Raw genomic sequence first — 144179 nt, 5'->3', positions numbered from 1 at the left:
GTCCCTTCATTATGATCATGACGTGCGTACGGAGCCTCCTCTTCGGCTAAAAGAATATTTGTGTCAACCTCCACTGCGAACGGAGTCATATCTTCAACCTTATTATATTCTTCTTCATCTGTGACATCGTCGACTCCCACAATTTTTCTTTTTCCTGCTAGAACAATATGGCGCTTTGCCTCATCTCCGGCACCTACAAAACTTGATTTATTTCTGGACTTGTCCTTTCTCGGTTTGCTAGACATGTCCTGCACATAGAAATCTTGAGTGACATCTTTAGCTAGGACGAATGGTTCGTCTCGATAGCCAAGCTCTTTGAGGTCTACCGTTGTCATTCCGTACTCGTCGATATCAACACCTTTTCCTGTGAGTTTAACCCATTGACAACGAAATAGAGGTATCTTCAACGGCCCATAGTCGAGTTCCCAGATCTCTTCAATGTAACCAAAATATGAGTTCGTTTGGCCACTAGAGTCGGTGGCATCTATACGGACACCACTATTTTGATTGGTGCTCTTGTTATCTTGGGCTCTTGTATAAAATGTGTAACCATTAATTTCATATCCTTGGTACATCAGGATTGAATTTGACGGATCCCTGGCCAGCCAAGCTAGCTGCTCATGAATTTGATAGTTGGCCATGACTTCCTTCTGCAACCAGGTGGCAAATGTATCGTTATGATGTTTTGTAATCCATGTCTCAGATTTCAAAAGGTATATACTTCGCATAATTTGCATGTGCTCCTCCATGTATGGAGCCATCAAGGCTGATTGTTGCAGAACTGTGAGATGTGCTTTGTTCAACGTGGCATGATCTGTGGCATTTATTGATTTTCTTCCAAGTGTGCACTTTCCAATCAGCCGCCCCTCATGACGTGATACTGGAATCCCAATTGGGCAGAGTTCTTCCACATAGTCAACACAAAATTCAATGACCTCCTCTATGACGTAACCCTTCGCAATGCTTCCTTCTGGACGAGCCCGATTACGAACGTATTTCTTTAGGACTGCAAAGTATCGTTCAAAAGGGAACATCTTATGAAGAAAAACAGGACCGAGAATACCAATCTCTTTAACCAGGTGAACTAGAAGATGCGTCATAATATTGAAGAATGATGGAGGAAATATCATTTCAAGACTGACTAAACTTTGGACAACATCCTCTTGTAGCCTGCTTAAACTCGATGGATCAATTGCCTTCTGAGAAATTGTGTTGAGAAATGCGCATAGCTTTATGATTGTTGCTCGAATATTAGCTGGTAGAATACCTCTAAGTGCAACTGGAATCAATTGCGTCATCAACACGTGACAGTCATGGGACTTTACGTGTGCGGATTTCTTCTCTTTCAAGTTCAGTAGCCTCTTTATATTCGAAGAGTAGCCTGATGGGACCTTGATACTGTTCAAACAGTCGAACATAATTTGCTTCTCTTCCTTACTAAGAGTGTAGCACGCAGGGCCTAGATAATGACGTCTTTTATCTCTTTTTTCTAGATGTAGGGCGGCCCGTTGTTTCATACGTTGAAGATCTTGCCGCGCTTCCAATGTATCCTTTGGCTTACCGTAGACACCAAGGAAGCCTAGAAGGTTCACACAAAGATTTTTTGTTAGGTGCATCACATCAATTGCGTGGCGGACGTCTAAGACTTCCCAATAAGGTAACTACCAAAAAATACTCTTCTTCTTCCACATAGGTGCACGTCCGTCATCACTCTACACTGATATGCTGTTGGGTCCTTTTCCGAATACTACTTTTATATCTTTGACCATTTCAAACACCATTTTCCCACAACGGTGCCTAGGCTTGGTACGATGATCTGCCTTTCCATCGTAGTGAGCATGCCTCCTTCTCAATGGGTGCTTGATCGGAAGAAATCGACGATGACTCATATACACGATCTTCCTACAGTGTTTGAGGTACATGCTGTCGGTTTCTTCTAAACAATGGGTGCATGCCCTATAACCCTTATTGGATTGTCCGGAGAGGTTATTTAGTGCTGGCCTATCGTTGGTGGTTACGAAAAGCAATGCACGCAGGTTAAAATGATCCTCTGCGCGCGCATCCCACATACAAACACCCTCATCTTTCCACAACAATAGAAGATCCTCAATCAGTGGTTTCAGATACACATCTATATCATTACCGGGTTGCTTCGGGCCGGGGATAAACACCAGCATCATAATGAATTTCCGCTTCATACACAACCAGGGAGGAAGGTTGTATATACAGAGTGTCACAGGCTAGGTACTATGGCCACTGCTCTGCTCACCAAAAGGATTCATGCCATCCATACTTAAGCCAAACCTTTATTCCTCGCATCATTTGCAAATGTTGGGAATGTTCTGTCCACTTTTCTCCACTGCAACCCATCAGCGGGGTGTCTCAATATATTGTCTTGCTTATGTTCTTCATTGTGCCATCGCATCAATTTAGCATTCGTTTTGTTCATGAACAAACGTTTTAGATGTGGTATTAGAGGAAAATACCACATCACCTTGGCAGGCACCCTCTTCTTGACATGCATCCCCTCAACGTCGCCTGGATCATCTCGAGGGATCTTATACCAGCATGCGTTGCATACAGGGCATGAATCCAAATTTTCATACTCACCTCGATATAGGATGCAGTCGTTAGGACAAGCATGTATCTTCTGTGCCTCTAATCCTAAAGGTCAAATAACTTTTTTTGCCTCGTATGTTGTCTCCGGCAAGGTGTTACCCTCAGGAAGTAAGTTTTTTATAAGTTTCAGCAACTCCTCGAATCCCTTGTCAGACAAACCATTTGGTGCCTTCCATTACAATAATTCCAATGTGGTACCCAACTTCTTTTGGTCTTGTTTGCAATCAGGGTACAACAATGTTCTGTAGTCCTCCAACATATGCTTCAGATCTCTCGATTCCTTTTCTGTTTCGCAACCTTCCTCAGCTTCGCGCAGCATCTGACCAAGATCATCTTCTACAACGTATCCTTCAGTATCTTCTTCAGGCTCACCCATTGCAGTGTCATTGAAAAAGGAATTATAATTGGCTGCAAAGTCAGGAATCCTGTCATCTTCTTCTACATTATTATCCAGCACAATTCCTCTTTCGCCATACTTGGTCCAAACATAGTAGTTTGGCATGAAACCACTATTGAATAAGTGACTATGAATGGTTCTTGATGATGAGTAATCCTTCTCATTCTTACAGAATTTGCATGGACAACGAACAAAACCGCCATACTTGTGTTTCTCGGCCGCTTCTATGAATTCATGCACGCCATCCATGAACCCCTTTGAACACCGGTCGGCCATGTACATCCATTGCAGACTCATCTGGGTCCACAATACATTTATATACATCATTGTAATGTACAAATAGTTCATTCATACTACCTATTTATAATAATATATTTATATAATTGATAATGCATATAACTATAATAAATAGATAGTATTTACTTATCAAATAAATTGAAAAAACATATAAATACAATAATTTGATAGTATTCAAATATCAAATAAATTGATAACGTATATAACTACAATAAGATGCTATAAATAAAAATAATTATCACATATATATAAACTAAATTAAGTAATAACTATTTCTAAAAATTAATTGCTAAGTTATAAAGAAAAATAACTAACCTTTTTTCTAAAAAAGCAAAAATTCGCCTACCCTTACCCCACTCAGCTGCCATGAACAGTGAGTTCACGACAGCTTGAGAGGGGGAGGGGCTGGGGTATTTATAGGCTCGGGCCAAAGGCACCGGTTGATTTCAATGACCCGGTGCTAAAATTAATTCAATAGCACCGGGTCAAGGCACCAACCGGTGCCTTAGGCCCGAGCTCCTGGCAGCCGACACGTTTCATTACCATAGGAACTGGTTATTCCTATAAACCGGTGCCTTTAGCGCCACCTTCATTTGGTACCGGGTGGTGGTTCAGACCGGTTCCTATGGTGACGCATTGGAACCGGTTGGAACCACCACCCGGTGCCAATTGCCCTCCACTAGGTCGGTCGATGGCCAAAGGTAACAGCTGCTGTTGCAGCCGGTACCGATGGTATGGTACCCCATCGGTACCGGCTGCAACAGCAGCTGGTACCTTTGGCCAGGACGGATGGGCTATTTTCTAGTAGTGCATCAATCCAAATCGAAATGGGCACAGACATATAGAACATGTGTTACACGCTTGCATGAGTTCGGCTGCAACAAAAACTCTATAATAGTAGGTCGTATTTTGCTGTCATCGTATCATGTGAAGCTAAGGACAAGAGGCCCAATTTGAGAATAAATCCATCAATCAACATCAAGATTTTTCCATCCTTGTCAGTGTGTTATTTCAATCTGACGATGTAGTAATCTGACGAGAAAATGCTAGGATATTCGATGGAGCATGTGTTGCAAGGAACCGCCGAACCAGGGTTGCCGTGGGTTAGTCCAGCCGATTACGCTCTGAACTTCATTCTCCCAAAAAGAAAAGGTGATCAGTCCCAAATAAGCTGCATCACTACGGAGCAGGATGCACGAGTCCTTTTTTCTTTTCGAAGGGACAACTGGGGGGGGGGGGGGGGGGTAAGAAGCCCACCTGAATTTGTCATTGAAAGGTGTCACAGAGTGCACAAAATTTGGTTAGAGCTACAGCAGGGGTGGGAGGTGTGAAGCACGAAGACGTTGCATGCATTAGCGATGTTTGAGGCGCACCATGAGGTCAGTGGGTCCACGGATAAAGTTTCTTGGAGACCTGTGAACCAAACAAGCAGACGGAGGTGGGCGTGCGAGGCCGCGGGTGTGGGCAGGAGGTGGGGCTGCGGCGGTGCGCCCACGGGCGAGGAGGAGGAGGAGGTGGTGGGCATGAGGCAGCGCCGTTGCGGCCGATGAGAAGGAAGAGAAGAACCACGGCGCGCGGAGCAGCAGCGCAGCACGACGAAGGAGCGAGGTGGAGAGGGGCCATGGGTGTTGCGGCGGAGCGGTGTGGCCGGGCAGGCGAGCGGCGGCCTGGCAGGCGCGGACCGCTGAGCAAGAGGAAGAGGACGCAGCAATGAGCGTTGTGTTGATCTCTAGGCGTTTGAATTATACAGAGTACAACAATGCATATGGCCATGCTAACCAACTGCTAATAAGCTGCTACCTCCGTTCTTTTTTATATGACACTGTTTTGACCAATATTATTTAATTAATCAGTTAGTTAAATGAAGTGAATTGAATATCTTTACGTCTATTATTAAAAGTCTCTTGAATCTAACTTGAAGATTTAGCTATTTGCATAAATATTTGTAGAAAAGATGAATAGTCAAACGAAGAAAAAAAATCAATGGTGTCATATATTTAAGAAACGGAGGGAGTAGTATCTACAGGGTATACTCCAACTAACAAGGATCGCGCAACCGTAGGAACGGGGGTCAGGCCAACAGCCATCACCCAACCGATATGTCGCGCCAACACCCCAGCTGCAGTTGACGCGTCGCCATCGAGACGCTGAGGCTGTCCCAAAATTGGCCGAACGGCGAAACCGGTAGCCCTCATCGCATCTGCAAATTATTGCTACGCTGTTGGAACATGGTGATCTCGCACCTCGCCGATGGCAACCTTGTCATGGACAAAAATATATGTCGCGCTCAACGTGCTTTAATTTGCATGCTGATGGTGCACCGGGATCTTGGACACATAAATAGCTGACATCACTAGTACAAAAAATGTTTGTACAGGAGGGTGACAAGGCATCCACACGGGCGTTTCTTGACCAGCCTCTGGTCCTGGGCATGTAAAATGGACGTTTTCATTTCGTTTTTCGTTTCTTGAACAACCCCTTTGCAACCTCCTTTTGTACTTTGTTTTCCTTTAATTTAATTATAATCAGTAGGGGAGTACCTCTCCTGTTTCATAAAAAAAATGGATGTTTTCGTAGTCGATTTTTTCACGGATGGTGTAAAGGCTTCCCAGAGATCGATCTGAAAGTGGCATAATATAGGTGGTTGATACACATCAACGCGTCTGGTAATTCTTTTCCACCGGCGGCTTATTTTTTCACCACCTCTGGTAACACTTTTGCACAGGCGGCTGCTTGTTAGAACCCACAGGAGGGTGGCAAGTTGTAGCCGCCTCTGGTTGCCGAGGCAGCTCATCAGAATTCATCCAATTAATCGACAATATTCACATCTGCATAGAAATAAACCATATTTACCTCCTATAGATAAAGTTCCACACTGACCCCATTTTCCTACTGATACTTACAGTCACATTACATATAAACTCTGACAACACTGTAGCTACTCATCTAGAAGGCCGACCGCCGAAAGATATTCCGCACGGTTGATATCTACAATGGTGGCGCCCATGTGACTCTCCAAGTGCAGTAGCGCATGTAGGAGAGCAGTTAGAATGGCTAAGTGAGGGTGGTTCTTAACCGTGCCAAGGATGGTGAAGCAATGAACTTCACCTCTGTGCAATGAACTTGTTCTGCTATATATGAAAGGGTTTTTTAGGATGTGTAAAATGTATTTTTAAGTGGGTGTGATACCCGCACTTAGTTTTTGCAGCTAAAAATGCTATTTTCAGGGGCAGATAAGGCGCCTGTGTGGCGGAACCGTCTAATTTATTCCAACTTAAGAGCGATTGATCATCTTTTTACAAAAGATAATATAGCTAACGCTCTTAAGACAGAAGAGTTCTGGCAGTCCGTCGGGTTTTACTTGTCCACCGTACAACCATGTCTCAGATATGCGTACATGATCGTTTTTGCTTTAGAGCATCAGATATTACACATAGACGTCAATATGGATCATAAAATGAGACAAAAGTTATGACATAATAAGCACAACCCGTAATGCATGCCTAGACTATAGAGTTTCAAATGTGTGGCTGGTTAACATGCAGCCTTGTCTTATAAGAGTTTATAAAAACATTCGGAGGCGTTTGAACTCAATATACACTACGGGTCTTAAGGTCTTGATGTTTTGACTTCGAGGCTCCTTCGGAGAAGCTGCTAAACACCCACATTCCACAAACTCTGACTACGAAGGTACTCAGCAAGACTGACCCGACTACACAGGCATAAACTTAAAAATCAAGAGTATGCAAGGCTTTATAGAGTGGACTGACTTTTCTGATATAAAACATTTGGACTTACTTGATAATAACTTCTATTCAAACAAATAGATCCAATTACTAATTAAATTGAAAGGTAAACTTTAGTTGTCACACTCATCAAGATACATCTAGGTTCATCAAGCCATAACTTTTATCAAGGTTGCACATAATTAATTTACGATGTTTAAGCGAGATCAAGTGGTTTTCATAACCAAGAAGTGTGGCGATTCGAATCGATTGTACACCCTGCAGAGGATCCCTGATCACACGTCACGTACGAGTTTCCAATTCAGGACCTCCCGTGGGGCTGATCACAACACGAGGTTCAGGATACAACCCTGCCACCATTTCCACTTCGAGTGGGGTATAACTGGATTCAAGAATTTAGGTCAACAAAGTTTCTAGGCTTACCGGTCCCTTCAAGATTTAGGAACATGACACTCTCTGTGGAACATGACACTATCGCAACGTGGAGAACGAGACATTGGAGGAATGCCCGGTACGTCATGCATCGCGGTACAAGATCAGGCGGGATGACCCTGGCGAGGTTGAGGGTGAAGAACGTACCAGAAAACCCTCATCACCGAAGTCCTCTCTCTTGCTTCTCCGGTAGATTGCATCGGGGGTTGTGGCATTCAGCTTCAGCATGAAGGAGGATTGGTCGGCAAATCTCATGGTGGCAGACGCACATGGACTGGCCAGATCATGCGGCGCTGCGCTGATGCAGTGCGCGTCCAGAAGATAGAGTCAGGCTTCAAACCGCACCTGACTTGCCGACTGGTAACCGACTTGTTGTTGGCACACTCGTGCACAGCCGATCCAGAGGCGCAAGGCCGACGTGCACCGTGCCAGCGTGATCGACGAAGAAGTCTTCAAGCCGGCCGTCCGCCGTTGCCGCTGCGTCGGACGTCTCCGCGCGCGGCTCCAAGATATCGACATGGCATATTTATAACATATTGTCACTACCGTACCAATCTTATGCAGCATACATATCTACTACTTATCTAGGTCGAGCTTAACACATCGTCTACATTGTCGCCTGACGTCGGTATGATTCATGCCGCATCATCGCTACTACTACCATTGTCGCGACCACCTCGTACAACTCGATTGGCCATGCTCATCGCTAGCCACTCCCGCGCTAGTCACTGCCCATTGACAAACGCCAAGCGCCACTATTTGAAGACGTTCATGTCTGTCACCCTGGCCCCCGGCGGCGCTATATAATTTTCCAAAGGGCTCTTTATTGAACCCAAAAACCTAATTGCCATGGCCGATCGAGGAGCTAGCGCCGCCCTCTCGGCCACCATGTCTAAGGTACTGCCAAATGGAGCATTATTCTGGAGCAAATGGAAAACCATTATGTATGCTACCTAGCTTAGGAGTGGACACATCATCAAGGTCCTCAAGGGGGGACTGTAGGTTCCAGTGGGGAATGTTTTGTCACCCTGCACTGCTGAAATCAGTTAGATCCTCGTATAGGGAACTATAATGGAACGCTTAAATTTCTTTGAGTTTGGTTGTTCCGAACCAGTGGAAAGCCCACTGCTGCACATTATATTGCAGATGACTGAAGAATTTTCTGTGCCAAAATTCTTGCCGTCCACGCATGGTCACGAGTCGCCGGGCATGGCATCTCCTGCAGCCCGGCCATGCATATGGCCGGATCCCAGATGGTTCAACAGCCCCATGTCATCCACGGCAGCCGCAGTCTATCTCCGCCCGCGGCCTCTGCCTGCGCTGACGGTGTGCACGCTCAGCCAGGAGGTAGGGCGAATAGTAACTCGCATAACCGACATCCTCGACTTGGAGCCATCCGCTGCAGGAGCCGCTGCGGTGTGTTGGACCTCCATGGGTCGCCGTCCGTTTCTTTTGGCCGTGGGTCGATCTGCGGCGGCCTTGAGCCCTTGACGACGGTGGCCGCGGCTACGTCTGTCCGAAACAGAACAACAATGCACCAGACGCTGTGACGCGTCCATTGTTCCTGACATTATTGGATTGAAGCTAATAAAGCCCACGTCCCCCACGCGTCCATCGTTCCTGACATTATTGGATTGAAGCTAATAAAGCCCACGTCCACCGCGCGTGGGGCAGGGGAGGAAGCAGCCGCGAGGGCTGGGGAGCGGGAGAGAGAGAAAGGAGGATGTGGTGGAAGGTGGGAGAAGGTGGAAGATGTGGAGGGGGTGAGGCCACTGTCAGACCCGGAACAGCGGGACTGCTTATAGACATAAAATATTATAAAGTAAGGATAGTTCATGGATGTATTTTATCTCTTTTGTAACTATTCGAATAGCATAGAACTAGCTGCTGTACAAACGAAACTACCCGATTATGTTGTAGTATGATTTCAATTGTACTCGGCTAGGACTTTCCATATAATCCTGTCCCCCCGGATATATAAGGGCGGGCAGGGACCCCCTCCAAACAATCATCAACACCTAAGGCAATACAAACCACACAAGACATGGGGTATTACGCAAACTCGCGGCCCGAACCTGTCTAAATTTTTGTGTTCCTTGTACCATCGAGTTCTAGAGCAGTCGATCCCTACCTACAAACCCTACTGCTAAGGGTATCCCTGAGCAGATTTGGCGGTAAACACCGACAGCTGTCGCGCCAGGTAGGGGATTCGGCGAGTTCACCAACGAATTCGATGGCCGGATCAAGCAACACCAACAGCGTGCCAAAAGGCACGACCCTCGTTTTCGGTTCCTGGGCTTGCACGGCTGACGGAACGGGAGGCTTTTCCAGTCACCTTGTCATGCCTAACTCGCCTAAATCGAAAATCCGCTCCCAACTCGCCGACATCCGCGAGTCCGCGGATCTCGATGAGAAAAGAGTTCCACCCGAACTCGACTCGGACAACCCAGAAAACGTGACAACTCAAAACCAAACTTTTGGTTTGGTCGAGTTCGACACAAATTCTGATTCCGAAAAGCCTCACTTTTCCAAAACTCTTGAAAAATACCTAGCTCATCTGAAGAGAATCAAACGCCCTAAGATCAAAAACTCAGAACTACTCGCCTGAGTAGACCAAGTTTCATGATCAATTGAGGGATGCATCAAACTTGCAGAAACCGCTCTCAGCCCATCTACGCCACAGCAGAACCCTAAAGCACTAAAACCACCGCAGAAGAGGTCAGGCGATATGCTCTCAGGGATCGATCGGGTAAATTTGAAGCTTGCCAACTGCATTAAGGTGGCTGAAAGCACTCTGCAAAACAAAGAGCAGAAATCGGGAGGAGGAATCTGCGGGGGAGCTGGTAAGACAAACCCCCGGCTTGTTTGGATGGGATCGTATATCTCCGAAACATGTCGAGTCCAACTCGGCTAAGAACTCGGACTCCGAAACAAGTCGTGTCCAAATTCGATTAAGACTTCGATCGCTTCATGAACAGTCTCAAGAACTTTGAACCATTCGACGATCTCGAAGAATGGTCAGACAACATTGAGCTGTTCATGGATGCTATGGCCAGCCCACCCAAACACGCCGATGCTCTTTGGGAACTGGCCACGCTTAAAAAGGGAAAAACCAAGGCCCCAGAACAATCCAGCGACTCAATCTATGACAAACCCTGGATTAAGGAGCCTGAGGGGCTGACTCCTGCCCAATCATGGCTGCACTGGATGAATGAGAATGCCCTCCGTGTAGAGATGGGCATACCGCTTCTCGCTCACCCAAAGCATACACACTCCAAAATCGGTGGGCTAACCGACTCCGAATCCGAGTACTCCTCCGATCCGGAGGAATAGCTGGATGACCTAATCCAGTATAGTAAACAAGTCGAGTCCAACTCGGCTAAGAACTCCAAGTATGATCAGGACTCCCTCCCTAACTTGATTATATATGCAACGCCGTAAGGACGGACAATGCACCTCAGGAAGGCACAAGGTCCCAGCGCTTCTGCCTCACAGCCAGCAGATCTGCCCTACCAACAGAGCACTCCTTTAGACCTGTCCTCAAGCAAACAAGACCAAGAAGTTCAAGACCTCTGCCGTGAAATCCTCATGGTTCGTATCGCCAAAGAACCTGAGGGAGATCCCGTGGAGCGTCTTAACCTCAATGACTACAATTCCGATGATTTCAACGAGTACCTTTCCGACAAAATGGAAACTACTCCTCCTACAATCACAGAAGCCCAAGTCACTACCAAGGAGGATCCACCCGCTCCTCCCCCTCCTCTAGCGGTGACCGTCACCGTCCAACTGGACGAGCAACATCCAGCTGAAGATCTCTACGAACGTCGTCGCCAGCTCAACTAGTTGAGGGCGTTCAGGCGTCAGCGCCTTGCTAACACCCTACAAGAACAACAAGGCAACAACTACGACTACTCCAATTGCGACCTCCGCAGCGTGATCAACGTTGGGCGCAATGCGCGCAACATCATCATCTCAAGGAGAAAGGAACGAGAGGAAGTCGAGGCATACAGCCCTTCTTCCAACTACCGCATCCCGCCAAAGGCTTCCGCATCCTTCAAAATGCTAAAGCCACTAGCCACCGGTACCCATCCTCATGGTAAACCGCGCACCCAGTACCAGGGTGAATCATCTCAGGGTGGCAACAGGATCAACAAAGTACTGCTACGCAAGTGCTTTATCCACCCAAAGAGCTCTCACATGATCTTTCAGTGTGACTCACTCCGCAAGGCCCTTGGGGCACCTCTCCTGAAGGAGACCCCACCAATAAATCTAGTCGACATTTGCATCGACTAGTTCTACCTCGAATTTAGTCGACCATCACATCGACTATGTTCTTTTCTTCGAATAAGATTTATTCAGTCATGTAAACCATTGCTCACGTCCAACGAGCAAGGGGTAGGTTATGAAGTGTCCCCTCATAAGAGAAGACTTAAATGTGATACCAACATCAGTCCCAGGAGGCTGATGACACATTTATTACATCAGATGGTTCATCACCGTACAACTCTACGCGGTAATGGGCAGTGAAGCACCACTATCGCGAGGATTACAACTAAAACCCACACAACTACATTAACTACGAAGAGGGGGTCATCAGAGTCTTGCGCCATGCGGAACTCTACTCGACTTCGGGAATTAAGTCTGGATCTTCCTCTGTAAAAATTAAGAATGGGGTGAGAAAGAACATACTCAGCAAGTACAACCACACCCACGGAGGGGGTATAAACAGAATATAATGCACAGGGTAAATCAAGGATAAGGCTAGGGTTTAATTTGCGGAAAGCAATATTTTATGCAGGGGTTCATTTGAAAGAAAGGATTTTCAAAGCAAGTTTTTCTTGCACCGAGTAACACGTAGTGCTGACCCACACAGGATCCAAGTTCGAACACCGTAGTGTCGGGGTACCACAGCTCAAACACCGTAGTGTCGGTGTAGATCCCAACAAAGCCATTACCCACCTTAGCTAGATCTGACTAGCCATCACGGGATCCACCAATGGGTCATTGACCTATCACAGAGGTTTTAACCGGGGCATAAGTCACACAGAGCTAATCCCTTCTCCTTGATCACCCGTTGCTCTCAGCTCTTCTGATGGCTATCAGACTAACTAGTGGGGTTTATGCTAAGCCGTTGCCCATTCAACGGTCGAGTGGTTTGCACGATAGTGGAGTTAGGTGAAATGACACACCAACTCGGTCCTTAGTGGTGACAATATGGATATCTCCCCTCCTTGCTCTGCCACACAGGCACGAGCACACCAATCGGCAAATCACACAGAAATGCCATCCATCCCATCTAAACTCATCTTTCAAAAATTCCACATTTTCCCTTCCCACACACTCACATATTTTCTTTATAAAACAAGTTGTATTGCGTATAAGGTCCTAAGCGTTCTAGCAGCGATTAACGTCCAAACAAAATACATTCAGACATTAATCTAGGTGGTCAAGGAATGGTTATAATAAATAAAGGGGTGGCTATCCAACCATGTTTTCAGCAGGCAAAACATATGAAATTTTATAAAATAGGCCAATAGGTTGTGTTTATAAAAACTAGGACAAAAGCATGCATCAAAGGATGGGATTGAACTTGCCGTCTTCAAAGCCTTCCGGGAAGTCCTGATCGAGGTACTGTCCTTCGGGTTCGGGGTCGTGGAACTATTCCTTGTCCGCTTGCTTGCAGTACTGCTCGTCGACGGTCTCTCCTTTGTTCACACCGTGATCTACGACGTATACAAACAAGCACACAATCAAGAAAAAGAAATAAAAACTTTATCATTGAGCTCGATTCGGAAACAAATAAGGTATGAAGATAGAAGTAATATTTTTGTGCGATTTCCTAATGGCACGGCCAAAACTGTGCTAGAAATGGCGTTGTAAAGTTTCGGATTGATCGAATGTTGTTTGTCACATAAAATGATAGGTTATATAAAGGTTTAGGGGTTAAATAAGGAGTCAGGGACCTATTTGTAATTATTTCTGAGAAGGTAGGGGCTTGATTGGTATTTTAGAAATTATCCGGTTTATTCCAGAAAAGGTCAGGGGTTTATTTAGAATTATGTTTATATGAGGGTGTTGATGCTTCTTAAAGCGCCAATTTACGTACCGCAAGCGCACGGATCGTGTATAGCTTTTCCCTTAGAGTATTCCCCCAAGGTTTATCAATCCACGGAACAAGTGTATTACTATGCTTAACTAAGCACTAATGATGTTGGTAAAAGATCTATATTGAGTGTTTGAGTGTGAAATAGATCTAATCTAACCTATCTAATCTAATCTAGACTAGTGAGCAATGATAGGTGTGTGCACAAGATATAAAGAGCATTTGTCCATAGGGTCTAGGATCACTAGAGATATAATCGCCAAGCAAGGAAGAACAGATCTAATCTACCAAAGGTGTGTTCCAAGATCAAAACATTTCCCTCCCGCATACTGTCACTACACGAGGATAATCGGTAACGAATCAACAAGAACACCATAGTTGATGTAATCTAAGTAAACCATGCAAGAGCAAAGCAAACCCAAAGCCAAGCCGCGAACTATTAGGCATCAAAGCATCATCAACAAGAATTGTGATAGATCAATCTCATAAAGGATTCGGCAATTACAACTCAAGATCTCCTTACAACCCCATGAACAAACGAGGACTTTACCCCATGAAGCTAAGCGAAGCGTAGTCGATCATGGTGACGAAATCTTCGGCAAGGGATGGATCCCTTGCTGTCCTTCAACTTGCAGCGGCACCGAGGGACGATGAGGCCTCCGGTGTCGCCTTTCTCTTGTGTCTGACTCAAATGTATCTCTGGATGCTCTTTCTCTGCGATCTCTGCGATCTCCCTGGATGCTCCTGCGATCCCCTTGCGGTGCTTATCTTTGACGGTGGCTTCGGGGTATTTATAGGCAGATATGGTCGGTGGTTTTGGTAAAACATAGATTAGGGTTGACGCATACTTCGTGCTGAAGAAAACCGAGATCAAATGGACTCCGAAAAGGGCTAGGCTGGCCGGCCCAAGGACTCCAGGCCGGCCGGCCTGGGCCTTTTCTGCCCCCTTTCAGTCCCATCTTTTGCGTGTGGAATCTTCCTTTTATTCCTCATCTTAGCCCAGTTGTAACCATGCGTCAAAACTTCTCCGAAAATGTCCAATTTCCTGTCAAAATGCAACATGCTCCAAAATCCAGGACAAAATCGAAAACGGTCAAGTTTGGGTGCCAAGTGGCGGGTTAGTACATGAATCATCCCGAAGAATTTACCAAAACAACTCCTAATCATATAGTAAAATGGGTACTTAAGGAGCGCCAACATTCCCCCCATGCTTAGCTTTTGCTCGTCCTCAAGCAAATCAAATCATCAAATCCTTCCATGGGTTGCTCAAGAGTTCTTGAACTGCAAAATTTACTTATGCAAACAAGTCTAACAATATTTCTTCAAACAAAGGTCAGAGGAGCAGCGAGGATAATCATATCATGGGCGTTTAAAAACTCATCCAATATTACTCCACAACTCTTACCTTTAGCCGGCAACTCGAATATCGACAAACTTGCTTTTCTTGCCATCCTTGGAGGTTTTTCTCTCTCTTTTTATTTAAGAAACAAAATGCCCTGCAACAAAGGTTAGACCAAAAATTCTTGCACAAGTCCTTTCATGTCTCTCGATATAAGTGGCTATCCTATTTTTATTTTGCAAGCTCTCATCTCCCAAAAGTCTCTCAAGTATAAAGTGGGGCTATAGGTGAGGCTTAGCAAAGTATATACATATATTGTCAAATTAAGAAAACCTTCTAATGATTGCTTACCTTCCGAGCCAATGATCATGAGAGTTTCTCCATAGTGTAAAGGGTTCAAGGGTAAGAAGATTTAGAATGGTGGACATGTGCAAAGGCATAAAAAGATTGACTTCAAGACACAAGCATCGTCCTCGTTGTCGGATTGCACATGGTTGGAATTGAGGATATTATTCTCAAACAATAAGGTGATATCTCTTTGCACTTCTCTAACCATAGAATCCCTTCATTTATTTTCTTCTTCTCTTCTCATACATTTTTTTTCTTTTCTCTTTCTTTTTTTTTCTCCCGAATTTTCTCTCTCTGTTCCGACCCTTTTCATAGGACACTTTCTATAAAACATAGATAGGCAAATCTCCGAAGTGTCTCCCTGAATTTTTGGAGCCCGAACCGAGACCAGAGAGGCCTAGGCCGGCCGGCTCAAGGGGTGTAGGCCGGCCCGCCTGGGGCTTTCCCAGGTCGGATTCGGTCCATCTTTTGAATACTCCTTCCTTTCTTCATCCCAAAATTATGTTTTATACAAATCATGAGCAGAAACAGAATGTATCCTCATAATTGGGTTGTGGTCAAGGAAGACGATAATAAACAAGATAATCTCGAGTTCGGGTTTTGGAATCCGGTAGATCTCATGAGTTGTTCCAATGAGGAATTCTCATTACCGAATATTGGTGTGGCTAGCAATTCAGAGATGAAAAATACGGACATGATCATTGCTCAAAATTAAAACTCCCAAGAGAAAGAAATCCTAACTCAACTCAATGTACATCCAATACTTATGGTGGAACGAATATAGCTTGTGGATGATAGGATTTTTACTCTCAACTTGCTAAGAACTTGATCAACCTTATGTTTGTAGGGGTTTTATTATTTTTATGAAATTAAAGTCCTCCAAATCATGCCTTACTCGCAAGCGTAATCAAAACCAAGTGCTAGATCAAAGCTCAAGTGTGGGTATTATCATGGATGAATAATTTACTAAGCTCCACAAATAAGATATAAATTTCATGACAATGCTCGTGAACAATTGCTTTAAAGAAAATAAAATAAAACTGAATGCATAAATAAAATTGCACGATCCAACAAAAACAAAGACTCTTTTTATTTTGTTTTCATGACTCAACACTTATTTAAGACTCACTCTCACACATGCGAAAAATAAAGCACACAACGCTAGACTATGACTCTCACACATGCGAAAAATAAAGCACACTCACACGACGAACTATTGACTAAACAAAGACCAACAAAATTCAATCTACGAGCCATCACACCTCCCCCCCATGCTTAGATTATGCGGCGTCCTCGTCGCAATGATATAAAAGACGGGTGTGACGCTCGTCGGTGTTCTCAACGGCACCTCGGGCAATTGCATCTTGGATGCCCTCCTCCTTGCTTTTGTAGATCTCCGACCATCCCGAATAACTTCCTTATGTTGCGAACAAGGAAGTTGTAGTCTCTCTCAACCAAGCTCTCGATGTCATCCATCCTTCGATTCATTGCCACGATTCGATCGTGACACCTATCGATGGTGGCGAGGAGATCCGCGATTTCATTGCGGCACTTGAAACAGCACCCGAAGTGATGCCCACCGCTATTGGCGCTGTCATCTTCGGGTTCGTCATCGTCCTTCTTCTTCTTGCCGCTATCACCTCCGGAGGGGTCGTCTTCCTCTTTTCTCTCCTCTTCGGCCCACCCCGGCCAATCATCATCGTAGTCACGACCGGTGGCGCCCCATGAACCAGGGCTCATGATGCTCTCCCAATCGCTGTCTCCAGCATAGTCCTTCGGCTCCGGGGTGTGCTCGATGTAGTTCTTTCTTTTGACTCCGAGGAGGCGCAAGGAATGCCTAGGTGCGGGCGGCTTTTTGTCTTGTCACTTCTCGCCTTCATCTTCGTCGCTGCTGATGACGATGACCACCCTTTGGGCTTGAGCTAACTTCTCGTTGTACCATTGAAGGCCCTTCCCTCCGACGCTCATCCTTGCCTGAGTATTGAATTTCTTCGGAGGGGCTTTCGCTTCACATCGCTTTGCTTCAACAAGGAGGGGCTGTGCACCTGTTGCCGAGATGGGGCTAGGCGTCTTTGGCGTGGGGGTGTCAGGCGTCCAACCCCTCTCCTCGATCTCCATTGCTGCAATCATGGCTCTTGCGCTCGCTGGACCGGCCATTGTCGAAGTCTCTCACGAGGTGGTGGTGTAGATTGAAAAGTATGAGAGAATAGATCTACCCCGCGCCTCTATTTATATCCCAAAAAGACTTGGACGAGAAGTCCAAAATCTCTTCGGATTTGGCATACGAAATCTATAGGGCACAGGTTTGAAATTTCCTTATCTCGCACCTACCAAAAATCGAGACCGATTCGCACACGAGAAGGCTCAGGCCGGCCGGCCTAGGGGTATTGGGCCGGCCGGCCCAGGGGGTTTTTCAGCCCCCTGGACTCCAACTTTTTCCAAGGTGCTTACCAATAAATTAGAAGCCTATGTTTTACTCAAAGTTCGTCCAAAATAAAAATAAAACTACCAAAATAAAATCTAAAAGAGAGTATGTACAAACTTACCTTGCTTAACGTCGTTAGGCTTGACGTTCCGGTTCCTCCTCCATGGTGTATATGTTGATGTAATGAAGGGGCACGACGTCGGGCACCAAGAATACCTTTAGTCGTTGTCCGTTCACCACATATTGGTCGCCTTTCGCATCCATGATTGTCACCGCTCCCGTGGGTGAAACTGAGTGTACGACGTATGGTCCATCCCATTTGCTTTGTAATTTTCCTTTGCCAAAGAGTTTGAATCTTGAATTGTAGAGTAGGACCTTGTCTCCTTCTTTGAATTCCTTGTTTTGTAATCGTTTGTCGTACCATCTCTTCGTCCTTTCTTTGTAAATTGATGCACTATTGTACGCTTTCAATCTTAACTCCTCCAATTCGCTTATTTGGATTCTCCTTTTAATTCCAGCGGCTTCCGCATCAAAGTTCATCTCCTTCATCGCCCAATATGCCTTATGTTCTAGCTCAACCAACAAGTGGCATGTTTTTCCATAAACAAATTGATAAGGAGTCATACCAATCGGAGTTTTGTGTGCCGTACGATATGCCTATAGTGCATCATCTAGTCTCTTCGACCAATCTTTTCCTCCTTTTACCACGGTCTTCTTTAAAATGTCCTTCAATTGCTTGTTCGAAGTTTCCGCTTGTCCGTTTGTTTGGGGATGATAAGCCGTGGACACTCTATGTTCAATTCCCAATTTCTTCAAGTATTTACCAAAGTCTTTGCCCGTGAAGTGTGTTCCTCCATCGCTTATCAAAATTCTTGGGACGCCATATCGAGGGAAGATTACCGATTTAATCATGTTTATGGACTCCTCCGTTGATGCCTTCCGACATGGCATAGCTTCAACCCACTTTGAAACATAGTCCACCATCACCAATATATGTTCAAACCCATGTGAGTTCACGAATGGTCCCATGAAATCGATTCCCCAGACATCAAATAGATCTATTCGCAAATTGTAGTTCAATGGCATGGCATTTCTTTGCGAGATATTCCCCGTTCTTTGGCATTCCGGACAAGTCAAAATAAATCTTTTCGCGTCTTCATGCATCTCGGGCCAATAGAATCCACTAGCCCATACCTTAGCTTGAGTTTTAAAGTGCCCATAATGTCCTCCATATCCCGACGAGTGACACTTTCTTAGAACTTCTTCACGTTCCTCCCTCGGTATGCATCTTCTTAGGACCCCATCTTCTCCATATCTATATAAGTATGGTGGATCCCAATAGTATTTTCTTCTTTCCACGATCACTCTTTTCTTTGCATTCTTGTCCAAGTGATCCAAGGGCATCCCTTTTATTGCCCTTATTATTTCATTCATTCAACTATCTTTGTCGAGAATTCTATATAGGTGATCATCTCTCATTTGTTCCTCGATCGATTCTTTTCCATCATCTCCATGGTTCATCCTTGATAGGTGGTCGGCCACAACATTTTCTGCCCCTTTCTTGTCCCTTATCTCCACATCGAATTATTGTAGCAATAGGATCCATCGAATCAAGCGTGGTTTAGCATCTTTCTTGGAAAAGAGATACTTGATTGCCGCATGGTCGGTATAAACTATCACCTTTGAATTTACTATGTATGATCTGAATTTTTCGAAGGCGAATACCACGGCAAGCAATTCTTTCTCCGTTGTTGCATAATTAAATTGGGCTTCATTGAGAGTCTTGCTTGCGTAGTAGATAGCATTTACCTTCCCCTCTTTCCTTTGTCCAAGAACGGCTCCTACGGCGTAGTCGCTTGCATCACACATGATTTCAAAGGGTAGATTCCAATCCGGAGGTTGCATGATAGGAGCACTTATGAGAGATTGCTTGAGTGTTCGAAATGCGTGAAGGCAATCACTATCGAAGATGTATTCCACATCTTTTTGGAGAAGTTGTGTCAATGGCTTGGTGATTTTTGAAAAATCCTTTATGAACCTCCTATAGAATCCGGCATGACCGAGGAAGCTCCTCAAAGATTTGATGTCCGTAGGTGGTGGCAATTCCTCCACGGTTTCTATCTTTGCTCTGTCCACCTCTGTCCCTCTCTCGGAGATAACATGACCGAGAACAATTCCTTCTTTCACCATGAAATGACACTTCTCCCAATTAAGCACAAGATCAACCTCTCCATATCTTTTAAGAACTTTCTCCAAATTTGAAAAGCAATTTTCAAAGCTAGTACCATGCACCGAGAAATCATCCATAAATACCTCCATAATCTCTTCTATGAAATCTGAAAATATAGCCATCATGCACCTTTGAAAAGAAGCGGGCGCATTGCACAATCCAAAAGGCATCCTCCGATATGCAAAAGTTCCATACGGGCAAGTAAACGTGGTCTTATGTTGATCATCCGGATGAATAGGTATTTGGAAGAATCCCGAGTATCCATCGAGGTAACAAAAGTGTGAATGTTTTGCCAACCTTTCTAGCATCTCGTCAATGAATGGTAGTGGAAAATGATCCTTCCTCGTTGCCTTATTCAATTTTCTATAATCGATGCACATCCTCCATCCTGTGATGGTTCTTTGCGGTATCAATTGCTCCTTCTCATTTTTCACAACCGTGAGTCCTCCTTTCTTCGGAACGCAATGCACGGGGCTTACCCATTCACTATGTGGCACGGGGTATATTATTCCGGCATTCAACAATTTGATAACCTCCTTCTTCACCACATCATGCATAGCATGGCTCAACCTTCTTTGATGCTCTATGACTGGCTTGTATTGCTCCTCGAGTTGTATACGATGTGTGCAAAAAGCGGGGCTAATACCTTTCAAGTCGTTGATCGAGTAGCCAATCACCTTTTTGTGCTTCTTCAATAAATTCAGCAACTTCTCCGTCTCTTCTGGGCTCAATTCGTCGCTAATAATCACCGGAAAAGTCTTGTCATCTCCCAAAAATTCATATTTCAATCCCTTGGGGAGTGGCTTCATCTCAACATCGGGCGCACCATCCTCTTCTTGATCTAACTCTCCAATGTCTTCAAATTTTTCTTCCTCCAAATTCCCGTGTTGCGGCTTCAACTCTTCCATTGTTTCCACTAGTTCTCCGTCTTGATCATCTTGAGCGTCTTCATTCTCGAAAGCGCGTTGGAGAGGATCCCTGAAAGAATCAATGGAACGAATGCTCTCTACCTCTTCGTTATCAAGGGGTAGAGGTGAAGCAAAAGACGGTTTTGAATGAAATTCGAATGAGCGCTTCTCTCCATCTAGATCAAAAGTGACAATCCCTTTTCCAACATCTAGAACAGCATTTACTAATTTGAGAAAGGGTTTTCCAAGGATTATGCCTTCATGCTCATCATCACTAGCATTAATCACAAAAAAGTCGGTAGGAATTTTTTTACCCGCTATAGCAACATTTATATTTCTATGCACTCCTAGCGGTTTGATTAATCTACCATCTCCCATGATCAATTTAATGATTGTGGCATCTTGGTTTGATGTTTCGTTAAAAAGCTCAACATAAACCTTGAAACTCATCACACTAACATGGGCGCCAACATCACATAAAACATTGCAACATTTTATTCCTTCTATTATGCAATCAACATGAGGTGTGGGTAATGGGTTACCTTCGCCTTGATCACTTCCAATCACATATACTTGGGCTATGTGCGCGTAGGGTGACGATTCCGAGTTCACTCCTTGGGTCCTTTTGATCTCCAGCACTTCATCTAAGTCAATCTCTTCCTCTTTTTCTTCAAAAAGTTTCCGAATAATATCACCGGCCGATTCCTTGCCAAATGTATATCCCGTGTGATTATCTGGCGGAAAGTCTTCCGCTACCACCTTCGCCATTCCTCGTTGATTTGGATGCGGTCTTGCTTTGTCGAACAATCTTCCGAAGTCAATTGGTATCCAATCCATTTGCTCGAATTCCCTTAGCGATTTGGCGGTGCCCATGGTTCTTCCTTTCTTTTCCGGGTCATCTTTTGTTGTAGTCCGGATTGATGCTTCTTCATCGTGGTTTGTCTCTATGACTTTCCCATGCTTCGGTTGTTCTTCCCTCACTTCCGATGTCTCTTTTCTGAAAATTCCAGCAAGCACCCGCACTTGAGATTCTTCCTCGGAGCTTGCCGAACATCGTTTTTCCCAATCTCTTCGCATGGCCGCACCCTTGCTGATTTTTTGTAGGAGTTGGGCGGCTTCCGTGAGTCTTTTCTCCATGAGATCTCCTGCACACATTTGAAAAAACTGCATGCACTCGGGGGTTAGGGAAAAGTAAAAGGTATGCAAGAGTACTTCACCAGAAAATCCGAGCTTCGGTCCTTGTTCAATCAATCCATTGAATCTATCCCATGCTTGATCTATCCCTTCTTTTTCTCCTTGCGCGAAGTTGATCACTTGCTTCCGAATATGTTGAACCTTGCTTAACGGAAAGAATCGCTCGCAAAATTTCTTCATCAAGTCATCCCAGTTTCCTTTTACCTCGAAGGATGCAAGTGCAAACCATCTTCTCGCTTCTTCCGCAAGTGAGTATGGGAAAAGATTCCATCTAAACCAAGCTAGCGGAACTCCGTCTTGTTGTACCGTGTTGCATAGCATTGTGAACCACTTGATATGTCTATATGGGTTGTCTGTCTCATCTCCTCTAAAGGGGTTTGCCGCCGCCATCTTGATAATTTGAGGCTTGATCTCGTACTCGGTGGCTCGCAACACCGAATCTGATTTTTGCATGTCGAAGTCCTCCAATCACGGGCTTGCATAATCCCTTAGTGATTTTTCTCCTTCCTCCACGTGTTGAATGAGATGGCCCATCTAGACAATCAAAACAAAAACAAGAAAACAAAAAAAATTCTAGGGAAAAGGTTAGGTGTTAGTAACCAACAAAATTAATACAAAGTTAAACGTAGCAAAATCGCTTGTTCCCCGGCAACGGCACCAGAAAAGCTTGTTGACACTTCTTAAAGCGCCAATTTACGTACCGCAAGCGCACGGATCGTGTATAGCTTTTCCCTTAGAGTATTCCCTCAAGGTTTATCAATCCACAGAACAAGTGTATTACTATGCTTAACTAAGCACTAATGATGTTGGTAAAAGATCTATATTGAGTGTTTGAGTGTGAAATAGATCTAATCTAACCAATCTAATCTAATCTAGACTAGTGAGCAATGATAGGTGTGTGCACAAGATATAAAGATCATTTATCCATAGGGTCTAGGATCACTAGAGATGTAATCGCCAAGCAATGAAGAACAGATCTAATCTACCAAAGGTGTGTTCCAAGATCAAAACCTTTCCCTCCCGCATACTGTCACTACACGAGGATAATCGGTAACGAATCAACAAGAACACCATAGTTGATGTAATCTAAGTAAACCATGCAAGAGCAAAGCAAACCCAAAGCCAAGCCGTGAACTATTAGGCATCAAAGCATCATCAACAAGAATTGTGATAGATCAATCTCATAAAGGATTCAGCAATTACAACTCAAGATCTCCTTACAACCCCATGAACAAACGAGGACTTTACCCCATGAAGCTAAGCGAAGCGTAGTCGATCATGGTGATGAAATCTCCGGCAAGGGATGGATCCCTTGCTGTCCTTCAACTTGCAGCGGCGTCGAGGGACGATGAGGCCTCCGGTGTCGCCTTTCTCTTGTGTCTGACTCGAATGTATCTCTGGATGCTCTTTCTCTGCGATCTCTGCGATCTCCCTGGATGCTCCTGCGATCCCCTTGCGGTGCTTATCTTTGACGGCGGCTTCGGGGTATTTATAGGCAGATATGGTCGGTGGTTTTGGTAAAACATACATTAGGGTTGACGCATACTTTGTGCTGAAGAAAACCAAGATCAAATGGACTCTGAAAAGGGCTAGGCCGGCCGGCCCAAGGACTCCAGGCCGGCCGGCCGGCCCAAGGACTCCAGGCCGGCCGGCCTGGGCCTTTTCTGGCCCCTTTCGGTCCCATCTTTTGTGTGTGGAATCTTCCTTTTATTCCTCATCTTAGCCCAGTTGTAACCATGCGTCAAAACTTCTCCGAAAATGTCCAATTTCCTGTCAAAATGCAACATGCTCCAAAATCCAGGACAAAATCGAAAACGGTCAAGTTTGGGTGCCAAGTGGCGGGTTAGTACATGAATCATCCCGAAGAATTGACCAAAACAACTCCTAATCATATAGTAAAATGGGTACTTAAGGAGCGCCAACAGAGGGAAGGGTTTATTTTGAAATAGAATAAAGGGAAGGGATTCATTTGCAAAAAGACAAAGGAGTGTGAGGGTTCTTAAATAAAAAGGAAGGAGGCCAGGGGGCTTTGGGATTTTTTCCCTCCTCTCCTTCCTCCCGACCGCAGAACAGGGGAGGGAGGGGTGGCTCGTCGGCGGCGGCCCGGGCTGGCAGCTCAGGGCGCGAGGGCAGCTCTAGAGTGAGGGAAAAGAAAGAGGGAGGGGGAAGGATCTGATCCCCGGCCGTGGCTTGGGCCGGGGTGGTCCGAGGCGGCCCGGCCACGAGGGCGGCGGCGGTGAGCGGCGGCGGCCGTGGTGGCACCGCTGCGGAGCTCGGTGGTGGCCAAGGAACAGGGGAAAAGAAGAGGGGAGGCGAGGGAATCCCAGTGCGCCCCCTACCTTGGGCCGGGGTGGCTTGTGGGCGGCCCTCCGTGGCGGCGGGTGGCAGCGGGCCGAGAAACCCGCGGTGGCGGCGCTACGGAGCTAGGAGATAGGGGGCTAGAGGTGGCGGAGGTGGTTGTGGGGCGGAGGAGTGGCGCGGGGGTCCCTTTATAAGGCGAGTAAGGCGGTGGCGATGCCGGGGCAGGTGGCGGTCCGGCGAGTGGTGCGGGGCGCTTTAATGGCGTCCGGCATCGCAACGCGGCGGCGAGGCCAGCACTGGTGATGGGATGGCTCGGGCAGGCGTGGGCGGGGTAGGCGGTGCAGTGCTTGGCGGCGGGAGGCGCGGCGAGCAGGGGCGCGTGCCCCACGTGGGTGCAGTGCGCACGCAGGCGGCCGGCGGTGATGGCGGCACAGGAAGGCGGTGGCGAGTTGACGGGCGGCGCGGCGAGGCTCGGGGCTCGTGGAACGCGTGACGCGCGGGGCGGTGCAGGGAAGGCGGGGCATGCGGTGTGTGGGTGCGGCGTGCGCGGTGTCGCGGCATGCACAGTTCAGCGCGGCAAGCCCGTGCGCGTGCGCGGCCAAAGGGGGTTGCTTGGCACGGCGGGGTGCACGACCGAGGGAGGAGGCGCGCGCGCGAGGGCAGGGAGTCGGGAGTAGCCGGGGCAAGCGCGGGGAGCCGAGGCCGGGCGTGCGCGGCCGAGCAACGCTCGGGGGCGTGCGGGAGCGGGGCAGAGGAGAGGAAGGAGAGAGAGAGAGAGTGAGAGAGAAGGAAAATAAAATAGGAAAAGAAAAAGAAAAATGGGGGAAAAAGAGAAAAAGGAGAGAGAGAGAGAGAGAGAGATGCTCGGTGGCAATCGCAGCGTCGACCGCGGCTGCACGCGAACGCGCATTGGTCGGGCGTGGTGCGGCGGTCGGCGGTACGCGATGCGCGGAACAGGAAAAAGAGAGGAACGAGACAGCGACTGATTTCGGGTGTCGGGGCAGAACTCCGAGGGGACAGGTTTAGGGTTCAGGGGTTTAGGAAGGTTTTGAGCTCAACGATGGAAAAAAATATTTTAGCGCATGATTTAATTTAGGTAAATTTTGGAATGTTACAAACCTACCCCACTTAAAATGAATCTCGTCCTCGAGATTCGGCTTGGTTCCTAAAGAGATGGGGAAACTCCTTCTTCAGAGCGTCTTCACGTTCCCACGTAGCTTCTTCTACTCCGTGTCTGCTCCATTGAACTCTGCAAATCCGTACCTCAGAGTTTCTTGTCCTCCTTGTGACAGTGTCCAGAATCTTGACAGGTACTTCCTAGTATCGTAAGTCTGGCTGCAAATCTATTGCTTCTACTGACACGTGTTCTGCCTCGGGTACCCTCAAACACCTTCTTAATTGCGAGACATGGAACACATGGTGTATATCCGACATTTCTTCTGGTAGCTCCAGACGGTACGCTACTGCTCCGACTTTCTTCAGAACTTGGAACGGTCCAATGTATCGAGGGGCCAACTTTCCTTGTACCTGAAACCTTCGGGTCCCTCGAATGGGTGAAACCTTGAGATAAACGAAATCTCTTGGGTTGAAACTTATTTCCCGTCTTTTCTTGTCCGCGTGGCTCTTTTGCCTTGACTTGGCTGCTTTCAGCTTTTCTCTACTCTCGGCAACTCTTTCTTCCTCTTCCTTTATGAGTACGGGTCCGACTAGGGCACGTTCTCCAACTTCTGATCACATCAGAGGAGTTCTGCATTTTCTTCCATAAAGAGCTTCGAATGGTGACATGCCCACGCTTGCTTAGTAACCGTTGTTGTATGAAAATTCTGCATAGGGCAAACTCTGCTCCCAATCCTTGCCATAGTTAAGAACCCATGCTCTCAACATATCCTCCATAATCTGATTCACCCTTTCTGTCTGGCCATCTGTTTGCGGGTGATAGGCGGAGCTAAAATCCAATTTAGTGCCCATGGCTTTATGCAAACTTTTCCAAAACCTAGAGGTAAATTGGGTCCCTCTATCTGAAACGATCCTACTAGGTACTCCATGCAATTTTACAATGTTTTCCACATAAAGCTTGGCTACCTTTTCTCCTTCGTAATTTGTCCGCACGGGTATGAAATGAGCCGCTTTAGTGAGTCGGTCCACTATTACCCATATAGAGTCATGTCCTTTCTGTGTTCTGGGCAATCCCACCACGAAGTCTATTCCTATCTCATCCCATTTCCAAACCGGGATGGGTAGGGGTTGCAACAATCCTACTGGCTTCTGGTGTTCGGCCTTGATCCTCTGACACATATCACAGTGGGCGACAAATCGTGCAATATCCGCCTTCATCCCATTCCACCAATATTTTTGTCTTAAATCCATATACATCTTGGTGGATCCTGGGTGAATTGAATATGCTGAGTTATGAGCCTCGTCCATGATCACTTGCCGGAAGCCCCCTTCTTTGGGTACCACAAGGTTCCCTTATCATCTACTCGAAAATCCAGTGCTTTGTTTTCTCCAGTATGTTTGCGGATCTTCATTAAATCCTTATCCGAACCTTGAGACTTTCTGATTCTGTCTTCTAGTGTGGATTGGACGTTCAGCACGTGGCTGGAGCCTCGAGGGACAATGTGCACATTCAATCGTGCCATTTCCTCTCGCAGATGATCATCCTTGGGTCCGTAGGATTTCCGGCTTAAGGCATCGGCCACTACGTTCGCTTTGCCGGGGTGGTAATGGATTTCCAAATTATAATCCTTAACCAATTCCAACCATCTTCTTTGCCTTAAGTTCAAATCCGGCTGGGTGAAGATATACTTCAAACTCTTATGGTCGGTGTAAATCTCACACTTATTTCCAATCAAATAATGCCTCCAAATCTTAAGGGCATGCACTACGGCTGCAAATTCCAAATCATGGGTTGGATAATTCTGCTCATGCGGCCTGAGTTGGCGGGAAGCATATGCAACAACTTTCCCATCTTGTATGAGGACACATCCTAATCCTTGTCGGGATGCATCACAATAAATGACAAAATCCCGATGAATATCCGGTAGGGTCAGCACTGGGGCAGTCGTCAACTTATTCTTCAATTCTTGAAAACTTCCTTCACATGACTCCGTCCAGGTGAATTTCTTATCCTTCTTGAGCAACTCCGTCATAGGCCGGGCTATCTTGGAAAATCCTTCAATGAATCTCCGATAATACCCAGCTAATCCAAGAAAGCTTCTGATTTCACTAACGTTGGTCGGTTGCTGCCAGTTGGAAACTGCTTCGACCTTCTCGGGGTCCACTGCTACTCCTTCTGCAGTAAGAATATGTCCAAGAAAAGCCACTTTCTCTAACCAAAATTCACACTTGCTGAATTTAGCATAGAGTTTGTTTGCTCTCAACTTTTCCAAAACTACCCTCAGATGTTGCTCATGCTCCTGAACGCTCTTGGAGTAAATAAGTATGTCGTCGATAAAGACTACGACAAACTTATCTAACTCGTCCATAAACACCTTGTTCATGAGGTTCTTGAAATAAGCAGGTGCATTAGTGAGTCCAAAGGACATCACAGTGAACTCAAACTTTCCGTAGCGGGTGACAAAAGCTGTCTTTGGAATGTCGCTTTCTCTAATCTTAAGCTGAAAATATCATGACCTTAGATCAATCTTGGAGAAGTACTTGGCTCCTTTTATCTGATCAAAAAGGTCATCAATCCTGGGGAGGGGGTACTTATTCTTGATGGTAACTTCGTTCAGCGCCCAGTAATCTACACACAACCTCATACTCCTGTCCTTCTTTTTGACAAACAGGACTGGGGCTCCCCAAGGCGACGAGCTTGGTCTGATGAAGCCAATTCATTGTAGTTCTTCCAGCTGCTTCTTTAATTCCGTCAATTCAGAAGCTGCCATCCTATAGGGTCTCTTGGCTATAGGGGCGGTTCCAGGGACAAGGTCGATGACAAACTCTATATCCCTATCTGGTGACATTCCAGGGAGTTCTTCAGGGAAAACATCCCGGTATTCGTTTACTACCGGGACTTCTTCCAAGGACTTGGCTTCCATGCTAAACACCATTGGGTCAGATCCACTTCCCCGAGTATGGCAGGTCACTCGTACTCCTTCTGGGTTTGTTAGGTGTACCACTTTGTCAGTACAACCTATGATGCCATTGTGTCGGCTTAACCAGTCCATTCCAAGGATTACGTCTATTCCCTTAGACTTAAGTACTACTAGGTCTGCTAGAAATTATACCCCACTTAAATTGATCCTTACCCGTAGACAACCTAGTTGACACTTGATGTCACCTCCAGGCGTCCGGGTTAATAGGGGTGTTTTTAGTAGTACTATAGGTATATTGTGCTTTTCCACAAAACTCGGGGATATGAACGAGTGTGATGCTCCAGAATCAAATAGTACTGTTGCAAGAGCTGAGCTGACTAGGTACTCACCGAGCACTACGCCATGAGCTCCTAGAGCCTCCTGCGCGTTGATGTGGTTGACGCGGGCTCATCCAAATGACTGATGGGGCTGTCTCATCTGCTGACTGTTGTTGTTGGTGTTGCTGTTGTTGCGGATGGGCACTCAGTTGGCACCTGACAGAACTGGCCTTGGTCCATTCACTGTATTGGAGAAGGCTGATGTAGCAGGCTTATTCTTGGCATATGGGCAGTTAGCAATGAAATGCCCTGTCTCTCGGCAGTTGAAACAGACCCTAGCATTGCTGTTGTTGGTGGTGACTTGACTGGCATTGCTCTGCAGGGCCTTCATGGTGTTCTGGCTCCTAAACTATGTGTTAGGGGCCTGTGGTCCTGTCACCTGGGACTGATTCCTATACTGCATTGGGGCTTGAGATCTTGGTGCAGTGTAGATAAAGCTTCTTGGTCTCTGAAAGCGATCCTGCTGGCGGGCCTTGCTTTCCAGAAACTTACGCTTGTTATCCTTCCTTTCTTCGATTTTGGCCCTTTCTGTAAGAATGGCCTTGTTCATCAAAGTGTTGAAGTCCGGGTAGATCTACGGAGTAAGCAAGGTCCGGAGATCTGGGTTTAATCCTTTCTTGAACATGTCCTGCTTCTTCTCATCGTCATTCACTTCTTCTGGTGCATATCGGGCCAGCTCCATGAACTGGTGGGTGTACTCTTCTACTGACATACTCCCTTGCTGCAATGCGCAGAACTCATCCACCTTGCATTTCATGGTGGTCGAGGGGATATGGTAGCGGCTGAACTCCTTCATGAATTCCTTCCAAGTGATGGTGGAAGCATCTTCGGTAGCAGCGCAGTAATTCTCCCACCAGGCCAAGGCAGTCTCGGTGAGCTGGTGGGCTGCCAGGAGAACCTTGTCTCGATCCTGGCATTCAAACGGCTCGAGCTTCCTTTGGATCACACGTAGCCAGTCATCTGCATCCAAGGGGTTGCTGGATCCGGCAAAGGTGGGAGGCTTGGTCCTCAGAAAAGCTGTCAACTTGTCGTTCATGGTTTGCTCTCGTGGATGCTTGTTAACAAGGGCATTGGCTAGTGTTTCCAGTATAAGAGTTTGGTTGTGTATTATCTGGGCCAGGTCCCTGAGGGGTGGTGGTGGTGGCAGTGGCACTTCTTGATTTTCCCCTCTATTCTGGCTCACTTCCTATTCTTCCTGAGGAGGGTTCTGCCCATTAGGCTGTACTCCTGCATCAGCGGCTGAGGGGGGGTCCGGTTGCAGGAGGCCCTCGTACCACTTCGGGAAGCCATCTGTACATAGGGTAGAGTCTTTGTGAGATTGGGATTAAGATTATGTGATGTTTAAGTTGCTTAATTCGTATTTTTGAAAAGGTAGAATCTTCCTTCTGCCGGAAGCACACAACTAACAACAAGCACACGAACAAGCAAACAGCAAGCACAAACAACTTTATTACAACAAAGGAGGGTACAACACGAGGACAAGACTAAAACGCGTACTACACGTTTGGGTACAACACTAGGATGGCATCGGACATTCTACTTGCGGGGTGAGCCTTCTTCTGGGGCGGAGTGTGCGAGTAGTCCTTGCTCGCCGTCCTCTAGGTTTCCATTTTCCAAGGGTTGCATAGTAGCTTCTCCTTCATCGGCGGCAGTAGACCTTTCAGGGTTCTCGAGTGGGGCTTGTGGGGTTATCACGAGTGGTCCCCATCCTTTAACGGGTGTCCCGAGTAAAACATGGTTTTCCCCAATTGCCGGGACTGGGAGCCGGGAGCAGCTGCGGCGAGCGCGGGGAGCCGAGGCCGAGCGTGCGCAGCTGAGCAACACTCGGGGGTGTGCGGGAGCGGGGCAGAGGAGTGGAAGGAGAGAAAGAGAGAGAGAAGGAAAAGAAAATAGGAAAAGAAAAAGAAAAATGGGGGAAAAGGAGAAAAGGGGGAGAGAGAGAGAGAGAGAGATGCTCGGCGGCGATCGCGGCGTCGACCGCGGCTGCACGCGCACATGCGTTGGTCGGGCATGGCGCGGCGGTCCGTGGTACGCGATGCGCGGAACAGGAAAAAGAAAGGAACGAGACATCGACTGATTTCGGGTGTCGGGGCAGAACTACGAGGGGACAGGTTTAGGGTTTAGGAAGGTTTTGAGCTCAACGATGGAAAAAATATTTTAGCGCGTGATTTAATTTAGGTAAATTTTGGGATGTTACAGGTTAAGAGTCGGAGTCTGTCATTTTACGGTTATTGTAATTTTGACAAAATCCAAATAAATATGATTCCTCATATATCGACTACTTGGCTCTCGTTCACATAACCAATACCCCATCTCGAAAGTCTTGCTCAGCTTTAGAGCGGCTATCGAGTAGTTTTATGGTTCATACTCGAGTGCTTTTTTGACATTTACGTCTTGGGCAACCCGACAGGGTTCGTACCTAACAGTTCTGTCTTAAAAGATACTCTAGCCCTCAGGAAGGGCACCCTACTCGCCCCGCCCGAGTAGATCTTGGATACTCTTTTGGCACCTTCATCTTGGGCAAACCGACGAGGTTAGCACCTAACAGACTTGCCCTAAGAGATACTCCAGTCTCTAGTTAAAGGGACACCTTACTCGCCTCGCTCGAGTAAGTTTTGGATATCTTTCTGACATTTACGTCTTGGGCAACCTGACGGGGTTTGTACCTAACAGTTCTGTCTTAAGGATTACTCCAGTCTCTAGTTAAAGGGACACCTTACTTGCCTCGCTCGAGTAAGTTTTGGATATCTTTCTGACATTTACGTCTTGGGCAACCCGACGGGGTTCGTACCTAACAGTTATGTCTTAAGGATTACTCCAATCTCTAGTTAAAGGGACACCTTACTCGCCTCGCTCGAGTAAGTTTTAGATATCTTTCTGACATTTATGTCTTGGGCAACCCGATGGTGTTCGTACCTAACAATTCTGTCTTAAGGATTACTCCAGTTTCTAGTTAAAGGGACACCTTACTCGCCTCGCTCGAGTAAGTTTTGGATATCTTTCTGACATTTACGTCTTGGGCAACCCGATGAGGTTCGTACCTAACAGTTCTGTCTTAAGGATTACTCCAGTCTCTAGTTAAAGGGACACCTTACTCGCCTCGCTCGAGTAAGTTTTGGATATCTTTCTAACATTTACGTGTTGGGCAACCCGATGGGGTTCGAACCTAATAGTTCTATCTTAAGGATTACTCTAGTCCCTAGTTAAAGGGACATCTTACTCGCCTCGCTCGAGTAAGCTTTGGATATCCCTTCGACATTTACGTCTTGGGAAACCCGACGGGGTTCGTACCTAACAATTCTATCTTAAGGATTACTCCAGTCCTCGGTTAAAGGACACCCTATTCGCTAGCTCGAGTAGGTCTTGGATACTCCTTCGGCACCTTCATCTTGGACAACTCGACGGGGTTAGTACCTAACAGACTTTCCTTAGAGTTACTCCAGTCCTTAGATAGGACACCTTACTTGCTTTACTCAAGTAAGTTTGGGATGTTTCTAGAATATTCACGTCTTGGTTAACTCGACGGAGCTCAATCCTAATAGTCCTATTCTAGAAATCAATCCAGTCCATTAATAGGACATACTACTCAATACGATCGAGTAGTTTGGGACATTTTTGTAAAACAGTTGCATACTATCTGGGTAACCAAACAAGGTCTATCCTAAATGGTCAACTACGAAAACCCCTTAAGGAGTACAGATAAGTTCTTGATACTCTAAAATAAGTTGACACAAGTTTCCCACTTGCTTAGTTTACTATGGGAATCTCCGTCACAGAATCTTTTTGCCTCGAGTACTTGACGGGTACTACTCGCTTGCTTGAGATACAAAAAGAACTCATGTTTTCCCTTAGTACTCTGAGTAGTTGTCGAGAGCTGCCTGTCCTCTTATCTATCAAGAAACTTCTTATACCTCCTAAATACTTGATAAGAGTTCTCCCCCCACCCCGATTGGACAACAAAGTCCATATTAGCTGCGTGCTAATAGAAAATTTCTCTAAAAAGGGAAATCTACACTAAGCTACGGCTTTTTCACTCTTACGGTGCTAATCCCACTTGGTTAATCCCGAGGGATTCAATCCTAACCGGTTAGCACCACGATTTCAGTCCAGAACCATACAAACTCGATTTGATTCGAGAATATTTTGCCTCCTAAGGCACCCGCGGATACATTGTATCATATCTACTATTATGACTGAGTGGGCCCGATGCTGCCTACACTCAGGACCCACGAGTATAACCACTCAACACAACAAGGGATTCCACAATCCTACCACCAAGTACTTAACATTACACAAGTATCCAACATTTGTTTAAAGTACTTCTGGCTCACACTCCAACTCAATTACAAGAAAAGCTTAAGGAGACTCTGCCCTGCTCAAGGTTTGTACAATCTGATCAGCCACCCCGGAAGTTTCTGCCAAATACTGACGGAACTGATCATCAGTACAATCAACCTTGGCTCCTTGTCCAAGAGCATCCAGACGAATGGTTGGCCAATAAGATTTCACCAACCCAAGTATGTGACCCACGTACTAGCGGGTGATGGTTGAAACAAACCTCTCAAAAGCTCCGGGAACTTTGCGAAGCCTCCCTGCCAGTGTGAGCGGTTCATCTCCATCTCTAACTGGAATATCCATGGCCTTGGCTACCTCCAGGGCGGCATCTCTGACTTCTTTTAGCTCCACGAGCTCCCGCTGCATCGAGTCTTGAGACACTGACAAAGTCTTGAGTTGTTGCAGCATCGATGCTGCCTCACGGTCAGAGTCCTCCTGGATCTTCTTAAGCTTCTCTATTTCATCTTTTGTTGACGCAAAAATCAACACACTGGAATCCGAGGGCAAGTGTTCGCCGAGTCACGAAAAAGTCAACCAAGTGTGCTGGTCAATTTGACCTGTAATTGACAAGGGAGAAAACAAAGTCAAATTCTAGAGCGTATCGGCTAGGATTCCGAATATCTCTGAGATGGGCGTATCGGCAAGCTTTGCCGATACTGAACGCGACAAAAAGATATTAAATGCAAGCGCATAGTAAACGAGCGTATCGGCAGGGTTAGCCGATACACTAGACAACAAAACCGGCTCTGAATAGCCGATCGTGTATGTACAACAAGATCTAAGCTACGAATGTGTAACTTAGATGATGCGAAGCTAAAAACAGATCTAAACCGTCTCTTGAGATGACAAAAGTGTCACTCCAAAACCTAAAGCTGATCTAGTATGATTTTAGATGTGATAATGGCCAAAAAACATAGGAACACCTACAAATCTAGTCGATATCGATAATTGGTGAATAAATCTAGACGAGACGACATCGATGCGCCCGGAAGTCAAAGCCTAGATGAACTCGATAACTTTTGAATAGATTTGAACGAAACCACAGCGATGCGCCCGGTAGCTAAAGCTCAAATATACTCGGTAAAACGAAAACTCACCAGCAAATCAAGTCGCTCGAATGTGAGGCGTCCTTGATCAACTTGAAAGAACTCGTCGAAAAAGAAGAGAAAAGGCGAAGTCGCCGAAAAAGTGCAAAGGAATAGTAAAGTTGTGTTGTATTGGATGTGTATCAAGTTTTTCCGGTCCCTTACAACTCATATATATAGCCTAGCACTATCAAGTCCTAGCCGATTACGACAAACATTACTTGACTAAAAAGAAAAGACTTTCTAAAAGATAAACTACTTTAAATACTACAACCGAATCATCAAGATTCTTGTAGAGCCCAGATCCTCTCCTCCTTCCTTGACTTCATCGGCAACTATCCATCGGTCGAGTACCAGAGTGGACTAATCAGCATCTTCGCAGAATATTCTCCTGGTTCATCGGACAGACTCCATCGGCCGATTCCAACCCTCTGCATCTTTTGGTTTCATCCAAATCGGCCACCTTCCCTTCACAAAAATCATCTTCCTTAACACGTGTCAAAAAACAGTGTCAACACAAGTCCCCCAGTTTCGGAATAATTTATTTTGTTCCGAAACTACTCCAACCGGCATTTAAAGCCATTCCGTCCTTGTATCGGCAACAAGTCTCCATTAGCTACAGAGCATCCTTTCTTCTTCTTCCAGCAAAAACCCTAGGCCTTCCTATAGTAATGGCGGGCGTCAAGTGCTCCGATGAAGGTCATTCTGACGCTCCTCCAGCATTCCGCCGCCGCATGGGGTAAGGCCTCTCTTTTCATCTCTTAATTACCACATTCTTGCCTGGTTTTGATCTCCAATCTTTGCACAGCGACGACACCTCCTCTTCTTCGGACTCCTCCAGCTCGGAGGGGCCCCCCTTCCCTGGTGTTCCTGAGAGCACCAAAGAATTAATTCACCAGCTCCTTCGTGAGAAAGACGAGGCTCGGGAGAACTACTCCCAATAGACCTTCAGGTCTCAGCACCTCACCGCCGAACTGGAAACGGCGCAATCCGATCGGGTAGTTATCCGAGCCCAGCTCACTGCCGCCGACTCTAGGGTTGCCTATAAGTTATTTCTCCAAAAGCATTGCCCTTTCCTTTCTTGAACTTCTCATCTCTGATTCCTTTGCCTCAGTTCTTGAGTCGCAGGTTCAGGCCCTCCATGCCGTAGCCGCCACCACGACTAGATCGGTGAACGCTCACGGTGACACCATCACCACCCGTCTGCAGGATATCCCCAACCGCGTCCGGGAGGTCGCCGATCAAGGGGTTCGCCGTGGCGCTGCTGTGGCCCTCGCCACAGCTCAGTTCGAGTCCGGCCACGACTTCTCACAAGTTGAACCGGCCCACTTCCTGCCGGGCAGCGAGGATTGGTTGGCTTTCGAGGATCTTGCCGGCGACATGAAGATAGCAGCTACTGCCATCTCTGAAGATGTTAGCATAGAGGCGATCATCAGCAATGTTTTTGCCGATTACTAGATTTCTAGGAGTAGCATCTTCTAGGAATAACCTCTGTTGTATCAGCCAGATCATCTGATCGGTTCTTTTGTAAATAATATTATCAATGAAGTATTTCTTCTCTCTACTGACTTCCACTGAATCCAAAAACTTTGGAGTGTGTAGATTTTTTGCACTAAGGGTGATACATATCATATCGGCCATAACATCTTAACCGATAACTCAAACCAATCGGCTATGCATCAACCCAAACGCTAGGGTAATACTTCTTCAAATACTTCCCATTAAGAGCTTTAGAATACTCTTCCCCTTCGAGTGTCTCTAAAATATAAGCATTGCTAGGAACGTATCTGTTTATTCTGAATGGTCCTTCCCACGTTGGCAACCATTTGCCGAATTTCGAACTCTTTGTTCCTATCAGCAGTATCAACTTCCAAACCAATTCCTCTTGCTCAAAGGTTTTGTTTTTTACCTTTTTATCATACCATCGGCTAATTCTGGCTTTATTTGCCCCAATATTTATAAGAGCCTTCAGCTGATGGCTAGCCAAACACTGCAATTTCGAGTTCTTCATCGCAATCCCTCGTCCCTGCTGGTTCTAATCTAGAAGAAATACACTTGAAGCAGGTAAACAATTATTCTTTCTGTTGGCCAACCCTATTACTCTTTTGTCTCCATCGGCCATCTTAACTTTATCTTCTTTTCAGGCACAGGAGTTTCCGGACAACAGCCTATTGTCCTTCCAAATCGGAGCTACTTTTCAGGAAGAGGGAGAAGAAACATCATCGGCCAATCCCATTGTACTGTCGGATGAAACCAAGGCCAAACTCCAAGAATCCCTTCAGTTTCTGAGTCAAGACATCGGTCAACTAATCAAGAATGCACAGCCGATCCGAGCCATCTTGGAAGAACTAGAGGGTAAGCTTCCAGAACAGATCGAAGAGGCGTTAATTCCAGCAGCCTTTATCGAGAGTCATCATGCAGAATTCATCAAGGCCCAGAAACAACTCGCTGATCGTCTTCAGTAGGAAGAAATCATCAAACAAAGGGATAACCTCAAAGCTTTAGCAAAATCGGCCATCGGTGAGATCAAATCTCTGATTGATACCCAGGCCAGCATTCTGAGAAATAAGGCAGCATTGGAAGTTGAACGGAATCGTTTTCTGCAAGAACTTATCCGGGTAAACCAAGCAATAGACATCGCAGATCACGATCTATCTCAGATTCCACCGGCCATTGCCAAACTCGAGGAGGATAAGCAAAAGCATGCTCGTCAAGCATATCAACTTCACAAGAGTTTGTGGCCGATTTCTGGCTCATCAGTAGATAACAACCAAGTAATTGAAAACATTGATCAAATTCGCCTGCGTGCGATGAAAGTAATCCAGGAAGCTCTAGGATTACTGTAAGAATACCTCATGTAATGTAACCTCCAGAATTAGCAGACAACTTGATCTTAATCTCGAAATTCGTCTTTATGATTTATTGCTCTAAGGACGACTCATATTGTGTCGGCCATATTACAACCGATGCATCCAACTCGCGAATCGGCTTTTACATATTTTTTGCACTAAAGGCAATACTTCCCAGTATTGGCTATAACTTACAAAATTTAGCCGATACTACAATCGGCCATATCCCTCAATGATCAAGACTCTTCCGAAGAATCTCCTGACTTTTCTGATGTAACTTTGTAATCAGCCATCCGAAAGAAATCCTTCTCCCATGCTTGACCAGAAAGACAATTCATCCGATCATAACTAACTATATGGGCTTCAGCCGATGCCACGCTGAATGACGAATCGGCCGATACTAATTCAACAGTATCGTCAACCCACTGAACCAAATATTGATGCATAGTAGATGGAATGCAACAATTGGCATGTATCCAATACCGACCCAACAGCAAACTATATGAACTTTTGCCATTAATAACGAAGAAAGTAGTGGGAAGGGACTTACTGTCAATTGTGAGATCGACCCATAATGCCCCTAAAGTAGGAGATACGATACGACTCCTTCGAAATCTTTTAGCATCATATCAATTTTCGTCAGATCACCATGATTCTTCCCAAGCTTGCGTAGCATAACATAGGGCATTATATTCACAGCTACACCTCCATCAACCAACATCTTTGTAACAGGCTTGCCATCAACGAATCCCTTTAGGAATAGTGCCTTAAGATGCTGCCTCTTATCATCTTCTGGCTTCTCAAATGTTGCTGGCAATGGTTCCAAATTTAACTGTGCCATGGCTTCCTCTAATTATGGCTTATGATCTTCATTATCTGGTACCATAAACTCTTTCGGCATTATGAAAACCATATTAATTGGCGCAGCCGATGATCCAGAATTTTGATCACTATCGGCTCTGGGTTTAGCACGCCAAACTTGTGACCTGATCCCTTTCTTGTGTAGATTCTGTTCTTGTTTTTCCTCAATAATCTCCAACTGGCGTAACATCTGAACACATCGCTTTTGAGACCTGGTCAAACCTCCTGGACACCATTGGGATTGATCCGTGCGATCAGGTTCACATTCTGGATCTCTCCACATCGGCTGATCATCTTGTACTCTATCATCGGCCATCTATTCTAGCCGATCATGTATATGCACTCTTCTCCCAGCGGGATCACGTAGCATTGTCCTGCCCCCCAGTTGATCATGCACCGATACTCTTTTTCCTAGCCGATCATGCACAGGAGTGCGTTCACGCCGATAAGGCTCATGACGCGACCTTTCATATGATCGGCTGCCTTGACCATTGCATTCGGGACAATCGTATGCCGATGGCAATGTCAACCCTTCTTCCCAGCAATAGACAAAGAAAGGACACCTCCAATGATCTTGCTCACATCGCTCCTCTTCTTCTCTATGCTGCCGCCTTTTACGATCATGCTGAAACTTGTTCAATAGCATTTGAGACGTTACACGTCTATGTGGTGCCGATGAATGTTCATCATCCCTTATCGGACCCTTTCCTTTGACCTCATCGGCCGCTATCTGCGCTTTAGGATCAACAGCTCCAGATTTCTTGGCCGATGATGACGTCAAAATCTTAGCTTGAGAAGAACCTTCATCTCTAGCCACATCAACCAAGTTTGTGGCGAACGGATGTCCGTCGATCTTCATCGTCTTCTTGGGAGTCTCAAATTTCGACCTCCCTTGTTCGAAAGCCATCTGAATCTGCAGTCGGAAGACCTTGCATTCATTTGTATCCTGTGATGTGGCATTGTGCCACTTGTAGTACTTTATATTCTTGAGCTCATCCTCCGATGGAATCTTGTGATGTGGCTTCAACTTGATCAACCCTTCCGACAATAACAAGTCAAAGATCTTGTCGGCTTTGGTGATGTCGAACCCATATGACTCAGGCTCTTTCTTTCCAAATGGACACATCACCGGCTTTTTACTATTCTGTATCCACTCAGCCGATGCGACCATTTCTTGCTCCTCTTCAGACTCATCATTAGCAAAATATTCCATATAGTTGACTTTCTTCTGAAAAGGCTTCTTGGACTCGTAGGATCGAGTCTCCCCTGTCATCCAACTTGCGATCTGGCTAATACTTTCAAACTCCTGCGATGCATATTTATCTTTAATGTGCGGCAAGAGTCCATTAAATGCTGCATCGGCCAACTGCTGATCGGATAGAACCAAACTGTAACATCGGTTCTTGACATCTCTGAACCTTTGGATAAAAGCATCAACCGATTCATCATTTCTTTGTCTCAAGCCAGTCAAATCAGTCAACTTTAACTCAGTAATCCCAGAGAAGAAGAACTGATGAAATTGTCTTTCTAGATCGGCCCAATATAAAATGGAGTTTGCTGGCAAAGTGGTGAACCAAGTAAAGGCCGATCCAGACAAAGACAAGGAGAACAAACGGACTCTGAGTGCATCCTGGTTGCCCACTTCTCCCAACTATAGAAGGAAACTATTAACATGTTACATCGTAGAAACTTCTCCCTGCCCTGAGAACTTTGTGAAATCAGGCATCTTGTACTTGTGTGGGAGAGGAATCTGATCATAAGCCGGAGGATAGTGAGTCTTGTACATAATGGACTGTTGTTTTGGCCTCAAACCAAACTGCTCCCTCATCACTTCAGCTATCTTCGTGCTCCAATCAACTTGTGGCTCAACTATTGGCATTTGCTGAGGGGAAATCGTACTCGCTGCATTGGTCATCATCGCAAGTTGTTGAGCTGCATGGTTCATCGGCTATCCAGCCGATTGCATCTATCGTGCTTGCTGGGACATTTGATTAGGTATATGCTGAGTCATCGTCAGCTGTATAGCTGATGGGTTAGCCAATTGTTGACCAGTGATATCCATATACAGCACATTGACATACCGTATCTGTCCAGTTGTTTGATTGTGGAATACCCAGTTGATTCCCTTCTAATGTGGAGATTGCGACAATAACACTTCAGAAAGGAGACTGGGGTTGGAGCAGGATAGCAAAATGCTGTTGTCGGGTCATCGTCGGTGGCACCGATGCATTAGCTTGTGCCATCTGTTGTGGACTCCATGCGCCTTGTGCATTTGGCTGTGTTGCCAATGGATCAGGCTGAGAGGCTATCGGCTGAGAAGCCGATGCATTAAACTGCATCTTGGGTGGCGTAGAAAAGAAATCCATATGCATACCATACCCAGTAGCAGGATCCCATCCTTTAGGAAATACAGATGCAGATCCACCTTGCACAGTTGTAGCAATCGGCGGCGTGGTTGAGCAGATAGGATCTGCCATACCTGTCGATGTTGCATTAGTCATCTGGGGTGGAGTTTGACTGTTGCTTGTTCCTGTCTGGCTATTTTGAGCCGACAGGGCTGCTGCCATAGACACCTCTAAGGGAGTATATTGCATCTGATCTGGTTGTATATAGCAAGGACCCATGCACCCTGGTAACGTGCCTTCTGCAAAAGTGTTGCCCATGACTGTTTGTAACACCCGGTTTATAAAAGAACATAAACCGAGCAATCATATACGTGCCAGGATCAAGTCACACGTATATACAACAGAATGAACAGTATATCATAGCACATATCACGTAAAAAGATATAATAAAGCGAATACGAATGTTATTTATTACAATAGTGACATAAATGTCTGATACAGCGGAAGCGAAGTACAAAATACGAATAAAGCTCTCCGAAGCTGAAGCAGGGCGCCACAGGGACGTCGACTGGGAGACGAACACCTAGAAGTCCTCATAGTCCTGGTAGCGCTAGACGAACTCCCTCGTGTCGGCAGGAACTGAGCAGCAGTAGCGTAACCAAGAGGAAAAAGAAGAGAAGAGGCAAGAGTGAGTACACAACTTGTACTCAACAAGTATAACACAAACTATGAGGCTCTAGGCTGGCTGACCCAACTGCATTAGCTTTTAAGTGTTGGCAAGATTTTATTAAAGCTATTTACTACGAGTTGATGAATTATCATTAACCCAGTTACATAGTAATTAATCAAGATTAAACATATTACTACTGAGATCCAAACCAAAACCACCAAGGTGACCCCGAGAAGCACCTCCCTCGTCGGAAGGAGATAACTCCACTAATCAAAAGGAGGATCTGGGCCGCTCATAACCGTGAGCACGGCTAGTATACCAGTTTTACACTCTGCAGAGGTTGCACATCTTTACCCACAAGTCGTGAGCTACGCTAGGGGTTCATCACACTTCCTTAGGTGAGATGACTAGCGACTCACTACGAGGCCGTTACAAAGAATCTCGTTGGTAAGGTGTAACCGCGAGAGATAGGTCAGCGACGATGGGGCCCACCTCACGGGGGTACAAGCACAGGAGTGCAATCCAAGCACAGACCAGCCGGAGGAGCAGGGACCATTGAAGCTTACTACTCTTGCCCCGCAGGTAAGTTACTCCAAACCAAAAAGACCTAATTAGTAAGCCAAGTCTATCCCATTCTAGCCTTGTGGTAGCGTTGTTGTCCCAGGTTGTCGCTCTATGAACCGATCCTTATGGAGAGTGGCCAACCAAGCACTAAGCACCGTGCTGGCCCCCTAAACCATGTTTCTACAAAAACATCTTTTAACGAGACGTGAGCCACTCATCCACACAGAGGGCCACTCTCAGAATTAAGTTCAAGTAAACCATTAATCAAATTAATTAAAAAGGACCAGAGTGTGTTATAGCGCAGCAACCTAGCACAACTAACCAAAATGCAACCCAAAGGTATATATAAAGGATATAAATTGGCTAGGAAATCCTTATAGGCATACAGTATTAAAATGCAGTATGAAATTGTATTTAAAGTGATAGGTTGTTCATGTTACACTTGCCTTCCTCGTACTGCTCTGGCTGCTGCTCAAACTGCTCTGAAGACGGCTTCTCCGGGTACTGGTACTGGGGCTCCTCAGATGGATCAACGTCTACTCACGAACACATGGCCAAACAATGCACAATAATAAGCATACAAGCAAGCACTACCAAAAACTAAGAAACAGTACATCAATACATAAAAACAACACACTAAACCAATCTAAAACTATTCTATGCGTTACAATGATCGCGTGGATATAAAGAACGCTAAAAACGGAGCTAAAACGCGTTTTCTAGGCTAAAAACAAGTTCTAGGGGCTTATTTGTAATAAAAACAGGGTTCCAGGGACTTTTCTGCTAAAACCGAGGGCTAAAATGTAATTAAACTAAAGCTTCAGGGTCTAACTCATAAAAAGAATGAACCTGGACGGCGGGTCCTATTTTAAAGAAGCTCAGGGGGTTTTGTGCTAAAAACAGGACCAAACCGTAATTATTTTTGACCTGGCTGGGACGACGGGTTGATATTGCAAAAGCCCGAGGGCTCTTTAGCAAAGTGGGCAGGGCGAAGCGGTACGTTCAGATCTGGACCGTCAGATCCAGATCTGGTGGCTAGGATCAAAGGGGGCGCCGTTCTAATCTCGGCCGTCCACTCGAGATCGGGCGGCACTAGGTGATTGGGGGCTCAGGCGGCGGCGATGGGTCGCCGGGGGTGAGTGCCCGCGGCGGCGTGCGGCCGAACCTCGCCGGACTTCCTCAAATCCGGTGTTCTGGGGGCTAAACGGACCAGCGCTAGGGTCCAGAAGGGTCTACGCACCATGCGTAAACCACCTGAGGCAATTGCGAGGCTGGGTAGGGCTCTGGGCGGCGCCTGCAAGAACGACGGCGGCTCTGCGCGGTGGCGCTTCGCCGGCCGGGGTGTTCCCGCTACTGGGGTGGCCTACGGGGTACAAGCTATGGTGTAAAAGCATCCGGGAGACGGGCTGACTCTTACCAAGGCGAGGGATGGCTGGAGTAGCAGCGGAAGGGCGACGGCGGCGAAGGTCGTGGGCGGCGCTCGGACGGAGTTCGGGGCCTGGCCGATGGAGGGCTCCTCTGGGCGTCCAGGCTCCACGGATCAAGTCTTGGCGGTGCTGCAAAGCAGGACCGAGGGTCAGGGCGGGCTAACGGTCACCGGCGGCGAGCAATTGCTCGGATTCAGAGTTACCTGCGGCGGCGGAATCCGGGGAAAATCCGGCGCAGGCAAAGGTCGAGGTTGGGGTTGGTGGCCGCAGTGCTGCTCCTGGTGCTCGGGCGAAGCTCCTGCAAGGTTGGCCAGGGTTGTTGCACGGCGGAGCGGCGAGTTCGCGGCGGCGCAGGGGCAGAGCTGAGGCGGGCGAGCGGCTAGGGTCTAGAGCGGCGGCTGAGGGGTGGATAGGGTTTCCAGGGGGTGCGGCTTGGGCGTTTAAAGGGGCCGGGCGGAGATTGCGGCGGGGCGCAGCGGGATTAGGATCCCGGCGACCTCGCCGGTGATCTCGGGGGGGGGGCCGTTGCGGAGCCGGGAAGGAAGGGGAGAAGAGGGGGCTGACGCGCGGGCCCGGCGTGGCAGAGGGAGGAGGGGCGCGTGCGACACGGGTGCGGGGTGAACGGGCTGACCTGCGGGGCCCAGATGCAGGCGGGTGAGAACGGGCGCGCTGGCTGGGCTCGAGCGAGCGGGAGCGCGGGGCGGACCGGGCTGAGTGTGTGCGGGGGGGAAAAGCGGGCCCAAGCGGGACTGGTGCGGCCTGGGCCAGCGGATTGGGCTGGGCTCGGGAGAAAAGAAGTGGCCCGCGGGTTTGGGTTGTTGGGTTGGTTCTTTTGGGTTCCTTTCCTTTTCTATTTCTTTTTCCTTTCCTCTCAACTCAAAACTATTTGAATTCAAATGAATTTGAATTCAAACTCCTATTCAAACAAACAAAACAAAACCATGCACCAGCATGAATGCAACAACAAAAAAAATTAAACCTATGATAAATTTAATTACTTAAGGAACAAAAATTAGATTAAATGCCAACTAAACACAATAAACCTTAGAAATTTAAATAAAGCCAATTAAATTTTTTCTAAATGCTGGAATTTAAAATTAGGGTGTTACACTGTTGCACTCTTGATGAAGGCTTGTGCCACAGCCTGGCCAACTGTGTCTATCATCTTGCTTTCATGATGAGCCTCTGTCAATGGCTGGAAAGATGGAAGATCAAATTTCTTGATCACCTCACCAGATCTGTTGACGCTGTATGATTTGAGGCATTCACGCTTGAATCTCTCCACCAGCTCTTCATACTCTTTTTGTTCTTCTTTGAGCTTATCTTCAGGAACAGGAATCTAGTTTTCTTCATTAATTGTAGATTTATCTGTGAGTTCCACCATGTTGAAGCTTTCGTGTTCCACCGGGCGTGCCAAAAGATGTGTTGACGCAAAAACCAACACACTGGAATCCGAGGGCAAGTGTTCGGCGAGCCACGGAAAAGTCAACCAAGCGTGCCAGTCAATTTGACCTGTAATTGACAATGGAGAAAACAAAGTCAAATTCGAGAGCGAATCGGCTGGGATTCCGAATATCTCTCAGATGGGCGCATCGGCAAGCTTTGCCGATACTGAACGCGACAAAAAGATATTAAATGCAAGCGCGTAGTAAACGAGCGTATCGGCAGGGTTAGCCGATACACTAGACAACAAAACTGGCTCTGAATAGCTGATCGTGTATGTACAACAAGATCTAAGTTACGAATGTGTAACTTAGATGATGCGAAGCTAAAAACAGATCTAAACCGGCTCTTGAGATAACAAAAGTGTCACTCCAAAACCTAAAGCCGATCTAGTATGTTTTTAGATGTGATAATGGCCAAAAAGCATAGGAACACCTACAAATCTAGCTGATATCGATAATTGGTGAATAAATCTAGACGAGACAACAGCGATGCACCCGGAAGTCAAAGCCTAGATGAACTCGATAACTTTTGAATAGATTTGAACGAAGCCACAGCGATGCGCCCGGTAGCTAAAACTCAAATATACTCGGTAAAACGAAAACTCACCAGCAAATCAAGTCGCCCGAATGTGAGGCGTCCTTGATCAACTTGAAAGAAATCGTCAAAAAATAAGAGAAAAGGCGAAGTCACCGAAAAAGTGCAAAGGAATAGTAAAGTTGTGTTGTATTGGATGTGTATCAAATTTTTTCGATCCCTTACAACTCATATTTATAGCCTAGCGCTATCAAGTCCTAACCGATTACGGTAAACATTACTTGACTAAAAAGAAAAGACTTTCTAAAAGATAAACTACTTTAAATACTACAACCGAATCATCAAGATTCTTGCAGAGCCCGGATCCTCTCCTCCTTCCTTGACTTCATCGGCAACTATCCATCGGCCGAGTACCAGAGTGGACTAATCAGCATCTTCGCAGAATATTCTCCTAATTCATCAGACGGACTCCATCGGCCGATTCCAACCTTGTGCATCTTTTGGTTTCTTCTAAATCGGCCACCTTCCCTTCACAAAAATCACCTTCCTTGACACGTGTCAAAAAATGGTGTCAACATCTGCGTTTCGGTACATAAGAATCTTTAAATCCAGTACCAAGCTTTCCTGAATCTCTAAAGATTTGGCACAAGCTGTGTACTCGATAGAAAGAAAATCTTATAAACACTAAGCAGATCTACTAGTCGAGTGCATATCAAATGCTAAAGACTAACCTTTCTTAGATTGGGAAAGCTTTTTCAGCTTCCCCTCAAGAGCAGTCTTCTCAGATGAGAGCATCTTAACCCTCTCCTTGAGAGCATTCAGCTCTGTCTCATCTGGCAACTGGACACCCTTTCGTTCCAGTGCCTCCTACAAAACAAAAAGATCAGTATACAACTTGATCTACTCTAACAGTACTCGAAGCATTCGACTACTTACCTCTAGCAGCTTGACAGCTAGCTCCACCTTCTCTCTTGGCAAGTCACTTCCCGATATGACTTGGGAAGTACTCGCCACCACCTCAGTAACAGCCCTCTTGGGCACTTCTTCAATCCTTCCTACAGTATTCCCCGTGACTTGGGAATCTAAAGGAAGAACATGCTACTTAATCACACTAAGGGCAAATAAAAGGATACCTTTCCTACAAGGCACTACAAGCTTACCTGCAAGGGTCTCCGCAAGTTGTTTATCATCGCCTCCCTCAGGAAGCTTCTCGTCTTCTCCTCCTTCTGGAAATTTGTCGCTTCCACCATCCTTTGGGATCTCCTCATTGGCCCTTTTAGGATTACGCAAAGGAGAATTCTGAAGCATGGAGTTGGCCACCGTTTCTGCATCTTGAGCACTCATCTCAGGAGTGCTCGGGGGCTTCCCCAACCCCGATTGGGAGATTGAGTGGCTCTCAGCCAGCACATCCTCTCCCAGGACCGCATCTCTGCAAAGACAAAGTAGTTACAAACTACTAGTTTCAAAACAGATCCTACACATACAAGTTCTAAAGAACTTACGCAGGAGCTCTTATTAGGGCAAACCCCTTGATGCCAAATTTGCGGGCAGGCTTTGCGATCATGGCCAGCTTACCCGCATCGACGATCTTATTTACATCGGAACTACTCGCTGAATGAGTAGTCCCGATCCCACTTGATGGGTCCACTGTGGTGGAGGGGACAGTTTGTCCCACCGCAGTATCATCCCCATATACTGAGTTCCGTGGCATCTTAGCCGCCGGACTTGGAAAAGCAAAAACACAAATCAAAACTTGCAAATCGACAACTAGAAAATACTCGATTGCAAAATCACTAGCTACTTACCTATCGCTAGTAGTGTGGGAGGAGCTGCTACGCTTTCTCGCCATTGACCGAGTACTCCTTAGGCGCTCAGTCTGGGCATCAGCACTTGGAGTGGGGCTGTGCTCCCCATCACTCCTTTCCCCTGACGCTGCCTCATCTGCACAACCAAGTCTAGACATCAGTACTGTTTATATGAAACCTTATATGAGCATACTAAGATTTGATTAACAGATCGAGGAAATTGGAAGAACAAAAGGGCGAACAAATGCCTGGTAGCGAAGGACTACTCTTAAAGCGATCCACGTCCTCCTACAGAAAGCAAATCCTATCAGATTTACACTATGGTAAAGTACTCGATTTCTACGAATCAACTACTTTTATCAAGTACCTGCTTCGGCGGATTCGCAGTGGAAAATGTACCAGGAACAACTGGGATTTTATTTACATTCTTCAGAAGTCGTTGTACTCGACTAAAAACTACATCATCCGAGATCTCTTCCTTTGAGTATCTTGATGGATTAGTTGTTCCCTGAGACTGGAATCCAAGCGATTCCCGAGCCTGCAATGGCTGGAATCTTCGCTTCATCCAGTCAAACATGACTGTTTCCCCAGTCAACATATTTTGCCTTAGAATGGCAATCCGCTCGAGTAGTTCAGATATTTGACTCTCGTCGACTGGTTTTTTATTCCAATCAGGCCACTGAATTGGAGCACTGGGAGTAATGGATGGAAAACTTCTCGACTGGTTCTCGACATAGAACCACTTGGGTTTCCATTCGATTACTTTATTACTAAGGTTATAAGGGATATACACTCTATCCTTTCTTTGGCTAAGTTGGAGACCCGCACCCCCTACTACGTCTAAGACGAATCTGTCAGGCTGCGGTTTCAAATGAAAAAGAAAGCGAAAGAGTTCGAAATGGGGCTCGATGCCCAGAAAAGCTTCGCATAAATGCATGAAGATGGAAATATGAACAAAGAAATTTGGGGTCAGATGATGTAATTGGATCCTGTAATAGCGCAGGAGTCCAGCAAAGAAAGAAGAGCAAGGAAACCCCAATCCTCATTCCAAGTATGAGGTAAAAGCAATGATTTCCCCAATATTCTCATACGGATGATCTTTCCCCAAGGCAGGACGCCATTGGATAATAGATCTGGGAACTAAAAGACCCTGCGACACTAGAGAATCTAAATCAGATTGAGAACACTTACTTGTGTTCCAACCCTCATCACAGGTTGGCTCTGCAGCCACACCCTTTCCCTTGGTCGCTTTCTTGGGGGCCATCCGGAAATCTACAAATCGCTTCACGCGCATACAATGGCGGAAACCCTAGGGCGATAGCAGGGAGCAAAGGGAAACAAGAACTTTGGATCTGGGAGCTCGAGAGCGAAAAGACAGATCTATAGCAGCAAAAACATGTGGCGGCCGGTGGAGTAAAACCTAAGTTACCGTTTTATTTTATAATGGCGGTGGCAACATGGTAAAAACACCCAACAGGCCAAAAGTCCGTTGCAAATCACGGAAAAAATGGGATTTTAAAGAGACATTCCTTTTTCTGAGATTACATTCTGGAAAAGAAAACACTCACATCCCTAGTCGACTACTCGACACTCTTTTCCTTAACTGGGATTACATTCCAAAACAAGGATAAGTACTCGACACAGTATAACTATTCGACATTACAACTTGAGTACTTTTTATTACATAACTTTACAAACGACTCGGGCTTGCAAGTTTGGTGCCTGGATCTCCTAGAGCTTCTAGTCGACGCATGCTGCAGCTAGATCGGCCCGAGGCCGTGACAAAGTACAAACTTGTTATTCCCATTTCGGGAATAAAGTTATTTGTATTCAGGGAGATAAGCTACAAGAGGTTTGGAGGCAGATTACAGTAACCACCTCGCAAGTCCTCTTGTAGCATCTTGTAGATAAATTTCTCCTTCTCCCTGAACACTTTGTGGCAAGATCAAGCTTCCCCGCCAGAGATGTCAGTTCTTGGGCACCCAGAAACAAGTAGCCCCAAGGATGTGACACAACAAGACTCAACCAGTCCACAAAGAACTTGCCTCATTGGAAGATGCAAGGACATGATGTCCAGAATGGATCCAATAAAAGCAAGGTAGTGGCAGGATGAGGTTGCAGAGACTTCTCTTGTCACTCGCAAGTTCTCTTCTAGCATCTTTTGCTGGGAAGAACTACACAAATCTCAGGAGGGTGAGAGCAAGAACACCAAGGAAAAGCCATGGCCGCTAAACTTTGGTGCTTCTGCTAAGGACCTTTCCCCTTCCTTTTATAGCCACAAAGGGGCTTACTGAGGAGACACCGTGAATCAACAGTGCACGTTTCACGGACGCATTCATGGCAGCATTCACGGACGCAGTCAAAGATGCAATAATGCAGATTCTCCAAACAGTAATGTTCCATGTGAGCACTGAATAAAGAGCTGTACATCCCGAGTTTTATTCCTGAAATTATTTCGGGTGCAATCAGTGTGTCGGATCCAATTATATCATTTTTCTAGGATTTTACCCGAAAAAGAGGTCTTTTCGGATTCCGGATCTGATGAATCCTGCAAATAATCTGAAGGATAAAATCTGATGCCACGACTTAAATCCTTAATTCCAAATCTACGCTCGGGTGCTACTTGCAGCAAAAGGGATTTTGATTCAAGGCTCGGGGACTGCTGGATATAGGCATCAAAGATTTATTTTTCAATTTTTTTAGAAAATAGACTGAAGTGACCCTCAGCCTGATTCTGCGATTCAACCTTAGGCTCAGGGGCTACTCCATATGGAGTGCGAGTACTTCGCGCACCATATATGAACAAGATTTTGGGGCTTGAGCACCTCACAGCCTCGAAGCAAACAGAAGTACTTGAAGGACTACTCGACGTATCTGGAGGAAGGACCAGAAGCAACCAGAAGCATGTTCTGACTACTTGAAATACTCAAAGAAGCACAGCCAAGTACTCGACGCCTGCAGGACTCGGCTATGAAGAGCTCGGGGGCTTGTCAAACCCGGGACAGTGGGACTGCTTATAGACATAGAATGTTCTAGAATAAGGGATAGCTCATGGATGTACCTTATCTCTTTTGTAACTATTCGAATAGGCATAGAACTAGCTGCAGTATAAAGGAAACTACCCGATTATGTTGTAGTAGGATTCCAACTGTACTCGGCTAGGACTTTCCATGTAACCCTGTCCCCCCGGATATATAAGGGCGGGCAGGGACCCCCTCCAAACAATCATCAACACCTAAGGCAATACAAACCACACAAGACGTAGGGTATTACGCAAACTCGCGGCCCGAACCTGTCTAAATCTTTGTGTTCCTTGTACCGTCGAGTTCTAGAGCAGTCGATCTCTACCTACAAACCCTACTGCTAAGAGTATCCCTGAGCAGGCTTGGCGGTAAACACCGACAGCCACGTGTGCGTCTGAATGCGTCGGACGCCCTATACCGAATATTAAAGGGGTGGAACCAATTTGATGACATGACTTATTATTAATCTTATTTTGTGTTAAGATTAGATCTTCTCCATTGAGCGCATGCCACTGCCCGGTCAAGCCTCTCCTTTATATATCCCTCAGCTTTGCGATGATTGTTGCGCCATGTAAATGTGTCACCAACAAAACCCAAGTCCTCCAGTCTGCAGTCTTCCAGAGCTTGTCTAAAATTCTCCATATATGCAAGCGGCCTCGGCTGTCCTCCCTCCTTTTCATGGCCAAACAACACCTCATTGAAATCACCAGCACATAACCATGGCATCCGATACATATTCTTAAGAATACGCAATAGTTTCCAGGTCTTTCCTCTATCCTCTACCTTTGGCTCCCCATAAATCCCAGTGAATCGCCATTGTCTCCCATCTTCCTCCTTCACCACTGCATCAATATGATATCGGGACAAGCTCTTTACCGTAAGGTCAATTTCCTTGTTCCAGAATAAGGCTAAACCTCCACTTAGACCATTGCAATCCTTTACCACCAAATTCGGCATTTTTAGGATCCACCTGAAAGGTTCAATTCTCTTCCAGTCCATTTTCGTCTATGAAAGGAAGAGAATATCTGGGGACTCAAGCTTCTAGAGATCCAGAAGCCCTCGAACTACCGAGGTATTCCCCAAACCTCGACAGTTCCAAGCTATAATCTTCATTTGGCCGGGCGGGACTGCCCCGGTAATCCCACCTTGACATTGAAATCCATCATTTCCCCTTCTTCCATCTCTGACAGATTATCTGCAAAAACAGACAAGCCCACCCTCTTCACCTTCTTCAGAGTTGAAGTATCCATCTCTATGTCCTCAGGGAATTGTCGCTTACGCTCCCTGCTCCCATCATGTGAAAAGGCCTTATCTTCCTTTACCCTCCTCCCATTCCTCCTTTTGTAAATTCCTTTCTTCTGTATGTTGGACTTTGGGGCCTTCGAAGATACTACCAGTCCGCCCTGTTGATGGAACTGCTGTTCTTGCAAACACCTTGACTGGATTAGATTGAGAGAAGGAACTGTTTCATTCTTATTAAACTCCCTGGACTTATCACCCTGCAACTCAAATCCCTCTGCATCTACATCTCTGCCCCCCTCTCGAACAGGCTTCTCAGCTGGTAGAGGATGCAAACAATTAGTAGAGAGTTTAGGTACCAGTCCCTTTGGCCAGCACGTAGACCGCATCATCTTCCATTGGCCAAGAAGAGTATTTTTAGATGTTCCGGCCAGGGAGTTTATTGCCTACTAGCTCGGCGCTGCGACATGGGCTGACCTCCATGTGGAACAAGGCCCTAGCTACGGCCCAGCGGAATTCCGATCCCACTACAGACCGGCCACGCCACATCGGGCCGGCGCTTTGTGATTCGTGCACGCGGATGGATCGAAATCGAACGGCCGCCTACCCTTCTTCCTCCTCCAGTCCAGTCCCGTGCTGCCCAACCTCGCCTCGGGGCCTCGGCCATGGCGGGCTCCATCCACATGGCTGAGCTTCGGGAAGGTGCTGCGAGGTAGGCGTCCCTGGCGTGGAGGGTAGTTTTCTGATTAGTTTTTGGGGTTGAGTTAGGGTTTATGGGCTGCGGGGTTAGGGGGGATGTCCCGGGAGGCTAGGTGGTGGGCGGCTGCGCGGAACGGCGGGGCGGATGGTGCTCCTAGCTAGTTAGGGGTGGCCGCTTTCCCAGGCTGCGGCAAGGTGGCGGAGGAGGCTGGGGGCGTCTGGTGGTCCTCGCCTCCCGCGCCTCCGCCGCCGCCCCTCGCATCTGCAAGCATCCGTTCGCCGGCCCCGTGGCTGCCTGTCGTTATCTCTGCCGAGGACGCAGCTTCCACTTGCTTTCGGTTCTATTTCTAGAACCGCCGCCGCTGGCCCTGTCCGTCCTCCAATTGGTCGTCTTCAGTCAAGCGCCGCCGACCCCGCCATGGAGTTGGAGCTCATAGAGGTCCCTGGCAGCAGCACTCCCTCTCTCCAAAATTCTACTGCTACTACCTTGATGCCGATTTTGAAACCTGCTTGTTTATTTGCCTTGCCTCTTGACGTGATGGCTATCAGGGTCCAGGATGACTGAGCAAAACACTCCCATTAGGTAAACGGCATTTTACCCCTGTTCCTTTGGTCCAAAATGATATCTTTGTTTTCAGTAACCATGCTCTTTATACTTGTTTAGTGATTGACTTGTATAGGGAGTTTGGACTTACAATTTATAAGATTTTGGGGTCTCTATTTGTTATTCTCTTGGAAGATCCGATTCAAATAATAGATGTAAGGCTGTGCTTAAGATTAAGGAATGGAATGCTGTCCAGGACAGGAACCAATACTGCATTCGTCATTTCAATTCCATTGCATAGGAATTAGTTTTTGTGCTTCCCCTGCTCCTTTCAGAAATTTCTGCTCACGGGGTGCATCCACTTGAGATGAAATCAGAATCCCTATATTTCTACTTAGTTCTCTCCTCACATAGGAAATTTATAACAAAGTTTAACAAGTTCATGGCTGTCAATTGCTGTTGGCTAAATGAGTCTGTTCTATGTAGTTGACATGATGGTCCTCTGTTAATAGATGCAACACTTTGCCAGTTGCTCTGTTGTACTCAAAATTGATTTGATGTTCTAATGGTGTGACTGGTTTCAGGCGGTTGAGTCCGGTGTGCCCTTTGGAGAATCTGAGGCATGTAAAGCAGGTCCGTCAACATGCTGTGTGCGCAGGTACATGCTTATTCATTTTATTCTCGTTTTCCAGTGTCTCCTGAGCACAATTGTCATGCAAAAAGTGCATAGCTTTCTCAACACACATGTTCATAAGGGTCATGCCGTAGCTCTAGAAATATTCCTTTTCTTGCACTATTTTTCAGTTGAACAACCTTGTAATTGATCAAAAGTTATTTTTGCTCAATCATCAGTTGGCTTTTCTTTTTGGAACATTGGGATGCAGGGTTCCTTTTCTTGCTCTATTTGTAAAATTCTTACCTGAGGCAATAATTATTTAATCCTTCTATACAAAGTTACCCTTTGCACTGATATGTTCATGCGAGATACTGAGCATGTTTTAAGAACAAGGATGATAATCATCATTAAATGGAAGCAAAACTGAGAAATTCACAATATTTGAAGCTGGGTCAACCATGTAACAAGTAATTATGCCAGAACTAGAACTGTTATTCTTAAGTTAGTAAAAGCGAAGCCACCACCATATATGGTTTGAAACTAATATTGATGTGCTGATAGTATATATTTTTTTATTATGCTTGCCATACAACCAAGAACTTTGTTGCAAAAAAAATCTCTCTGTTTAATTGTGGCTTGTATCATTTTTGGAAGGAAAATCTAAGTTATGGATAATCTCATGCCTTTCTACTGTGTCTAAAGACAATAGAAAAGATAGTGGATACTTATCAGTTGACTACTACTTTCATTGCTTTTTATCTTGGTCATGGATGTGCTGGGCTTTATGGTTTCACATGCTGCAAATGAGGGGCTGCTGCAACCCGGACTCTCTATATGCGGATGATGTGGTTATGTTCCTCTCCCCGGTGTAGGGAGATATTTTATAACTATGGGAATCCTTGATCTATTCGGTGAAGCTACTGGGCTGTAAACAAATTTGCAGAAAGTAACGTGCTTCCTATTCAGAGTGGAGAAATGGAGTTAGCTAATGTCCAAAATATACTTCCCTGTACCCTTTCGGATTTCCCATGTAAATATTTAGGCCTGCCCCTATCCTTGAAAAGGCTTACTAAAGAGCAATTGCAACCCATTGTGGATTGCATAGCAGACCAACTTCCGGGGAGGAAAGCGGATTTAATGACTCGAGCAGGGAGAAGGGTACAGATCCAGTTTGTGCTTACAGGTATGTTTATTTACCTGATTATGGCTATTGACCTCCCAGCTTGGGCAACTAAGGCCATCGCCAAAATCCAAAGGGGCTTTCTTTGGCGTCTTGGTGGCGAGCTCAAGGCCTTTACTAGGAACAAGACTTGATGACCGGGAGCACATCCTTTGTGGAGCTCTAACGTAGACTAGGGGTGACTCAGTACCTACCAATACCATGGGAATGGGATAATCCGTCTGCTGAGTTTGCATTCTCTAACCCCCACTCCTTTATGTTTCCACATTTCATACTTGCAACCTTGAGAACCTTTACATTCATATAGTAGCATCTTGATAGAATTGGCTCTATGTTGCAAAACTCCTTTGGGTGGGTTTAAACACTTGTCGAAACCTAGTTGCACATAGGGGTGGTAATGGGCCATGGCCCTAATGGTCTCTTCACAGTCCAATAAAGCCCTTAAAATTTTTAGTTCAAAAATACATATGTTTAGAGCCCGGCCCTTTTAGGGCCCGATCCTTAGATTTTCTAGTTCAAAATGTTGGGCCCTTTACCACCCCTAGTTGCACATCAAGATAGCACGATCCAGTTTATATTTTGTGCAATTTGTGGATGTGGTAGGCTAAGGTTTTCATATTGACTAATTCACCCCCTCCTCCTCTCAGACTAAATACAAGCACCGATTCCTTCCACGAGTAGCCAATGTCCCTATGCCGTTAGGTTGAGCTTCAATGACACGTGTATGAGCCCACGAGTAGTCCGGTGCCACGATCCCCAAACCGAGGCATTGCAGTCATGAATCTCATCATCCTTAGGCCACTACGATGCAAAGGAAGACATCAATTTATCCTGCTTCTGCAGACTGTTCCAGCTAGCTGGACCATGATCTATCGAGCTGCGAATGTCATGTCGTGTGCTTCAGTGGTTCTAGTACAGCCGTATTATTGTTTGTTATTAACCCAGCCAATGGCACCCAAGATTACAGCAACTCTGTAGTTGGGTTCGTCCTTTTGCATCTGCTAGTCTCGTCAACTGCTGCATGCCCTAGTACACCAAAGATGAGGGCCCTGAGCAAAAGAAACCGCACACCACAGCTATGCATATATAGTATAGTACGTAATGTTTTTTTCCCCTGATGGGCCAAAGCCATAGAGTTACTGCTGTCCGGCCAAGGGAGTGAGTAATGAGTATACAGGTGCAGTGATATCCTGCGTAGAACAAGATGTTTAATTTTGGACTATGGTGGCACCGTCTTGAAATAATATCCTTCCTAAACGCCCTGACCGGTAATAAACTGCGCTTTAGTACCATAAACAAAATAATTGCTGCAAAACAATAAATTTTTTGTTTTAGTACCAGTCCTTGGCCATGTCCGGTACTAAACTGTCTCCTAAAATTTTCCCGCCAGTGGATACAGTTTAGTACCGGGCCAACGCCCTGACCGGTACTAAAGGTGTCAATTTAGTACCGGGCCTTGATTGCGCCCGGTACTAAACTGCGCTTTAGTACCGGGCCATGGCAATGCTCGGTACTAAATGTCCCAGGAGCCAGTTTAGTACCGAGAGTAGCCACGGCCTGGTACTAAACTGGCCTCCCTATAAAGTCTGGAACTTAGATCGATTACGCATTTCCCCTCGACATCTCCCTCGTCCTTGTTGCCGCCGGCCGCCGTCCCGCCCGTCCCGTCCGATGCCGCCGCCGTCCAAGACCACCACCACCTCATCCCGCCCGCGCGCTCCTTGACCGACGACGCCGTGTCCCGCCAGCCGCGCTGTCGTCCCGCTCGTCCTCCTCAACCGCTGGCCCGCCGCGCGCGCCATCCTCGACGACGTTCACCGTCGGCGACTACCGCCACCGCCTTCAAACTCCCCGCGCGGCGTCCTCGACCCCCGCCTCCGCGCGCCCGCCTCCCATTGCAGAGGGCCTCCGCGCGCTGCCACCTCCGCCGCGCCGAGACCGGCCGCCGCCTCCCCTCGCCGACGCCGCGCCGACCCCGACCGCTGCCGCTGCCCCGGTACCTACACAAGTCATTATTTTTCATGCAGAAAAAAGGTAAACATAATGTAGAACGAAGGACTCCTGGTACCTACACAAGTCATTATTTCTGATACCTAAAGCGAACATTATTCCAGTCGGCAATATACGCTTCACTTAAAAGTTCGGGATATATCAGTCACAGTATATATATAGATCTAGGAAAGTTGCAAGCAAAATCAACTGTATTTTCTTCTCCTGACTCCACAGAACTAACATAACAGAAACGAACAAGGCCTCCCCCGACTCCAGTCTATTTCTCAGACCACGCACTCTGGTTTTCCCTCACCTGCAAAATTGGTCTTCACATCCATTCAATTCAGTTGCTGGCGGCAGCAGCTGCGCTCATCTGTCTAGTTGCTGGCGCTCGCCCGCAGGTAGTACTGGTAGTAGCCCAGCACCGCAAGAAGGGCGACCAGCACAGCTGCAACAGCAGCTGCCGGGCCAGCCCACGACCAGTAGGACTGTGCCTTCTTCCTCTTCAGAATCGCCTTGGGTGGTGCGGCCTTGCTCCTGGTCACCGCGCTTCGGAACCGGGTGCTGTCCTTCTGTTCTTTCTTCACTGTGGTGGATGCCAGGGTTACTTCCTCCTCAGCCTGTGTTTCCACAGCTTCATCAGACTTGGCATCCGATTTGGAGGGCTCATCAGTGTCAGCTGCTCCACTCTTCTTTTTAGCTTTCTTCTCCTCTTTCTGAAATTATTCATTGTTGCATTGTTAGTTTGTTACAATACATATCTCAGGCAATGTAAAAGAGACAGACAAGATCGAGTGACCCATAGTACCTTCTGCTTCTTCTCAGCCTCCTTCTGTGCTCGGGCTGCCGCCTTTGCTGCTTGCTTCTCAGCCTGCCTCTTCTTCCTTTCCAAAGCAAGCTTGTTCTTCTCAATCTCCTCCTGTCTCTTAATTTCTTTCAACTTCGCCACATTAGCCTCTGTAGGCTTTGCCTTCTCCTTGGGAGGCTCAGCCTTTGGAGGCTCAGCCTTCTCAATCAACCTCTAGAGCAGCTTTTGCCTTGAGCGACTTGACAGGTCCTTTGGAACGAGCTTCAACCTTGGGAGCTTCGTCTGCTCGGGGAGCAGGTGCTTCCTTGGCCTGTTTGGCAGGCAATTTTACAGGGACAGGTTCCGGTTCCACTACTGGCACTGGTGCCTGTGACTCGATAAATATGGGCTTCTCATCAGGATTCCTCATCCGGCCATCTCGGGTCAGCTGTCGACTGTTGAGGGAGGCGAGGATCCTCTTCTCGTAGTCCTCTCTGAAGGCCTTGCTTTCACACCATTGGGTCATGAACTTGTCAACCTATCAAAGTCATAAATATTAGTACATATTTATACACGGGCATCACTTGGCCAAGAATATTAACATTTTTAGAAGCATACCTCAGTCTTGTGGAGCTCTTGTAATTCTGTCAGCATGTTCCTTGAAGAATAATCCTTAACTTTGTTTAGAAGTGCACGGTTTTGAATGAAGGATGCGTTCTGGTTCAAGTGCAGAAGAATATCACACATAATCATAACCCAATGGCACATGCACCCATAAAAAGAAAGGAAAAAAAAACAAACATGTCATCCTCATCCCACCCCAGATTAGTTGGGTACAACAAACCAATCCATTACCACTTTCAAACTACAAGCCCAAGGATAGGGTAGTTTACATGTCATAGGAATGGAGATGAAGCATAATTACATAAACATGTTTACAAGATGTTAACTGTAAGAAATCCTCCCACCTACCTGTTACACAAACAGGGTTCCCAAACTATATAGAAACATCCAGAAAACTAGGAAAGGCAGAACAAAAGAGCAGTCCGGCTAATCCAATTGAGCCACTGCTAAGAGGCATAATGAAACAATACCAATGCAAAGCATACGCACATACAGGCAAAGAGAAATGAAAGCGAAAAAGACAGAAGACTTTTCATCTTAGCTCAAGCATAGCAGAGAATTATACAACAAGAACCAGAATAATTTTTGCATGATGACCTTTCAGGAAAGGTTTACTTACTTTCGCATCACGTGCATATCTTAATTCAAGCAATGACTCGTATGCTTTGTCCTTTCTAGCAGTTGCTGCATCTAAATCCTCTTGAAGAGATGCAATCTCAGCATCAACAGCTTTTAGCTCATCCTCTAGGACCTTAATCTTGGATCTGACTGCTTGTCGCTCCTTCTTTATTCCATCAATGCCCTCCCCAATGATCTGAATGTTGATCATTGCTACATTCAGTTTCTTCAGAAAATATGTGCCAAAACAAAACATGAAACGTAAAGCATACTTACTTTGACCTGGTCCTGTATGGCCTCTTTCTCAACCACTGTATCTTGCATTTTAGCTCTATTAGCAGCATTAGAGATAACTTTCGACCTGGTTTTTTCTAGGTCCTTAATTTCTTTGACCAGACGCTTCTCCTCAGCTAAAGATATGCTCTCATGAACTATGCGGTCATTCAACATCTTGATCTATGGAGGAGCATTGGAGAAAAACATATGACTAAACATTGAAGGTGTGGAAGCTGAGTTAGCACCAAGGTTCAGGACATACTGTTTGCTCAAGCTCTTCAATAGAAGAGCATAAACCCGCACTTTGCGCACGCATGGCATTGTTTTCATCACGATACTTGCCTAAACTGTTCCGAAGAGGCTCCATCTCCTTTATCTTCTCATTCACAACTTCATTATATTGTCTGTTCTCAGCAATCAATGGCTTCAGCTGAGATAATACTGGCACGCTCTGCCTGCAGAGAATTTATAGGTATTTATAGGTATTTAGATAACCGACACTACCCTGGCTGTCTAACCCATTAAGAACCTTTCTAAGCAGTCAAAGAACATGCATCCATTTAAGCAAGTTACAGGTGTGAAACCTCTAGATGATATAGAGTGATGAATCATCAAGGAAGATCCTACTTCCATAAGGATATGTAAGAACAATACCTTCTTAGCTCTTACAGCCTCAATAAGTTTGGAACGAGCTTGGATCTTCTTTTGGAATTCTTTGTCTGCCAGCTCAAGTTTTGCCCTCAGCTTAGGATCTTCAAATGAGCGGATCTTGACGAAGTAGAAGGCGTAAGTTTGCTTAGGCTCAGGCCATTCCTCCTTCGCATCCTTAGGAGGTGCCAGATCAGCAACATTTGTGGTTGTATCTGAACCAAAAACAGCTGCCTCCTCACGTTCTTTTGCAGTTGCTTTGCTTTCTTTTTCTTGGAAGAGGTTTACTTCTCCATCAGATACTTTGACCTCTGCTGGCACTGCTTCAGCTCCAACGACCTCCATTCCCATGTCCCTGCAGCCGTACTGAAAACTGTTAGCCAACCAGGCTATAATGATGTAGAATACAAACCAAAATCTTAACTGAATCTTATTGTCGAGCTACATAAATTTTAAATCAAGTACCCAAGAAAACTGGCCAATTCACAAGGCAACTTGATCACAAACCATGAAAGAAAACCAAATTGGAAAATGTGTAAACCAAATGTCAGAAGTATGTCAAATTAATCTATGATCTACAAAGTATATCGTATATCACATCACCATCAAAAAACAAAATTGGAAATTTTGGCATCTACTCTTCTGCTTATAGCATAACTAGAAAAAATGCCCGCGCGTTGCTGCGAGGCAGGTGGGTCATATGTCAGGACGGACTAAACCACAATGGTGGCTCTGAGGATGATGGCGAGATCGTGTCATGCCCAAGGTTACAAAAGGCGCTAGGCGCTCTCTAGGCGGTGACCCTCGGTCTAGAGCTTAGGCGCTTGACGCCGCCCGCTGCTGCTCGCCCACGCCTTATAGTTCTGCCTTGGCCGCTTCAAAACTCGTGTTGCCTTATTTTTCATGTGGTGAAATTTTGGTTTGTTCATTTACTAAAGCTAAACATTCAATTTTATATATGAAATTTCTCCCTTTGAATTTAGAATATTCGACCCCAAGTTTGAGGTTTCATATATAGTTCTAAATCATGAACGTACATAGGTAATAGAATAGAGTTTGCCGGTACGGCTTCAATTTAGAAGATTAGCCAATGAACATTATTTGCTGTTACAGTAAAAAAAGTTTGGCTGATGACGATTAGCAGCTGAAAATTCGGAGGACAAGAACGTTTTGCAGCGTGGCGACAGAGTGATAGACGAATGCCCCTGCCCCTCCTCGCCCACGCGGGGGCACACAGCTCTCCTCCATCTCCATCCATCGCGCCCCAAATCCCACCGCCGCCCCGCATCGACGTGCTTCTCAACGCCGAGTCCCAGCGCGACTCACCCGCCGTCGTCGCCTTCTCCCACAATGCGTGGCTCCTCGTGGCACCCACGCCGCCGCCGCCTCCTCGTTGGACGGCCCCTTCTCCAGCGTCAAGCGCCTCCTCCTCGGAGGCCGCCCGGGACCCACCGCGCAGCTCCACCACGACCTTCTGCGCCTCCCCTTCCACGTATCACCCGCCGCTGCTGCACATTGGCCGCTGCATCGCTCTCCCCAGGCGCCGCGCTCGCGCACCCGGCGCTGCAGCAGCTGCAGCGTCTGGGCTCGAATCGGCTAGATGCGGTCGAGGAGGCGCCCGACGACGGGGCGTCGAGGCAGCTGGTCCTCACCGGGAACATGCTCACGGGGCCGCTGTTGGGCTGCGCCATATCTCCGACGGGAAGCGACGGGAGATGGCGACGCCCGAGAGGGAGGGGAGCGGGGAGCGGACGGAGGGCCGTGAGAGCTACGAGGCGGCGCGAGGGAGGGGACAGACGGACGGAGGCGAGGAGGGCCTCGAACGCAGAGGCGATGGGCGAACGAGGAAGCTGTCCGTGAGGAAGCGGACGCGAGAGGGAGTCCGGGCGCGAGGAAGTTGCGGAAGAGGTGACCGCGGACGCGAGAGGGAGGACGGATGAAAAAAATTCCAGAAAAAGCTACACTTTAGATATGTAGAGATAAGGTAGAGATTGACGCAGCAGGTTGGCCTGGAGTTGCAATACTGCAACATCAAATCTAAATATCTGGAAGGGGACACGGGAAAAGGTAGGTTTTGACATAAAAGGTAGGATTTCCTTTTTGGGCTTTACGTTTCTGCAATGCCTCACGTGTCAATTTGTTTTTTTTCCAGCTTTCCAAAAGGGGAAAGGTAGCCAGAAAAAAGAGCATATGGGACAGTGCTGATGCAATTTTGGTGACGGCTCTTAAGAAGCATTTTTGCTGGCAGCCAAGCATAGTGTGGACTTTGGAGGAAGCATATAAATCATAACTCACATCTCACACGTTCTCTGGGCAGGCGTGCGCACTGAATCACCAACACACAAGCCCACAACCGCATGACATGACGTTCACCCATGACACACCAAAGGGGGACTGCCCGACAATATCTGTTTCGGGCCATAGTTTCTTAACATGGTTCTGGGAAATGCTACTCCTCATTCTGCAAAAGCTGGACTGGAACTATCCAGCTGTAACACAGTAGCGGAAAGACAAGAGTTCATGCAGAAATCTAATTGCAGCAACCACCGATCCTTACAAGGAAGGAATTGAATTCACTGCACACCTCTTTAAAACTGTTCGTCGACTCACAGGGGCAGCACCATTATCACGGTGCACAGTCACCAGGGCAAAAACTATCTATTATCACGGGTACTAGAGCGGCATGGCATATCGAGCCCCTGAATCAGAAGCTGCTCCCATCTAATCCAAGCGGAAAGTCCCAAATCCCGACTCGGACGACTCGCGGAGGCGAAAAACCCGGTGCCACCAGCACCCGCGGGATCCGATTTAAAACCCAGCCACGCCAAATCCAGGCGTGATCCACGAGGCGGGGGCGGATCACGGCCCAAATCTAGCGGCGACTGGAGAGAGGAGACGCGCGGCAGCGGAGGGGGGGCCGGCAGGCCGGCAGTTCACTCACCGGGCGAGGGCCGGGGCGGGGCCGCGCGCGCTGCGATCTGGCGGCGGCGGTGGCGGTCGCCAAATCCGGAGGCGCACGCCGGCTGGGGTGGGGTGATGCGGATTTGGGGGAGGAGAGAGAGGGAGGGGGTTTGGGCCGCGTGCCTGCTCGCCCCGTTTGGTTTATTAGCGCCAGTTAGTTACTGTTCACCACTTTCACCACTAATTAAAAGTATTGAATAAATAAAGACAATCACCCCGTTCGGCTGGTGGACAGCCTCCAGCCTCTACAGTATTTTTCTCTCTCACAACTCCAGCTCCAGCCACCAGCCAGGCAACAGTATTTTTCTCTCACACAACTCCAGCTCCAGTCTCCAGCTCCAGCCTGCCGAACAGGGTGAATTTATAAAACTAACTTCACAACTCCTGCACTAATTCGTGAGACGAATCTAATGAAACCTTTGACTGCACGAATAGAGAATATTTACTGTAGCGTCACTATAATTACTTATGAATTAATTAGGCTCATTAGATTCGTCGCGAAAAGTTATGCTCATCTGTAGAATGATTTTTCAAATAAACTTCATTTGATATTCTATGGGGCTGTTCGGCTGATTTAAGAGCCGGCTGATTTCGGTTGATTTAATAGTACAATGTGAGAAGAAATAAGTCAAAACAAGCCGAAATAAACCGGAAAAAAGAAGCGAACAGGACCTATGCATGTAAGATTTCTTTTAGCGCTAGTTGCCCTAAAAAAACCAAGGCCAAGTAGAAAGGGCTTTTACCTCAATGCTCAATGCCATTATAAAAAATGGGTGTTACCTGTATGCCACTAAAAAATTCCATGCCATTGGCCAAATTTTTCATTCCTCCATGCCATTCTGTCTGTGTTTCGTCCACATCTCACCGTTAAATGGCCTGATATGTGGGCCCTTCTTTTTTTTCTTCCTTTTCTCTCCCCTTGTCCTATTTCTTTGAGGAATCGGAGGGGAGGAGGCCAGCGCCGGCGTCCGGCGGGGCCCGCGCGCTCGCCCGCGGCAACAGCCGGCAACAACGAACACGCTGGCGAGCGGGGCAGGCAGGTCTTGCCCACCACGGCGCGCTGCGAGGAGCAGGACGAGGACATCGGCGCGCCGTAGGCTTCTGAGCCGTCACCGTCCCCGTCGTCCGGGGAGGGCTCGGCCGCGGGGTCGTCGTCCTCGTTAGAGCTCGACAACAACGCGTCGTGCAGCCCCTCGTGCTCCCGCGGCTTCGAGATGTCGGCACTCATGGCGCAGCTCCCCGTCAAGCTCAGCCACACCCGGTTCTTCGATGGCAGGTCGCAGTCCTTCGCGTGGCGGCCGTCGACTTGCTCGAGGACCTCGCCAAGCCGCCCCGGAAGCGCAGCCTCAAGCCATCCCGGAGCTGCGGCCGCAGGCCGCTGCCGCGGGCGTGCCCGGGCGCCGCCGCCGCCGCCGGCCGCTGGCCCGGGCGTGCGCGCGGCGCCGCTGCCGCTGGCGTGCGTGCGGGCGCCGCCGCCGCCGCGGGCGTGCGCGCGGCGCCGCTGCCGCTGCCGCTGCCGCCGGCCGCTGGCCCGGGCGTGTGCGCGCCGCTGCCGCGGGAGAGCGCACGATCGCCGCCGGCCGCCACGCATGCGCAGTCACGCCCCGCCGGCCGCCGGGAACAAGGAAGAGAGAACAGAAAAAAAAAGGTCCAACATGTCAGGTCGCCCAACGGTGAGATTTGGATGGAACACGGACGGAATGGCACCTGGGGCAAGAAAAATTTGACATACAGGTGCGATCGAATTTTTTATAGGTATACAGCTAACACTCATCTTTTATAATGGCATAGAGTAAAAAGCCCCCAAGTAGAAGCGGAAGCAGGGGGTTATATACGACAAGAGATTTTTTTCTTTTTTTCTTTTTTCTATCTTTCCCTCCTCTCAGTCCCAGACTGCAGTGGTGGTCTGTTTGGGTGGTTGCTATTGCTATCAGGGTTGAAAATAGTCGGGATCGGTCGGGATAACTCTATTACTGTTTTCACTTTTACATTTTAATACGAAAACGATATCGAAAACGAACAAGCCGAACACAAATACGAATACTGACTCACGGTATATCGAAAACGAACCAATCCGAACGGAAATGTGTCGAAAATGAACAGTCTACGGAAAGGTAAAACAGAAACACCGACCTGTAAAAAAGGTCGAGGATCATCACCAGATATATGTAAAAGAATATCAAGCGACTCGGAATTCGCTCGTCTACTTTCTCCACTGTCGTATAGTAAAATAATAAAACGAATATAACAAGGGAAGGAAAAAAAAGATTTCCCTGCAATTTGGCCCGTAGGTACATGTACTGATGTACATATGGGAGTCTGTAGGTACATGTACTGATGTACATATGGGAGTCTGTCATTGACGACGGACTGAGTGGGCTAAAAGCCACAAGCAGCCCAGCCTGTGAGGCTCGCATCACGATTGGGGCCTCAACTGGCCCAACTTCTTAGCAGCACTCCTGAGTCCTGACCGACATGATAACCGGCGGCGGCGCGGACTACAGCTTGGAGGCTTCTAGTGCGCCGCGTGGGCAGGTGTTCGGGTGATGGCCGAGGCGGTGCGAAGCAGCCGGCGGCGGGCGGGAGCGGAGCAAGAAGGTGATCTTCAGGGTGGAGCGGGACGGCGCGCCGTAGGAGGGCCTCGACGGCTGGCTCGGGGATGATCGGACGAGGGCCTCGGCGGCTGGCGCCTGGCGGTGGCGGGCACTGCAGATCTCCAGGAAGTCGGCGTCGGCGATGGCCCACCCGCGGGGCTTCTCCAGGGGCGGCTCCTCCTGTGTCACCACCGGTCCGGGGAGTCTCGGAGGAGGGGCTCGGCGGCTGGCGCCTGGCGCCTGGCGGTGGTGGGCGAGCGAGACCAGAGGCACTGAGGGAGAGAAGCGGCGGATGGCAAGGGAGGCATTGAGGGAGGCGGAGGCATGTGGTGGTCTGGTGGATAGGGTTTCCCTGTTGATTTGGGCTGGGCCGTTCAGATTCAAGAGGACCTCACATTTGCTTGGGTTTGTGGGCTGTAAATTCGGGATATTTCGAATTTGTGAAAACGGGATATCCCGATCAAATACGGGAAATGCGGAAACGATTGGGATAGGAGCCAAACCGTTTTCGACCCATTTTCGAATTTGACATCCCGAATTTCGTATTGATTCCGAATTTGTCCAAAAATACGAAAACGAGGTGGTAAAATGTAGAAATCGGAGTGGAACGGAACGGGATTTATCCCGACCGTTTTCAACCCTAATTGCTATCGTGGGCAGGCTGGAGATGGATCGTTTCGTTTCCCGTCCTACGTGAGCCCCGCGTGGGGGCTGGAAATGCAGTGCGTCGTGGGCCCAGCTGTCTGTGTTTGGGTCCTAGCCCGGATGTCAGTGGCGCGGGCAAGTGTACCATGGAAATGCAGGGCAAAGGCAGGCTCCGGTAGAGGTGAGAGGTGGCAGACCTCGCTAGCCCGGACGAGCCGTACCTCCCGGAGAATACTACATGGTCTTTGTTTTTTTTTCTTTCTCGAATACGCAGGAGAGCTGTGTATCTTTATATTTGTCGGTGTCCAGACCTCGCGGCCTGGCGCTAACTAGTAATCGATGCTGTGTGTCCCTATCCTAGATGGTTGATGAAAGAGGTAACACAGTAACGCAAGGGTTTATCTTGGTTCCGGCCGCGGGGCCGTATGTCCAGCAAGGGTGTGCGAGTGCACTGTATTATCTTGCACCGGGGTGCCTGTAGTAGGAGAATACAAGCAAGGCGAGAGAGGGAGGAAAGCTCCCAAGTCACCACTAGAAGCGAGAATGATTGAGGCAAAGTGCCAATATCGAGCTCCGGAGAGCGGAAGTGTGTTCTGCGAGTTGTGTGGCGATGAGGGAGCCGATGAGCGCGTGATGAGAGCGTGAGGAAGACGGAGCACGCCTCCTACTTTTATAGACAAAAGGAGAGGCGGTTACATGCACGGGGAGATCTCAGAAGTCGTCGTCTTCTCCCCGAATTGAGGGTGTACAGCGGACGGTTGCTATTGAAAGTACACTATGGAGCACTAGATAGTATGGCGCCGGGCGTGGCAGTGGTCCTGAGAAGCTCTTTAGCCTCGCGGGGATCGCGCGTGGCGTGCGGATGACTCCTGTGGGCGGTGTGATGGTTGCTGTAGAGAGTATCGTCCTCCGCGCCTGAGTTGGCGGAGCGCTGAGGGCCCTGTTGACGGCAGCCTTGCTCTGGTCAAGGTCCGTACGCCATCCGAGGGTTGCGCCCATGCTCGCCGAGGGTTCTGCGGAAGAGGAAGTACGAAGAGTTGGCAGCATAGCGACGGGAACAGTGTCAGGCATGTCTGCACAGCGCGTCGCAGGTTCACACAGGGCTGAACAGCGCCGGGAATAGCGGCACAGTGACCGGAGTTGGCGGACGGGACTCCGGTCACTCCCGCTGTGCGGAATGGCGGCCTGACGCCGTCAGACTCCCGCGCTTTGCGGTGGAGCAGTTGGCATTAAATGCGCTTGTCAGTCTGGTGGGTGAGCAGATGGGTTGCTTGTTCCTTCTGTCGAGGGTGGCCTCGAGCGAGGCGGAGTTTCCCCTCGAGCCGAGGCCCCGCGGAGGGCTCGGCCGAGGGTAGGTCTCCTACCCTCGAGCGAGGCGGAGTTAGAGTGCGCTACTGGAGGCCTCGAGCGAGGCGGAGATTGTCCCGCGGGTTCGAGGGGGGCCTCGGATGGGCCGTACCACAGAGTTGGGCTGTGGGCCGTGTACGGATCGGGTTTCTTTGGGACCTAGAGAGGATATGTGTGCCGTGGAGAGCTGGAGGAGCTCCACGATATCCGGGTGCGGAGTGACGACGGAGTTGTCACCATTGGTGGCTTCGTCAACCTCCAGCCGGTTCGGCGACTTCTTCCTCTCTAGGATCGCCGTGAAGTAGTCCTTCTTCCCCTTCAGATCGGAGGAAGACGGCTTGCTTTGGTTCACCATGACTGTAGTCCGACGTGGTGGCTGGCACTGTGGGCCCGATTGCGTAATCGTGTTTCGCATTTTCGAGGGCATTTTGGTCCCTAGGTTAGGGTGCCCCTTATTATGGTACCCGATAGTAGCCCCAAAGCCTTTTGTAGGGATGATTAATAGCCCTGCAGAGACTTGATCCCTTGAAGTAGTGACTCGGGTGCTAATGGTGGGATTTGGTTCCCTGAATGTGTGAAGTATCCTCTGTGGGGGCGCGTCAGCGCAACACGGGTGTAGCCCCCGAGGCCTTGGAGGAGTGAGAGTACTCGTCCAAGGGCTAAGAGCGTCGTGTTTGTATGGTCGGTAGGGGGGCGCAACCTACCCAGCATTCGTTTCAGCCGACCTCGGCGTTCCTTTCAGCCGACATCGGCGTTCTTTTCAGCTAGTAGGGGCAACCTCATCCTCTGTGGACCAGTTCAAACGGCTCATTGAGCGTGCAAGGAGGTTTGTTTGACACGTGGGTGTTGACACCATTTTTTGACACGTGTCAAGGATGGTGATTTTACGAGGAGAAGGTGGCCAATTTGGAAGAAACCAAAAGATGCACAGGGTTGGAATCAGCCGATAGAGTCCGTCCGATGGACCAGAGGAATATGCCGTGAAGATGCTGATTTATCCATTCTGGTGCTTGGCCGATGGAGAGTTGCCGATGAAGTCAAGGAAGGAGAAGAGGATCCGGACTCTACGAGAATCTTGATGATTCGGTTGTAATATTTAAAGTAGTTTATTTTTAGTAAGTCTTTTCTTTTAGGTCAAGTAATGTTTGCCGTAATCGGCTAGGATTTGATAGTGTTAGGCTATAAATATCTGTTGTAAGGGACCGGAAAAACTTGATACACATCCAATACAACAAACTTTACAATTACTGTGCACTTTTTCGGCGACTTCGCCTTTTCTTTTCTTTTTCGACGAGTTCTTTCAAGTTGAACAAGGACGCCTCACATTCGAGCGACTTGGTTTGCTGGTGAGTTTTCATTTTACCGAGTATATTTGAGCTTTAGCTACCAGGCACATCGCTGTGGTTTCGTTCAAATCTATTCAAAAGTTATCGAGTTTATCTAGGCTTTGACTTTCGGGCGCATCGCTGTCGTCTCGTCTAGATTTATTCACAATTTATCAATATCAGCTAGATTTGTAGGTTTTCCTATGCTTTTTGGCCGTTATCAGATCTACCCGCTAAAAACATACTAGATCGGCTTTAGGTTTCACAGTAACACTTTTGTTATCTCAAGAGCCAGTTTAGATTTGTTTTTAGTTTGCATCATCTAAGTTATATATTCGCAGCTTAGATCTTGCTTTACACGTGAAATCGGCTGCCCGAAGCCGGTTTCGTCGTTTAGTGCATCGGTCGATCCTGCCGACGCGCTCATTTGCTACGCGCTTGCATTTAATACCTTTTTGTCGTTTTCTGTATCGGCAGAGCATGCCGATACATTTATCTGAGAGATATTCGGAACTCCAGCCGATACGCTCTCGAATTTGACTTTGCTTTCTTCCTTGTCAATTTCAGGTCAAATTGACTGGCACGCTTGGTTGACCTTTCCGTGCTTGGCGAACACTTGCCCTCGGATTCCAGTGTGTTGATTTTTGCGTCAACAGTGGGATTTCACAATCAGCGGCCACCGATTTATTTGAGGGTATGGCTTAAGACACGATGTGCGAGGAGCCCCCGAGCCCTGGCCCATGTGTGGGCGATCAGGGAGAACCCTCGGCTTCGTGTTACGACCCTCGTCGCCCTTCCGCAAGGAGGAGGGGTGAAGCTTTCCATGCTACCCATGCCCGGGCAGCGAGTCATGGATGCTTCGGTGAGCTGTTAGCGGGTGGTTCAAGTGGATGTCCGTGCACCGTTTGATAGGGGTCGGCTCGCAGTCCGTAGACACGTCTCATAAAGCGCTCGCAAGGTTCGCTAGGCAGGGCTCGGACCTATTCGATAGGGTCCGAGGGCTCGATGCTCTCCCTCGATGGGATCCCTCTTGCTAGGCACCTTTGGCTAGCCTTGAACACAACGTAGGACGTCTCAAACTCCGCGTTCGAGGGTAGCTTGTACGGCACATCTATATTGTCCCTGACTCTGGTGATTTGGGGCATCTGTCGAACCCTCGGCGGGCCAGTCTTCGAACCCCTGATCAGTAGGGCCTCGAAATAATGTTCCTTCGCTGATAAGGAACCCCCGGAGGGAATATTCCGTCACAATTCGCATCCGGAGCGGAGTCGTGGGTCGCGCACGGGTCATCTGCTGGTCGTGGGTGACATGGCCCGGCGCGTCCGGTGCGGGCGCGCCTTTTCAAGCGGTAGCCTCGGGTAGACGGAACGGCGCGGGCATCGACTAGTTGATGTGACGGCGCTATAGTGCCACCGCGCTGCATCGGTAACCGTACCGCAGTAATTATTGCGCGTGCGCGCGGGGGGTCACAGGCATGGGGCCTAACTGTCAGCGACCGCGAAACCTACCGCATTTAATGCGGCGGATCCGGGGCCGCTACGGAGAATCTGAACGGCGCAGCGATAAAAAAGAGAGGCGGGGGATTGGTTCGGCTTACCTTGCCATTTGCCTTTGCCTCCCCTGCTTTCTCTACCTCCCCTGCATCAGAGCCCAGAGCCGAGAAGCGAGAGGAAGAAGAGGAAGAAGAGGAGCGAGCGCACCTTTCCATTTGTTTGATTCTTTCCTCCATCCTCCCTTGGTCGAAGCGATGGTGCAGCTGGCTGATCCGGTGGTGTGGGGAAGGTCCACTGCTGACACAGCGCTCCAGGAGTCGTTGGTCACCGACGGGGTCCTGCCACCAAACACCGACCCGTCGCGGCCAGTGTGGATCGCCCCAGCGTCGGCGGAGAGGGAGCCGCAGCCCCCGAGCGGCTACGTCGTGAGCTTGGGATCAGCGTCCCCGCCGGCCGATTCATTCGTGCACTCTGCCACCATTACAAGGTGGAGCTGCACAACTTCTCCCCCAACTCCGTCTCGCAGGCGGCGGTCTTCGTCGCCATCTGCGAGGGCTATTTAGAGGTGGAGGCGCACTGGGAGCCGTGGAAGCATCTGTTCCGCGGGGAGCTCTACACCGAGCACGTCCCGCAAGGCCCGAGGAGAGCCGCCCGCGTCGGTGGCCTCACTCTGCAAGTGTGTGACAGGAGGGGGGACCTGTACATCTCCAGCAGTCGTCCTTGGAAGCCTTTTAGCCCTGCGGTGAATGCGCCGGCGTCCTGTGGCGCCAGTGGACGGAGTGGCGGTTACTGTTGGTCACACTGTCCTCCGCGTACGTTCCGGGTGGAATGCCGAGGGTGCTGCTAATGGCGGTCTTGTCCTGTTCAAGGTCCGTACCGTGTTCGAGGGTTGCGCCCATACTCGCCGAGGGTCCTGCAGTAGAGGAAGTATGAGGAGTTGGCAGCACAGGGGTGAGAGCAGTGTCAGGCATGTCCGCCCATAGTCGGAACAACGCCAGGAATAGCGGCACAGTGGCCGGAGTTGGCGGACGGGACTCCGGTCACACCCGCAGTGCGGCATGGCGGCCTGACGCCGTCTGACTCCCGCACTTTGTGGTGGAGTAGTTGGCATTAAATGCTCTTGTTAGTTGAGCAGATGGGTTGATGTTCCGTCTGTCGAGGGGTACCCTCGGGCGAGGCGGAGTTTCCCCCCGAACCGAGGCCCCGCGGAGGGCTCGGACAAGGGGGTCTCGAGCGAGGCAGAGTTGGCCTGCCTTCCGAGGGTAGTCTCTCACCCTCGAGCGAGGCGGAGACGCGGTACACTGCTGGAGGCCTCGGCGAGGAGGCCTCGAGAGAGGCGGAGTTTGTTCCGCGGGTTCGAGGGGGCCTCGGATAGGCCGAACCGCGGAGGTGGGCTGTGGGCTGAGTGCGTTTTTGGGCTTCTTTGGGTGTCCGGAGTGGATTTGGGTGTTGTAGAAGATCTGGAGGAGCTCCATGGTGTCCGGGTGCAGAGCGACGACAGAGTTGTCATCATTGGTGGCTTCGTCATCCTCCAGCTGGTTCTGCAACTTTCTCTCCAAGATCGCCGTCGAGTAGTCATTCTTCCCCTTCGGATCAGAGGAAGACGGCTTGCCTTGGTTCACCATGACTGCGGAGTACGGCGAGGTGGTTGGCACTGTGGGCCCGATTGCCTAATTGCGTTTTGAGCTTTTGAGGGCGTTTTGATCCCTAGATTAGGGTGCCCCTGATTCAACTAAGGGAATATTAACGATGGTTTGCTTTACAATCGTCCCTTCATTATGATCATGACGTGCGTAGGGAGCCTCCTCTTCGGCTAAAAGAATACTTGTGTCAACCTCCACTACGAACAGAGTCATATCTTCAACCTCATTGTATTCTTCTTCATATGTGACATCGTCGACTCCCACAATTTTCCTTTTGCCTGCTAGAACAATATGGCGCTTTGGCTTATCTCTGGCACCTAGAAAACTTGATTTATTCCTGGACTTGTCCTTTCTCGGTTTGCTAGACATGTCTTGCACATAGAAAACTTGAGTGACATCTTTAGCTAGGACGAATGGTTCTTCTCGATAGCCAAGCTCTTTGAGGTCTACCGTTGTCATTCCGTACTCGTCGATATCGATACTTTTTCCTATCAGTTTAACCCATTGGCACCAAAATAGAGGGATCTTCAACGGCCCATAGTCGAGTTCCCAGATCTCTTCAATGTAACCAAAATATGAGTTTGTTTGGCCACTAGAGTCAGTGATATTAATACAGACACCACTATTTTGAATGGTGCTCTTGTTATCTTGGGCTCTTGCATAAAATGTGTAACCATTAATTTCATATCCTTGGTATATCAGGATTGAATTTGCCGGACCCCTGGCCTGCCAAGCTAGCTGCTCATGAATTTCATCGTTGGCCATGACTTCCTTCTGCAACCAGGTGGCGAATGTATTGTTATGATGTTTTGTAATCCATGTCTCAGACTTGAAAGGGTACATGCTTCGCACAATTTGCATGTGCTCCTCCATGTATGGAGCCACCAAGGCTGATTATTGCAGAAATATGAGATATGCTTTGCTCAACATGGCATGATCTGTGGCATTTACTGATTTTCTTCCAAGTGTGCCCTTTCCAATCAGCCACCCCTCATGACGTGATACTGGAATCTCAATTGGGTAGACTTCTTCCACATAGTCAACACAAAACTCAATGACCTCCTCTGTGACGTAACCCTTCGCAATGCTTCCTTCGGGACGAGCCCGATTACGAACGTATTTCTTTAGAATTGCAAAGTATCGTTCAAAAGGGAACATATTATTGTTGGAAATATGCCCTAGAGACAATCATATTTCCTTGTATTCATGATTAATAAAGTGTTCCTTGAATATCCATGAATGACAACTTATATTGATTAATGCTTATGTGAAGTATTTGTGAAACTCTTTACTTGTATGGATATTCTAAAATGTTCCTAGTCGGAGTTCATATGAGGACACACATGAATATTAGATTAGCACATATATTAGTTGATTGACTACGTTTCACAAGTCATGGACATGGGGATGTCAAACTAATAATGTGGGCTCATGTGAGACATGAGACTGAACTGACCCAACACGAGATGATGACTTCTCATTACACAATATGTACGTTGTGTCCTAAGACCTGAGATCGTTGTATGTACTCAAGATGTGAACCGACTTACTTAGGAGCCATCAAACGCTGCACCGTAACAGGGTAGTCATAAAGGTGGCTTTCGGGTCTATCAAGAAGCATGCTGTGAGACATAGTCGGTAAAGATGGGATTTGCCCTTCTCTACAAGAGAGAGATATCTCTGGGCCCCTCGAGTGATTCGAATCAGGAAATGCCTGGCCATGCTTGGGTTAAGAGTTAACCAAGCATTCCGAATCACAGGATCGAGAAAGAGTGGCCGGCTTTAAACTAGACCAAATATCGTGAGGCAAAAGGAACAGCATGTATATGATATTGTGGCGGCTCGTCTGATATGATCTTTGTGTGCGTATAGGAGTTGACATGTCTTGCTAGAGGCCACTGTCTACTATTGGGTCGAGTAAGAGTACTCGGGCCATGTCTATTCGCATACGAGCTCATAGGGTCACACACTTAAGGGAAAGAAGCCTGATAAGGATGAGATCCGAATTAGACTGGGCTTAGCTGCACTAATGGGTCTTTCGGCCCAAAAGGGGGCGCCCAAGACAGCCCACCTAAGGGGCTATATAAACAGAAAGGGGGCGCCTAAAAACCCTAGCCCTTTTACTATTCACGGGTATTGTTCACGTAAAAAGTAACGCCGCCGTGAACAGTAACCACGGGGGTGCTGCGGTGCCGCCCCCAAGCCCTAGGCCGCCCTCGTGGACCTAGCAGTCCGGATCGTGGCACTTCTTCCCGTACGTGTGGATACCTGGAGGTGCCACATCTTTTGCACAAGGATGAGCCGCACGTGAGGGGGTTCTCGCAACTGCACTGCCGGCTTCCATCTGCACTACACCGACGCGCTACATAAGTTCCGCAACCGTGCGTCTAGTGGTAATCCCGTGATATATAACTGCAGTAATCCTGGTTTATGCGGTAGAAAAAATTTGTTTTTCTACCACGTATTCCTACAATTATGAAGGAAAACAGGACCGAGAATACCAATCTCTTTGACCAGGTGAACTAGAAGATGCGTCATAATATTAAAGAATAATGGAGGAAATATCATCTCAAAACTAACTAAATTTTGCACAACATCCTCTTGTAGCCTACTTAAACTCGATGGATCGATTGCCTTCTGAGAAATTGTGTTGAGAAAGGCGCATAACTTTATGATTGTTGCTCGAACATTAACTGGTAGAATACCTCCAAGTGCAACTGAAATCAATTGCGTCATCAACACGTGACAGTCATGAGATTTTACGTGTGCGATTTTTTTCTCTTTCAGGTTCAGTAGGCTCTTTATGTTCGAAGAGTAGCCTGATGGGACCTTGATACTGTTCAAACAATCGAATATACATTGCTTCTCTTCTTTACTAAGAGTGTAGCACGCAGGACCTAGATAATGACGTCCTTTATCCCTTTTTTCTGGATGTAGGGCGGCTCTTTGTTTCATACGTTGAAGAACTTGCCGCGCTTCTAGTGTATCCTTTGGCTTACCGTAAACACCAAGAAAACCTAGAAGGTTCACACAAAGATTCTTTATTAGGTGCATCACATCAATTGCGTGGCAGACCTCTAAGACTTCCCAATAAGGTAACTCCCAAAAAATACTCTTCTTCTTCCACATAGGTGCACGTCCGTCATCACTCTGCACTGATCTGTTGCCAGGTCCTTTTCCAAATACTACTTTTATATCTTTGACCATTTTAAACACTATTTTCCCACAACGGTGCCTAGGCTTGGTACGATGATCTGCCTTTCCACCATAGTGAGCATGCCTCCTCCTTAATGGGTGCTTGATCGGAAGAAATCGACGATGACCCATATACACGATCTAGCTACAGTGTTTGAGGTATGTGCTGTCGGTTTCTTCTAAACAATAGGTGCATGCCCTATAACCCTTATTGGAATGTCCGGAGAGGTCGCTTAGTGCTGACCAATCGTTGGTGGTTACGAAAAGCAATGCACGAAGATTAAAATGTTCCTCTGCGTGCGCATCCCACATACAAACACCCTCCTCTTTCCACAACAATAGAAGATCCTCAATCAGTGGTTTCAGATACACATCTATATCGTTACCAGGTTGCTTCGGGCCGAAGATAAGCACCGGCATCATAATGAATTTCCGCTTCATACACAACCAAGGAGGAAGGCTGTATATACAGAGTGTCACAGGCCAGGTACTATGGCCACTACTCTGCTCACCGAAAGGATTCATGCCATCCGTACTTAAGCCGAACCTTATATTCCTCGCATCATTTGCAAATATTGGGAATGTTTTGGCCACCCCTATGGACAAGATTTGAGGCATTTTTCTATCATCGGTTAAACCGACGTAGGGCAAAATGAACTCACTGGTGCAATCACAGAGAAGGTCTGCGGGCTAGGGTTTTACACCGGATGAACCGACGCTACGGAAATTATATACGTCGGTGCATTGGCAGACGAAGACCGAGGAAAATACCTACACCGGTTGAACCGACGATGCATCGGTCAATTGCATCGGTTCAGTTGTCCAGAGAGGTGGTTTTTGGAGGAACGTGAAGAAGTTACACTCACCGGTTAAACCGATGCTAATATTACATACACCGGTTGATTACATCGGTTAAACCAGCGATACACCGATTGATTGATAACGGCTAGTTTTTCAAGTAGCAGTTTACATACACCGGTTGAACCGATGATGGCTTTTGGGGTACGTCGGATTAACCGGCGTTACGTAGTTTTCTGGCAGCTTTTCTCCAACGGCTATATTTGCTTATGTTGCCTATATATACCCCCAAGGCCGGGTCATTTGAAGGTGCTGGAGTTCAAGGAAGTATACAAGAGCTAAAGATCATCTCCAACCACCATAGAGCTTCATTGTACATCATATAGGCTTAAGCACACTTGTGAGAGTGCTTAGTGCTTGTTTAGGCTTAGTTCTTGAGAGAACTAGCTTGAGAGAAAGTCTTGCTGAGGCAAGCACCTTGTGTACTCGTCGTGTGACCCTCCGACTTGGTGTGGAGTGGCAACGACACTTTGTGTGGGGAAGGAGGCCCCTACTTGGTGTTAAAGCTCCAAGATAGTGAAGACGGTGCCGTGGTGACGCTTCGAGATAGACGGTGGCGGTGACCTCGTCTTTGTGACTTGGCGTCACTTAGCCTTTGCTTGTCGGGAGCCTTGGAGGCGTGGCAAGACGGTGATCAAGCGAAGAGACTCGGCATCTGAAGCGTCCCCTCATAAGAGAAGACTAAAATGTGATACAAAACATCAGTCCCAGGAGGCTGATGCCACATTTATTACATCAGATGGTTCAAAACCTTACAAACCTTGGCGGACACTCGATACATATGATAATAATAATTAACCAGGCTACGACATAACACCAGACTGCAAACCACATAGGGTCTACTACGGGCTCAGAGTACTGCGACAGCGGAGGCATCTCAACAGGGCCGGTTCCACAGGCAAGGTTGGGTGTAGAACGGTAACCCTACTCGGCGTCGTCTGGCACGAAGTCTGGATCTTCTTCTGTAAAAAGTAAGAGTGGGGTGAGTACAAACGTACTCAGCAAGTCCAAACACACCCACGGAGGGGGGGTTTATATCAGAATAATATGCATTGGTAAAGCAAGGATAAGGTTACGGTTTAATTTGCGGAAAAACGATATTTCATGCAGGGGTTTATTTTAAAGAGAGCCTTTATGAAAATCAATTTCAGAAGTAGCACGGAGTTTCCAAATTTTAAACTGCTACCGGACTCCCCGTCCGCCGTAGCACACGGCACCACTGCCGGAACCAATTCCCAAAACAACTCACACCAGCCCATCCCAAGGAAACACTAGTTATGTGACCACACCATAACTCGCCCAATACCGTGGGCACGGACTATTCGAATAGATTCTTAACTCTGCAGAGGTGTGCAATTTTACCCACAAGTAGGATACCACAACTCGAACACCGTCGTGTCGGTGTAGATCCCAACATAGCCATTACCCACCATAGCTAAGCCTGACTAGCCATCACGGGATGCACCAAGGGGTCATTGACCGTTCACTTAGGTATAACCGGGCATAAGTCACTCGAGGCTTATCCCTTCTCCTTAGACACCCGTTGCTCTCAGCTCTCCTGATGGCTATCACACCAACTAGTGGGATTTATGCTACGCCGTTGCCCATTCAACGGTCGAGTGGTTTGCACGATAGTGGAGTTAGGTGAGATGACACACCAACTCGGTCCTTAGACGCGACAAGATGGATATCTCCCTTCTTTGCCTTGCCACACAGGCATAAGCACACCAATCGGCAAATCGCACAGAAATGCCGTCCATCTCGCCCATACTCATCTTTCGAAAATCCACATTTTTTTCCCCTTCCCACACGCACACATTTTCTTTATAAATCAAATAGTATTATGAGTAAAGTCCTAAGCATTCTAATATCGATTAACGTCCAAACAAAATCAGACATTAATCTAGGTGGTCAAGGAATGGTCATCACAAATCAAGGGGGTGGCTATCCAACCGTGTTTTCATGCAAGTAAAACATATGCAGTTTATAAAACAGGCCATTGGGTTGTGTTTATAAAAACTAGGACAGAAACATGCATCAAAGGATGGGATTGAACTTGCCGTCTTCGAAGCCTTCGGGGAAGTCCTGTCCTTCGGGCTCGGGGTCGCGGAACTGATCCTCATTCTCCTGCTCACAGTACTGCTCGTTGACGGGCTCTCCTTCGTTCACTCCGCGGTCTACAGCACACATAACAAGCATCCAATCAAAACAAGATCTAACGTTGAGCTCGAATCGGAATCACATAAAATATGGAGATAGAAGTGGCATTTTTGAGTGTCTCCCTAATGGCATGGCCAAGATTTGGTTATGAGTGGCGTGGTAAAAGTTTCGGGTTAATTAGAGCTCGTTTGGTACATAAAATGATAGGTTTTATAAAGGTTCGTGGGTTGGTTAAGGGGCCAGGGGCCTGGTTGCAAATAATCTTAAGTAGGCAGGGATCTGTTTGTAATTTTTTGAAAGCTTTTGGGTTATTCTGGAGAGGTCAGGGGTATATTTGAGGTTAAGTTATACTGGAAGAGGGTTTATTTGCAAATATACTAAAGGTGGGGGTGTTTCTGCAAAAAGGCAAAAGAGTGGAATGTTTCTTTAAGAAATAAAGGAAAAGGGGAGGGGTTTTTGGCATAATCGCCATCCCCTTCCTCCCTCCCACGCTGGGAAACAGGGGAGGCGCGTCGGCTCGCTGGCGGCGGCCCGATTCGGGCGCGCTGAACTTGGGCGGCGGCCGGGGGTGAGGGGAAAGGGGAGGGGTGACGCCCTGGAGGGGATCCCGGCCTCACCTCGGGCTAGGATGGCGCGCAGAGGCGGGGCGGCGTGGGTCGGCGGCGGCGGGCGGGAATGGCTGCGGCGGCGGCGCTGCAGGTTAGGAGAGGGGGCTAGGGCCGGCGGGTGGGGTTGTGGAGCTGGCCGGGGAGCTCGGGACCCCTTTTATAGGAGAAAAGAGGCGGTGGGGGTAGGGTGAGCCAGTGGCGGCCGGTAGGTGCGTCCGGCGAGCGGGGCGGGGCGGAGTTATGGCGCTCCGGCCATTCTTGCGCGTCGCGGAGCAGCGGGTGCGTCGAGGGCGGGCCGATGCGACGGCTCGGCAGCGGCACAGGCGAGCACAGGGCGGCGCTGTGCGGGGCAGCGGCGGGCGGCGCGCGGCGCGGCCAGGCGTGCACGTGGGCTCGGCGGAGCTCACGTCGCTGCGGCCTGACGCGTTCGCCCACAACCCTGTGCTCCGTGCGCGCGTGCGCGCAAGCGGGGCGGGACGCAGCGGGGTGGCGCAGGCGGCGAGGCGGTGGTGCGCGGGAGCGGCAGGCTGGCAGCGGCGGGTGTCACGGCGGCGCTCCGGGCACGCGGTCCGCGTGCGCGGACTGGCTCGGCGGGGCGCGCGGCGTGTCGTGGCGCGGGCGGGTGGCGCGCGAGCGGGCGGCCGCGTCGTGGCGGCGTCGCGGGCTGGGGGTGGTGCGCGGGCTGGGAGCGCGCGCGGGCGAGCGGGCGGTGGCGTGGCGCGGCGCGTGCCACGGCTCGGGGCACTGGGCGCAGAGAGCGCGTACGCGCGCGGTCGGGCCGAGCGCCGTGCGTGCGCGCACGTGGGCAGGCCGAGCGGCGTGGACGCTGGGCAGGTCGGGGGCACGGGCGCACGGGCGGCTGCGGGGCGTGGCCGGCGCGTGCGGGAGGGAGGTGAGGCGTGCGCAGGGCAGGCGGGCCGGGCTGGGAGGAAGGGCGTGAGGGGTGGCGCGACGGGGAAGAAAGAGAGGAAGGAGGGAAGGGAGGGAAGAAAAGAAAGAAAAGGAAAAAGGGTGAAGGGAAAAAGGAAAAGAAAATAGAAAAAGAAAAAAAAATGGGAAAAAGGGGGAGAGAGAGAGAAAAAAGGAGGAGGGGGCGGTGCTCGCCAGCGGCGACCGCGGGCGTGGTCGGCCACGCGTGGCGTGCGGCCGCGGGAGGTGGGGCACGCGGTCGGAGGGGAGAGAGGAAAAAGGAGGGGGCGGGATTCGCGGTGTCCGGTCGCGGCGCATCGCGTCGGATAGAAAAAAAATGGATGGGACGCGAAATGAAGTCGGGTGTCGGGTTGTTCGGGGGAGGTTCTGGGGATTAGGGTTCAGGGTTTAAGGGAAGTCGAGCTCAACGAAAAACAACTTAGCGCATGATTTGTTTAGTGAATTTTCAGGATGTCACAAACCTACCCCACTTAAAATGAATCTCGTCCTCGAGATTCGGCTGGTTCCTAAACAGGTGGGGAAACTCCTTCTTCAGAGCGTCTTCTCGTTCCCACGTCGCTTCTTCTACTCCGTGTCTGCTCCACTGGACTCTGCATATCCGTACTTCAGAGTTTCTGGTCCTTCTGGTGACCGTGTCGAGAATCTTGACCGGTACTTCTTGATATCGTAGGTCTGGCTGTAGATCTATCGTTTCTACTGGCACGTGTTCTGCCTCGGGTACTCTCAAACATCTTCTTAGCTGTGAGACATGGAACACTGGATGTATATCTGACATTTCTTCTGGCAGTTCCAAACAGTATGCTACTGCTCCAACTTTCTTCAGAACTCGGTACGGTCCAATGTACCGAGGGGCTAATTTTCCTTGTACCTGAAATCTTCGGGTTCCTCGAATGGGTGATACCTTGAGATACACAAAATCCCCTGGACTGAAACTTATTTCCCGCCTTTTCTTGTCAGCGTAACTCTTCTGTCGGGACTGGGCTGCTTTCAGCTTCTCTCTGATCTTGGCTACTCTTTCTTCTGCTTCCTTTATGAGGGCGGGCCCAACTAAAGCACGTTCTCCAACTTCTGACCACATCAGAGGGGTCCTGCATTTCCTTCCGTAGAGAGCCTCGAACGGTGACATGCCCAAGCTTGCTTGATACCCGTTGTTGTATGAGAACTCGGCATAGGGTAAACTCTGTTCCCAATCTTTGCCGTAGGTGAGAACACATGCTCTCAACATATCTTCCATAATCTGATTCACCCTTTCTGTCTGACCATCTGTCTGCGGGTGATAAGCGGAACTAAAGTCTAGCTTGGTGCCCATAGCTTTATGCAAGCTTTTCCAAAATCTAGAGGTGAACTGGGTCCCTCTATCTGAAACAATCCAACTGGGCACACCATGCAACTTCACTATATTTTCCACGTAAAGCTTGGCTAGCTTCTCTCCGCCGTAGTTGGTACGTACGGGTATGAAGTGAGCCGCTTTAGTGAGTCGGTCCACTATTACCCATATGGAATCGTGTCCTTTCTGGGTTCTGGGCAGACCTACCACAAAATCCATCCCTATTTCATCCCATTTCCAAACCGGAATGGGTAGGGGCTGCAACAATCCTGCCGGCTTCTGGTGTTCAGCTTTGATTCTCTGGCAAGTATCGCAATGGGCGACAAATCGTGCAATATCTGCCTTCATCCCATTCCACCAATATTTCTGTTTTAAGTCCATATACATCTTGGTGGATCCTGGGTGAATAGAGTAGGCTGAGTTGTGGGCTTCATCCATGATTATTTGCCTGAAATCTCCCTTCTGGGGCACACAAATTCTATCTTTGTACCACAATGTTCCCCTATTATCCACTCTAAAGTCTGGTGCCTTATTTTCTCCGGTTTGCTTCCGGATTTCCATCAGTCCCTTGTCCGCTCTCTGGGCTTTCCTGATTCGTTCTTCTAGAGTGGATTGAACGTTCAGCACTTGGCTGGAACCTCGAGGGACAATGTGCACATTTAATCGTGCCATTTCCTCTCGTAAATGGTCATTCTTGGGCCCGTAGGATTTCCGACTTAGTGCATCGGCTACTACATTGGCTTTACCTGGGTGATAATGAATTTCCAAATTATAATCTTTGACTAATTCCAGCCATCTTCTCTGCCTCAGGTTTAGGTCTGGTTGGGTGAAGATATACTTCAGACTTTTATGATCGGTAAAGATTTCGCACTTATTTCCAATCAAATAGTGCCTCCAGATCTTGAGTGCATGCACTACGGCTGCAAGCTCCAAATCATGAGTCGGGTAATTTTGCTCATGGGTCCTGAGTTGACGGGAAGCATATGCAACGACTTTCCCATCTTGCATCAGTACACCACCCAATCCTTGTCGGGACGCATCACAATAGATGACAAAATCCCGATAAATATCCGGCAGGGTTAGCACTGGGGCTGTCGTCAATCTTCGCTTCAACTCTTGGAAGCTCCTTTCACACGACTCCGTCCAGGTGAACTTCTTTTCTTTCTTGAGCAGCTCTGTCATGGGCCGGGCTATCTTAGAAAATCCCTCAATGAATCTCCGATAATACCCAGCTAATCCGAGAAAACTTCTGATCTCACTGACATTAGTTGGTTGCTGCCAATTGGAGACTGCTTCAACCTTCTCGGGATCCACTGCTACTCCTTCCGCGGTCAAGATATGACCAAGGAAAGCTACTTTCTCCAGCCAGAACTCACACTTGCTGAATTTGGCGGATAGCCTGTGCATTCTTAACTTCTCCAGAACTACTCTCAGGTGTTGCTCATGCTCCTGAATACTCTTTGAGTAAATAAGTATGTCGTCAATGAAGACTACGACAAACTTATCTAGCTCGTCCATAAACACTTTGTTCATGAGGTTCATGAAATAGGCAGGTGCATTTGTCAGTCCAAAAGACATCACCGTAAACTCAAACTGACCATACCGGGTGACAAATGCTGTCTTCGGGATATCACTCTTCCTGATCTTGAGCTGAAAGTAGCCGGACCTCAGGTCAATCTTGGAGAAGTACCTGGCTCCTTTTAACTGGTCAAAAAGGTCATCGATTCTGGGTAGGGGATACTTGTTTTTGATAGTGACTTCGTTTAGTGCCCGGTAGTCTACACATAACCTCATACTTCCGTCCTTCTTTTTGACAAATAGAACCGGGGCTCCCCAAGGCGACGAACTTGGCCTGATGAATCCAATCCGTTGCAACTCCTCTAGTTGTTTCTTTAACTCTGCCAACTCAGAGGCTGCCATCCTATAGGGTCTTTTGGCTATGGGGGCGGTTCCAGGAACAAGATCAATAACAAATTCTATGTCCCTATCTGGTGGCATACCGGGAAGTTCTTCGGGAAAGACATCGGGGTACTCATTCACTACTGGGACTTCTTCCAAGGACTTGGCTTCCATGCTGAATACCATCGGGTTTGCTCCACTTTCCTGGGTATGACAGGTCACTCGGACTCCCTCTGGGTTTGTTAGATGTACTACCTTATCCGTACAACCTATGAGGCCATTATGTTTGCTTAACCAGTCCATTCCGAGGATCACATCTATACCTTCTGACTTAAGTACTACTAGGTCTGCTAGAAACTCTACCCCACTTAAATTGATCCTTACCCGTAGACAGCCCAATTGACACCTGATGTCTCCTCCGGGCGTCCGGGTTAATAGGGGTGTTTTTAGTAGTACTGTAGGTATTTTATGTTTCTCCACAAAACTCGAAGATATAAATGAGTGTGATGCTCCAGAATCGAACAGTACTGTTGCAAGAGTTGAGCTGACAAGGTACTCACCGAGTACAACGCCCTGAGCTCCTTGAGCTTCCTGCGCGTCGATGTGGTTGACGCGGGCTCGTCCAAAAGTCTGCTGGGGTTGCCTCTGCTGGTTGCTGTTGTTGTTGGTGTTGCCACGGAGGGGCACTCGGTTGGCTCCGGTCAACACTGGCTTGGGTCCGTTCACGGTGTTGGAGAAAGCTGAAGTGGCTGGCTTGTTCTTGGCATAAGGGCAGTCGGCGATGAAATGCCCTGTCTCTCGGCAGTTGAAACAGGCCCTGACATTGCTGTTGCTGTTGGTGACTTGGCTCGCATTACTCTGTGGGGCCCTCATGGTGTTCTGGCTTCTGAGCTGTGTGTTAGGGGCCCGTGGTCCTGTCACTTGAGACTGAGTTTTGTACTGCATTGGGGCTTGGGACCTTGGTGTGTTGTAGCTGAGACTTCTGGTCTTCTGAAAACGATCCTGCTGACGAGACTTACTCTCCAGAAACTTGCGCTTGTTCTCTTTCCTTTCATCAATCTTAGCCTTCTCGGTTAGGATTGCCTTGTTCATCAAGGTGTTGAAATCAGGATAGATCTGAGGGGTGAGCAGGGTCCTGAGTTCTGGGTTTAGTCCCTTCTTGAACATATCCTGCTTCTTCTCATCGTCGTTCACTTCTTCCGGTGCATAGCGAGCCAATTCCATAAACTGGTGGGTATACTCCTCCACAGACATACTTCCTTGCTGAAGTGCACGGAACTCATCTGCCTTACGCTTCATGGTTGCCGAGGGGATGTGATAACGGCGGAACTCCCTCACGAATTCATTCCAGGTGATGGTGGTGGCATCTCTGGCAGCAGCGCGGTAATTTTCCCACCAGGCTAAAGCAGTCCCGGTGAGTTGATGTGCTGCCAAGAGAACTTTATCTCGATCCTGGCACCCGAATGGCTCGAGCTTCCTCTGGATCACGCGGAGCCAGTCATCTGCGTCCAAGGGGTTGCTGGATCCGGCAAAAGTAGGTGGCTTAGCCCTCAGAAAAGCTGTAAGCTTGTCGTTGAAGGTCTGCTCTCGTGGCTGCCTGTTTATTAGAGCATTGGCCAGTGTCTCCAGTATGAGAGTCTGGTTATGGATCACTTGTGCCAGGTCCACGAAGGGTGGTGGTGGTGGTAGCTGTGCATCATGATTTTCTCCTCTGCCCTGACTCACTTCTTGTTCTTCCTGAGGATGGTTTTGCCCGTTAAGGCGTGCTCCTGCATCAGCAGCTGCAGGGTCCCTGACACGGGAGGCCCTCGTGACGCTTTGAGAAACCATCTGCAGATTGGGTAGGGTTTTGTGAGATTGAGATTAGGTGATGTTTAAGTTGTTTAATTCGTATTTTTGAAAAGGCAGAATTAACCTTCTGCCGAAAGGCACACACACAACAAGCACACAACAAGGCAAACAAGCAACCTTCAATAAAGCGAGGCAGGGTACAACACGGAACAAGACTAGAACGCGTACTACACGTCCGGGTACAGGTTCAAACTAGGAATACAACTTAAACTGGAAGGACTAGAAGGGTACAACAACAGGGTGGGGTTGGACACTATACTCGCGGGACGAGTCTTCTTCTGGGGTGGTACGTGCTTCCGGGGAAACAAACGGCTCGTCGTCCTCCGGGTTCCCGTTCTCCTGGGGCTGAGCAGCAACTTCTCTTTCTCTGACAGCAGTAGGCCCTTCGGGGTTCTCGGGTGGAGCTCGAGGGCTTCCAAAGAGCGTTCCCCATCCTATGACGGGTGTCCCAAGTAGAACATGGTCTTCTCCGATGGCCGGAACTGGGGTCCCACTCCTGGTCCATTCTTGCATGCGCCGGTCTCGGGCCTGTCTGAGGCTCTCCTGTGCCACTGCTTCACTGCTGATCGCGGCTGCGGCTCTTGCCTCGGCTTGGGCTGCTCGGACCTGTTGGAGCCTCACCGCGAGTTCAGCTTGCTCGGCACGATTGGTCTGCTCCCTCAGCAGGTGGGCCTGCTCATCGAAGAGTTGGTCCAAAGCGGCCAGATAGTTAGCCATTTGGTACAAAGGGTCTACTTCATGGCGGCGCCGTTCCAGGCTTCTCATGCGGGCTTCCCAAACAGGGGTCCTGATGGCCGGCGGAAAGAACCTCATTGGAGTGGGTGCTAGGTGTTCTTCGAAAATCCGGCATAGGTACCGAAGTGCCTTTCTGACAGCCAAGGGATAGGTGTCTTGGTGCCTGAATCCCGTAGCGGTCACTCGCCACGACTGGATGTTGGGGTGGCGTTCACTTCTGGCGATGACAAGGATCACCCTGCAGCGGAGAGTGCCATGATGCTCGTACTCTCTGCTGTAGTACCTTGGGCATTCCGTAACGCCAAGGCTTTCCAGGGCGTTGATCAATAGGCTGGGGAAGCCAGGTGCAGCTTGGCAATCGCCCTGGGTCCATCCTTCCTCAGCCATCTGAAAACAAAGATAGAGTGAAGATCTTGCACGAATATTTGCGGTACACAAAGGGGTAGATGGTTTTTATTTATGGCATCATGGTGGGGTACAACTTCATGGGTACATGATTATTTGAGCAAGGGTTCTAGCTTAGAGACTACTCCTATCATGGGGATTCTTCCTCAATTCTAAAGGAGCGCTTCTTCAGTGGGAGGTGCTGATCCATCACATCATCCTCGGTCTGAGTTCCTTTATCCCAGTGGGTTTCTTCGGGTTCTTCTTCTTCAGTCTGAGTGCCAACGTCCCAATGGGTTTCCATGGGTTCTTCCTCTTCTTCGTCTTCCTCTATCCATCCACCTATTCCCCAGCGAGCCTCGTATCTCCGCAACTGAGCCTGGAGAGCGGCTAGCGAGTTCTCGGCGCGTGTGGCTCTTGCCCGCTGTTCTTCCAGTTCTTCCTCTTTTTCATCCATTTGGACCTGGAGGGCGGCTAGGGAATACTCGGCATGGAAAGTCCTCGCCCGTTGTTCCTCCATCTCCTGGGTTGCTTTTTCTGCTCTGTGGACCTGCTGCTTCAGTTGTGCTGCTTGCTCGCGATAGAGCTCATCCAGGCCGGTGAGATAGATGGATAAGTGAGAGACCGTGTCTTCTAGGTCTTCTTCTTCTCTTCCAAGTCCTCTCATCCTGGCAATCCATGTGCGTCCTCTTCCTTCAGTCGGCGGGAAAAATCCCATAGGAGTCCGCTGAAGGTGATGCTTGTAGATCACTCGGAGCCGTCGCAGGGCTTTACGGGCGGCTTTCCGATAGGTATCCGGGAAGCGGAAACCAGTGGTGGAGATGAACCAAGGGTCCACATCAGGGTAGCGGGTGCTTCTTGCTATGAAGATCATCAGGTCACACCGAAGAGTACCCTTGGAGTCGTACTCCCGATAGAGAAACTCTGGCGGATCCACAACTCCAATGCGTTCCAGGCTGAGTATCAACAGCTTAGGAAGGCCGGGCTCTGCGAAACAGATTCCGCCGATCCATCCATTGTCAGCCATCTGGAACAGGGCAAGAACCAAGGGTAAGTATTTGTGTGAGGAAAGGATTAAGGATCGAAAAGTCCTAAGGTGAAAGGTCCTGAAAATGGGTTTCGCTCCTAGGGTCACGTCCTACGGCCAACCTACGGCTCTGATACCACCTGAAGCGTCCCCTCATAAGAGAAGACTAAAATGTGATACAAAACATCAGTCCCAGGAGGCTGATGCCACATTTATTACATCAGATGGTTCAAAACCTTACAAACCTTGGCGGACACTCGATACATATGATAATAATAATTAACCAGGCTACGACATAACACCAGACTGCAAACCACATAGGGTCTACTACGGGCTCAGAGTACTGCGACAGCGGAGGCATCTCAACAGGGCCGGTTCCACAGGCAAGGTTGGGTGTAGAACGGTAACCCTACTCGGCGTCGTCTGGCACGAAGTCTGGATCTTCTTCTGTAAAAAGTAAGAGTGGGGTGAGTACAAACGTACTCAGCAAGTCCAAACACACCCACGGAGGGGGGGTTTATATCAGAATAATATGCATTGGTAAAGCAAGGATAAGGTTACGGTTTAATTTGCGGAAAAACGATATTTCATGCAGGGGTTTATTTTAAAGAGAGCCTTTATGAAAATCAATTTCAGAAGTAGCACGGAGTTTCCAAATTTTAAACTGCTACCGGACTCCCCGTCCGCCGTAGCACACGGCACCACTGCCGGAACCAATTCCCAAAACAACTCACACCAGCCCATCCCAAGGAAACACTAGTTATGTGACCACACCATAACTCGCCCAATACCGTGGGCACGGACTATTCGAATAGATTCTTAACTCTGCAGAGGTGTGCAATTTTACCCACAAGTAGGATACCACAACTCGAACACCGTCGTGTCGGTGTAGATCCCAACATAGCCATTACCCACCATAGCTAAGCCTGACTAGCCATCACGGGATGCACCAAGGGGTCATTGACCGTTCACTTAGGTATAACCGGGCATAAGTCACTCGAGGCTTATCCCTTCTCCTTAGACACCCGTTGCTCTCAGCTCTCCTGATGGCTATCACACCAACTAGTGGGATTTATGCTACGCCGTTGCCCATTCAACGGTCGAGTGGTTTGCACGATAGTGGAGTTAGGTGAGATGACACACCAACTCGGTCCTTAGACGCGACAAGATGGATATCTCCCTTCTTTGCCTTGCCACACAGGCATAAGCACACCAATCGGCAAATCGCACAGAAATGCCGTCCATCTCGCCCATACTCATCTTTCGAAAATCCACATTTTTTTCCCCCTTCCCACACGCACACATTTTCTTTATAAATCAAATAGTATTATGAGTAAAGTCCTAAGCATTCTAATATCGATTAACGTCCAAACAAAATCAGACATTAATCTAGGTGGTCAAGGAATAGTCATCACAAATCAAGGGGGTGGCTATCCAACCGTGTTTTCATGCAAGTAAAACATATGCAGTTTATAAAACAGGCCATTGGGTTGTGTTTATAAAAACTAGGACAGAAACATGCATCAAAGGATGGGATTGAACTTGCCGTCTTCGAAGCCTTCGGGGAAGTCCTGTCCTTCGGGCTCGGGGTCGCGGAACTGATCCTCGTTCTCCTGCTCACAGTACTGCTCGTTGACGGGCTCTCCTTCGTTCACTCCGCGGTCTACAGCACACATAACAAGCATCCAATCAAAACAAGATCTAACGTTGAGCTCGAATCGGAATCACATAAAATATGGAGATAGAAGTGGCATTTTTGAGTGTCTCCCTAATGGCATGGCCAAGATTTGGTTATGAGTGGCGTGGTAAAAGTTTCGGGTTAATTAGAGCTCGTTTGGTACATAAAATGATAGGTTTTATAAAGGTTCGTGGGTTGGTTAAGGGGCCAGGGGCCTGGTTGCAAATAATCTTAAGTAGGTAGGGATCTGTTTGTAATTTTTTGAAAGCTTTTGGGTTATTCTGGAGAGGTCAGGGGTATATTTGAGGTTAAGTTATACTGGAAGAGGGTTTATTTGCAAATATACTAAAGGTGGGGGTGTTTCTGCAAAAAGGCAAAAGAGTGGAATGTTTCTTTAAGAAATAAAGGAAAAGGGGAGGGGTTTTTGGCATAATCGCCATCCCCTTCCTCCCTCCCACGCTGGGAAACAGGGGAGGCGCGTCGGCTCGCCGGCGGCGGCCCGATTCGGGCGCGCTGAACTTGGGCGGCGGCCGGGGGTGAGGGGAAAGGGGAGGGGTGACGCCCTGGAGGGGATCCCGGCCTCACCTCGGGCTAGGATGGCGCGCAGAGGCGGGGCGGCGTGGGTCGGCGGCGGCGGGCGGGAATGGCTGCGGCGGCGGCGCTGCAGGTTAGGAGAGGGGGCTAGGGCCGGCGGGTGGGGTTGTGGAGCTGGCCGGGGAGCTCGGGGCCCCTTTTATAGGAGAAAAGAGGCGGTGGGGGTAGGGTGAGCCGGTGGCGGCCGGTAGGTGCGTCCGGCGAGCGGGGCGGGGCGGAGTTATGGCGCTCCGGCCATTCTTGCGCGTTGCGGAGCAGCGGGTGCGTCGAGGGCGGGCCGATGCGACGGCTCGGCAGCGGCACAGGCGAGCACAGGGCGGCGCTGTGCGGGGCAGCGGCGGGCGGCGCGCGGCGCGGCCAGGCGTGCACGTGGGCTCGGCGGAGCTCACGTCGCTGCGGCCTGACGCGTTCGCCCACAACCCTGTGCTCCGTGCGCGCGTGCGCGCAAGCGGGGCGGGACGCAGCGGGGTGGCGCAGGCGGCGAGGCGGTGGTGCGCGGGAGCGGCAGGCTGGCAGCGGCGGGTGTCACGGCGGCGCTCCGGGCACGCGGTCCGCGTGCGCGGACTGGCTCGGCGGGGCGCGCGGCGTGTCGTGGCGCGGGCGGGTGGCGTGCGAGCGGGCGGCCGCGTCGTGGCGGCGTCGCGGGCCGGGGGTGGTGCGCGGGCTGGGAGCGCGCGCGGGCGAGCGGGCGGTGGCGTGGCGCGGCGCGTGCCACGGCTCGGGGCACTGGGCGCAGAGAGCGCGTACGCGCGCGGTCGGGCCGAGCGCCGTGCGTGCGCGCACGTGGGCAGGCCGAGCGGCGTGGACGCTGGGCAGGTCGGGGGCACGGGCGCACGGGCGGCTGCGGGGCGTGGCCGGCGCGTGCGGGAGGGAGGTGAGGCGTGCGCAGGGCAGGCGGGCCGGGCTGGGAGGAAGGGCGTGAGGGGTGGCGCGACGGGGAAGAAAGAGAGGAAGGAGGGAAGGGAGGGAAGAAAAGAAAGAAAAGGAAAAAGGGTGAAGGGAAAAAGGAAAAGAAAATAGAAAAAGAAAAAAAAATGGGAAAAAGGGGGAGAGAGAGAAAAAAGAGGAGGGGGCGGTGCTCGCCAGCGGCGACCGCGGGCGTGGTCGGCCACGCGTGGCGTGCGGCCGCGGGAGGTGGGGCACGCGGTCGGAGGGGAGAGAGGAAAAAGGAGGGGGCGGGATTCGCGGTGTCCGGTCGCGCCGCATCGCGTCGGATAGAAAAAAAATGGATGGGACGCGAAATGAAGTCGGGTGTCGGGTTGTTCGGGGGAGGTTCTGGGGATTAGGGTTCAGGGTTTAAGGGAAGTCGAGCTCAACGAAAAACAACTTAGCGCATGATTTGTTTAGTGAATTTTCAGGATGTCACAGCATCACACTTGTTCGTGTTGGACAAGTGGCCGTGGACGTAGGGAGGGACTTTGGTGTCCTAACCGAACCACGTTAAATCGTGTGTCTTGGTGTCTTCACGGGAGTTTGTATATCCTCTCCCTTACCGCTTTACTTACCGTATTACGTTTCCGCATTTACTCTTTCTTGCTTACCGTTACTTTCCTAGTTAGTTTGATTAGGATTGGCTATAGGTTGCAAGTCTTTTGGGGTAAGTAGAGAGTAGCATAGATAAACCTTAGTCATAACTAGCATGTGTAAGACGTGTTAGGTTTATCTTATGCAATTAGATTGAGCTCTAGGTTAAAAAGCGATTAGCGACCCTATTCACCCCCTCCCCCTCTAGGGTCGGACACCCCGGTGATCCTTACAGGGGTGTCTCAACATATTGTCTTGCTTACGTTCTTCTTTGTGCCATCGCATCAATTTAGCATTCGTTTTGTTCATGAACAAACGTTTCAGACGTGGTATTAGAGAGAAATACCACATCACCTTGGCAGGCACCCTCTTCTTGACACGCATCCCCTCAACGTCGCCTGGATCATCTCGAGGGATCTTATACCGGCATGCGTTGCATACAAGGTATGAATCCAAATTTTCATACTCACGTCAATATAGGATGCAGTCATTAGGACAAGCATGTATCTTCTGTGCCTCTAATCCTAAAGGACAAACAACCTTTTTTGTCTCGTATGTTGTCTCCAGCAAGGTGTTACCCTCAGGGAGCAAGTTTTTTATAAGTTTCAGCAACTCCTCGAATCCCTTGTCAGACAAACCATTTGATGCCTTCCATTACAACAATTCCAATGTGGTACCTAACTTCTTTTAGCCTTGTTTACAATCTGGGTACAATAATGTTCTGTAGTCCTCCAACATACGCTTCAGATCTCTCGATTCCTTTTCTATTTCGCAAACTTTCTCAGCTCGTGCAGCATCTGACCCAGATCATCTTCTACATCGTGTCCTTCAACATATTCTTCAGGCTCACCCATTGCAGTGTCATCAAAAAAGGCACCGTAATTGCCTGTAAAGTTAGGAATCCTGTCATCTTTTTTTCATTATTATCCAGCATTATTCCTCTTTCTCCATGTTTGGTCCAAACATAGTAGTTCGGCATGAAACCACTACTGAACAAGTGACTATGGGTGGTTCTTGATGATGAGTAATCCTTCTCATTCTTGCAGTTTTTGCATGGACAGCGAACGAAACCACCATACTTGTGGTTCTCAGCAACTTTTATGAATTCATGTACACCATCGATGAACTTCATTGAACGCCGGTCCGTCATGTACATCCATTGCCGACTCATCTGGGTTCACATTTCATTTATTAACATCAAACGAATGTCAATATAAACCATTTTTAAATAAACATTGGAAGTAATAATAATAATAATAAATTGAATGAATCAATGATTGATTACGAAACAAATTAAATTGGAGTGTCATCAAAATTATATACTATAAATATATATATTATGCATGCCTAATATAAAATTAAAATAATCCAAATCCTAACTATATATAAATAAATAGCTATCTTATGCCTAATAATTTATATAACAGTAATATAATACCATAAAACTAAATCGGGTCCAAAGTACATCTACAAATATTTATCATGTGTATAAACTAAATCAAATGCTAACTACATCCTCAAAATTAATTTGCTAAAGTATTGAAAACAATATTACTAACTTTTTAAAAAATTTGAAAAAATTCGCCCCCCTCCCCTCACTCAGCTGCCATGAACAGTAGTTCACGGTAGCTTGGAGGGGGGAAGGGGGCGGGGTATTTATAGTGGCCGCACAAAGGCACCGGTTGGTGCCTTACAATCGGTGCTAAAAGTAATTGATCAGCACCGGTTGAATGTACCAACCGGTGCCTATGTCCAAGGCCAGCACTGGCACCGGGTCATGACATGACCTGATGCTAATGTCTGCTCCATAAGCATCGGGTCGTGCCTCCACCCGGTGCCATTGCTGCATGGTCCATTTGGTACCGGCTCATGGAATCAACCGGTGCCTTTGTTTGTGCATTGGCACCGGTTTGTGCCATGGCGCGCCTTGCCAGCGCTCGACGCAGGTCAAGAATACCAGCTATTATTGCAACCGGTACAGATGCTTTGTATCAATACCAGTTGGTGCAGTGGCCGGTACTTTTGGTTTGGATCTTTGGCTCATTTTCTAGTAGTGCCAGTTCTCCTGATATGTATCAGGCGCCGTAGGTCGATGTCCGTGATACGAAGTAGAGACACAAATCTTTAAAAGACCTAATTGGGGGGCGATTTTTGGCCCCCCATTGGACCACGTCTACATTGAATACCAGCCGTCCGATTTAAATCTAACATCATATATAGTGTCATCGAGAGCTTTCTACGGTGGACTAGAAGACTTCTAGACTCCGAATAAATCTCGTCTTCGTAAGCAAAGAGGGAAAGTTCCGTTAAGCTTTTTGCTCATCCACACCCACCGCGACATCTGGGCATCGCGCACCAACGAATCGAAGCAGACGACGACTTCGGGACCCAGATCTGTGGTAAGAGAAATCCTCCACCATTCTCCCATGATTTTTACCTCCCGTCCCCCTTCTCCGCTCCATACCTAGGTTGTTTTTACCTATTGCGTGTACTGCTGGCGGCCACCCTCGCATCGCCAGCGCTCCACCCCTTCAGGGGCGGCCTTCCCCGCCGATGCCTCCTCAACTAGCAGCTCGCTTCCTAGAATCCCCTGGACGAAACAGCTGCAGGCCACCCTGCTCCTCCTGCAGTTGGTGCGCTGTGATTTGGCTCAGCGCTGGCGTACGCCGTGCTGTGGCTCAGCTAGCGCGGCTGCCCGCACTCCCTACGCCAAGGCCAATACAAGGCCGCCCTGAAGTGGTGCCAAAAAGCCAGGGCTGTCTGCTCGGGACGACGCCCAAGATGCTGGCCACAAGCACAGAGTAACGATCTGCAAACTGAAGCCAAGCTGCTGCCTCCCTCGTCTACAACTTGTTCGACGAAATGCCCCAACCATACCGCTGTCTCTCATTGATGTCCTGACAAGCAAAACCGCGACCCACCGTCATGCCGTCCCCGCGCACCAGTTGCACCATCCCTAGCCGCACCACTTTTTCCTGAATAGACAGTATTTAACACCAAGTTCTATTTCGAAAAGTCATTTGCTAACATATTATGTATTGTACTGATCATGTACAAATATGACACAGGCGCTGCGACATCCAAGTGATCCCAACACCCACCTGAGAGCGGAGAAGAAAAAGAGAAAAAGGTAAACATATACATTTTGCTTTCGTAAATCTATATGACGAAATATGCATAATAAAAATAACATATATTGTGTGTGTTAATCTTCTACTAGTATATCTGTAGAATATCTATAGGACTTCGTGAGAGCATGTTCACAGTTCAGATCACATAATTTTCATGTGGTTGGGAAGACGCTAATCTAAATAATCACACATGTCCACGCGCTCGCCGGCCAAGCCGCCGCACGCCAGCCCCGCCTGAGACCGCGCATACCGACACCACGCTGAGCCATCCGGCAGGGGCTTGCCGCGGCGCCCCCCATTGGGGCTGGCCGAGTCAATCTCGGCCACGCACCACAGCCAAAACGCACGGCGGCCGGGGCCAGGGTCTTGCCGCGCCGCTGCTGCCAAGCGCTGGTCGCGCCGCCGCCCGCAGAGGCCTGGCCGAACCACTGCCGTCTACATACCCTGGCCGAAATGCGCGGCACGCAGCCCGCTCAACGCGTCGTCGCCTCCTCTCGCGCTCTGCTGGTGCTGTGGAGAGATCAGGAATGCTCTGTTTCCTTCTCACGTGTATGGATCAAGGACAACCGCTGCTCAAATTTGTCGCACTCTGAAATGGATTTGGTTCGCTGTTCCTTCTTTTATTTCGGTTCCATCAATGCCATTCAACTTTATGGCATCTCATAAGATGGCCACCAGGCTCCTTGCACGTATTGCACGCTGACAAGGTGCTGAAGCAAATATCTAACCTTATTTGATAGATTAATTTGGTCTGATTCCATTAAGAATATAATCACTACACCTTATTTTGATTTGTAATACTGCTTATTCTTGATTTGAAGTACCCAAATTGCAATTATTACATTTGATCGGAATCTGAAAAAAGTTTAGTGCAGTCAAATGTACATATTTATTCAAGAGTTGACCAACATAGACAGTATCTAACACAAATTTTTTTCCGAAAAGTTATTATTGCAGTAGTAGTTAAAAAAGTAACATATTATCTATTGTACTAATCATGTACAAATATAACACAGGACGTTGTTTAAAAAGGATAAAACTACAAGAGTCCCCAGTAATTTCAGCCACCCGAGAGCAGAGAAGAAAATAAAACAAAGGAAGTAAGCAGCTTACCTCAGCATATACAGTTTGATTTCGTTCTATGTACAAATTGGGCATAATAAAAATAAGATATATTGTATATATTCATCTTAGGTTACTAATATACTCCAAATGCTGGAAGGATTATTATTAAAATAATAATAATACTAAATTTAACCATCACATTCTGCATGAACATATCATTTAACAAGTACAGTACAAGTATGGACAGACAAGTACAAATAGGTGCTGAGAAAAGAAAACTAGACGATAAAGATATTGACTACATCCATAATACAAGTAAAAGATTAAGGGCAATAAGAAAGGAAAAAATAAAAGATAAAAGAATGGCAGATAAAGAGGTAAGCGAAAGGGGACAACAGAGCAGTAACAAAAAAAGAAGAAAAGACAAGGAAAATGAAGATATACCTACTAAAAAAATGTATAAATATTGATTCCAAACAGTTGTACCTATCTTCAACCCATGGACTGATTTCATTCTCTCCAGAATACATAAAGTACCTAAAAGAAACATATCCTGATAGATCATATTTGAGTGTACCAAAGTACAAATGCCAATACTGCAATGCCATATTTTGGTTTGAAGAACGCAACAAAAAACATCAGAAGCATGATGGTAACCAAATAACGTACTCTAACTGTTGTAAATATGGAAGTATCAAGATACCGGCCTTTAGACAACCACCGGATTTTCTCTTTACCCTACTAAATGATAAAGAAAATAGTATGTCAAAACATTTCATAACGAGAATTCGACAATACAATAGCTTATTTGCATTTACATCAATGGGCGGAAATATTGATAAAAAACTCAATAGGGGTGAAGGTCCTTATGTTTTTCGAGTAAATGGTCAGATACATCACCATATTGGATCGTTGCTCCCACAAAAAGATACGATTCCAAAGTTTGCTCAATTATACATTTTTTATACAAAAAATGAGATACAAAATAGAATGCGAGCATTAACCAACGAAGAAATTGAAGAGACTGATATTGACCCCTACATAGTGCAGGAACTCAAGAAAATGCTTGATAAACACAATCCATTAGTTAAGGTGTTTCGCCATGCACGTGATCTGTTTGAAAAATATAAAGGTATAGATATCAGCATCTGTATCATAGGAGCAAATAAAGATGATCCAATACAATTTCAAATGCCGCACACAGATGAATTAGCAATGCTAATAGTAGGAGACCTAAACTTAGAGAACTACAAAAGAGATATCATAGTTAGTAACAAAACAAGAGGACTACAACGCATATCAATATTTCACACAGCTTATATGCCACTGCAATATCCACTATTATTTCCTTACGGGGAAAGAGGATTCCAACTTGGTATAACCTATGATAATCAACAAAAGAGCAGCAATAAAAAAAGAAAGAGAAATAAGCTAACAATCCATGAGTATTTCAAATATCACATGCACTTTCGACCAAACCAACCAAATCCTTATCTATGCTACAGTAGATTATCAAAACAAGCAATTGTCGATGCACGTGCAATGGAAGACGAAGATAGACTTATGTTTATTGCTAAAAACCAATCCAAACTAAGAGCAAAATATATTCAAGGTATCTTTGATGCAATAGAAAAAGGTCTTAGTGAAGGAAATCAAATAGGGAAAAGAGTATTATTACCTTCTAGCCACACCGGCTGTAGACGTTATGTTCTACAGAACTACCATGATGGTATAGCAATATATCGTGTATATGGACCACCACATTTATTTATCACTTTTACATGCAATCCAAAGTGGCCTGAGATAAGCTTAGCTATTCTACCTGGTGAGCAACCTAATGATAGACCAGATATTATAGTACGCATTTTTCATATGAAGCTACAACAACTGCTGAATGATTTACGCTCAGGCTGTATATTTGGACCTGTATTAGCAATACTATATTCAATAGAATTCCAAAAAAGAGGACTACCTCATGTTCATATACTACTGTGGTTAGATAGGGAAAATAATGAAATAACTCCTGAAATTATAGATAAATGGATTTCTGCTGAAATACCTGATCCAAGCAAAGATCCTTTAGGATACATACTTATCGCAGAACATATGGTTCACGGACCATGTGGGGACAAAAATTTCAACTGCCCATGTATGAAAAAAGGAAAATGCTCTAAATTTTATCCTAAAGACTTTGAGAATGAAACATATTTCATAGACATTGGTTTCACTAGATATCGTCGACGAGACACTGGTATTTATATTCGGAGAGATAACCATAACTTAGATAATAGATGGATTGTTCCACACAATTTATATCTATTGAAAAGATACCAAGCACATATAAATGTTGAGTTTGTTAATAAGAGTAGACTTCTCAAATATCTTTATAAATATGTAAACAAAGGTCCTGACCATGCAAACATAATATTTGAAAGAATTAAACGAGGTGAAGATGCACCAATAAATGAAATAACAAAAGACATCGATGAGATAAAAGAATACTTGGGAGTGTAGATACATCTCCGAACAAGATGCAATGTGGAGATTACTTGGCTATGACATTCATCACCATTGGCCATCAGTTCAAAGATTGCCAGTTTATCTACCATTAATGAATATAGTTAACTTCAGCGGTGATGCCAAACTACAATCTATTATAAGGGATCCCAAAAATCAAAAGACAATGCTTACAGAATGGTTTGAAGCAAATAAGCAATATCCAGAGGCAAGAGAACTAACATATTGTGAATTTCCTCAAAAATGGATATGGGACAACAAAAACAAGAAGTGGACTAAGCGCAAGCAAGGATTCCAAATAGGGAGGTTATATTATGTTAATCCAAAAGAAGGAGAAAGGTTTTATCTAAGCATGCTTCTAATGATAATAAAAGGAGCCACCAGTTATGAAGACATAAGAACTTACAATGGCACTGTATACAAAACCTTCAAAGAAGCATGTCAGGCACGAGGTCTATTAAATGATGACAATGAATGGTACCATACATTTGATGAGGCCGCAAATTGGGCCACAACTCCACAGCTACGGAATTTATTTGCAACTATGCTACTATTTTGTAACTTAAATGATGAACATATGTTCTATGAACGAAATTGGAGAAAAATGATAGATGACATCGAACACAGACTAACTATGAGATACTATCCAATGATATATCACCCTACTGATACAGAATTACAAGACCTGCTATCACAAGAATTAGAAGATATTCTATCAAAAAACGGAGCAAATATAAAGAATTACAACCTTCCTCATAAATCGAACACCCACAATGCATATTCTGTGAATAGACTTATACAAGAGGAAATGGCATACGACACTGAGTCTCTAGAAGAAGAAGCAAACATGTCATATTTGAAGTTAAATAAAAGTCAAAAAGATGCTTTTCACCAAATAGTTAACAGTGTACTACATAATGAACCTAAGTTTTTTCTTCGTATCCGGCCACGGAGGAACTGGAAAAACATTTTTATGGAACACGATTGTCTCATATCTGAGGGCACAAAAGAAAATAGTACTCACCGTTGCTTCATCAGGAGTTGCTTCACTATTACTACCAAATGGACGTACAGCCCACTCAAGATTTCGAATTCCAATAGATATTGATGAATTATCTACGTGTGACATAAAACGAGGTAGCAAACTTGCTGAACTACTTATACAAACAACACTTGTAATATGGGATGAGGCACTGATGACAAACAAACAATGTTTTGAAGCTTTGGATAGATCACTAAGGGATATAATGTCCCAACTTAACATTGAAGCGGGAGATAGACCATTTGGAGGAAAAGTGGTTGTTCTCAGTGGAGACCCAAAACAAATACTACCAGTGATTGAAAATGGATCAAAATCACAGATTATTAGTGCAACAATAGTAAGATCATACTTGTGGAATCATGTAACCAAAATCCATCTAACTGAGAACATGAGATTACGAAAGCTACATCCAAATGATCCACAATATATAGACTTGCAAAATTTTAACAACTGGATACTAAGTGTTGGAAATGGAGCCATTTCAGAAACACACAACAATAGTGCAGAAGATTACATAGATATCAAAACAATAAAAATACCTGCAGAGATGCTTATACAAACTACAGGGAATAAAATACAAGCTTTGGTAGAATTTGCATATCCTGATTTCAAAGAAAACTTCTATAAACCTGATTATGTAAAGGAAAGAGCAATACTGTCGACAACTAATGACATAGTGGACGAAATAAATAACTACATGATAGATTTAGTTCCTGGAAAAGAAAGAGAATAGTATAGTGCAGATACAATATCAAAATGTTCAGATAGCACAAATGATGCACAAATATTATATCCTGTAGAATACCTTAACACACTAAATTCTAATAACTTTCCAACACACAAAATAATATTAAAAATAGGTATTCCAATAATACTATTAAGGAATCTGAACCAAAATCTTGGACTATGCAATGGAACTAGACTGATAGTAAGCAACCTAGGCGATAATGTTATCGAAGCTATCATAATAACATGAACACATATTGGTCAAACAGTGCACATACCAAGAATAAATCTAACAACAAGAGGACCTCACTGGCCTTTTACGTTAAATCGACGACAATTTCCAATAAAGGTATGCTACTCAATGACAATCAATAAAAGTCAAGGACAAACATTGTCAAATATTGGAGTGTACCTAAAGAAACTGGTATTTACTCACGGCCAACTATATGTTGCAATATCACGAGTTACAAACAAAGAAGGGCTAAAAATCTTAATAGAAAATGAAGATGGCTCATGTGGAACAACAACTACAAATATAGTTTACCAGGAAATTATTTCATCAATTCAGTAGCACAGATCTTAAATCTAACTAATTCAGTAATTCTATATTTCAATTTCAGATGGGCACCAACTTTATTTCGGATCTACGGCCAGGTTTATGCTCAAACACTATATGTGTTAGAGTCTCAAGACTATGGGAATATAGAGGAAAGAACCATGAAGATCAGATCAAGCATCTAGATAGGGTGCTTATTGATGAAAAGGTACATTGCTCTGCTGTTAGTCTATCAGACAATAAATCCAACATCTATTATATTATGTACATCAATTCTACAGATAACTCATCCAGAAGGTAGAACTTCAAGTGTACTTCATTCCTACTATACTCACGTCACACCATTCTTACAGTTAAATTAGAGGATCTCCACCACTCATACTTTACCTACTATCAATAAATTCCTACTTCTTTATTAACACACATACATTGACAGGGTGATTCCATATATGCTGAAGTACCTGATGATATTCTCTCGAAGTTTCAACCTATTCTGAATGAGGGACAAATTATCTCCATAAGAAGAATAACAGTAGACAGAGCAAAGGCAATATATAGAGCTGTTGACAATCCCTTGATGATCAGGCTAAATCAGTACACAGAAATTGCAGAACCAAAAGACCCAGCACTTGATTTCCCAAAATATACATTCTCATTGACACCAATATCGGAGTTAAATCAATACATTGGGAACCAAGGCGCATTCCTAGGTATGTACAAAGAACAAAAAACATAATATCAATTTGAGCTACCTAAATCTGGCTTCATGTTTTTATTTAATAAGGCAATGCCCATTCCTTGCAGTTGTCATAGGAAAGATCACAGCTGTTTCAAATGCGGCAACATTGGAGACAAGTACAGGCACTATTAAGCTGAGAAGGATAATCCATTTGGTTGATCACAAGTATACTACGACATCTATATTTGCATATTATTCGTTTCCTCCCGTACTTAATTAATACTTCTTTTTTCCTTCCAAATAACTATACACAGTGAAAACATGATCGAACTATCATTGTTTGGACCAAGAGCACAGGAATTTGACGGGGACACAGTGTATAAAGTTGGACGAAAGTCTCATGTGATAGCAATATTTGTTGGAACTTCTATGAAGCAGTACAAGGGGTCACCTCCTTTCTTAAGTGGAACAGCTGCATGCAGATGGTATGTCAATGAAAATGATGTCACTGAAATAAGAGATATCTACAAACGGTAAGGCATTATGCTAATCACAAAATCTATCATACACACTTCTTATATGTTACAGCTACTGACTGATAACTCTTCAAAATTCATATAGTTTACCAATCCAAGCAGAACCAGTTAAAAAACTGCATCTCAAAAACCATGAAGAAATCCAGAGACAAATTGAAACAAAGAGTTTGTTAGAGCTAAGAGAAATCAATCCATTTGATCATGCGGTACACGAACACAACTAAACTATTTGGTCAATATTTACGTTACATTTGTTTGCCTACTCTCCTATTTAAAAAATTGGCATTTGCAGGGCTTAAAGTTTGAGTGCACTGCAATAATAATTCAAGTAGCCCAGAACCAATATTGGTGCTATCCAGCTTGCACAGCTTGTGGCTCAAGATCAATTTTTGATGGAGGAAAATATCATTGTTCCAAGGACGGTTGCACAGGCACAAGTATTGAGCATAGGTATGTTATATATTCTCTAACCAATAGTGGACTCAGTTTGTTTGCGTACAAATCAATTAATTAAATTCTATGCACCTCCCACGAACTATTTCATTCTCCTTTACAGGTACAAAGTTTGTCTTATAGCAAGCGATACAACATGGCAGCTCCAATTCATGCTATTCCAAGATCGAGCAATGCAGCTGATTGGTAAATCTGCAGAAAAGTTGCTTACTACGTATAGAAAAAGCGACACTCCACCAGAAATTTCAGCACTTGTTGGTCAGAAATTCACTTTTATTGTTCGAGTACTCCCGGAGAAGAAACTTATTGCTCATGATCCAATGTTTGAAGTATTGAATATAAAGAAAATATTTGGAAAGCAGTTTCAGATCCCAAATGTTAAAATAGAGAGAAAACCAGCATCTTCTACCACCTCAACTTCTGAGGAACACAACCTTCCACCTCTGGTACCTATTTGTCCCAAGGCAGGGGAAAACAAGGTCAATTTTCTCATATCTACTTATATATTTACGAACTGAATGTACTACAGTACTAATGCTACATATTTACTTATCTCTTTTGTAGTCAACATCTTCTAGCAGTCACCAGATTTACAATATCGATGACAGCCAAATTGAACTGACTGGGTATTACCCTACCAAATTAATATATCATTCACTAATTTCACCTAATGTATTAACAAACTCATCAAATGACCGGGTCGCCGGGTCGCCATCCCCCCAAGGGCGCGTCGTATCATGACCTGGGTACGATGATAAGTGAGCAAGGGTCGGGTCGTCACCTGAATGGCGCGCTACATCTACGCCCGGGTGTAGTGAAAAATGAGCAAGGGTCTTTGCACTTCCCTCGACGGGTGTGAAGGGTAAGGAAGCTAGCCGAGCCAACTAGGATTCGTATAGGTAGCTGGAACGTAGGGTCCCTAACGGGTAAGTTGCGAGAGCTAGTTGATGTAGCAATTAGGAGGCGTGTAAATATTCTATGCGTTCAAGAGACTAAATGGAAGGGCCAGAAGGCGAAGGAGGTTGAGGATACTGGCTTCAAGCTTTGGTACACGGGAGCAACTCCGGGTAGGAATGGTGTAGGCATCTTGATTGATAGGAACCTTAAGGATGGAGTCGTAGAGGTTAGAAGGCAAGGCGACCGGATTATCCTAATCCGGTTGGTAGTTGGAGATTCGGTTTTAAATGTGATCAGTGCCTATGCCCCTCAGGTAGGCCTTAGTGAGAGCACCAAGATACAGTTCTGGGAAGATCTAGATAGCATGGTTAGTACCGTGTCTACCAGCGAGAAACTCTTCATAGGAGGAGATCTCAACGGCCATGTGGGTGCGACTAATGTAGGGTTCGAGCGAGTGCACGGGGGTTTTGGGTATGGTAGCAGGAGTCAAGAGGGGGAGGATGTGTTGAACTTCGCGTTAGCCTACGACTTGTTGATAGCGAATACCGTGTTTAAGAAGAGGGAATCCCATCTTGTGACTTTTCGTAGTGGACAACACTCGAGCCAGATCGACTTTATCCTTACTAGGAGGGAGGATAGACGTGATTGCTTAGATTGTAAGGTGATACCTGGGGAGTGTGTTGTCCCTCAACACAAGCTTGTGGTGGCGGACTTTCGTCTTCGGGTACGTATCCACCGGGACAAATGTACTAAGATTGCGAGAACAAAGTGGTGGAAGCTTAGAGGGGAAGCGGCACAAGCGTTTAAGGAAAGGATGCTAGGTGAGGGGCCTTGGGAAGAAGGAGAAGACGCAGATGACATGTGGCTAAAGATGGCAACATGTGTTCGGAAGGTGGCCTCAGAGGTGTTTGGCGTGAGTAAGGGAGGCAAACAGGAGGGGAAAGACACCTGGTGGTGGAATGACGAGGTGCAAAAGGCTATTAAGGAGAAGAAGGAGTGTTTCAAGCGCCTCCACCTTGACAAGAGTGCAGCCAACATCGAGGGCTATAAATTAGCGAAGAGGGTTGCAAAGCGAGCTGTGAGTGTAGCAAAGGGTAAGGCGTATGATGACCTGTATCAGCGGCTAGGCACGAAAGAAGGGGAGAAGGACATTTATAGGATGGCTAGGATCCGCGAGCGGAAGACAAGGGACATCAACCAAATCAAATGCATTAAGGATGGGACAGATCGACTGCTAGTGAAGGATGAGGAGATCATGGATAGATGGAGAGAGTACTTCGACAAGTTGTTTAATGGAGAGAGTGAGAGCCCTACCCTTGAGTTAGATGACTCTTTTGACGATACCAATAGACGTTTTGTGAGGAGAATTCAGGAGGTAGAGATCGGGGAGGCTTTGAAGAGGATGAAGAGAGGTAAAGCGATGGGTCCTGATGGTATTCCCATTGAGGTGTGGAGATGCCTAGGAGATAGAGCAATAGTTTGGTTAACTAAGCTTTTTAATCTTATTTTTCGGTCAAACAAGATGCCGGAAGAATGGAGGAGAAGTATATTAGTACCTATCTTCAAAAACAAGGGCGATGTTCAAAGTTGTACTAACTACCGTGGGATTAAGCTGATGAGCCATACGATGAAGCTTTGGGAGAGGGTTATCGAGCATCGCCTAAGAAGAGGGACAAGTGTGACCCAAAACCAATTTGGGTTCATGCCTGGAAGGTCAACCATGGAGGCGATTTTCTTAATACGACAATTGATGGAGAGATATAGGGAGCAGAAGAAGGACTTGCACATGGTCTTCATTGACCTTGAGAAGGCATATGACAAAGTACCGAGAAATGTCATGTGGTGGGCTTTGGAGAAGCACAAAGTCCCAACTAAGTACATTACCCTCATTAAGGATATGTACAAGGATGCGACGACGTTTGTCCGGACATGTGATGGCAACACCACTGACTTTCCTATTAACATAGGCCTACATCAGGGGTCAGCATTGAGCCCTTATTTATTTGCTTTAGTGATGGATGAGGTCACAAGGGATATACAAGGTGAGATCCCTTGGTGTATGCTCTTTGCTGATGATGTGGTGCTAGTTGACGAGAGTAGGGCAGGGGTTAATAGGAAGTTAGAGCTGTGGAGACGCACGTTAGAGTCGAAAGGGTTCAGACTTAGTAGGACCAAGACCGAGTACATGATGTGCGATTTCAGTGCGACTAGGCATGAGGGGGGAGACGTTAGTCTAGATGGGCAAGTGGTGGTCCAGAAGGATATGTTTCGGTATTTAGGATCGGTGCTACAAAAGGATGGCGACATTGATGAAGATGTTAGGCATAGAATTTCAGCTGGCTGGTTGAAATGGCGGCAAGCTTCTGGCATCCTTTGTGACAAGAGGGTGCCACAAAAGCTAAAAGGCAAATTCTATAGGATAGCAATTCGTCCGGCGATGTTATATGGTGCTGAATGTTGGCCTACAAAAAGGCGACATGTGCAGCAACTGAGTGTAGCAGAGATGCGGATGTTGCGGTGGTTTTGCGGGCACACAAGGAGGGATAGAGTCCGGAACGAAGTTATTCGGGATAGGGTCGGGGTGGCACCAATTGAGGAGAAACTTACTCAGCATCGGCTGAGATGGTTTGGACATGTCCAACGAAGGCCTCCTGAGGCGCCGGTGCGTAATGGGGTCCTTGAGCTAGTCGATAATGTAAAGAGGGGTAGAGGTAGACCTAAACTGACGTGGGTTGAGTCGGTTAAGAGAGACCTTAAGGATTGGAACATCTCTAAAGAGATAGCTTTGGATAGGAGCGCTTGGAGACTAGCTATTAATGTGCCTGAACCTTGAACTTATTTCTTTCGGGTTTCATCTCTAGCCTACCCCAACTTGCTTGGGAAAAAAGGCTATGTTGTTGTTGTTGTTGTTGTATTACAAGACAAGACAATAAGAAAAGCACTGGATATGAAGAACGAAGAACAGGTACTTCAAATAGAGCTCAACAGCTGCATTCAACTAACTCAAAACTCATGCTCTTCCTCTTGATTTATATAGCTCAAACCTTTCATCTTAGTATTTATCGTACAATCTTTTTATATAGCTTCAAGACACACATGAAAAGGAACATCTCAGTCAGAGAGCCAAAAGGTCACATTCATAGATCAGAACCAGTTACAAAGGTACTAATTTCTCAAACTTACTGCAATTCTTTCAATTCCTTTTCATTAACAAAAAATTAATTGACCATTAATTTGTCTTCTGTTCACAGGACCAGGAGACATCTTTGTCACCCTCTTTTGGATATGTATCTACATACCTATATCACCTACAATCTTAGCTTAATCTAGGTGTTTTAGTAAATGCACCATATTTTGTTATACATATGGTGATGGTCACAAGACAAATGTTGATTAGTTCAGAGAAATAGCTCTGATGTTCAGCAAGCCCAAAACTTCAACTATTTGCAACTACGCAAACCAAAGATATAGCAAAAGTTTATAATATTTTGGTGTATCATATATGCCATAACAAAAATAATTGTGTATCTGCCACGAAGCCTGACTCCAAGTGCTAAATAATTAAGCTTTTTTCATACAGCTTCCACATACTTCTCTCTAGTGCACTCCCCACGTCGCCCATGCTTCTACGTATCACAGAAATGATGACAAAAAACTAGGAGTTCCACTGCACTGGCCTACAGGTTGTGGCGCGGCAAGGCCGCGGCAGTTGTTCTAGTAAACTAGCTAAAACTAGTGGCATGGGCAGGACAACTATTTTTATAAAAAAAACCGATGGTATGAACGTCAAGAATCGAACATTTTCTCAGTGATGTATAAAATAGAAGTTCATAATCCAGGGTGGCCCCCAGAAAAGTCCTAGATAGCTCCAGGTACTACCTTATCAACTCTGAAATGCAGACAAAAGATAACAAAAGGGTCCCAGCACACTCTGGTCTTTTCCTTTCTCGAGAAGGAATACAATACAACTAGGTTCAAAATATTTGTCTCGCAAATTATAGTCAAACTGTGTAATTAGTTATTTTATTTAGCTACATTTAATACTTCATGCATGCGTTCAAAGATTCGATGTGATGGGAAATCTTGTAAAATTTTGGAATTTTGAATGCATCTAAACAAGACCCTAGTTGATAGTTTGATACATGATGGGGCAATTCATACAGAATATCTATTCGTCTCGTCTTCTTTTGTGGCTTCTGATGCTCTCTTCTATAGTTTATCGGTATGCTGGTAGTTCATTGTTGAGTGGTGTTTCAGTGTTTGCCCATTTCTAGCTCTACCTTTCATTAGCTAAATTGCAGCAAATTGCCAAGGACTAGCCGAAAGAAAACACAAACAGTCTTGAAAGTTAAAATACACATCGTTCAGTTATTTTTCTTCTGGAGTTCACAAAAAATATTTTTGCAGGTAATAAATAATAAAATGAGTTATATTTTTCAATGGCATACAAAAAATTTGCTCTAAATAAAATCATTGTTCAGGAGCCATAGCCCCATGTGTGTAAAAAGCTCTTGGTACTTTCAGCCATTATACCTTTGTGCTGCCGAGGAGGGTAGTGTACACTCTGAACAGCCAATGCCGAACTAGGCCGGTGGATATTTTCCCACATCGAAATGCTACGCGAACAATCATTGAACGCAATGCTTTCAGATAAAACATGCGCTGTGTCACAAGCATCGTTAAATAGATTATCTGTTTGTTTAGAGATCTATGTTACTCTAGAAAAATAGACATCATAAAGAAGAGAGGAGGCATATGATGTGAGTAAAAAGCTTGGCCAATTTACAGGGCAGTAGATCATTTTGCATCTCATTCCGCATCAGTTTAGCAAGTGGCACCTGTATAAAAACATATTTTCAGCTCTTAGGGAACATAGTTTCGGCTCTTAGGGGACAGTTGTGGTAGGACGAGTATACATGCCACAGATGGAGATCACAAGTTGGTGTAGTGAGCTCTAAAAGTTATCAATCCCAGCTATCATAAACCAAAACACTTTTGTAATTTTAGTTGCGGGTGTAACAGCATAACGACGGAAAAAAGGAACATCGACCAAACACTAACGGCTATGTTACACCGATTCTGACACGCGTGTCGGACACGACGATACGTGTCGGACACGGCGATTTGTCATTTTTCCAAAACTAGCGACACTGCGATACGTTATATACTTTTTTTACGAAACTGCAATATGTTATATACATGCATACCTATATGAACTAGACAAATAAAATAGCAATCATCAGCACATAAAGCAAAGTAGTCTTGAGATCAGCACATAAAGCAAAGCAATCATCAGCACATTTGCATTTCCTAACTAGAGAATCATCAGCGAGGGGCGGTTATTGAGCTGGACCGTGTCGGGAAGGAGTCGGAGCCGTGTCGACAACGTGTCGGATAATAAAAATATTTATTTTAGACATTTAAATCGTCGATACTCCTCCGATACGTATCGGAGATGATCGGTGTCGAATACGGTGTCCGACACCTACACATGAGTTCACTGGCGTGTTGGGGTAACATAGACTAACGGTTGCGCTATCTTGTAACGGTGCTCTCCGACCCTCACCTTTCTGTTCTAAATGCCAAAAAAGATGCAACCAAACATTAATGGTCGCTCTACCTTGCGAGCGAGCTATCTGTATTTTACTTTTGAGACCCTGTTCTGCTCCAGCGGCCTCCAGCCAGCCAGCAGTATTTTCCTCTCACACCACTCCAACAGCAGCCTCCAGCACCAGCCAACCAACAATGTTTTCCTCTCACACCACTCCAACAGCAGCCTCCAGCACCAGCCAAGCGAACATGGCCTGAGTTTCAAACTACGCCCTATGCCCCTGAAATCATGGTATTATGTTGCATGAAGCGACGAGCATTTCCTCGCTGATATGCTCCGCGCCTAGATGGATCATCAACATTATAAACTTATAATCGAGGGCAAAAAGAAAAAAGAATAGGAAAGGAAAGAAAAAGAAAAAAAGAAAACAAGGGTTGCCTCGTGTGTGCGCGCAGCATTTTTCGTTCCGGGGCTGAAGCTGAAGGCGTGGGTCTCGAGAGCAGCTTTGCCCAAAAATGGCTTCGCCTGCGATACCATTCGTCCCCCTCACGTCCCAAGTCCCATCGCGCCGACCCCTTCGTCCTGGGGCGCCCTCCTCCTCCATGGCCACCGCGCCCCGACGCCGCCGCCGCTGCTGCTAGGTTTCTGGTAGAGGAGGAGGAGGCCGGGGCAGGCAGCGCGCGAGCTCGATCGCCTGCCGGGCCCGAGCTGGAGCCGATGGTGCTGGATCTCAATGCCGCCGACTCGCCGACGCCCGGGTCGGCCTCGGCCACCTCCAGCTCCAGCGGCTTCTTCCGGTTCGACCTGCTCGGCGGGAGCCCCGACGAGGAGGGCTGCTCGCACTCGCCGCCCGTCGTGACGCGCCAGCTCTTCCCCTCGCCGCACCCGGACGCCGTGGCCTCGCCGCCCCCGGACGGGTCGCCGCCCCCGGAGGCAGCGGGGTCGTTGGCGCGCCGCGCGGTGGATCTCCGGGGGCCCGCGGCGGCCGTGGCCGCGCCTTCGTCGCCCGCGGCCGGGAAGAAGAGCCGCCGGGGGCCCAGGTCCCGGAGCTCGCAGTACAGGGGCGTCACCTTCTACAGGAGGACCGGCCGCTGGGAGTCGCACATCTGGTGAGCACTCTCGCCATCCGCTTAATCCATGCTTGCTTTTCATTGGAGCTTCCACTCAGTAACCTCTCGTTTGCATCCTCCAATTGGGCAGGGACTGCGGGAAGCAGGTCTACCTGGGTGAGCTCAGATTCTAGTTCCCCTGCTCAAGCTGCCGTTAACTTTTTACTGTGCTTTTAGTAAAAAAACATTTACTGTGCTTAATTTGATTGGGCTCTGCTGGTGACGTTTCCGTTTCAGGTGGATTCGACACCGCGCACGCCGCAGCAAGGTTTGAACTCAACACTGACGCATTCATATCTGACTGCTGTAAGTTGTGGGTGTGCTGAGGTTGTTGTATTGGATTGTGCAGGGCCTATGACCGTGCTGCGATCAAGTTCAGGGGCCTCGACGCAGACATCAACTTCCATTTGAAGGACTATGAGGCTGACTTGAAGCAGGTATGCTGCCTGAACCACACTTGTGATGCTGGGGTGTTTCAGTTTCGAGTGTGGGATTGATCGATCCTGACTGATTAGTTTGTGCCCTGTTAGATGAAGAATTGGACCAAGGAGGAGTTTGTTCACATACTCCGGCGTCAAAGCACTGGGTTTGCGAGGGGGAGCTCAAAGTACCGGGGTGTGACTCTGCACAAGTGTGGTCGATGGGAAGCTCGGATGGGTCAGCTTCTTGGGAAGAAGTAAGCAGATCTTGCTTTGCTCTGGTTATAGATACTTCAAATAGTTTCTAGATTAGCTCATGCATTTTTTTCATGACAAGAACAAAAACTCTATTGAGATGAACTACTTGAACAGAACTGGCAGTTACTATGGAGACGAAATGAATGTACTCCATATTCAAGCTGCTATAGGGGGAAAGAATGGTAGACCTGAACGATACAGAAATGTATTTGGAAGGAACAGAACTGGGAAGGAACATGTTTATGCTTTCTTTGGTAGCTCTGACGTTATTGGTAAATAGATGCATTTGTCCTTTCTTATTTTTTCTGGTAATATAATAACTGAAAACTGCAATCCCTGTGCATTTTGGCTAATGTCACCATGTATCACTATGTAAATTCACTAAGAAGTGATGTTCATGTGCAGGTACATCTACCTCGGGCTGTTTGACAGTGAAATCGAAGCAGCAAGGTTCAGCTAGCGCACTTCTTGCTTCTTTTATATATTCATGGATACCAAAACCCCTCACTCACCTTGAACAGTTTGTCAATTTTGTAGAGCATATGACAGGGCGGCCATTCGTTTCAATGGTCCCGACGCTGTTACTAATTTTGATTCTAGTTCCTATGATGGAGATGTTCCGCTTCCACCTGAAATCGAGAAAGATGGTACTATTGGAATATTTGTTTAGCTGTGTCCAGTGTACACTAGAACCATCCTCTACAAAATCTTACCAGGTTGATTTTTCTTAGCAGTGGTTGATGCGGACATCCTTGATTTAAATTTGAGGATTTCACAGCCTAATGTGCATGATCCGAAAAGTGATGGTATCCTGACTGGCTTTGGAGTAAACTGTAATTCTCCTGAAGCTTCAAGTTCAATTGTTTCCCAGGTAAATATATGACAATATTATGCTACAGCAATACAATTCGTTCCACCGTCTCAATTCTTAATACCAGTTAAATGAGTAGCTTATAACTTAGCTTTTCTTAATAGCTTAAAAAATCACTTGTCAGATAGTTGCATGGAAATTTCTGTACATATTTGGCCATTTTGGTAACCCTGCTTGAAAGTTTGCTGCTGTTCGCTGTTCTCTTACATTCTTAACCAAAACACCAAGAATGTGTAGTCTCTGTTACTACCTGTTAGTAATTAAAATCAGAGAAATTTTGTATGTTTATGTGCATAAGGTTTAAAAGATATTAACAAAGCCATAACACTCTGGTTGCTTCGATCCTACTCTTGCTTTCTGAGGGGTACTAAGGATCTCAATCTTATATTGGACTCGCTGGATCTTTTGCTTCTGTAGCCAATAAGCCCTCAGTGGCTTGCAAATCCCCACAGCACATTGGTTCCACCCCAGCAGCCACATCTGTATGCATCTCCTTCTCCAGGCTTCTTTGTGAACCTCAGGGTAAATCTAACACCCCTATTTCCTATTCTGTATCAAATGCAGTTAAAATTACTACTAGATGCTGAATCCAGAATGGACAATTTTCAAGCACAAAATCTGAATATTGAAAAAAATAGTTCGAGGGGCACTTTGCTTATCCATATATGTTTAGTTTTTTTAACTATTACTCACATATTTGTTCTTGCGATTGAGATGCTATGAATTTGATCCTGTAAATAGCATATACAGGTAGTTGTGGGCACTGTTTGTCTTGTGAATCTCTGCCAATCAGCCTGCAACTTTGCATGAGCCATAGCTGTCGAACCTTTTACAGCCGGCGGTGGCACTGCTCGATTGACCTATCTTGTAGTAGTACTTTGTTGTAGCGTCCTGCAGCTTCAGTCCTGTCTGTTCAGATCACTTGTGGATTTTTTGATTTTGAGATTTTGGAAGAGAATCTTTTAACATTCAAAGTATTAAATGTAGACTAATCACAAAACTAATTATAGATCTCGTCTGTAAATTACGAGACAAATCTAATGAGCCAAATTAATCGATTATTAGCACATGTTTACTGTAGCAATTAGGCTTATTAAATGCGTCTCGTGATTTACAGTTCATTTGTGTAATGCGATTTATTTTTCGACTACATTTAGTATACTATGCAGACGATTTACAAAAATTTTAAATTTTGGGTGTAAAGATCTAAACAGGACGGGTTCTACGTTTACATGAATGCTCACCTACATCTGCTGCTCGATCCAGCACTGCTCCCCTGCTCTGCTTTGCAGGAACAACAATTGATAACCACAGATAAAAGCTGATTCGTCTGAATCAAAAAAATGGTTGATGACATGTTTAGCTGGCCCCCTTGTTTAGTTCCTTCAAAATTCCAAAACTTTATAAGATTCCTCGTCACATCGAATCTTTAAACAGTTGCATGAAATTTTTTTTGAGCGAAATTTGCATAAAATATTAAATGTAGTTAAATAAAATAACTAATTACATAGTTTGTCTATAATTTACGAGACGAATTTTTTGAGTCTAGTTAACAGTGGCGGAGCCTTGTTGAGGCCATAGGGGGCTCCGGCCCCCTTACCGGCAAAATTTGCATTAGTTAAACAGTGATTTTAACACTGTTCACTACTATAGTAGGTTAATTAATAAAGAGTGGCCCCCTTCATTTTTCAATCACGCTTTGCCACTGCTAGTTAATTCATAATTAGATAATAATTATTAAATATAAACGAAAGTGCTATAGTATTTTATAGATTTCCTTTTAGGCATCTAAACAAGTCCTGAGTGTTCGTGGGGGATCCACTGATCCAGGACTGACGCTTGCTTCCCCGTCCTCTGTTTGTGCATCTGCAGGAGGCACCACCAGCCACGGAGAAGCGCCCGGAGCCGGGCCCGGGCCCGGGCCCGGGCCCCCAGGCGTCGTTCCTTCCTTGGGCGTGGCAAATGCAGGGCTCCCCTGCGCCGTTGCTCCCCGCTACTGCAGCATCATCAGGATTCTCTGCCGCCGGCGCGCCGCCGCCGTCCGGCCCCCGCCCGTTCGCCGGCCGCCACCAGCAGATCCGCTTCCCCCCGCCTGACGGGCGAGCTCTTCGTGCCCCGCCTGACGGGCGCCTGGCCTGACCGGTGGCCATCCACCCGTGCTTCGCTGGTCGGGCCTGGTCAGTGGCAGGGGCCATTGGTTGCCTGGTTGGGGAACTGGGGAGAGGCACTGAGGCAGAGTCCTCGCCATCTCCCCTGCTGTACTGGTCACTACCGTCGAAGCTCCGGTCCCTATCTTTATTTTGGGAAGCGGATTCATGGACCATGAGCGCGAGCGTGTGTAAAAAAAAAGACTTTGGAATAAGTAAAACCATATTTATGATACCTTTCGTTTCAAAAAAAAAATTATGATGCTTGGTTTGGCAGAGGAGTTCGTCCCGTTCATTTCGCGATCTTGGGGTGAAAAGTTACCGTAGCACATCTCGTTGTTATTTGATAAATAATATCCAATCATGAACTAATTATGTTTAAAAGATTTATCTCGTATTAATCAGTTAGACTATAATTAGTTATTTTTTATTTACATTTAATATTTCATGTATATATACGAAATTACGTGATGGTTACTGTAGCAATTTTTTTAGTAACTGGACGGGGCCTTCTTGCCCATGCCACTGGTGCAGAGCTCCTGTGAGCAGTGGATTGGCAGAAGTGACAGTGAGCAGAGCAGCGAGCTGCAGTGGAGCGGCCAATGGGCTGGCGCCAAAGGGGACCTATCGGCCAATGCCTTTTCCTCGCTACCCCGCGACTATTCCTTTGCCTGCCCGCTATTGCTAGCTCTTTTTTCTGTCTGCTGCTCGGTGGTGTCAGTGGCCACTGTTGCTTCTGATGGAGTGATGGATCCCTCATCCCTCCCATACATGGAGTGTGCCACGTCGCTGTCACCTTCCCCTCCCTGGCTAGGGCCCTGTTTGGATAATTCAGGGTAAATTTACCTCAAAGTAAATGTTTTATGTCTACCATTTACCTCTAATAGTTTTTCCCTATAAAAGTGTTTGGATTAGGGATAAATATGGTTGGGTAAAGGTGTTTGGATGATAGTTTTACCTCTATTTGACACCCAAAGAGGGGTAAAGGAAATTTGGGGTAAAACATTTGCCTCAACTCTTTTTACCCTCATGTTTGGATGTTAAAAGTAAAAAGTACCTCTTTTTACCCTTTTTACTCCATTTACCCCTCCATCCAAACAAGGCCTAGGGCTCCCCCCTCCCCCTTGGAGGGGCGTTGTGGTGGTGGGCATGGCCTGCGACTGCGGCCTGGCAGAGCGGCAGTGCCAATGCCACTTCCAAAGCGGGGAGTTGGCTGGTCTGGTCAGCTGGTCTCTGTGATGTCGTACGGCGATAGGCCTGAGAGGGCACGGCATGCCAGATCCAGATTTCGTGACTTGCGGTAGGCAAGTCACCACGTGACTGGCGCCCGATCTCAACCCTCCACGATGTATCCAAAGGCTCACGAAGGGATTCCTGTTTTTTCACCTCCTCCCTAGGACGGACGGAACCCAAATCAGACGCGCGCGCGCGTCGCGTCGTCGCCTGGCCGCCCCCGACCGCTGCCGTGCTGCACCCGGCCGCCGCCACGCCGCGAGGGAGGTCGCTGTCGCCCGGCCGCGAGGGCGGAGAGCCGCCACGAGCTGGAAGAAAGGCCGCCGCTGCGAGGTAGGCAGGAGGCCGCGAGGGAGGTAGGAGGCCGGCGATGCGAAGGAGAAGGACGGTGCGCCGTGGCGGGCTGCCGAGGCAGGATTGCGGCGCGGCTGGCTAGCGCCGCGAGCGGAGAGAAGGGACCTGCGGGGCCATCGCTGCGCGCAGAGGAGGCCCCGCCGGGGAGGAGGCCGCGCGCAGAGAAGCTCGCCGGAGAGCAGCGCAGAGGGCAGCGCGGAGGGCTGCCGGGAGTCAGAATGCAAGGCACAGCAGTAGCAAAAGCTCCGGTGAAAACTGAAGACTAAGAACACCTACAAATGCCAAAAGTACTGATATCAAACCCAATAGTGGAAGTGTCAACAGCAGGGAATTGTTGTAAAGTGCAGCATCGAAATTGTTGTCAATTTTTATAGCTATAACTTTGATACGAATTGCAACACTGGAAGCATTGGCAACAATGATGCTAGTAGCAGTAGCAAATGGTTTCTGTAATGTTCATTTTGCCAGCACCACTTGGACAAATTTATTTGGTTGTATGAGTCGTATGTTGTAATTGGATTGCTTTAGGCCTATCATGAATGAATGAATTAGTAATTTCTTGATGTTATTTTCTAAAAAATTTGACAGCATATCCCCATAATTGATGGATGTAAGGATGAAAAATTGCATTATATATAATAGCTAGGAGGGTCTAGTTCTTCAGAAACATGAAAACAGCCATATAGAAGCATCCAAACAGCCATATAGAAGCATCCAAACAAGTCTTTGGAGCATACGGAGCAACTATTTGAAGTGACCATATTCACTTCTACAATTTAGCCACAAATTACTATAGTTAGCCCACCATATTCACTTCTACAATTTGGCAATAAAATATTATAGTTAGCCCTTTCTAAAATACTAAATTGGGACCACAATTCTGTCCAAAAGCTATCTAACCACCCTGTCCAAAAGCTATCTAACCACCTTGTCCAAAAGTCATCAAACCATCCTGCCCAAAAGCCAGCAGACCATCCTGCCAATACTAGAATAGATCTTGATCATAGAAAATATCATCATCATAACTTGGTGCTGTCACAAGCTGGATAAAATTGCTAATGATATTGTATTGTTGAAGCCCCACATTTGTTTATTTTTGGCTGCCATCATCCCTCACTTGTACTTGTGGACGTAAACCATCAGTTTTTTTTGTTCTGCCAATAAAAGAACATTAATTAGTTCTATTTATGACAAACATAAAGAGATGAGCAGATTGCATCTTATATACCTTTGCTCCTTGAGTAGATTTAGGCTATGAAACACGGATACGTGGGGGTGCCGCCGTATCCTGTATCCGATACATATCGGATACGGATACGCCATGGATACGCAGCGGATATGTATCCAAGCCGTATCGGCATACTGGGCTGTATTGGGCCTAGAAACTCAAGATTGGATACGTATCTGTGTGTGATACGGCCCAGTAGCCCAACTAGCAGATGACATAGGGGTGGGGAAGGAGCACCGCCGCATCCGCCGCCCCCACGCCCGCAGATGCACCCGCTTGTGCCGAGAGGGGTGGAGAAGGAGCTGCTGGGGAAGAAGGTTGAGGGAGATGGTCGCCGTCCGCGGGGAAGAATCCCGGCCGCCGCCCCTTCTGCCGCCGCGCGGTCGAGCCTGAGGCGGCCTTCCTGCCCGCGTGCTGCGCTCGATCCGCCGCGCTGGTTTGCCGGTGAGCTCGTCCTCCCCGACGCCGCGCTCCACCCCGAGCCAGATCCGACCGCTGGCGTGCGTGGGGAAGGAGCTGCCGGCGCGCGTGGAGAAGGAGCTACCGGTGCTGGCCTCGAGGCTGCGCGCTGCCGGAGAGGGTGGAGCCGGCGGCCGGCCGGGGAAGGGAGGCGCCGGCGGCCGGCCGGCCGGGAAAGGGTGGGATGGGAGACCGAGAGAGAAGAGAGAATGGGAGAGAGAGAGACGGGGAGACCGGGAGGGAGGGGGAGATAAGATAAGGTTTTGTTTTTTATTTTGCCCCTTTCCTTTTTCAATAATTATATTTTAGTCCCTAAAACTTCTATTTTCTTACATTCTAATTCCTATAACTTTTATTTTCTCACATTTTAATCCTATAAAGGTAATAAATGAATTTTTAAAGTAAAATGACCACACCATTTTTAGGTGTTTTAACTGCTTTTCGTTGTATCTGAGTGTGGCTATTTAATATGCATTATTATCTATTTATTTATATTTTTAGGTAAACGTATTCGCGTATCGGGTTTTTTTAGAAAAATGGCATATCCGCGTATCCGTATCCTTCCGATACCGATACACGTATCCGTATCCGTGCTGCTTAGGATTTAGGATTCTTCTTCTTCTCGACTTTTTTGACTAAACCTCCTTCTCCTTGCGTACATTCAGGATGACCAGATTTAGGATTCTTCTTCTTCCCCTTGCGTAGCTTATCAATCCATGTTCTATTTCTCCTTGACTTTTTGGCTGAACCTCCTTCTTTAGTTGTGCAGCCCTAAGTAAGTCATCTCTTTGTTGCACATTTGGATCAACATTTTCTTTCTCCTCACAGGGCTCATTTGGGTCACCATTTTTTTTGTCCTCACATGTCTCATTTGTAGCATCAGCATATTGTAAATTGAGTTTATCCTCTAGCTGTGTAGAAAGGCAATCAAGTTAATTTCTAACATTACACAGCACTCTGGAGAGTGAGCTACTTTATGTGTCAAATTGTGAAATTTATGAGACATAAACTTGTACCATAGTTGAGCTTCCAATTTTGAATTTGCTACCACATTCCTTCCTTGCCTATCTAGTATATTTCCATTGTGTGCCTCTCTAGTCCATCTATTTAAGATATAATGTAGTGGCAATCTCTTTATATTCATTAAATCAAGAACTTTCAGACTATGTGCACATAATATTCCTGTCTTTTCAAACATTTTACAACTACTTGAAACTTTTTTGGTGCAAAGGATCACCGAGCACTATGTACTCCACCTCAGAACTTAACTCACCAAGCAAATTCCCAACAACAACAGCATATTTGTGTTCTCCATCCAAAACTCTAGCGCACGCAGCCATGGATCTTTCATATTCTCCTTGGAACGCTTCAAAGATAACTGGAGTGTACACTTGGCTTGCTTGAACCAACATAGGTGTGCACATTAGTCTTCTTGGTATATTTTTCCTTGCCTCAAATTCAAACTCTAGTTTCTTATCTCTTTTCTCTTGCACTGACCTCTCAAAATGCTTTAGAAATCGAATGATATCAAAATCATATTTCAAATGGTTCTTCAGTGCATTGTTGAAGCAATCACTTAGCTGTGTACTTCTCACTCCTAAACTGAAGACATCTCTCATATAACATTCAGCTCATTTATCTTTCACCTTGTAAATGCTATCCAACCATGTTTGCTTATGAACTTTGGATCTCATAATTTGAAATGTTTCTTCAAATGATGCCTCATCTTCGTGGCCATATATACAAGCATTAAAATCACGCAGAATATGAGGTTCATCTTCTTCCTTTTCACCTTCCTCCTCACCTTCTTCTTCCTTTTTCACCTTCATCTTTCTCTTTATCCTTCACTGGAGATAAATGCTTCACAACATTTTGCATTATGTGAAAGGTGCACAGTCCATGGTATGATTCTGTGAATATAATCTTTATACTTTTTTCCCATTGCTGCATCTTGATCTGTGTAAATAGTTGTAGGCTGCTTTTCATTATGTGCAGCTAGGAAAGTCTCAAACAACCATGTAAATGAAGCTTTTGTTTCATCAAATAGAAGTGCAGCACCAAACATAGTAGTCTCCCTAAACTGATTCATCCCAAGAAAGACTCCAAATGGCCTATATTCTTTGTTTGTACCAAAAGTTGTGTCAAATGTAACAACATCACCAAAATATGCATAGTCGAGGACCATTTTAGCATCAGCCCAGAATATGTTGGTTATATGTTCCTCACAATCCAGCTGCAAAGCATATTGGAAAGATGGGTTCTCAACGACTTTCTCATGAAAATACTTCAACATACTTCCAGCCTGTCCAAAAGCCAATTCCCTTTGTCGTTTGTTTTGTAAATAATTTTTCCGGTCCCGGTGTAAGGATCACCGGGGTGTCTGACCCTAGAGGGGGAGGGGGTGAATAGGGTCGCTAATCGCTTTTTAACCTAGGGCTCAAACTACTTGCATAAGATAAACCTAACACGTCCTATACATGCTAGTTATGACTAAGGTTTATCTATGATACTCTCTACTTACCCCTAAAAGACTTGCAACCTAGCCAATCCTAATCAAACTAACTAGGAAAGTAAAGGTACGCAAGATAGAGTAAATGCGGAAACGTAATGCGGTAAGTAAAGGGGTAAGTGCAAGAGGGATGCAAACTCCCGAGTAGACACGGTCATGTAACGTGGTTCGGGACACCGAGGCTCTTCCGATCACAGTCTTGCACTATGCCACCAAGGCAATGCTGGCAAGCAAAGTCAAGTGCCCCTAAGACACCGAGTCTCGTGCACCGCCACCGTCTCTCTCAGTCACCCAGTCGTAATCCACTACGGAGCTTCTCCACCAAGGAGGGGGCCTCCTCTTCCCCCGCACAAAGTGTCGTTGCCTCTCCACACCAAGACGGAGGGTCACACGATGGATCACAAGTTGCTTGCCGCAGCAAGACTTCTCTTCAAGGGAGCTCTCGCAAGAACTAATGATGTACAATGAAGCTCTATGGTGGTTGGAGATGTTCTTGGGTGTGTGTGGGATGTCCAGCAACTCCAGCAAACTTCAAATGGCAGGGGTGAGGCGTATATATAGGCCACCAAGTCTTGTAGCCATTGCTCCAACGGTCAGCTGAAAATCTGCGTATCACCGGAAGAACCGATGCTTCTGGCAGGGGTAGCGTCGGTTCTTCCAGTCACTCATAAACTAAAGTAGCCATTGAAGCTTCTGACAGCTGACGCAGTGATCACCGGTTGAACCGATGCTTTGTACCGATGCATCACCGGTTCATCCGGTGCTTAAGAATCTTCTCCTGGGTGCTGACGTCATTACACCGATGCCATACTCCGATGCACCGTCGGTTAAACCGGTGCTGAAGAAACTTCTCCTGGACACTTGACATCATCTCTGGAACATAGGACGCCCAATGCACCGATGCCCTTTCTTGGACCGTCGGTTCAACCGGTGCCTATAGGCTGACTTGGCTTCGATTTCCTCCTGCACCAAACATCAAGGCGTCGGTTCTTCCGACAAGCGTCGGATGCACCGATGCTTAGGCATCGGTTCTTCCGGTGCTCCTGATCCAAAGAGCTTTCAGGGTGCTGCCCTGAGACCCGTGAGGGGCGGCTCCCCCTCGACCCCCGTCCGCTAACCGGGTAGCGGAACCCCCGTAGGGGCGGCCCTCCGGTCCTTGCTACGCCTATATTTTCTTTCTCTTTGTCATCACTTGAACCTAAAAACCTGAGAATAATCATCTTAACAATCATATTAGTCCAATTGTTGTGTTGTCATTCGATCACCAAAATCACTCGAAATGGCATAAATGGTGTCATGTTCGTTACACCCGGCAAGTGTAGCTAAGGTTAAATGGCCCACCAACTTGACGAGCAACCATCTCATGGGCAGCATTTGGCCTAATTCCATATTCATCGGCGGTTTCTATTTCAAAAGCCTGCAGCTCTGAAATTTTCCTTTGAGTTTTCATCAAGTGGAAGGTCTCCGGCAAGTGAAGTAGATGATTGTGTTCAAGCACAACATCAGTGACTTCATAATTTCCAGCAACTCGATCCACAGTAACAATCATCCGAGCTTTGCAATCAGTCCTGGTTTCAGCTCTAAAACACTTGGTCACATGATCTGTTTGCCCTTTTCTTCTATGACCTTCATTGGAACAAATATATCTGCATGAAGTGACCTTACCATCAATTTTGCTTACATTTGTGTATCTTTTTTCTCACAGCAAAGCCAGTACAATAACCATATGCCACCCAAAACTGCCGAGCCTCATCACAATTTCTGAACCTCAAACCAACTTGAGGTATCCTACTGTCAATTTCTGCCATTGCTCATAGAATCTGGATAATAAATCCAACTTCAGGCATCATCTCTATACATTCCTATTTCAAATCAAGCTTAATAATCAAATCACTAAACGAAGATAAGATTGTATGTGCCTACAGAATGAAGAAGAAACTGCTGGAATGCAACTGAGGCACATATGCTGAGTTGTATACGTACTACAAAGGAAGGAATAACAGGGCAATCTAATTTCTTACATGCTGAGTTGTATTCCTTCCTCCTGGCATCGACGTTCTCGTTAGGTCACGGCGACGCTGCGTTCTGCTGGCCTCGCTGCCTCGCCCACTGGCCCGGCGGCCTCCTGCAGCCAGCGCTCGGCGGCTAGGCGCCGCGGCAGGGTCGGACGCCGGGTTCTGCTGGCGTCGCTGCCTCGCCCACGGGCCCGGCGGCCTCCTGCAGCCAGTGCTCGGCGGCCAGGCGCCGCGGCAGGGCCGACCTCCCTCGCGGGGTGGCGGTGGCCGGGAGCAGCGCGGTGGTGGTCGGGTGCGGCGCAGCGCCGGCCTCCTCTAGCGAACTCTGAACGCGCACAGCGCGCAGCGAGCGGCGAGCGCCGCGACGGGGGGCGGGCCGGCGGCCAGGTGCGGTGGTCGAACGCGAGAGAGACGAGCGTGAGATAGGCAGCGACGCGCGCGCATCTGATTTGGGCGTTGTCCCGCTCTAGGAAGAGGTAAAAAAACAGGGAGTCCTTATGTGACAGAACCGCCAAGTTAAACGGCTTAATTAAGTGTAATGGCCATCATTTGAACGCATCAGACGTATTAGCTTAATTAAGTGTAACCTGACAGCCTGTTTCCAACCCACAGGCCGATCGAAACACACCAGAAGTCTCGCACGAAGGCGAGCGCAGAAGGTACCAGCATGATAAAAGATTATAAAATAGAAAAATAACATTAATGCTTTTACAAAATAGCCTTAGATTTAAAATTTGCAAAAAAGAAATGACAGCATGGAAGAGAATCTAACTTACAGAGCATTTTTACTAGAGAATAAATAAAACAAACTAAATAAATCGAGAACTACCGAGACGTGAAGACAAGGCGCCACATCGAGCCCACCGATATGACACCTAGTTAGCTCCTATACCTGAAACAGGGTAAACAACAAACCCTGAGCAACTAGTACTCAGCAAGACTTACCCGACCAGTGGGTATAACTTAGCCCACATATCTAGACATGCAAAGCTTTCTGGCTGGTGGTTATTTTTGCATTAAAAGCTTCTAAAAGTGAGTCCTTATTTTTCCACTTTTAGCCCAAATTCTATATATAACAATCATTAACTAATATTTGCACCTGCTAAGCAATCATAACAACATGAGGTATTAATTCATGATAGATATCTCCAACATTACTTTAATTCCATATAACATTACTACGATGCGGTGCTGTGATCAAGGTGCTCATATCCGAGATGCGACTGACGGTGAATCGATTCGATTTAACCTTGCAAGGTGAACCTAACCAACACGGCACGTATTTGCCCCATCGGACTATACATGCCAACCATTCCCCTCCCCGCCTCGAACTACAGGACCGCCCCACCATCATATGGTCAGCCGAGCTCAACGTGAGACCACCAAAAGTAAACATATGCAATCTCATTTCTCCGCGACTACTCGACTACCCCAGGAGGTGAGTTGGAGTCCTGTACTTTCAAAGCAAGGCAGTACTCGGCTTACCGGTTTCGACTACCTCCTACTCCCGGCATGCAGTTAGTACAATTCAAACTCGATCACAGGGCCAGACAACGAACGGTCCTTAATCGACACAGACGGGCTAGCCTTTCCCCGCCCGGTCTCCATTTTCTTTTCTTTCTCCAACCTATTCCATTACTCCATATACTCAAAATAACGATACATCCTATATCTCGCGAGTGACCAGAAATCACTTGACTTCTACCGAGATCTTATTAAGCATAGCATTTCTATCGTCCTATACATACTAGTATAACTACAGGGAACCTAGGGATCATGCAACTAGAGTTCCAAATAATTCCTAAACCTAATGCACAAATAATAGAAACATATATAGATGTCATAAATTGAAGTCATAGGATGTGCACCGGGGCTTGCCTGGGATTAACACTGAGTCAGTGTTAGATAGATGATACTCGCTTGGCGAGCATCTGCCTTAGGTCATGCACATTGGAATCCATCCATCCATCTTCTAGATGTATCCACCATTCACCGTCTTGTGGTTCGGTTCCGTCAGCACATGCCTCACATCCACGCGTTGTATATCTAGCGTACCTAAATGATATGCAATGATACGAGTGCATGAATATAAGAAAAACAACACATGATGCAATGCAATGTGACTAATAGAAAAGATATGACTGGACAATTATTTACCGAGTAAACATAACAAACGAGCTTACAAGGCAAATGGGTTGGGGCTGCAATACAAGAATTCATTCAATTTATTTTAGCCTGAAGTGTTTCCTTCAAAAAGTATTACTAAACTTGCTTAGAACGACAAAGCAAATATACAGAGCAAGACGGGTAACTAGAGATTTTTATTCAACTAAAAAGCATGACATGAAAGTAACCCACAATCTGATCTTAGGAATTAACTTCAATTATGCAAGATCAATATGAATTATTGAAATTAAACCTGCAGAAAAAAGATTGCCTAGCAACAAGTATAACAGGAAAGCTATGGCTAGCAACTAATCAAAAGCAGAAACATGACTTATAGCTTTAAACTTGTAACCAAATTTTACCAACATGATATGCTACTAAGAAGGAGTGTAAAAATAATTAACCAACATTTTTTTGATAACATAAAGTATTTATTTTATCCTCAACAAGACAAACTGAACAAAAATAAATTTACACACATGTGCATAGCTTCAGGACATGAAATTTTTATAGTGAACTAAACATGCAAAGAATAAGCTACTGCATAAATTTTATAATTTTTCAACATCTAAAACTGTATATATTAAATAAATAAGTTGAAACTAGCATTATCTATGATTAAATCAATACATCATGAAAACATTAAACAAACATCAGGTTAAATATTTTTCCTAAGTTCTACATGCCAAATAAAAGCTAATCCAACTAGTTTTACATTTTTACCATTTTTCTACTATTTACTATGCATTTTCAAAACTTGCAACCACTTAAACTATCATTTAAACTAGAGCAAAAACTATTTAGAAACTGAAAATCAACCTGTAAGGAAAGTTGTGGATCTTAGGACAAGGAATCCAACAAATTTTAGTTTGCATTTTTCTGATTTTTCTATGATTTACTATGATTTTTCAAAGTTTTAGCCAATTATTGCAAAACAGCCCTTCGCAGCACTATTCACCTGAGTCATGGACTTCGCAGAAAACACCCTGGACATCTTTCTATTGCTGTCTGGAGTCCCTGGTCGCGAAAACATAGTAGGGGAGAAAAGGAACGGCGATTCCGGCCATGGGGGGCTTGCTGGCGGCGAGGGAGGGGTGGAGGAGCATGAGGGCGACGAGAGCTACCTGTAGGTGGGCTTGGTTGGGGTTGGGGGCGACCGGAGAGGCGCCGGCGGTGGTAGCAGCACCTCGGCGGCGGTAATGGAGGCGTGCGGCGGCGCTCCAGCGAGGGAGGACGATGGGGCGGCCATGGGAGGATTCAGCAAGGCCGGGCGGAGTTGGTGCGTTCGGTGGCCCAGCGCAGGGGCGCGTGCACGCGGCTCGTGGCGAGCAGCAGCATGCCGGCGGCGGCATGGCTCGAGAACGAGCACGGAAACTCATGGAACGCGATGGAACGAGGAGAGCATGAGCTTCGGGGGCTCACCTAGGTTCGGTTCGAGCCTTTGGACGAAGGAAATGGTGGTCCGACGATGGAGTTCGACGGTGGGCGGATTTGGGGGCGGAAAAAGGGCTGACGGCTCTGTTCCACCTCGATTTCCGGCGATGGAGGGCCGGAGCTTGGCAAGGACGAGTCGGGGAGGAAGCTACGGTGATGAAGGAGCTTCGGTTGCGGTCGATTTGAGGGAGATGGTCCGGAGGGGGGCGCGGCGTGCAGGGCCGGCCATGGCATTGACGGCGCCATGGCAGCAGCGTAGGCAGCAGCAGCGCAAACGCGCGGCGCAGCGTGTGAGGGAGAGGGAGAGGGAGAGGGAGAGGCCGCGCGGATAAGGCGACGGGGGAGGCTGCGCGGCATGGGCTAGAACGCGCGGCACTCGGCGCGAGCAAGCGGCGCCGTGGTCAATTTGGCCACGGTGACCACGCACGGGAGAGAAAAGAGAAGAGAACACGTGCCCTTGATATTTGTGACTCAAATTTGGAAAAATTTGAAACTTCAAACCACAATTATTCACTCCTAATTGAGGACTAATTGAGAGGTGTTACAGTTGAGATTCGGCTGCCAGTCACGTTGTGACTTGCCTACCGCAAGTCACGGAATCTGGATCCCGGCATGCCTTCCCTGGACAGGGCTGGTTTTTTTTTTTTGGAAAGACATGGGTAGGGTTGTTAAAAGCAGCCACTCCCCGGCGGCCTGAACTGCCAGAACGCCGGCCGGCTCGCTTCTTTCTTTGTATGCTGGGCTGCTGCTTCTTTTGCCGCTAGCTTGGGGCTTGGCTGCTCTGCTATCTATCGTTCTGGTTGGGTGCAAGGTTTACAATTTCGGCGAAATTTCGCCGAAATTTCGGTATTTTTTTTGTTTTCGCTAGTTACCGGGAAGTGGAATTTCGGTAAATTTCGTTTCAAAATTCAAAAATTCAAAAAAAATTGAAAAAAATATCAAAAAAATATGATAAAAAACTAGGTGTTTTCTGAGCAATTAGCACTTGAAATAATTGAAAAATAAGTTGATTTGGTTGGTTAAAATCACTAAATGGGTTCGGACCCGTTAACCAATAATAAACCCGTTAAGCGTTTTAACCTACCCAACTCACCTGGGTCCGCCCCGACGCAGCTCGTCACTCTTCCAGTGCCCTCCTCGCTCTCCTCTCTGTTCCCCTTCATGCCTCCGCCCTTCCGCCGCCGCCAGCAGTCGATTTCGCCGCTCAGAACCGAAATTTCGGCGGAAAATCACCGGATTTCGGCCGGAATGTAGAGGATCCCGCTGCTGGGAAGGCGCGGCGGCATACCACTGCATCCCGACCGGATTTCGCTGTCTTACTGGCGAAAAACCGCTACTTATGTCCGGATTTCGGCACTGGCTCCGGGAAAGAAAGGTATGAGAGGTTATTTTGCGATGGTGATGCTTGTTGATGTTGATGTAAGTTAGTTACTGGTGATATGTGATGAAATGGGGAAGCTAGTTAGAGGAAATGGGGAAGCTAGGGTTAGAGGAAATGTTAGGATTTGTTAGTTGATTTGGCATGAAATGTATAGAAAAAGTCATTCCAACATTTTGGATATGAGTTGTATTGGATATGAGCACGATTTGTAGATACTATGTGATATTCATGAACTTACACCGTGCTATTTTTCTGTAATTATAGGACAATGCCAGACGTAGTGTGGGAGCATGGCCAAAAGGTCGGGGGGTGGTTTCAAATGCAAGTATTGCAGGGAGGAGAAGGGTGGGGGAGGAGCAACACGGTTCAAAGAGCATTTGGCACATCGGGGGAAAGATGTGAAGGACTGCCCTTCGGTTCCGACCGAAGTTAAGGAATTCTTTAGTGAGTAGTTGGACAGGAACAAGGTTAGAGCAAAAGCAAGGGCCCGAGAAAGAGTGCTGAGGGACCAAGCAACAAGGGGGCGGCACACTGACCTAGAGGAGGAGGGTGGCCAGGGGCACGACGAGGATGCAGAGCTATAGGCTGCCTTACACCAGTCCCGCCAAGAGTATGACTTTATGCAGCAAGCTGGGCCACGATACGAGAGGGGTGGCGGATCTGGAGCTGCTTCTGGATCTACAAGTGGTGGTGTTGGAGGCAGTGGTGGACCACAGGCTTCGATGTTCAGAAGGAGTCAGTCACAAGTCCCCGAGAGGGTTAGGGGCTACCACCTAGGTTTGAGCAGTGCTCCACGGCAGCAAAGGATTGATACCGGCCCATGGACTGTCAAGGGGAGGACATCAAGAGAGCTTCTAGGGAGGGCATGGGCGAAGGCGTGCCATGCTGTCGGTATTCCCGGCCGGAAAGTCGATGACCCATACTTTAAAGCTGCGATTGTGGAGACCCAGAAACAAGGTAACAATGTATATTTTTAGCTACATTACATATCCTTCTTTGTGATCTTAATGCTTTCTCTTCTATGACCGCAGGTGTTGGAATCAAAATACCATCAGGGAGGGAGATAGATGGAAAATATTTGGATGAGAATGTGAAGGAGATAGAGAAAGAGATAGAGAAGTGGAAGAACGAGTGGGATGAATGTGGAGTCACGATCATGTGTGATTCGTGGACGGGGCCTATGCGTAACTCGGTCATTAATTTCTTGGTGTATATCGGTGGCACCATGTATTTCTTGAAGTCCATCAATGCGTCCGACAAAATACAGGACCATCAATACTTGTTGAAGGTAAGTCCATGTATCGATGCATTGTTCTCGCCTTGGCATAAAATATAGGACCATACGCATATCACATTGGCAATGTTGTGCAGGAGATACGAGCAGTGGTCATGAAAGTGGAGCCTCACAATGTGGTTCAGCTTGTCACGGATAATGGTTCGAACTACAAAAAAGCCTGCAAAATTCTCTGTCACGAGTTCCCTACCATTGCATGGCAGCCTTGCCTTGCCCATACCATCAACCTTATGCTGAAGGACATAGGGAAGTGGCCGGAGCATGATGCTTGTATTCGAAGCGCGCAACGAATTTGCAGCTGGCTCTACAACTCCAACAGTTTACACAGCATGATGAGGGAAGCCATCGGTGGAGAGTTGGTCAGGTGGAATGTAACAAGATTTGGGACCAACTACATGTTCCTTGAAAGCATGTATAAGAAGAAGGACCAGTTCATGACATGGTTAGTGTCACCTGAGTTCTGACGGTCCCGCCACTTCAAAAGTGAAACTGGAAGGTACATTTACGAATGCATCACAAGTCTTGAATGGTGGGCGAATATAGAGTATGTGATCAATGATGTTGAGCCTCTGTACATGTTTCTGAGATTTGCTGACACAGACAAGACACCTAATTTGAGTGAGGTGACAATGGAGTATCAAAACATGAGGCAGACATATGCCAGCAAGTTCAGCAGTGACTACCCCCGGTTTGAAAAGATCATGGCTGTGATAGATGCAAGGATGACCACAGTGATGTCAGGCACATATATGGCCACTGCTTGTGCTCTTAACCCTTACGTGCAGTACAGTTTGGGCACATCACAGACAGTCATGGTAGTAATGCGCAATGGTCTGGAGAAAATGTTGAATACTAATTCAGCAGCAATTGCATTGCAGGAATTTGAAATATTCAGGACGAAGCAAGGTGAGTTCTCTAGTGACATTGCTAGGCGAATGGCCATTGACCGGAAAACTTCACCAGCTGCTTGGTGGGCTACATTTGGGGGAGATACACCAGTGTTGCAAAGGGTCGCCCGACGCTTGTTGTCGCAGTGTGCAGCCTCTAGTGGATGTGAAAGGAACTGGAGCACCTTTGCTTACATCCACACCAAACTGCGCAAATAGGTTGAGCCACCAGAAATTGGACAAATTGGTCTTTGTGAACTACAACCTCCGCTTGCGTCTGCAACGTGCTACTAGAGGGGTCGATCCATATGACTATGATCCAGTTAGCAGTTTCATGGATCTTTCTTTGTACCGGCAGTCATCAGCAATTCAAGATTGGATGAAGCAATCAAGGTCCAATGGAGACCCAGCATTTGATGAAGACTCAGACTTCACTGACACTCCATTGCCGAGCCAGATGTTCACTGACATAGGCTCTTCTCATGGTCACGATGAAGATGTGGAGACATGGGCCGAAGAAACAATTGGGGACACACATCTAGGAAAAAGGAAGACTAAGATTGGTCCCGAAATGAGAAAAGGGAAGAAACCACGCACTGAGGAGGAGTTAGGTAGTGACGATACCACACCTGAGCCTAGTGGTGGTGAGGACATTGGTGATGATGATGATGGTGATGGTGATGGTGATGGTGATGATGATGGTGATGATGATGATGATGATGATGATGATGATTCCAGTAGCAGTGAAGGTGATGGCAATGATGGCAACGAAAGTGGTGGTTATCGTATATCTCCTACTATAAGGTTCACTGGGGAGGAGGACTTCACCCATGCAACACAAGATACAGATCATGGAGCACCTACTTCACAACGACAAACAACATCGACACGTCGACATGATCGACAGGCCCCACTTGCATATGATGAAGATAGCTCCAACTCTGCCTCCAGTAGTCTGTACTACAACCCTTACAGTACTTCTCCCCCTGCAGGGGGCTTTCTGTGGCCACCACCAGGGGTGGTGAACCCGCCACTTCCGCAGGCAGTTGCAGCATTGCCTTGTTTGGATTATCACGGCTACCTACCATATGAAGCTCCACAGTTGCAATATCACCCACCTACGTACGTGTATTTGCCACCAACAGACGAGCCGTATGAGGGACCACCGGGAGAGAGATTTGAGGACTGAAGAATGCAGGTACTTATCCTATCAACAGAACTTATCTATACGTTTTGCTTCCTCTACTTATTCAATTTATTTCACATAAATATTTAAATGCAGAGAATATGCTACATGGATTATTCTGGACTATGCCTTTGCCTCTGTTGTATCTTTGGATTGTAATAATTCTAATGGACTTTGGATGTATTACGTTCTATGTGTGGACTTTGGACATGAGTTATGTGTTAAATGGTGTATTTGTCATTGTTTTGTGGAGTTATATATATGTTATGCATTATAAACTGTCCATATACACATAATCAGGGGAAATTTTGCCAAAATTTTCAATTTTTTCATATATACACATCATTTTCTGTTAATTTGCATCATTTTACGGTGACAAAACCGAAATTTCGGTTAAAATCACCGAAATTTCGGTCAACAAAACCGAAATTTCGGTCGGAATGCAACGAAATTTCGTTTTTCGAATTCAAAAACACTTTTCGGTCGAAATTACCGATATTTAGCGAAATTTCGCCCGAAATTCCGTTTCCGCCGGATGGCGGGATTCGGTGAAAAACGAAAAGGAGAACCCTGGTTGGGTGTTTGTTTGCTCGTATGAATTGGGATGGAACAGGTGCTTGGCACTGGGCCACCGGCATGGGATGGGGTTGGCCATTGCGGCATTGCCATGCGCCCTGCCAGCCAATTCTACGAGGGCGTACTGGTCAGGGTTAACCATTTCGTTTTCCGGTCAAATCCCGGTGTTTAGCGGAAACGGAATTCCGTTCCGAAATTTCGGTAAATTTCGGCGAATTTCGTTGAATTTCGGTCGAAATTTGTTGAATTTTGAATTTGAAAACGAAATATAACGAAAAATACCGAAATTTCGAATCCCGGTAACTAGCGGAAACGAAAATTTTTCCGAAATTTCGGCGAAATTTCGCCGAAATTGTTAACCCTGGTACTGGTCTACTGGATGAGGCTGTAGTGAAGTGGTGGTGGTCCATGCTTTGAGTTGAGGTTGAGCAGCAGCAGCAGCCTGGATGGGATGCTTTCCTGTCTCTCTGTTCACTTGTGCGCGCTGCCAATGGTCCATGCTTTGGCATACAACTACCTGACTGTTCCTGCATTCTTTTTTCTTTACATCGGATCTGGTCACTCCTATTGGGCCTAAAAGCTTCGTAGTGGCATCAACACCAACAGTCATTGGACCTACAACTACAACCGGGGGATTGATTTTTCTACCTACACTCTTTATGGCCAGTTATTTAGGGACGGAGGAAGTACTAGCGTAATAGTCTTTATTTAGTTGCAATTTTTTTTAGAATTTTGGTACTGTAGCACATTCGTTTGTATTTGATAATTATTATCCGATCATGGGTTAACTAGACTCAAAAGTTTCATCTCACAAATTACAGACAAACTGTATAATTAGTTATTTTATTTAGCTACATTTAATACTTCTCAGGTAGTCTCGTCTTCGCTGAGTTGGGCGTCCAAAATTCTTATATGACTCCAAGTGCTCTTGGGTGTTTTTAAAAAAATATAAGCCCGAGGAAAGGAAAGATGAAGATTCCTTTTTGATGGGTCGCGCGTGATGGGCCCGCTGGGTGCATTCATGGACGTGTCCGTCCGTGCAAGCGGAACAGTGAGTCAGTCCAGTTAGTCAACAGTAGCACGCTTTCCTTTCTCGACTGTCAGCGCAGCCCACCAGTGGTCGTACCCCCCCCCCCCCCCCCCCCCCCACACACACAGAGCTGCCCACTCTCGCGAGGCTGGGCCTTGCCCGTTGGGTCGAAGCCGTGCAACCCAAATCAGCTCTGAGCTCTCTGGGCTGGGCTGGGCTTTACACACACAAATGCTATCGTTTGTGCAATAACTGATTAGCGTTTTTTTCATTTTTATATTTAAAAAAAATAAAATTTCAAAAATATATGCCGAATAAATAAATTTTCAAAAATAGGTGCCTGTCGCCTCCGCCCATCCAGTGGGCGACAGGACCTAAATGTAAAAAAATTTACATTTAGGTCCTGGCGCCGAGGCGCATTAAATAGTAAACTTGTAAAATCAATATAAAATCGTAGAAAAATAAAAAAAATACAAACTCATTTGTTCTGGATTTTAAGAAACAAGATCTACAACTTTTGTTATATAAAGTTTTTCATTTGATCAATGTATCGTGCTCTATTTTAAATACTAGTTTAATGCACTTTTATTTAAATCTCAAGATCCATCCTTTGGATGCATGTCATCTTTGGCCAGAGTGTTGCATATGGTGAGCATATGCTTGTACAAAATTGGTAGGCCCAGAAAACATTTCTAGAATAAGTTTTTAAATTAGATCTTGCAATATGTCTAGTTTAAATGGGTTATTTATTCATGCTACTATACTGAGTATTAGAAGCCATAACTTTTACAGTACTATTATTTTATTTCCTAAGAGCTATTTTATTTCCTAAGAGCTATAAAAAACTTTAGTAAATTTTAGATAAGCACAACTAGACCAAATGGATTATTTCAGATTTTTCTAGGTACAAGAACTATTTTTCTTGATTTAGATACATTGATCAAATGAAAAACTTTATGTAACAAAAGTTGTAGATATTATTTCATAGAATCCAGAACAGTTGAGTTTATATTTTTCCGATTTTTCTATGATTTTATATCATTTTTACAAGTTTACTATTTAATGTGCCCTAGGCGCCATGACCTAAATATAATTTTTTTTACATTTAGGTCCTGTCGCCCACTGGATGGGCGACAGGCACCCATTTTTGAAAATTTCTCAATTCGACATATATTTTTAAAATTTTGTTTTTTAAATATAAAAATGAAAAAGATCCTAACTGATTATCAGTGGGCCCGATTCGGTGTTGTGTTCTGGGCCTCCGCAGAGGCCAGGGGTCATAATAGAGGATGTACTTCGTCCCGTACAACGCTAAACTTTTCTCTATCCACCAGTCTAGAGGATATACTGATGGGACATGGCTAAACTTTAGCTCTAGCCACGTAGGATGCTCTAAAATGTTAGAGCTCCAAAAGACTCGGTAAAACAATATGTAGAGTAAAAATTGGATACAACAGTCTCTCTATTTTTTCCTCCTCGCTAGCCTCTAGGTATCCATTCCCCTTCGCTAGGCAAAATTGCCGAGCAACTCCCACTCTCCATCCACTCCCACATTGGTTGCCCCGCGCTCATCCCAGCCTCCATCGTCGACGAGGGCGAGGAGGGAGAAGACCAATACGGCAGCACGCAGCAGTAACCGCGCCTTCGCTGATGCGCCCTCCATCTTCCACCGCTCCATCGCCACCCTCACGGCGTCGGGAGCGAGTGGCTATTGTCCTTCGGTGACTTCGCCATCGGCGGCGGTGACTGGCCCCTCCGCCTCTGGGTCCACCCGGCTCCATGGAGGTGGCCCACCTTCGCAGCGGCGGCGGCAAAGGCAAACCTAGTGGCAAGCAGATGGTGTCGACGTAGCCCTTTCCCCTTTCCCACACGGCGGTCATGGACAGGCAACCGGGGAGGACGCAGCTGGGCTGAGGAGGACGGACCAGCCAGGGAGGGCGTGACAGAGCTGGGGAGGACGAGACGATCACGGATGCAGCGGGGCAGGTTGGGCACGACGGCCGGGGAGGGTGCAGCGGACATGGAGGGCTCGGCAACCAACGTCCCTGCAAGGTCCCGCCGGTGATTAGACCGATCCCTCCCTTCCGGTGCCCTCGCCGGTGTCGAAGGTGGAGTGGTCAGGTCTCTTTAGAAAGTTTCTTTGTGTGTTCTCTGGTGTGCGTGTGTGTTGGTGTGTGTGTGAGAGGTGGTGTGCGTAAGTCTCGGTATGACGTGTTCGGAGACTTCTCAGGTAGTCTCGTCTGCGCTGAGTCCGGTCAACGTGGGCGTCCAAAATTCTTACATGACTCCGAGTGCTCCTGTGTGCTTTCAAAAAAAAATATAGGCCCTAGGAAAGGAAAGATGAAGATTCCTAGGAAAGGAAATATCAGGTCACCAAGCTTGCCTAGACAATTCCCGTAGATGCCCAATCTCATGGGCGTGCCTATAGATCGCTTCAGGGGATAGTCGTGGGAACCATGGCTTGACGAGGAAGAGGAATGGGATCGCTGACATCAGCAGCAAAAGCAAAGGGGATTTAAATTAAAAAATATATAAGTCTTAAAATATGTATTCAAATCAAATTCCAATTATAGCATTATCTTTGTTAGGACGAGATTTTCAAAAGAAGACATGCCTATGTTTGCACGATATTTTTTTAAAAAATATTTTTTAAAAATACTAAAGAATTAGTTTCAGTTACGCAGAACAAATATTTTAACAACACGAATAAATAATTATTTTAAAAATAGTAATGTAGAATGAACAAAACATTAAAATCACAAACAAATGAGTTAACATAGCAGAATAATTTAATCTATAGAGCGAATAAATGAATTATACACCTCAAACTTTTATGTTAGATAGAGAGTAATAGAAAAAAACATCAAAAAAATATAAGAAGGATATGCATATAAAAGAATAAGTAAAAAGAGTGGAATAAAAATAAAAAATAGAGAATAGAAAAAATAAATGAGAATAAAAGGAAGAGAGATTTAGCCCGCAGCTGCAAAAAGAAAAAGGCAGAACAATCTAAACAGATCATAAAAAGCACAGCAGTAGGCCGGTCCATGTGAGCTGGTGCTCCATCCAAGCATTGTTGGGCCGAATCCAGCCTAAGAGCGGCACGCGGAAGCTTCAAGCGATGGATCGCCATTTTACAACGCGTGCGGTGTATAGCCCGCGTCCAATCTTTAGTGAGTCAGGGTACTATGTGCACTCCATGCATGGTGGGTTATTGGGGGAATGGCCAGCCTATGAAGTAATTGAGCCTCATATTGCGTTTTAAATATCTATTTGTAAATCTTGTACTTACCAAGGGTCGGTAGCAAATTGCCACCTCCCCCCTCCTAGGGATGAAAACGGTCGGGAAAACTCCATAACCGTTCCTGCTCCTGTATTTTTATGCCGGAAATGGATGCGGGAACGAGAAAGGCAGACGGGAAAACGAAATCAATATTACGGGATATCGGGAACAAAATATATCGATCGGGAACACATCGATTACGATCGGGAATCGGGAACTCAAATCGTGAACTCTTACACATGTAACCACTCGAAATATTTAGCTCAACACAATATTTACAACTATGCATCATTAATTGGCGAACAATACACAGAATAGTGAATAGATGTCAAATGATATTAGCACTTCAGCTCGGTGGAGTGGTGGAGGCTGCGGAGTCCTGGAGACGATGATGGAATGGGGACTGTCGTCCGTCGTACTCTGTCGTACTGGAGTCGGGCCTTGCATATTGGAGTCGGGCTATCGGGGTCGCGGACTCGCGGCGGCGGTACGCTTGCTGTAGGTTGCGGCCGTGCGGCGGTCGCCGACGGTGGAAGAGGCGGCCAAGTCGCTCTGGGTCGGGGGCGTGTGGGACTGAGTCTGGGAGGCGGCTGGAGCTTGTGAGGATGGGAGCTAGGGTTTGGAGGCATGTGAGTTTTGTTGGAGTCGGGAGGCTGGGCTTGGGGGGAGAGGGAGCGCGAGGGAAGGCGGAGTCTGGAATGAGCTCGAATGTTTACGCGGGCTTAATACGGGAAAACCACCGGGAGTTCCCGCATCAAATATGGTAACTATGAAAACGGTCGGGAAAAGACCTCTCTTTCCGTTCCTGCTACAATCGATTTTTTCCTGTTCCTGTTTTTCTACCGAAACGGTATTCGGTCGGTTTATACGGCATACGGTACCGGTCGGGACAGGATTTTCCTATCCCATTTTCATCCCTATCCCCTCCTATATATAGCTGACCCAAAAGATAAGGGTGACGGTCTCCCTCTTCACCGGCTCACTATCTGTCTTTAGACTATCTTGATGGATTCACCTCCCCAACACGAACCTCTCGTCAGCAATGCAGTGGCACTCAGCTCGACTAGTTTGTCCGCGTCCGACACCGCCGGAGTTGCACTTTGCAAGTGTAAGTAAACGAAACATGTCCAGAAAAAAATATAACAAATGGGGTGATCAATTAATTCATGACGAGTAGCATAGAAATTAGCACAAAGCCGATGGAGCCCAAGAACTAACTAACCAAATTTCTAGCTGATGATGAAGACTAATCAATAAATAAACTAATAGCTACATATCGATGATGTCGCCTAATGCAAGGCCCAGCTAACAATAGTTGCTGATTACATATGCATGCATGGTAATTAACTAACTATCTAGGAGTACATCATATGTGCCCCTATTTATTTCCTATATTCAGCACTAATTTTAGAATAAAATAATAAAAAATTAAATGATCATAGTTTTTCTATTTATTATCAATATTTGGTAGAAGATAAATTTTACATGCATCTGCACTTTTTAAATAGGCAAGATGATTTATTTTTAAATAAATTTTGAATTCTAGGCTAAACTTTTGGATGGAGGGAGTAAGTGATACACTCCTATTTTGATGATTACTAGCATAATGCCCGTGCGTTGCTACGGACGAAACAAATTCTTGAAATAAGCATCAATCTTCATCACAGAACAAAATATAGCAACAAAAAATTTGTACCATAATAAGCATCAATGTGTGTGTGTCTATATATATACTGGGAAATCAATCCATACCATTAATTTCAGAAAACAAGCAGAAAAGAAAAGAACTATCATTAGATACTGGAAAATGAACAGAGAAGGACAGAAAAAGATAAAAAGCTTCGCTTCAGAACCAATGAAGTGCTTCCTTGATGGCATACATCAGGCATCATCAAGGCCAAAGACAATACGGCATTCAGGCTTACTTACTGTAGCCATGACTCATTACAGTAATCTTTTAACTTCTTCCCCAGCTGCAAGCGTTGATCCCATTATCCCTTTAAAACAAGCAGCAGTATTAGTAGCTTTTAATCCTAGGAGGTACTCTTCATTTCTCACACCAGCACTCCTAATTTCAGTTTAGCATAGCCAAATCAAAGTGCAATTCCTCGCATTATAACTTTCTTACCATCCAACTCGTAAGCAAGCTCTACTCGACTACTACACAAACCTTTCCATTCTAAGAGCCCCACAATCACATCGTTGGAATGGGCAAGAAATAAATAACATATCAATGCAGAATTGCAGATCGTATATAGGGATCACACCCGACAAGTCTACAACACAGAACAAAATAAAGTAGTAGCACTACTCAGATGCATTCTACAGCATGCCTTGGAGCTCCACTATTGTTTGTAGATAGGGACATAAGGAGCTGATGCAACATGTGCAGAGACCATTTTCGTAGGTCCAGTGATTAATATTTAATGTTTCACACCAAAATAAATTTGAATCATACTCATTTACAGAGGATTCATAATTGACAAATAATATATTAGCTATAGATGTCCGGCTATAGCTAGGGTCGCATTCTCTAAGACAAAGCATGAAAACCATATTCATTTACTCCCACATTTCCAACTTAAGAGAGAAATTGTTTTAGCATACCTTCTGTAATTCTCTTTCACTGCTACCATGGTAGCATTTTGCTGCAAAATGCATCACATATCCACGAGCCAAATCAGTCTAGTATGCCTAGCATCTATAGCAGCTTATAGTTCAATTTTCTAAAATGTTGTGCAAGTATTTTACATTAAACGTTTATGTTGAAGGCATGTAAAGATGATCTAATCTGTACGAACTCAGCAAGTCTTAGCCTCCTCTGGGTACCTTTGGGCTGAAACCTGAACGATATGTGAGAGCATCAGGATTCAGGCCAATCATGAAAGTTCTACATTTATTTCATAGCATTCTACTGAGGACTCCATTCATCATCTGTATTGGAATCCTACAGCCTCCACGGAAAGCAACATTCGATGAAGTAGTTACCATTCACACCTTAAGAGATCCAAATTTGAGAATAATTTGCATAGAAATTAGTTTAACATTTATATGTCAATAAAACTCAGATCAGTCGCCTCACGCCAATTGGTGCTACCATCTAGGGCCCCTTTATATCACATGAAATTATTTTAAAATTAGCCAAACTACTCAAATACCCAGAATCTCAAAGCTGATTGGCATTATATACTGAAATTTGTTAAACCAGACATCAAGCTCAATGAGTGCAGTCAAATGTACAGCAATGTCTCTTCCAATAGATTTTCACAATTCCTAATAGATAAAGAAAATAATAGGTAGATCTTGAGTGCAGGACCTCACCCTGTTGGCATCAGCACTGCCAATGGAGGGATCATCCTAACCTCCTAGGGCAACTGGCTCTAGCCACATCACACATGGCAAACTTCAAGGCGAGTGCCCTGCATTTTTTTAAGCAAACAGAAGGGCAAATCACTAAACAATACATAAATTAAGTCATCACACGTATTGGAACAAGACACCCAAAAACCAATCAGCTAGCTACATAATAAGTTGGTAATTGCCACCGTGCTTATGTATTCACGAATCAGACATCCACATAACTAAGTTAAGATATCAGATTATTCAATTAGCATTCAGAAATAATATTTAAATATGTGATGACAGTAGATGTGAATGATAGATGATGATAGTCTCTTCTCCTGAACCTTGTGAACCAGCCATCCAGTGATCTATCCTCCCAAACTTCATGAGCCCACTGTATACTATTTGGTCAGATTCTTAGAGTCCACACAGATGCTCCGTGCTAAATACTTCATTCATGCTCAACGACCAAACAATTGCAGACGTGTAAAGTCATTTAGCATCCTTAATTCAGAAAATGTCATTAGCTGCTGATGGGTACCTTTCACGGTTTTCGCTCATCGTTTCCCTTTAAACTCTCAGACAAAACGCTGTAACAGGGGGTTTCCCTGTCTGAACTCGATAGCTGTAATTTCGTTGCTTTTGGGTAATAAAATTTCGGGTTTGCTCAGTATGGAAAAAAGAAAATGTCATTAGCTCACTGATTCAGTAGCACAGATTTTAGTGCTGCCTGGACAAGTCCTTGAATACGTGAGCTCAAACTTTATTGCATCAAGATTATGCACAACTCATCGACATAATGATTTGCTACAACCTAACGTTCTGCAGAAACTGTGAATCCTAGAAATTGCAACAGAATTTGACCAAGTACACTTGTATTATTAGGATACGATTTGGATCCCAAAATATCACACCCCAATGCAGGGTTACCATGGGACAAGCACCAAGAATTTCAATAAAAAACAAACCGCACGAACAAGCACCAATAACTAACTTTTACAACACAGTTTCATCTGGGATCAATCAATTATATAGGCTGGGTATCATCGGGAATGGACTGGATTGGATTAGGTAGCATCATGCAACACACGCACAAATCCATAGGTAGACTAAATTGAGTCCACTTAGCACAAACGCAAATCAGAGTTAATCGATTTCAAACAGAACCAACGGAAAAGGATTATTACTATAACCAAGCAAACTCACCAGCAATCGATTTCGAACAGAGCCAACGGAAAAGGATTATTACTATAACCAAGCAAACTCACCAGCAATGGAGGTGTATCCATGGAAACACGGAGGAGAGAGGGAGCTGCTGAGCGCCGTCCCATCCGGCCGCCCGTCGAGCGACTAACGCCTGAGGTCATCCTTCTGACCATCGACGCAGCAAGGTCTCCCCCGCTACATTGCTGCTCCGCCGCACCTTCACGTTGGCCCTACCGGCCATAGCGACCGAGCGACACTGTAGCACGAGGAGGACACGAGATCGCCGCCGCTCCGAGCTCGACGATGGAGGTATTTTGCTGCGCGGTGGAGGGGGGATTTTGGGGACGAGTGTGGACCGGATAGTGGGGGATGCGGCGTGGGGGCCGTCAGGAGTCGCGGATCCGTCAGCGTTTCGGCAGAGGGGCTTGAGTCGACGTCGATCCGCCCACAGCTCGGGTGGCCTTCTCGAAGCGGGGGAACTCAACGGCTCCTCCTTGCGCGAGATCGAGGTGACCTTCTCGAGCAGGGGAACTCAACGGCTCGGTATTTTTCTCCGGATCAAAGTTGAGAAGGGCTAGGTCGCCGGAGATGCGGCGCGCGGCGGCGCGGAGCTAGATCGCCAGGGATTCGGCGCCCTCGACCATGACGAGGAGGTCCCGGAGGGGCACCTCGTGGGCATCGGCTCGGGGGCGACCGGTCGACGGGGATGCAGAGCTCTGGGAGGAGGACCCAGACGCAGCGCCAGCGGCAGGAGAGGACGCTGGTCCCGTTGGCGGCGGTGGTGTCGAGGCGGAGGAGGATGAGGATGTCGTCGGGGAGCGCGCTGAGGCGTTGGGGAGGGAGGGTGACGGCAGCTGCGAGGCGGAACTGCTCACAAATGTGGGGAGGGCGGAGCGGCGACGGCGAGGGTGGGGGAGAGGAGAGGGGGAGGGCGATGCCGGAGCGGTTAGCGAGGGGAGGGACGAACGAACAAGGCCGCGGGTGTGAGGGGACGGACCAACGAATCTTGGAGGAATATTCGGATGACGAAAAAAAATGACTCTTTGGTCTTTTTAGTAGTAGAGAAGGATAGAGATAGAGATTTTTTAAAATTGTAATTAACCCATCTACACGTAAATTTGAAGTCCATTTTAGTAATAACGGTAGGTTTTGGACCATATTTGTTGAAGGAGGACCATAATTAATAAAATATTAAAGATATTATTCGTTTTCTTGGCACACAATCTCAAATCCATCGGCTTCTATATGGCTTATTACAGATAGGTCAAGACGCACTGGAAACTTTATCTCTAATTCTTTATTATTAATTAATTCATGCAGTGTGGCATGTCCCCTCCGCCGCCACATAAGCTCCCACCGGATCATAGGCGGTAAATAAATAAAAAAACGGTGTATCCATTCTCTTTTATTTATCCTGCAAATTTGCTATCTATGGGGTAGGACTGAATTCTTGTTTGGCCCATATGAATAATTCGAAATAGGGCCTACTTTGGGCCAGCGCGCTTCCTGCTGGTGGCCCATTATAACCTTTTCTCGACCCAAGAAGCCCAAAAGCATATCTTCCTTTGTTTTTTTTTTTCAGTTTCGCATCAGAAGAACTCCAACAACTTGCGTTGGCAACACAACAGGGAAGAAAAGCGGAGAGAGGGGAAAGGAAGGAGGGCGATCCAATCATCACTCCACCAGCTTCCCTGAGCGGCGAGAAGCCTACCACCGATCCGATCGAGTTCTCGGAGGGGGATCTCCCCACGAATCGCTCCAACCGAAACCCTGGTCGCCCCCGCGGACCGGAGGGTCCAAGATGAGTTTCTTGTTTGGGAAGCGGAAGACGCCCGCCGGTAAGACCCCTCCTCCCAATCCGGAGAGGTTCGCGTTCGGATCCTGTCCGGTTCATCGGTCCTGGCTGCGGTAGCTTGTTTTTGTCTTTGTTTGGCGAGGGAGGGATTTCTTGAGGTGTGGATTTCGGCGAGACTGTTTGTTGGAGTTGGACTGGCAGCTAAACTGTTATTCAGTTTAGATCTGTTGATGAAGCCTTCCACCTCTTCCAATTCCTGAGCGGATGCAGTGCCTTTCGGAGCGGTTTCTAGTGATAATAATAGTCACCCGGTGCTTTTATGTTTTGAATTGGAAGGATAATGGTAGCCTTGCATTTCTTATCTATGGCTTGATGTTTATGACCCTTTATTTCTTTCAGAGCTCTTGAGAGAGAACAAGAGAATGTTAGATCGATCCATCAGGGAAATTGAGCGGGAGAGGCAAGGATTGCAGGCCCAGGAGAAAAAGCTCATCACTGAGATCAAGAAAACAGCTAAAGAAGGCCAGATGGTATGAACTCTGGTATTTTTTGGAATTTCAAAGTCATATTCTGATTCTGTTGTTACTATTATTTTTTGAGAATAGTCCCCTATATTTCAACTTCCAATCATGTCTGATGATATAATTTTGTTGAAAATATTTATATCCTCCCTCTTAATGAAAAATGTGCTCAGGCACGGTCGCGAAAAAAAATATTTATATCCAACAGTTGCCATGTGTGTGGAAACATTAAGATATTTACCTATTTTCATTTTACCTTACGACCTGAAAGTTTGGTTGGCCAAGGTTAGGCAAATTTGACTTTTGCCTGCTGTTTGGTGGTGGACAGACACAACTATGGCATACTAGGTTTTCTTAGAACCCTGTCTCACATATTTTCATGTCATACTCATTTCATTCACAAGCTTGCAGTTCACAAGCTTGCAGGACCATAGCTAGCTCTTGAGGGTCAGCTTAGGGCTCAAAAAGTTCTATATTAAATTATCAAGTAGTTACTTCAATAGCCTAGTAATATTAAGCTAGAAATACTTGCGTCGATATCTTGCATCTTGCAGTTTATTAAATGTACATGGAAGTTCAGTGTACGTGCGTGCTGACTTTTTGTTACTGATATAGGGAGCTGTCAAAGTAATGGCCAAAGATCTTATCCGTACCCGGCATCAGATAACAAAGTTCTACCAACTTAAATCCCAGCTCCAAGGAGTTTCTCTAAGAGTTCAGGTAACCATGTGTTTTGTCTTATCCTCTCTCTATATTGGTGCCTTAATCACCTTAACAAATATCACTGTGATGCTGCCGTAAGTCATGTACCCGTGTGGTACTTTCATTTTTGCTGTACCAAACTGCCATATGCTCTCTATAGCATTGTATTGTCCTATTATGGTGTTAGCTAGCTGTAGAAAAAACTAACTAGAAATTTGCCATTTCGTATGATTAAATTGATACGGTTCCATACGGAAATTATGGCCTACAATACAATTCTAATTTTCTAACTGAAAACTGTATATTCTGCATTTTCGCTGAAGACCTGAAGCTAAAATGTTAAATTTGCTTCTTATGCTTATGTATCTTCAATTTTGCATTGCATCCATTTGCCCTTCTTCTTAACATTTTAGTTGTGACTGATGCAGACGCTAAAATCAACTCAAGCTATGGGTGATGCTATGAAGGGTGTTACAAAAGCAATGGCTCAAATGAATAGGCAGCTAAATTTGCCAGGGTTGCAGAAGATAATGCAAGAGTTTGAGCGACAAAATGAGAGGATGGAGATGGTGAGCGAGGTGATGGGAGATGCCATAGATGATGCTTTGGAAGGAGACGAGGAAGAAGAAGAAACTGAGGAGCTTGTGAATCAAGTACTTGATGAAATTGGCATTGATATCAACCAAGAGGTGAGTTACTTTGGTTTTTTATCTTCTCATGAGTGCGCACTGGAGGTTAGAGTGTAGATTGGTCTTCTAAATGCACCATCCTTGATTAAGCCAAGAGGTTGCATCGGATAATGCCATGAATTTATGGTCCTCTGCTGTGCCTACTAATAGCTAGAATATTTCTGTGCAACCTTTCAACTCTACCTGAGGCAGAGAGGACTGTGGTTTTCCCTTTAATTACGTAAAGGAAATAAAATTATGGTCGATGATCTCATCTTCAGAATAGCTTAGTATTACCATCCCAATTTTGAGGCAGTTCTTTTGGGGGATATATTTTGTCTATTATTTTTCTCACTCGTATCAGGTGTTACTGTAATATTATTTGTCCCAACCAGTCTCATACAGTTTCTGGTTTTAGCTTTCGAACAATTATCCAGTGCCAATATACATTTTTGGATCTGCTTCCAATTATTTTAGTATTTCCAGATCTTTGCTCAATAAATATTATATGTACATTTTAGAAATAGCTCTACCATTTCTATTTCGAGAAATTCATTACATCCAACATTGGATAAGCATAGAAATAATGCAAATAAGGGGAAGTCAGAACCGTTGTGATGCTAAATCCGACTTTAAAAGTAAGTGCCATCATGGCCAACTGCTAGGTGAGACTGATGCTTCTGTGCATGGATTGATGTTTGATGGGAGAATACTGTGTATATAATCATCTTCTGTTTATTTGCAGCTTGTTGGAGCCCCATCGGCTGCTGTTGCTCAGCCTGCTTCTGCTGGAAAGGTTGCCCAGGCTGAAAGCGCCGGGAACGCTGACAGCGGAATCGACGCCGATTTGCAGGCAAGGTTGAACAATCTAAGGAGAATGTAAATGCTGCCCGATGCTGCATTAGGAAAAGAGTAGTGCCTTGTAGCACCGTTTCCTGTGAATGTGAATGAATACCCACTGAAACAAACTTTACAAGCCAGTGTGTATGTTGAAACAAATGAAGTATTCAATATGCTGGTAATAATCACAAGTGTATATCTGCAAGTATGTTATGCTTGAAAAGTCGATATGAATTGCTTCTTCCCTTCTGAATCCACGAAGGATTGTTGCATGCAGATTTGGTATGTCAGGTTGCTGTAAACTCGAGTTCGAGTCCAAAACTGGCGATTTGCAAACTGTTGTTAAATGCACCGTCATCATCGTACAGCAACACAAGCTGGAGTGCTCGCCCCATTAATGAAAAGCAAAACCTGGCAGGAGGAGGAAGAAACAGATCAGGGGAGGGGCACGGGCGTTCGTGGTCGTCTGAACCCTGTTCGGTGTCCGCCATGGCCAAACTTCTGAAGCTCTAATCAGCGGCGCTGGGAGCTCGACATGCTAGGCAGGAATAGAGGGACGCCTTAGGAGAGGATGGGTCGAGGGAGGAGATCAAAGCGGCTGCCATGCCATGCGCCACCGCCCTGCGTGACTGCGCTGCCCATTGAGGTCACGAGGGAGCTTGCCAAGGGGAGCGGGAGGAGGTTTGCCCCTGCCCCCGCCACCTGCCCACGCAACCCTGCCTCCTCACCGCCGCAGCCTCACTCCTCTCCCACGCACCCCTAGCTCCCCGCCGCCGCGCTACTCCTCCGCCCCCGCGCCCCCCACAGCCGCACCACTCCTCCGCCCCCGCGCCCCAGCCTCGCGACGGCCTACCCCTGAAGAATGCGCTGGTACGCCTCCTCCTCCAACCCTATCAGTGGCGAGATCCGCTCGGACTGAAACCGCGAGGGCCGGCGGATCTAGCAGCGGCCTCCTCTCCGACTCCTCCTCCGCCGGCGCTCCCTCTCCTCTCCACCGTGGACCGCCGCTCGCAGATGCACGCGGGCTCCCAGTCGCGCCACCTCCCCCAACGCCAGTCTCCGCGGACAGTGTAAGCCCGCCGCGCCGCCGCCTCTACTCCCGCGTCCGGAGCACCTCCCCTGCGAGCGTACGCCCACCGCGTCGACGAGCAAGATCCGCAGACGAGCGAGGTCGCGGCCCCGGCGCTCTTGGACATCCACTTCAATCGGCTGCAGCCATTTTAAGTTGCTCTGCTTAACACGATTGTGAGCAAATGGTTCTGAACAAATGGTTGTTTCACACGTCAGCTCGACTGCCGCACCATCGGCAAGCAGCTCACTGCCGAGGAGATTTCCACACAGGTAACTTACAGCTCTTCAATTCTCGGTTACTGGATAAGCATTTTTACTGTGAGTTTGTTCTTAATGCAATTGGGTAAATGTGGTGTGCTTTGCATAGACATTCTACCAAGAGGGTATGGATAGATGCTATGTTTGTTGTTCACTTGTTCGTCAATTGGATATACATGGAAATGTTATCATAGCTCTCGGACCTGGCCAATTGCTTATTAGTTGGTTTCTTGGACTTTTTACATATTTTTAACAAAATTTATTCACCGCTATCAGTTATATTGAATTTGGATGCGAATTGTGTTGGATATATTACTATTTATTAAATTGTCTCCTCAAAATGTACATGCAGTGCACAGCTTGGTTGAAGTGGTGAACCCAGACCCAGAGGTCCACTCTAGCTTTGCCTGGTATGGGGATCCATAGCCCAAAGATCCTTCCCTGCCCTGTGACAGTAATCCTGTGCTTGTGAAGGGGGTGGAGATGATGCAACCTGAAACAGCAACGAAGCGCACAGGTGGACCGGCGAGTGTGCCCGGCCAGATGCGCACCTTCATGCCATCCTGTCCTTTCTTTGGGCTCACCAGGCCGTGTGCACGTGCTTGCAGTCACAGCGATGGAGGCATCTCTCACTCTGGCGGTCCGCTCCCTGGATCAAAATTAACAAGCAGGACTTTGGGACCTCCAGGAGGATGAGAGATGGATACAGTTTGAGGACTTGGCCATCAACTTGCTTCTGTCCCGTAATAACATGTCGTCTTTGGATGAATTCTTGCCTTCTGGGTATGCTCCTGCATCTATAACCACCACCATGTGGATAGATGGATCCGCCATGGCGTTGAGTACTTCGCTGCTGTGCTCTGTATTCAGATACTGGACTATGTTCTTAGCCTTCAAGTTGCCTCCCATGGCGAGCTCTAGTTTTCATCATCTTATAAGGCTGCATCTCCACACTGTGGATTTGGACGGTCAGTTCACTGACCCACCATGGGAGATCTGGAGCTTGAAGTCTGCAAGTTTTCTGGTGATTGTTCTCAAGGCATTACATCATCCACACTGAAAAAGTTGGTATTGAATCACAGTGAG

The 144179-nt window shown here is 46.8% G+C and overlaps 3 protein-coding genes, 2 long non-coding RNA genes and 3 pseudogenes across 12 annotated transcripts; 6 read left to right on the top strand and 2 right to left on the bottom strand.

The window, feature by feature from the left end:
- The first annotated feature begins 50278 nt into the window (after positions 1-50278).
- LOC120658062 lies at positions 50279-53147 on the top strand. The gene is made up of 3 exons (XR_005668492.1): positions 50279-52074; positions 52185-52218; positions 52764-53147. It is a non-coding gene; the product is annotated as an uncharacterized LOC120658062 (long non-coding RNA).
- A 2911-nt stretch (positions 53148-56058) lies between these two features.
- LOC120658060 lies at positions 56059-62000 on the bottom strand (annotated as a pseudogene).
- Positions 62001-62560: 560 nt separating this feature from the next.
- LOC120662386 lies at positions 62561-63677 on the top strand (annotated as a pseudogene).
- A 28267-nt stretch (positions 63678-91944) lies between these two features.
- Positions 91945-104834, top strand: LOC120658059 (replication protein A 70 kDa DNA-binding subunit-like). 8 transcript variants are annotated; one of them, XM_039936259.1, is made up of 11 exons: positions 91945-92097; positions 92767-92828; positions 93846-93929; positions 98800-98943; positions 99172-99445; positions 99540-99639; positions 99729-99947; positions 100036-100156; positions 100243-100400; positions 100507-100882; positions 100968-101204. In XM_039936259.1, exons 4-11 carry the CDS (start codon positions 98800-98802, stop codon positions 101142-101144), a joined length of 1569 nt encoding a protein of 522 aa, XP_039792193.1. In that variant the 5' UTR covers positions 91945-92097; positions 92767-92828; positions 93846-93929; the 3' UTR covers positions 101145-101204. The 8 variants fall into 8 exon arrangements, with proteins under 8 accessions (XP_039792193.1, XP_039792195.1, XP_039792199.1 ...); XM_039936265.1 differs by lacking the exons at positions 91945-92097; positions 100968-101204 and adding exons at positions 104384-104462; positions 104552-104834 and having other exon boundaries at positions 92112-92828; XM_039936263.1 differs by lacking the exon at positions 91945-92097 and adding an exon at positions 92112-92499.
- Positions 104835-107351: 2517 nt separating this feature from the next.
- Positions 107352-111931, top strand: LOC120658058 (annotated as a pseudogene).
- A 13123-nt stretch (positions 111932-125054) lies between these two features.
- LOC120662385 lies at positions 125055-126251 on the top strand. The gene is made up of 3 exons (XM_039941545.1): positions 125055-125391; positions 125466-125722; positions 125806-126251. Exons 1-3 carry the CDS (start codon positions 125055-125057, stop codon positions 126190-126192), a joined length of 981 nt encoding a protein of 326 aa, XP_039797479.1. The 3' UTR covers positions 126193-126251.
- Positions 126252-134379: 8128 nt separating this feature from the next.
- On the bottom strand, positions 134380-138234 carry LOC120658057. The gene is made up of 3 exons (XR_005668491.1): positions 137301-138234; positions 136012-136109; positions 134380-135533 (listed from the first exon to the last, which is right to left on the bottom strand). It is a non-coding gene; the product is annotated as an uncharacterized LOC120658057 (long non-coding RNA).
- Positions 138235-138823: 589 nt separating this feature from the next.
- LOC120658056 (vacuolar protein sorting-associated protein 2 homolog 1-like) lies at positions 138824-142017 on the top strand. Its single transcript, XM_039936256.1, has 5 exons — positions 138824-139076; positions 139433-139563; positions 140170-140274; positions 140685-140945; positions 141670-142017. Exons 1-5 carry the CDS (start codon positions 139040-139042, stop codon positions 141805-141807), a joined length of 672 nt encoding a protein of 223 aa, XP_039792190.1. The 5' UTR covers positions 138824-139039; the 3' UTR covers positions 141808-142017.
- Positions 142018-144179: the final 2162 nt, after the last annotated feature.

The sequence above is a fragment of the Panicum virgatum genome, chromosome 2N, assembly GCF_016808335.1.
Source record: "Panicum virgatum strain AP13 chromosome 2N, P.virgatum_v5, whole genome shotgun sequence".
Taxonomy (NCBI): domain Eukaryota; kingdom Viridiplantae; phylum Streptophyta; class Magnoliopsida; order Poales; family Poaceae; genus Panicum; species Panicum virgatum.
The sequence above is the reverse complement of the archived record's forward strand: the minus strand, read 5'-3'. Positions and strand labels throughout refer to the sequence as shown.

What these genes read in the sequence shown, in the direction of transcription:
- LOC120658056 (XM_039936256.1), top strand. Translation starts at nt 139,040, where the DNA reads ATGAGTTTCTTGTTTGGGAAGCGGAAGACGCCCGCCG. An exon ending in CAGCTAAAGAAGGCCAGATG is followed by an intron (nt 139,564 to 140,169) that starts GTATGAACTCTG and finishes TTACTGATATAG; the next exon opens with GGAGCTGTCAAAGTAATGGC. An exon ending in GCATTGATATCAACCAAGAG is followed by an intron (nt 140,946 to 141,669) that starts GTGAGTTACTTT and finishes GTTTATTTGCAG; the next exon opens with CTTGTTGGAGCCCCATCGGC.
- LOC120662385 (XM_039941545.1), top strand. Translation starts at nt 125,055, where the DNA reads ATGCAGCAAGCTGGGCCACGATACGAGAGGGGTGGCGGATCTGGAGCT. An exon ending in TGTGGAGACCCAGAAACAAG is followed by an intron (nt 125,392 to 125,465) that starts GTAACAATGTAT and finishes CTATGACCGCAG; the next exon opens with GTGTTGGAATCAAAATACCA. An exon ending in ACCATCAATACTTGTTGAAG is followed by an intron (nt 125,723 to 125,805) that starts GTAAGTCCATGT and finishes AATGTTGTGCAG; the next exon opens with GAGATACGAGCAGTGGTCAT.
- LOC120658059 (XM_039936264.1), top strand. Translation starts at nt 98,800, where the DNA reads ATGGGCACCAACTTTATTTCGGATCTACGGCCAGGTTTATGCTCAAAC. An exon ending in ATAAGAGATATCTACAAACG is followed by an intron (nt 99,948 to 100,035) that starts GTAAGGCATTAT and finishes AAATTCATATAG; the next exon opens with TTTACCAATCCAAGCAGAAC. An exon ending in GGCACAAGTATTGAGCATAG is followed by an intron (nt 100,401 to 100,506) that starts GTATGTTATATA and finishes TCTCCTTTACAG; the next exon opens with GTACAAAGTTTGTCTTATAG.